Below are 144,179 nucleotides of genomic sequence, written 5' to 3'. Positions count from 1 at the left end.
TTAGACATGCTAGGGCCGGCCACTGTAGGGCGCACAGGCCACAGCTAATTGCTGTCCATCCATCCATGAGTCACAGATCATCAGCTGCCACTTGCCAGCCACTATTATTCCGATTCGCAACTTCTGCTGGCCCAGGTGCGGTTAATGTACGTATCTGATCCCCTGCCCGCTCCTATTAGATGATCCCACCAGGTGGGATCAACCACCTCTCATTAAAGCGGGACTCCAGGTGACGCACTTACAGTGCATCTGCACAGCAGGACTGCCACGTCAGCAGCTGCGGATGCATTGATTGGATGGGGTCGGTGGTAGGACGCCATTCATTGCCAGCCGAGCACGGTCTGGAAAGGCCTTATTTAGAGTCAGTGGTGACAAGTTTGCCTCAGGAGAGGAGAGGAACCAGCCGCCTGCCTGTCTATACGCCATTGCTTTCACCTTTGTTGAACGCCACAATGAAAAGGTGAGAGTAATCTGCTTGAGAGGGGCAGAGATGAGGGGCTACATAGGCAGGGAAAAGAGGCACAATAATAAGAGTTTGTGTGAATGGGGATTAGAACGAAGCAAGGTTGATGGTCGATTGTATACAGTGGTGTCATACATGTTATGAGAGCAAGTGTGTGGTGTTTCTTTGTGTAAACTGAACCAGGGCCAGTGGGGTGCTGCGGATAGATGTTGCGGAGGAGGGGGGCATTTCTTTATTATTGTGCACCTACCAAATTCTTAACCCTAATGCTGCAAAAGTATCATGATTTGCACCACCCACTTCGAGACACCTTAAAGTAGTTAGTTAAAGCATTAGATTAATTTATTAAAGGTGTCGAGAAGAGCTGCATTTGTTTGTAGCATGGTAGGTACTTTCTCCACAGTTTATATGACTGTAGCACTCTGACTGTTGTCATGGGTCTGGGAAGCTGAAGTTTGTCCAATGCAGGGAGTTGTTGCTGCTGCTGTGGGAAGTGGAACTACTTACTTAGTTCCCACTAAGGGCTCGAAGGATGGTAAGTTCAGTGGTGGGAAAAAGGAACTAGTGGTAATCTGCTGTAATAAAAAGGAGGGAAGTTGGATGGTGGGACAGATGGTGCGGTATGGAGGCATGGGGTATGGGTGTCTAGTGGGTCAGGGGTGACCAGGATCACACAATTTGGCTCAAATTGTTGGATTGCAACAGTCAAAGTCTTATGGAGTTGAATTATAAAAAACACAAATTGCATAATAAAGTCACATGGCAACATATACATCCTTATAGCAATAAGTTAAGGCAAACGAATATGATTGTGGCTTTAATTTTCACATCCTGAATGGTAAACTATTAAGTGCCAGAATGCAAGATAATGCCAAACTGAACAATCTAGTTAACCCCACTGTACATTCAGTGATTTAAGACAGGTAATAACATAAGATAGATATACAGATTCTTTGTCACAAACGTACAGTTTGTTGTTATTCATAAGGTTAAAACATTTGAATAGAGACTTAAAGCACATTTATTTTTTAGCATGTCAAGATTTCATTGTTTTAAGGAAAACATTTTGCTGTGCCAGATATCCATCTGCTTCCCTGCTATTTGCCAGCCACTTATTTGTCAGAATGGCCAAGGGAGTCTTAAAAGGGGTCAGTTTGTATTCTAGTTGCGTATGTTTGCAGGTTGACCTTGCCATCATTTACTTCTTGAATTGCTCTGCTTAGACTTAGCAGGGTGAAAATCACTCTCCTTTCAGTAACACACGGTGGACATTCTCTGCGGCATAGATGAGAATGGTGTTGAAGGCCCCCATGTGATTGGCTGAGGAGTATAGCTCTTGTGAAAAGGTAAAAAAACACACCACACTATGCAGGAAAGTGTTCTCGAACTACAATTGGGAGTAGTACAGGTTGTGCTTTTAGACACACAGTGACAAAATGTGACAAATTTTGAGAGTGACATATAAAAAACAATGTAAATGTAAAATTAAAATAAAACAGTATGTGGGGTTTCATGTAATATGTGCTTCCCAGTCATCCACTTTAGCACTGTAGTGCTATTCTTGCTTGCTTACAGTTCTGGGCCAGCAGCAATGGGTACCAGATTTAGAATCCATGTGAATGTCTTCCTTCCCTAATATTCCCACTATTTTGTTTCTGTATAGTGAAAAAGTTGCTCGAGTGATGTGAGAGCCAAACAGAAAAGTGTGTAGCTAAAACCCAGGAGGAAACACCACAAAGTCAGCTTTGGGAGAGTAGAGAAGAGAGTAGCCAAAACCAGGAAGAAACTTTACCAAGTAACCTGTTGGAGTCAAGCCTTTAGTGGTATATTAGCCACACTCAAAGACTTAAAATGGCTGTTATACTAAGTGTGTGCAGCAGTGATGGCACTGATAATGGCAATGGTATTGAAGTTGGTGACAAGGATAATGTGAACAAATTCCAAAATAGCATTGTTTAAAAAACTGTACCCCCAAAGAAAAGAACATGTATCTGTGTGTATCGGAAAGAGTGGGAAGTAGAGACCCACTGGTTGACTCACTGTAAGGAATGTGACAATGAAGCCAGATGTATCCCATGTGGAAAGTAATATTCTATTGGTCATGGAGGTTTTAATGATCTACAGCCACATGAGAATTCAGATGTCCATAAAAAGTCTGTGCAGTGACTCTCTGCTAAGCAAGCAATCCAGTGTTTCTTTGTTAACCCTGTGGAGACCACAGAGCATGACAAGCTAGTACTGGCAGAGGTTTCCAGTGTGTACCATGGCATAATCCATAATCATTCTTACCGTTCAATGGACTGCAGAATGAAACTCGATGCTAAGATATTTCCTGACTCCAACATCTCATGCAAAATAATCTGTGCTAAAACAAAAGCCAATGCAATAGCAGTTAATGTGCTTGGTCCTTATTCTATCAAAGATAGTGTCCATGATCTGACTGGGCAAAACTCTTGGAGGTCTTTCTCCATTGGAAGCAATGCCTCCAACAAGGGTAACATAAAACTATTCCCATTGGTGATAAGATATTTTGATATTGACAACAGGGTGAAAGATTGTTTGCTTGATTTCTATGAAGATAGTGATGAAACCCCAGTTGCGATTTCCACCCAAATACAGGAGAAGCTACAATATTTTGGCCTCAATTTGAATCAGGTTTCTTTGTATAGTGCAGATAATGCAAGTGTACATTTTGGAAGACATAATAGCATGTTTACCATACTGCAAAAGCAGAAGGCTGGCCAGATGATTGAGGGCAACTGCTCAGCCCATAACTACACAACACAGCCAAACACAGCATTGGGAGAATGATGTTTGATGTTGAGAATCTAGTGACCAAAGTTTAATGTAATTTCTCCTGTTCAGCCAAGCGTAGGCAAGAACTAATTGGCATGTGTGAGTTTGCTCAGATTGAGTGGCGAGAACTTCAGCATTTTTCCAGCCATTGAGCGTCTGCTGTCCAACTGGCCTGCAGTGCACTCCTATTTTCTTTCTCTTGGAGAAGAAACATGCCCTTATTTTTTGTGGCAAATATTTGAAGGTGACAGCATGGGTGGTGGTGAGCATGATGCAAGGTAAGTAACAAAATCTGAGATCATGCTTTCTTTTCTGCACAATGTGCTGAAAGTTGTCCAAGACACAATTCTCATAATGGAGCAGAGGGACATGACTATTACTGAACTTTTTGATGTGTTTAGTCTATTTCAAAAGAAAATGTCCAAAAGAAAATGTCTATGATTCGGTTCTGATATACTTTGACAAGTAGATTGATCTTTCTGAAAAGGGACAACTTCAGTGCTTATCATTGTTTTCACTTAATAGACCTGTGTCTTCTGCTGAAATAATATCGCTTCAATATTTCCCAGCTCTGTTAGTAGATGTTAATCTGTTATATAAAGAATGTTGCCTTGTAGAAGGCATTATACATATTTTAACTTCTTCAAATGGTGAAGGAACTATCCGAAAATGGATACAGCTCCTGAATGCCTTAGGCCATGAAGGAAAACTGTTCACCAAGATTGCAAGATTGTGCTTTCAATACCTGCATCAAATGCACATGTGGAGAGCGTATTTTCTCTTATTTCCTTTACCTGTGTGAAGTTTGCACAATTAAAGCTGAGTTTCAAATTAAATATAATTTTCAGATGAGCTGTACTGAAATTTTGTGAAAAGTGCTCCAAAGACATGAAGTTATTGCTTTCAGCAAAAAGTCAAAAAAAGTACAAGTTCAAAATATGCAATTAATTATTACTTTAATGGAGAATTTGGTTTGGTTATAAACTGATTACATATTAAAGATAATTTGAGATACGTTTCACTTCTGTCTTTTCCGACTGACCAACAATATCAAGATAGCAAAATGCTATAATAGTGAGCTGGGCAACAACAAAGCAAGTTTCCAACTATGTATTTAAGTGTCATTGTTGTGATGTAGGTACGTTTTATATACATACATACAGGTATGGGTTCCAATTTCTCTTAGTTATAAACAAGGAGACAGACCACCCACCGGCCATCCTCACACACACCAGCTCATTCAGGCCCCCAACTGACACTCAAAGAACGCTCAACAGCAAAAACTCATCAACATTCTCCTATGCTGTCAGTCATTCCAAGCGCCAACATTCTCAGAGCATACATAGATGGCTAGCAGGACAGGACATTTAAACATCACAACAGTCATATTTAAATAAAAGTCTCCATATGTTGGTGCGAACAAATGGTGCTGTATCAAATCTTGCGTGCTTCAAATCATTTATGAGCCTCTGCACGTAAAGTGCCCTGCAGAGCCATTTTGAAAAGTTGTCCACCCTAAAATTAACAAGTCTTTTCACTAGAGCCTGCAATAAACATGCATGTGCACAAGGCCCATAACTGCAAGCCTAAGAATAGGACACAAGTATGAACGGGAGTACCTACATACATTGCCAAAGCACACAGAGTCAGGACAGGAATGCAGGAAACATGAAGAAGACAGATTGAATATTTGCAAGACACTGGAGCAGTAGTGAGAACATGTATAGTAGGTGGTTGTGAGCTAATAGGAAAGGCGGACACCTGCACTTGGTAGGTTCTCTTCAGTGCGTAATTCTTCCTGCTGCCTGTTTACAGGGTTTCAAGCTGACAAGCTTGTGAATTCCCATATTCAGGAACCAGATGAGTGGTCACAGTGATCTTTCGTGACCGCTCATCTTGTTCCTGAAGCCCCCCTAGCGCCACAGTTGCTAACCAGCACCCCCTATCAAGGACCCGGCCTACCATATCAACTGCCTTGATAAAGCCCGATGGTCGAAACACGTGTTGGCTTTCCTCATGTGAGCTCTGATTAAATCAAGACTGCATCAAGACTGCATATTGTCAGGAAACCAGCTCCCCGTACCGCCAAAGATTGTACTAAACATGCAAGTTCCGAATCCCCGAGATCTTTGGAGCCGAAGCATTTCTCCTTACTTTTCCAAACCCTTCGACAACGCTGGGGGTTGCCTTGGAAACACTGGTCGCCTGAGCACATACGTGCACGTCTACGGCGTGTGCAATGTTCCCCTCATGGTCATGTGACTCTATAAAGCTCCGCCCTGACCATAGAACGCTGCTTCTGAATTTTGACCTTTTGGAGCTCATCTTGTTGTTACCTCTTGCCTTGAACCACAACCTTTTTGTCTTACGGATTGATATTGGACACCCTTGGCCTTGTCTTTTGATGCCCGGTTATCCTTGACCTCGAAACGAACGACCATCCCTCTTGTTTTACGCTAGTTTGCCTTGTCGCCTCGGAACTCCCTTTTTGCACGTTGTAAGAGGATTCAATTCAACACTACAGCTAAGTCAATGCCTAGTCTGGGATACTGAATGGAAACCCTTATTGATATATCTTTATGTCCAGTTCATGCGTTCTGGATGACTACCCCTATATAACACCCCTCTCTTGGAATCCCCCTGACCCCACTGAGCCAAGAAGTAGTTCTGTTTTGCAAGTTTAAAGGTTTATTTGATAATTTAAACAATAGATATATGTATCACACTTTATAATAAATTAATAATTGAATATCACACTTAATCTGAGCAGTAATCAATAATGGATAGTCCGGCACTAGCACACTTCTTTATAATCAATGATGAGTGGTTATAGGATGGATAAGATAGCAACACTGGTAAATAGGGACAGAAGAATAATGTGGTAGAGAATGCTTTATAGGGTTCAAGGAAATGCAAGGTTGAATGAATGAAATGCAGTACAGAAAATACTCAATATGATTTCAACAAAACAATGTAATCACTTTTCTCTGGCAATCCACTCCCCCCTTTATGCAATGCAAGGAAATGGAAGGAAAGCACACAGTTCTCAGAAATGCAATCAAATGTAATTCAGTTCACCCCAGCAAGCTTAGACTACAGAAGTTTGAAACACAGGCCCAAAATGCTTTTATATGTGATAGCACTATATTGGAAAATGTGCTAAAATGCTTTTATATGTGCTGGCAATGAAGTGAAAAATATGCTAAAATGCTTTTATATCCCTCTAGAGGTTCAGGGTGAGTGGTATCTAGTTAATATTAGTCCAGGCTCACTCTAGCAATGATTCACGGATGGTTCTTAAGAGGCAAACAAATTGTTAGCAAGGAAAGCAAGGAAACTGTTGTTTTCACACATGGAGAAATTTGCAAATCGCGGCAAATTCGCGAGTGCGTTTTTCGCGATTGCGGCAAACGTGTATGGAATAGGAATGCGGTTCCAGATTCGTTGAAAAGCCAAGATTCCCAGCTTTCAGAGGAAAGTTACTGCAAGTCTCTAAGACAAACGGTCACGGAGATATGAGCGATATGGTAAAGGTCGTTTTTCAGATTTGAAATTTTAAAGTTCAAAGTGACAAGTGACAGCTAGCAGCTAGAAAATGACAGGTGACAGCTTTTAGGCAGTTCTACTTAGATTAAAATAGATTGAATTATATTATTTTAACTAAGTGATTGGTTCTGCACAGTTCTGCTAGGTACTCACAATATATTTTTGAATTAGGCCTCGCCACGGATCTGGTCAGGTTTTGGACTGGACTCCGGTCTGGGTCTCTTCACAGTGATCTGGGTCAGCTCTCTGGTTCTGCTAACAGCGGTCTGGGTCAGCTATGCTCTGCTGGTCTAGCCTCTCTGGATTCTGGAGATTGATGGATTTGAAGTCTGGATCTCTGGATGTTGTATGGTCCGGCAGCATGCTCCGCAGCAAATGGAATTGAATGTCCCTATCTGTCCTGACTGTCTGCTTTTATGTGTTTTGAAAATGGGTGGAGAGGCTAGCTTCCTAGGCCCTACCCCTCTCCACTTGTCATTGGCCACTTCATCTTCTTCCCCTTGATTGGGGGAATGAAATGAAGTGTCATCATGATGAGGTCTGTTTATGGTACAGAGAACCCACCCCTGTCAACTTTACACACAATCTATATTTGATCCAAAAGACATATTTGCACAGGTGCACATTTGTTTAAAATTACATGCACCCATCACATATCACAGGAGGTATACCCTGTCTAAATCTGCTCTTCCTGAGAGCTTGCATTGAGAAATGGCAACATATTTCACTTTTTGGTCAGGTTACCAATATCAGATTCTTACTCAAATTTACCCAAATGTGTGCAAGGCATGCAGGCATTAATTGATGAAGTATCAGACTTTTAACATGCATACATTTTAAGTAATACCCTCTTAACTGCTAGTTTGCCCCCAGATCATGCCACTGGTTCTAAAAACCTCTTAAAATGTGGGCAGAAAAATCACAAGAATTATGGTATCATTTAAATAATTATGACAAGTCCGTACTATGAGTTATTCATCTTTTTCTAAAACCATATTCTGGCTACAGGGGTGTGTCTTTTCAGGTCACATGGCTCAGCCTTTGTCTCCAGTTTCTCCCCCTCCCAGTTTCTGCCAAGCCAGCTTGCTCTCACATGCAGTGCTCCTCCCCTTTCCTTCCAGGAGGAAGCCACATTTACGACTTCCACCAATAAAACATTTGCCTGAGTCAGGACAGGGCTTTGTTCAATTTCCTGCAGAGCCCAGGTAATTCAATCAGAGAAGTGTCATATCCCTTTTGGTGGGAACAGCAAAAGGCAGCTAGCCTGGGAACACAGCTGTAGTGCAAGTCTCATCTCCTGTCGGGGGTAGCTGGTGGGCAGAATTCAGTTCCTTAAGCCAGGCCCAAGCTAATGTCACTTTTAGTTACCCAGTTTTCTGCATTCAAATAAAACTAACCATTTTTACATATGCAGCTAGAATTCTGATTCTAAGTTTAAAACTATGACATTTAAACAATTGCAACCTATGTGACACTCAAAAGTAGGTCACTCATTTCTTTTAAACATTTAGATTTTTAGTGTCTTTCAGTCCAAATTTACTTAAACTGCTGAAATCCACAGCTCAGCCAGTCTTGTTATAAACCTTCAAGTCACTTCAGAATATAACTTTACATTGGATCCACCTCTCAGTAAGTCTTTCTTTGGCCTGCTTTGGGTTAATTTATTCAGTTTTACACAAAAAGAGAAAAAAGTCTGGTGTTGTTTTAAACCGCCGGCTTTCTGATAGTGGTGAGTACTGGTAATGCACCCATTTTTGGGATTTAAGAAAATGAATTCCCCACAATTCTAGGTTGCTTTTGGCAATCAGCATTGCCATTCCCAATGGTTTCAGGCTACTGTGTGGGTAGTCCAATGGTGGTTTTAGGCAGTGCCCTTCTGTGCCCATAACATCGGCAAAATGGGTGGCAGCCTATTCTTCATGCACTTCCCTGGGCATTTTCTGGGAAGCTCTGGCCATCATGATGTTTTCAATGCCAGTACTGCACAGTTTTGAGGTAGGGCTTGGATGCGTGGATAAAAACATCCCACAAGCCCCCCTCTTGTGATGGCCATTCTGTTTCACTGATGGGACTCGCAAGACCTGGGATGTTTCCTCATCTTCTTCCAATAGATGGCACAGTTCAGCATCTTTTCCTCCATCCGGTCGGATCGATCGGTTCTCCTCGCCGGTCCTGATGGGAGTATTGGGCGGTACACTGGGCCCCTTGCGTCTCTGCTCCCGGTCTCCGGATCGTCCTCCTTGGCCCGTCTCCAGGTTTTCTTTCTCCTAGGACGACAAAGGAAGAGCGGCAATACCTATTCATAGACATTTCTCCCCCACCATTGATATAGCAGGGGTGGCATATAAATTTATAGTCAAAACATATGAACATGCACATTTCTTTTTGCATTCAAAAACAAAAACACCCACATTGAGAAACTCAGAATTTGATAGGCGATATGTAGGATATTTTAAGTTAGAACTGAATTAATCTGAGACAGTACCCTCTAGGATTCCAGAGGATTCCTCCAGTTGTTGCAGAGTGTGCCTGGGATGGCAACACTTCAACTGGTTTATGTGGACCCACTTGTCTTCCCCCTCTGCCAAACCGCCTTTGGGGATGCGGATCTTGTAGGCCACAGGGGAGATTTTGTCTATAATCTCAAAGGGTCCCTTCCATGTAGGCAAACATTTTCGCTGTTTGGCCTGGTTCCTTTGGAAATTGTATAGATAGACCCGGTCCTCCACCTGATATTCCTTCCTGGAAGTTTTCAGGTCATAGTGGGTCTTCATGCTATCAGCTGATCTTTCTAGATTCCGCTGAGCATAAGCAAAAGCATGTTGAAGGTGTTTCCTTAAATTCTTCACATACTCATGAGTTGTGGAGGCATTTATCAATGTCTGCTCTTGGGTCCTATAGAGCAAATGCTGAGGAAGCACCATCTTGCGCCCAGTCATCAACTCAAATGGTGACATTTTGGTTGCAGATGAAGGGGTAGATCTGATGGCCATTAGGACCAGAGGTAATCGGATATCCCAACTTGGCCCAGAATCTGCCACAAACTTCTTTAATATGCTCACAATGGTTTGGTTATATCTCTCTACTGCCCCAGAAGAAGCTGGCCGGTAAGCAATATGCAACTTCCTTTTGACCCCGAGTATCTCCCACATCTTTGTCATTACTTCACTGGTGAAGTGGCTACCCCTGTCTGACTCAATCCTTTGAGGTAGACCGAAACGGGAAAAGATGTGGTTAATCATCAGGGCAGCTGCAGTTTCTGCTTTGCAATTTGGGGCTGGGAGACATTCCACCCACTTGGTAAACAAGCATGTCACAGTCAACATGTACTTATTCCCCCTAGCAGAGCGAATCACGGGGCCTACAAAGTCGATTTGTAAATCTGACCATGGCAGTGTCATCCCCCTCTTTTGGAGAGGCGCACGGTGCGTGAGGGATGATGGCTGAAATTGTGCACACACAAGACACCCCTTCAAGTATTGGTCGAGGTCCTGCCCCATGTGTGGCCAGTATGCAACCTCTCTTAAGATTTCCAATGTTGTGTGAAACCCCCTATGACCGGTGGTGGCCGCATCATGGGCGTGACTTAACATCAGGCTTCGGAATGAGGTAGGAACCACCCACTGATCGTGGCCAGCTTTAGATTTCCTTACCAGCAAACCGTCTTGGATTCGGAACATTTTTGGACATTTCATCAACACTCTTAGGTCCTCTTTCCCAATGTAATCAGTATCCGTCAGGGGAAAGTTCTCAGGGTCCTCAAGGTGTTGGTAAAACTTACCAATAATTGGATCCCCCTTCTGAGCTGTAATCAAATCAGCATCAGGGGTCTCCTTGCTCCATTGTGCAATTGAAAGGTCGTTGTGAGCATTTGTCTGGGACCTAGTGATAGCAGTGACCTGGATTTCCCCCAACAGGGACTCAATCTCAATTAGATCCCCTTGGATGGCCCCGGTTTTGGCCAGCTGATCAGCTAAGTCATTTCCAGTTTTGTCTGGTCCCTCTACTTTGGAATGACCCTTGATCTTTTTCCAATAGATGGTCATCTCGTTCGAGGTGACCAGATCATCAATGTTTTGGATCAACTTCCCATGTTTCAAGGGTTTGTTGTTAGCACATAACATGCCTCTGGTTTTCCAATTAACCAGGTGCTCCACGAACCCGTTCCGTACATAATCCGAATCTGTGATTATGACCAGTTCGTGGAGTTGATGCTGGACAGCAGTGAGGATGGCCTGATGCACAGCCATCAATTCTGCCACCTGACTACTTCAGGGACCAATTTTGTATCCAGCGGAGGGTTCTGGGAACTCCTTCACCCATGCATTTCCTACGCCGGCCACCAGTTCTTTCTCCCCGTTGTTGTCAACATGGTAAGAGCATCCATCCACATAGACAGTGGGCATTCCCTCACACTTGTCCTCTTCAAAGACTTTGTGGGGGGAATTAAGGTATGCCTCCATGTTGTCCTTTATTTTTAGACTTTCGTCCTCGAGACAGTTTTCGCTGGCACAATCAGGCAAGTCAGCCAGACCTTGCGCGAGGGGACTCTTCTTGTTTTTGCCATATCTGACCTCCACAGGAAAGCCTTGCATTGACAGCATCCAGGAAGTAATTCGGGAATTACTCACATTTCCTGCCCGGATTCTGTCACTTTGGAGATATTGCAGAGGCTGGTGTGGAGTCTCCACTATGATGTGTTCCCCCTGGATAAACGGGCGGTAATTCTTCAATGCCCACACCGTTGCCAGGAGTGCCTTCTCACAATCGTTGAATTTTTCCTCCACAGAGGATAATGTTTTGCTCGCATAGGAGATTACTTTATTGACCTTGTCATGCTTTTGGTATAATACTGCTGTCAAGCACGTATTAGAGAACCCCGTCTCCAGGAAGAACTCCTTGTTTCTGACAGGGTAAGCTAGGCAAGGGGCTTGTGAGAGGCTTCTTTTGAGTTGTTTTACTGCCTCGGCTTGTTCTGGACCCCATTCCCACTTGACCCCCCCTTCAGGAGATGAATCAGGGGTCTGGTGATCTCTGCGTAGCCCTCAATGAACTTTCTGCTGTAATTAGTCAGTCCAAGGAGGCTCCTTAGTTCCCGCAGAGTTGTGGGGTCTTTCAGTTTCTGAAGTGCTTCCACTTTCTTTTCCTGGGGACAGAGACCCTGAGGAGTAATCTCATGCCCCAAGAAATTAACACAGGTTCTACACCACTGTGCTTTCTGAAAGGAAAGTTTTGCTCCGGCGGCCCTCAACTGGGTCAGAACATAACGGATCTCCGCTATGTGTTCCTCCACAGATGAACTTTTGATGAGGACATCATCTACATAAGCCAGGTTACCCCTCGCACCCAGGTCGGGCATGGCCTTATGTAGGAAAATGTTGAATTAATTGCCGGAGTTGAGGTATCCGAAGGGAGTCCGGGTCCATGTGTATTGCTGGCCCCCAAAGGTAAAAGCCAGTTTGTATTGGTCCTCCCTGCTGACAGGCAAGGTCCAGTATCCATTGGTCAGGTCTATTGCAGTGAATACCTGTGACCCCTGGATCTGGGCCAGCCCTTGGTCAATGTAGGGCAGAGGCCATCGGGAAGTATGGACCCGTTTGTTGAGCTCCCTGAGGTCGGCGCAGAGTCTCCACTGGCCATTTGGCTTCAATATTCCCAGCACCGGATTATTGAAGGTGCTGTGAACTGGACGGATTATTCCCCGGGACTCAAGGTTCTTAATTATTTCAGTAAGGGACTCCCTGGATGCGAGAGGCAAACGATATTGCTTCACAAATACTGGAGTCATGCCAGGGTCCGTGAGGATTGTTGTTGTGTGGATGTCGGTGCGGCCACAGTCATATGAGTCTACTGCAAAGAGATATTGGAAATCCAAGAAAACTTGTTTCAACTTTTGCTTTTGTTCCAGAGTCACACAGGCATCAGCTCGGTTGACTCTCTCTTCCACCATCTGCCTGAAGCCTGGAAAGACTTCTGGTTTGGCTATCTCAGCGGCCTCCTCCAGCTGGGTGGAGAAGTCCCTGGTCAGAGTGCTGATTTGGACTGGAGGCTTCAGGTGGGAAAGGCAGCCCTCATGGACCTGGAAAATCACCTCATCCCTCCTGAAGTCACAAGTCACATCTTCCTTACCATAGGGGCAGGAAATGTACACCAGGAAGTTCCCCCCATGCCGGGTAAAAATCCTGTCTGGTGTTGTATTGTCATCACTGTCACTGTCAAAGCAGTCCTTGGGGATTGGCCCTAACAGTTCAGTACCTAAATCTATGGAAAAATGTCGGTCATCAACCGCCATTCCAATAATGGTGCCTGCGGCTAGAGTAATACTCTTTAAGTCGCTGTTATCCACCTCTATTGGAATGGTGTCATGTTCTATGTTGACTAATGGCGTTGGGTTTACCCCCAACCCTTGCTGTTGGAGAGAAGCGTTTAGATGTATGTAAGCATCAGGGTTTTGCAAATATTGTCCTCTTTTAACTTTCACTTCCAGGGAGAATTGTCGGGTCCTTTCTGGGATGGTGACTTCCTCTTTGATCTGAATTTCAACTGCATAAGGTAGCAATTGAGCTGACCTAAATGCTTTTTCTGGATCATCAAATCCCATGGAATTATCCGCTAACCGGGACCAAGCTTTGAAGTTTATTAGGTCCAAACTAATGGCAAAGCGATTGAGAATGTCACTGCCTAAGTAAAAGGCGGCAGTAACGTCTCGCACGACCCAACAATTATGGACTATGCTCTTGTTGCCAATGGAGATTTTGAGCATACACCTGCTTGGCAGGAGATGTTTGGAATTAGGTGCTTCCAGGTCCATTTCCCATTTGTCTATCAGTTTGAATGTGGGAATGGCTGGATCTTTTGGGAGTTGGTGGAACATGACTTCGCTGATGAAGCTCTTACCGTTGCTCACACACACACGGGCGAGAACAGAGTCCTTCCCATCATTTAACTGGACAGGGATGAACAACTGCTCTCCAATTTGCTGAATATCAGCCAGGCTCTGAGCTGATTTCACATCTTTCTGGACTATAGGAGTGGGAGTTTCTGATTGTGGATTAGTATAGAATTTAAGAGTGTTTCCTTCCAGCGTAGAATACCACTTTAGACTGGAAGGAAGGTTGATTTTCAGAAATAGAGAGGACCCTCCATCACCAGTCTGTTGTCCTACTGCTATTACTGTCACGTCTGGAATTTGGCTATTCTGGAAGTGAAATTCTACTTGGTCAGATTTTTGTTCAACCATGTGGCAGGTGCCGTTTAAACTAACATGGTTGACACTCTGTTTTAATTTTATTGGTCGGCTAGTCTGGGTCCAGAGGACCTTGTTTACGCAATCTATTAAGGGTGACAACCTCCTCAGGAGGTCATTCCCCAGTAAACAAGGGGTGCCCTCTGGAGTCACAACTATGACTGGGTGTTTCACCTTGTGTTGCCCGATCTTAATGTCCAAGTCTGCAGTCCCCTCAACGGGAATTTCCTTCCCGTCAAAGTTCTGCAGTTGTCCAGGAAGAGAGGTGAGAGGAATTTGGTAATTCTCTCCCCTTCCTGCATTCAGTTCGTCAAGGGCCCTTCTGGATAGAAGGGAAGCTTGAGATCCAGTGTCCACCAGTGCCAAAATTGTACCCTGCCCCTGTACGTGTACCGGGGCATAGTATATTCCCTCCTTCTCCTCAAGGGGGCACAGATAATGCACATTTTTGGACAACTGGTGGGCTAACTTTCTAGTTTTGGACATCGCTAGCGAAGGGATTTGGGCAGAATTCTGTGGAGAGCCTTGGGAATCTGAAAGAAAAAATTGGCAACTGGAGATCAGAGCCATTGTGGGTTCCCCTGGCTCCGGTTCCGGGCCGCCCCCCCCTTTTTGGAGACAGTCACCAGGATGGGTTTGAACCAGGGGATTTTCTTGCTGTTGGTTCTGGGATGAGATGGTGGGCGGCGGTAGCTCAGTCTCCACATCTCCCCAGTCTGGATTTGCTTGTTTGTTTGTTTGTTTGTTTGTTTATTTGGTAATGCGCTCCGAGCCCGTGGGCATCTGGGCGCAGCAGTACAAGAGGACTCGAAACTTAGTTACAGTGCCTGACACAGGCTATTACAGAAAAACAATGATTGCTTACAGTAGGTGATACAATGCATATAAAATATCAAGTTTAAGCGCATAAGAGCAACATTTTAACAGGTTGTGCCGTTTCCACTAGGGTGAGGGTCGTTGCATGTCGTTGTTGTGCAGCCATTTGAGAGCGTAGGATCTGAATCTTGTGTAGGGTAAAGGGCATCTAAGGTCGGGTGGGAGTGTGTTCCATGATTGTGCAGCTCTAACTGGGAAACTGGCACCGCCCGCTGTGGTAAGTTTGAATCTGGGGACTTCCAGTAGGAAGGTGTTGGCAGATCTCATCAGTCGGTTAGAGGGTCTCCAGTTGATTCTTTCCGTTAGGTAGGGGGGTGCTTGATTGTTGAGGCATTTAGAAGTGAGGGAAATAGTTTTAAGTAGAATTCTGTCCTTTATCTTTAGCCAATGGGCTTCTAACCGGTGTTTGGAGATATGTTCTCTGCGTGGGATGTTCAGAGCTGCTCTAAGAGCGTTATTTTGCAATCTCTGGAGTTTATCAGTGACCGACTTGTTGGCACCTGAGTATAAGGCGTTGCAATAGTCGAGTCTGGACATGACAAGGGCATTGGTCAAGGTGAGGCAGCTAGCACTGGACAGGAAGGGTCTGGCGGCACGGATGAGTTTACACGTGTAGGTGGTTGAGGAGGCGAGGGAATTCACTTGCTTTTTGAGGGTGAGGGCTGAGTCGAGGTAAAAACCCAGCGTTTTGACCTCGCGCATAACCTTAATAGTATTGTTATCAATGTTAAATGAGGTGTAGTCCGGGGTGAGTTTGGATAGTTTGTGGTCTGAACCGAGGAGCAGGATTTCAGTTTTATCGTCGTTCAGGCAGAGGCCATGTGTGGCCATCCATGCTTGAATGAGGATGTAAATTTTATTCACCTGAGCCAAGTCCACTTCATAGTTGCCCGAAAGGGGTATGAGGATCTGGGTATCATTTGCGTAGTTAGTGTAGGTGACGCCCAGTCTGTCCAACTTGTCGAACAATGGCTTGGTGAAGATATTGTACATAGTGGGTGAGACACAGGAGCCCTGTGGGACTCCACATGTGATTTGGATGGGGTCAGCACAGGTGGTGGAGGAGAACACTCTCATAGTCCGGTTGGCTAGAAAGGATTGGACCCATGCTATAGCATCTCCTGTGAAGTTGGCAGCCAGCTTGAGGTGGTTGCATAAGACTGCATGGTCCACCAGATCAAAAGCTGCTGACAAGTCCAGTAAGAGTAGCAGCGCTGTTTTCCCATTATCCTTAAATTCCTCCATTTTGGTTTTGAGATCTATCAGGGCAGTTTCCGTGCCATGGAGAGGGCGGAAGCCCGATTGGCGCGAGCCTAGTAGATGATTAGCTTCTAGGTACTCTTGAATTTGGAGATAGGCTACTCTGTCGATAATTTTTAGTAGGAAGGGTACCGTGGTAATGGGCCTATAGTTAGTCGGGATAGAAGGATCGAGGGTTTGTTTTTTGAGAAGGGGGAGGACCCAGGATTCTTTTAAGTTGGCTGGCACTGTGTTAGATTTGAAGGATGAGTTAATAAGCTTTGAGATGAAAGGGGCTAAGTCTCTGGCAGCGTCCTTTATTATTTGAGCTGGGCAGCTGTCGCCCTTACAGTTAGAGGGCTTCAGTGAGAGGATGGCCTTTTCAGTGTCGATGATGGAGATGGGTTTAAAGCTAAAAGGGGGGATAGTGGTAGGTTCAGTTACTGGAGGCAGTTGTTGATCAGTAAGAGAGAGGGTGTCTTTTTTGTTCATTATTTTAAGTTGGAGGGTGGAGATTTTGTTTGATAGGGCATTCTGTATATTAGTCCACCATATCTTGTCCTTTGGGACCGTGTCAGATGGTTGGATAGGGGATTCCATTTCCCGGAGGATGGCAAATAGTTCCTTGGTATTCGATTTGGCATTGGTAATTCTGTCATTGAATACGTTTTTTTTGGTGTTGATAATTTCAGACTTGTAATGTTTTGTAGCTTGGGTTCGCTTGGCTTTGTTGTCGTTAGTGGGCGAATTACGCCAGATGGTTTGGAGTTTTCGTTTCTGCTTTCTAAGGTCCTTAAGCTGGGGTTTGAACCAGGCGTTGAGGTGGGCTTCTTGCTTAGCTTTGCGTAGTTTTGCAGGTGCAATGGTGTCTAGTGCGTGAGACATAGCTTTGTTAAAGGTGTCTACTAGTGTGTCTGGGTCGGTGTTGTCCTTTAGACCGTTGATAGTGGGCAGGAGGAGGGGGATAAGTTTTTCTGTAGTAATATCTTTTTTACTTCTGGTAGGGAGTGGTGGTATCATTTTGATAGTCTTGGGGCTGGGGAGGTCAAGTGTGGCAGTGAAATTTATTAGAAAGTGGTCAGTCCATAGTTGAGGGGTGATGGAGGTGATGACTATGTTACAGTTGATGTTACATTTGCATCCCTAGGGACCCATTTTTCTTTGGGAGGAGTTCCCCCCTCTCTGAAGGAGAAGATCCTTTTCCCAGGATCCTCTGAGGATCCCTCTCCCTCAAATTGGAAGATCTGTACCTCCTCCTCAAACTGAGTATGTTTGGGTCTTTTGTTTCTCCTACCCCCCCTCTGCTCCTTAGGAGGCAGACTTTCAGGGGCAAGAGATTTTGTTTCCGGTTCCTGGGTTTCCAGGGGCTGTTTACAAGTGGGGAAGGAAGCTTCCTCCAAGGCTTTACACACCCCTTCCTTTTGTGCCTCCTCCCTGGGAACCGGTGTGTTATCGGGGTGCTGCCCCCGTCATTGTTCTGGAGTACCAGGTCCAGAGTTTGGGGCATTCTGTGCCGGCATGCCATCTGAGGGTTCTGCTGTGCCCTCAGTATTTGACCCAGATCCCGTGCCATATTTTGGACCTGGCGCTCTAACTGGGAAACCCGCTCAGGCTGATACGGGGCTCTATTTTCTCCCCTGGGCTGATCCCGGGAAGGGTAGCTATCCCTTCTCTGGTAGTACCCCTGGTTGGGAAGATTTTGGTACCCCTCCACCCTTGGCCTCCCCTCTCCCGGATTAGGTTGTCTGGGCTCAGGGAATTGGGGAAAGAAGGATGGATGATTTTGGGGCTGGAAGTTGGGTGGATACCTGGGGAAAAAGTTCTGCCCAGGATTTGGAGAATTTCTGCCCTCCGGTGGGAAGTTAGGAGGGAAGTTCCCTGGGTTAGGTGCTTGGCTGGATCCCCCCCCTTGGGCTGGAGGAGTCCACACATAACCCAGGATGGGTCGACTTCCCTTGTAACGGGGACTTACATAGTCAGGAGAGCGAGGGACCCCATTTGTGGGGCTGCCTCCTTGGCTCCCTGTCTGTGACTGGCCCGAGGATCTTCTGGGCCTAGCATTATTAGGTGCAGGTAGGTTTTTAGGCCCCCCCATCTCCAAATCCAAAACGGGGGTGACCTTTACCTCTGCCACCTTGGCAGCAGCAGGGGTGTTGTTGGCTTTGGGGTTTTTGGGCGCATTATTTTTATTTTCTATTGGCTTCTGCACCTCATAGATCCGGGTAGCCTGTTCAATGACCCAGTCTAAAGATCTTTTCTCGTGAAAATCCCTCACAAGCTGGGTCATTATGTATTTGGGCAAGGCATGGAAAAACGTATTAATAAATTCTCTGCTATCCGTGCGCACCCTTCTTGTGGTCTGTGCAAAAGCACGCTTTAACTCCTGCACAAATTCTTGTGGGGCCTGATCTTTCCCACATTGTAAATTGTAGGCTGCCTTGCGAGCCACTTGGGGATTTCTGTGAACAGAAAAATGTTTTAATATGGCCGCCCTATAGGTGGACCACCTGGAATGATTTTGGTCCTCCAGCCCTGCAAAGAAACTGGAGTACTCTGGGGAGAATGTCCACTTTACATATTGGATACAGCTTTGGCTGTCCTTCAAATGAAAAGTCTCCATCATTTGCTCATAGAGCTCCAAGTGTTCCCAAACAGAGTACTTGGTGTTCTTATGATAAGGCGTGATGACACTCCTGATTGCCTTAATCTGTTTCAATGGGTCCTTAATCAAGGCCCTTTGTGCCTTATTGGCCCTTTTGGTCCGGGTAACCCTGGTCCATTCATCTTCTGACTCAGAGGCACTGCTCCCAGAGATTCCCGTCTGTTCTTCCAGGTTTTCCCGGATTCTGCGAGCCTGGGAATGGCTGGCAGAATGTGGGGACCTGGTCTCCTGTGTCCTGTACCGCTCAGAGGAGTCTTCAGATCCCTCCTTGCTGCCAGGATTTGATGGGTACCCCCCCACTGACCTAAATGGGCAGAGGTTTTCAGGATGCCCTTAATGGGCCTACTCACCTGGGGTTCCCCATCAAATTGCACTGTGCTTGGGTGCCCATACCCGGATGCCCGCCCCTCCATTCCTGGGTGGTACTGGCTTATGAGCCCCATGCTTCTGGCTGGATAGTAATCTGCCATCCCTGTGGCCCTGTGCTCATGTGCGCCAGGGGACATGGGGGTGGCAGAGTCCAGGGACTGAGAGAAATAAAGGCCTCTGGTACTAGGGCTCCTGGGTTTATGCTCAGGAGTTTCTCTTTCCCAGCGAACCTCATCTCTATCCGCCCCTGCTCCCTGTTGCAATGCAAGAGCCTGCGCCTTCAGTTCCTCAGTTAAGGCCTTACTAGACTCTATCAGTCTCTCCTGCATCGCTACCTGTTGTTGGAGTCTATCATTGTGCTGGCAGAGAGCCTCATTCTCTCTCTGTGCCTCCTGATTGGTCCTGGAGCACTGGGCATGTCTTTGCTGCAGGAGTGTGTCCCTATTGGCCTGCTCCTTTCTTGCCAGAGCATCCTCCACCTTCCTGGTGTGCTCTAACAAGTTCTGGTGTTCTTTTTGGAGGTCACCCAGCCCCTGGAGGGCCAAGTGATTTTCTTCTGTTTTCTTTTTAAATGGCAGACTTCCTGGCCTAAGGCGTCTCTTTCCTGGCTAAGAGCCTGCATTTGTGCCGCCAGGTCGTCCCTCTGCCTTTGAAAGGCACCAGCTTTCTGGCGTTCTTCATCAAACTCTGCCTGGGTATCCAGGTCTTTTAAAATCAGCTTGTTGCTCTCTGCCTTCACTCTATCTAGATGACTTTGCAGGGTGGCTACCTGCTCCGTGCATGCCCTGTTAAAGTCTAATTGTTGCTCCAGCTTTTTCTGGCTCTGCAGTAAGGAGTCCAAACTGTCTTGGTGCTCCTTCTGCAGGGCCAGAAGTCTAGTATCCTGGTCAGCCTTTTCCTGTTGCAGTATATCCATGTCCTCTTTTATTTTAATGATATACTGCCTACTATCATTTTCTGACTCCTGGCTCCTCTGCAGCCTCTGCTCAGAAGAGTCCAGATCAGATTGGGCCTTCTGTAATGCCAGCAGTTGCCTACTCGCCAGATCTTGGCCTTCAGCACATTTGTCCTGCATGGCTCCCATATGTAAATATAAATATGCCGCTACCCTGCCAATCTTGTTGTGCTCATCCTTGGCGTTAGAGGACATATATAGTTCACTCAGGGCCACATGTAGGGGACCCTGGTCTCTCCATGTATCTGACCCTGTTTCCGTGATCTGGGGTGCGATTGCTTGCAACCAGACCGTCTGGTCCTGATGAGTCCACTCACCTCTCACAAATAGCTTATGTAAGAAGTGCTCTCTGGCTATTTTCATATCTACCAAGGTCGTCATTCTGGAATTTGAGTTCCTTCCTGACTTACAAAAGTTTGTATTTTATTTTATTTTTGTAAAACAGACCTTTTCCTTAGAGCGTTCATTTGAGGAGTGCTTTACAGCGTAACACAGCGTGGTGATCCGACCGGATATGTGTATCTGGTCAGCTGGCACACTGTATTAATCTGCACAAGTGATAGATCTAACCCAAACGTCCCGCTCGAGCCCCCAATTTGTAAGAGGATTCAATTCAACACTACAGCTAAGTCAATGCCTAGTCTGGGATACTGAATGGAAACCCTTATTGATATATCTTTATGTCCAGTTCATGCGTTCTGGATGACTACCCCTATATAACACCCCTCTCTTGGAATCCCCCTGACCCCACTGAGCCAAGAAGTAGTTCTGTTTTGCAAGTTTAAAGGTTTATTTGATAATTTAAACAATAGATATATATATCACACTTTATAATAAGTTAATAATTGAATATCACACTTAATCTGAGCAGTAATCAATAATGGATAGTCCGGCACTAGCACACTTCTTTATAATCAATGATGAGTGGTTATAGGATGGATAAGATAGCAACACTGGTAAATAGGGACAGAAGAATAATGTGGTAGAGAATGCTTTATAGGGTTCAAGGAAATGCAAGGTTGAATGAATGAAATGCAGTACAGAAAATACTCAATATGATTTCAACAAAACAATGTAATCACTTTTCTCTGGCAATCCACTCCCCCCTTTATGCAATGCAAGGGAAAGGAAGGAAAGCACACAGTTCTCAGAAATGCAATCAAATGTAATTCAGTTCACCCCAGCAAGCTTAGACTACAGAAGTTTGAAACACAGGCCCAAAATGCTTTTATATGTGATAGCACTATATTGGAAAATGTGCTAAAATGCTTTTATATGTGCTGGCAATGAAGTGAAAAATATGCTAAAATGCTTTTATATCCCTCTAGAGGTTCAGGGTGAGTGGTATCTAGTTAATATTAGTCCAGGCTCACTCTAGCAATGATTCAGGGATGGTTCTTAAGAGGCAAACGAATTTTTAGCAAGGAAAGCAAGGAAACTGTTGTTTTCACACGTGGAGAAATTTGCAAATCGCGGCAAATTCGCGAGTGCGTTTTTCGCGATTGCGGCAAAAGTGTATGGAAAAGCCAAGATTCCCAGCTTTCAGAGGAAAGTTACTGCAAGTCTCTAAGACAAACGGTCACGGAGATATGAGCGATATGGTAAAGGTCGTTTTTCAGATTTGAAATTTTAAAGTTCAAAGTGACAAGTGACAGCTAGCAGCTAGAAAATGACAGGTGACAGCTTTTAGGCAGTTCTACTTAGATTAAAATAGATTGAATTATATTATTTTAACTAAGAGATTGGTTCTGCACAGTTCTGCTAGGTACTCACAATATATTTTTGAATTAGGCCTCGCCACGGATCTGGTCAGGTTTTGGACTGGACTCCGGTCTGGTCTGGGTCTCTTCACAGTGATCTGGGTCAGCTCTCTGGTTCTGCTAACAGCGGTCTGGGTCAGCTATGCTCTGCTGGTCTAGCCTCTCTGGATTCTGGAGATTGATGGATTTGAAGTCTGGATCTCTGGATGTTGTATGGTCCGGCAGCATGCTCCGCAGCAAATGGAATTGAATGTCCCTATCTGTCCTGACTGTCTGCTTTTATGTGTTTTGAAAATGGATGGAGAGGCTAGCTTCCTAGGCCCTACCCCTCTCCACTTGTCATTGGCCACTTCATCTTCTTCCCCTTGATTGGGGGAATGAAATGAAGTGTCATCATGATGAGGTCTGTTTATGGTACAGAGAACCCACCCCTGTCAACTTTACACACAATCTATATTTGATCCAAAAGTCATATTTGCACAGGTGCACATTTGTTTAAAATTACATGCACCCATCACATATCACAGGAGGTATACCCTGTCCAAATCTGCTCTTCCTGAGAGCTTGCACTGAGAAATGGCAACATATTTCACTTTTTGGTCAGGTTACCAATATCAGATTCTTACTCAAATTTACCCAAATGTGTGCAAGGCATGCAGGCATTAATTGATGAAGTATCAGACGTTTAACATGCATACATTTTAAGTAATACCCTCTTAACTGCTATTTTGCCCCCAGATCATGCCACTGGTTCTAAAAACCTCTTAAAATGTGGGCAGAAAAATCACAAGAATTATGGTATCATTTAAATAATTATGACAAGTCCGTACTATGAGTTATTCATCTTTTTCTAAAACCATATTCTGGCTACAGGGGTGTGTCTTTTCAGGTCACATGGTACAGAAACCAGTCTTTCCACTTTCTTCAAGCTCAGCCTCTGTCTCCAGTTTCTCCCCCTCCCAGTTTCTGCCAAGTCAGCTTGCTCTCACATGCAGTGCTCCTCCCCTTTCCTTCCAGGAGGAAGCCACATTTACGACTTCCACCAATAAAACATTTGCCTGAGTCAGGACAGGGCTTTGTTCAATTTCCTGCAGAGCCCAGGTAATTCAATCAGAGAAGTGTCATATCCCTTTTGGTGGGAACAGCAAAAGGCAGCTAGCCTGGGAACACAGCTGTAGTGCAAGTCTCATCTCCTGTCGGGGGTAGCTGGTGGGCAGAATTCAGTTCCTTAAGCCAGGCCCCAGCTAATGTCACTTTTAGTTACCCAGTTTTCTGCATTCAAATAAAACTAACCATTTTTACATATGCAGCTAGAATTCTGATTCTAAGTTTAAAACTATGACATTTAAACAATTGCAACCTATGTGACACTCAAAAGTAGGTCACTCATTTCTTTTAAACATTTAGATTTTTAGTGTCTTTCAGTCCAAATTTGCTTAAACTGCTGAAATCCACAGCTCAGCCAGTCTTGTTATAAACCTTCAAGTCACTTCAGAATATAACTTTACATTGGATCCACCTCTCAGTAAGTCTTTCTTTGGCCTGCTTTGGGTTAATTTATTCAGTTTTACACAAAAAGAGAAAAAAGTCTGGTGTTGTTTTAAACCGCCGGCTTTCTGATAGTGGTGAGTACTGGTAATGCACCCATTTTTGGGATTTAAGAAAATGAATTCCCCACAATTCTAGGTTGCTTTTGCCAATCAGCATTGCCATTCCCAATGGTTTCAGGCTACTGTGTGGGTAGTCCAATGGTGGTTTTAGGCAGTGCCCTTCTGTGCCCATAACATCGGCAAAATGGGTGGCAGCCTATTCTTCATGCACTTCCCTGGGCATTTTCTGGGAAGCTCTGGCCATCATGATGTTTTCAATGCCAGTACTGCACAGTTTTGAGGTAGGGCTTGGATGCGTGGATAAAAACATCCCACAACATCCTGATACACTCTACCATTCATCTGTTTTGTCCACGGTCCTTTTGCAAGCACAAACTCTCTTCTTCATCCACAAAGGAACTCTTTATACTTTCGGGAACTCGTCTCACGGAAATTGTTACACGGAACACTCACTTTGGGAACTTGTCACAAGGAACACATTTACTTTGGAACCTTATCAGACTTCCATTTCTCTACAGGCGTCCGCGTGCCGGCGGGTACAGGTATAGGTTGGATTGTCCTTATTTTTGGAACCACGCTCCTCGGACGGACTTCCTATCTCTTCTGGTTTTTCCACTTCCACTGCTGGAACACTTCATGGACAAGCACCAAGACTGGTTTCCTGGATATCTCTGGCCCTCAGTTTGACTTGCTATCATTCTCCAGAAGTATCCCTTTACGTGAGTACTTTGGTTTGCTCATTTATTGTTTTTCTCTTGTTTGTGTCGTGAACAAGACTCCTGACACTGTGTTCTCTGTCTAGGCAGCTGTGTTCCGACTCACCATAATCTTCCGGGCAATTCCCCTTCCAAAACAGTTCTTTGGTACTATTGGGAGTTGCATTGTCAGGAAGATTTCTACGGCTACACTACGCGCTCAACTGAATCCCGGTCTCGCCACCAGGTCCAGGTGGGTGATTCCTCACACATATACATTCAAGTGTATTCGGACTCATGATTTATTTGAACCAACCATATGTGATTATCATACACGGGTCCAGCGCCGATACACACAGGGTTTTTGCCATCCGTCTTTTCTCGATAGTACTGAGAACAAGTGCAAGATTTACCAGTGTAGGTAAGCAGGAGCAAAACTCTCCACACAGGCCTACAGTCGGCAGAGGCATAGGGACCATTGAGGGAAATAGTTCAGTTGGGCTGAGGCCAAATTACTGGCACTAGTCGCAGGGTCCCATCAATCATTGCAGTAAATGTCTCTGCAGAGACTCCCAGACCTTGGACCCTACCTTAGAAGGTGTAGAGGAGGAGTCAAATACCCCTACTAAAAGCTATGTCCCCATGTTGCCTATATGTTGGGAACCGAAAAATTGCGACATGTGCAGTACAAGTGAGGATGCCTATACTACAAAGAATTCTTGAAACAAGGTATCCACTGAGAAAACCTTATATGCATTCATGAAGAATCTATGATCTTCTGGAGAGAGTCCTGGAAGAAGTATGAAAATGGATGAGAAAGAGGACTGGTGACGTCATGAAAAGCAGAACTGACGCACCTAGAAAAGACAAAATGAAAGAGGAATCTAAGCATTCTATCAGATCTGAAGAGGAGGTGTCGAAGTTAAGCAACATTTCGGGATCGAAATGAAGATGTTTGTGTGAAAAAGAAAATGCAATGTAATTTCGCACTTGTACAGATGCTGTAACACAAGTAGACAAAGTAATCCTCAGGTAGTGACTAGATTGAAGCGATGCACCAATGTATGTAGATAGGAATATATTGAATCTGTATGTTCCACAATGCACTTTATCAAACTTGCATCCCGTGAATGGAACAGCCTTGAGTGTGGCGCAGTTGGAAAATAGCATATGGCGAAGGAGGATTCAAGAAAGGCTGGCTGGCCCAGCACCAAGAGTCGAGGCCACCGTGAGCCTGGTTGTCTGTCAAGAAGCTGCATGAATGTGAGAATGAAACAAACTTCTGTTTGAGGTGGAATGAAAAAAAACATGGAAGGCATCAAGATTTCATCATTTAATAGTATTATATGCAACAAAGAGCTCAAAAAGTGGTCTCCAGTCACATGGTAAGATCAAAATAGACTTTTGGTCGAGCTGTCACGAAACCAGAAGATACGACCATGTCACACTGCCTTTTACTTTCAGGCACAGAGAGCTTCTACTGGGCCAAGTTCAAAGCCTAATTGAATGGAAGACCGCAGGAGTGATGATAGATGTTGGGCTAATTGGGCGGGGAGGCATGACCAAGCCGACCCTCTCTGCAACTTGGGGTAACCAGCTTGTGTGCTGCTAGCAAGTGGACTATTCCAGAAGGGTACAAGCATGCCAATCAATTGAAGAGGGCCACGTACCAAAGAGCCCTATAGTTAATTTAACCAATAGATTGTCCTGTATTTTGTGACGATGAAGATGACTTGCATAAAAGGAGGGTTTAGTGCCCACCTGATAGGAGAGACCCAGTCACAAACCCCATCAGTATGGAACATATACCTAGATGTTCCCTTTAAGCCTATCACATCCTCAAGTAGGTTTTTGTAGTTTGTCACGTAGTGTGATGTCAATGATGATGAACTTTTACTATATAAGAATGTTTTTTCATGTAACACATTGAGAGAGACTTGAGCAAACATCCGTTGATGTCCGTTCTACTCCATGTTTTAGATCATTGTTAATAAAATAGTACTAAGTTTTGCCAACGTCCTGCGTCGGTTTGATTATTAATGTATGAGTAAGTTCTGCATCCCCATCTATCTCTATGTATTGCTACCTTGTCTTAAAGGGCCCTGGGTCCCGGGTTCAAAGGCCTACCACCATCCGGTGGGCATGTTGGCCTTGGGCTTTTCTCCTCCCAAATGTGAACTCAGTCCTGCATGCTTTGGGGGGTGCATTTAAGGCCCTGAACAGAAATCCCCTTCACCTAAAAACCGCATTTAAACATTGCCACCAAAAATGGCTGTGCTTTGCTTTCCCTGGAACATGTGTGGCAAAAATGGAAACATTTCACCAAGAATGGCTCTGCGTTTGCTTCTCTTTCATCTGAATAACAAGAAGTTATGCACTGCATTGAAGAACGACCCTGCATTTGCTTTATTTCATCTGAATGTCAAAATGTTATGCACTCCATAAAAAATAAACTTCCTTGTCTTTCTGTTATTTAACATGAGAGGCAAGGATTTCTACATTACAACCCGACACAGCTTTTGTTTTCCCTTTCATGTGAACCGCACTGCTTTAAAACATTGCAAATGAAGAAAAAAAGCAGCTTGGCTTTTCCTTTTTTATGCCATCTCAATGGACCAGCAGCAAATGCAAACCCACTCAAAAGGACACATTAAAAGAATCCCATAACCTACAGAATCACATTTCAACATTAGATGAAAAAATACAGGTTGCACACGTGTGAAAGAAAATAAGAAAAATGGCTTAAAAAGCCACTGTGAAAGGATAGCTTTGCTCGCACAAAAATGTCAGTGAAACATATTGTGGGTGGAGGGGTTGACTAAGCAATGTACATTATGTTTGTCCCCTCAAGACTTCACACACCTTGGAAGAGGCTCAGAGGACGGGAAAAAACAGGCAGGAATCTTCTTAATTGAATGTCTTGCCTTCCACTGGAAGTCACTATTATAAGTGAACCATTCCGAAATGATATGTGATGTGGCTAAGGGTGTTATCATTCTCTGCTCTTCCAGACTGGAAGGCAGTACTAGCAGGGAGGGCAAAGAAAGCAAGCGTGGCTAGAGCTTGAACAAGAAGTGTGAGTTCCTCCAGCACCCACTACCAAGGACAAACTGACAAACTTCAAACTGTGTAATAAAAGTATTTTGTTGCAAGTTGAGCCAGGGGTGACATTTGGCTGTGGGGGATGAAGCACCACCCTCCCATATGTGACAGATACTCCAAATTGACATTAAAGGATTGATTCTTTTTAGGCATTTCTCTCAGCACTCAGCATAAGAAATGAGTTTGTTTTCTGCTATGTTTCCATGTGATTTCCAGCGGTTGTTTAGAGACTAAGCACATGTTCCTAGGACTTTGTGAACTGAAATGGCCAGTAAAGATTTGTTTCTGGCTGATTTATAAATGGGACAAATATGAAAATTGGTAAAAAGGTGGAAATTGAGATTATGAACATGCTTAATCATGTGCAGAGTTATAACCGGTTTGCATTTCATGAAAAGGACAAGAATGTGCCAAGAGGCCATGCTACCTCACACAGAGGTGGCGATCGGCTTGCCTAATTCCCTATGACCCCCTGAAACCGCCTATCTATTTCTTATGGCAGTGGCTAGTATAAGTTTGACGTTAGGATACATAACTCAGCTTGCTGAAAAGTTGACCGGAGAACAAAGAACTATACTAAATGACAAACAGACAGATGATGCTCTCTCCCATTGAACCAATAAGGCCCGGGAGTCGGATAGAGGAATGGTAGGCTGTCCTATCCCAGAGTAAGAGTAATTCTAGAGTACTTCCCCTGGATTGTAAAATTAATGATGTAATTTGGGCTACATAATGGGGAACTGTACTAGACACACGGACAAGAATCTGGAGAGACAGGAGAAGGAGGATGGAGAGGAGGCAGCTGATCCCATCCAAGAGAGTGCAGAGACCAGACCCCTTGCCTAGCTGTCCAGAGAGTCCTGTGACACAGCTGGCTTTCCAGAATCCCAAACCAAGGCTTACTTTGTAAGTAGCAAATATTCCCATCCCCAAATTGCATAAACCTTTCCCTTTTGTAACATTGCATCCCATTGAAACCCCATTTAAAATCCCATTGAAAATCCCAAATTTCCAGTATAATTCATTCACCTTCCCATAGTAGAATCTGTATTAGCCTGTGTATGTTAGTATTTTCCCTGTGATCAACCTCACATTTGTCTTTATACATCCTTAGCTTTATTTTGAAGTAAATCAATTAATTCCCACTTGAAATTCACAATATGATTGGCATGACCCCTGTCCCTGGCCCTAATAGGCAAGGCATTGGGGCTAGGCTACGACCCTCCATCATGGCCTTAAAGGCCCTGCCATCTCTTCCAAGACTCTCCTGGAGTCAGTCCTGGCACCTTTGGTGCCAGGCTCATATATAAAGTGAGGAAGACTTGAGAACTGGATTTGACAATGCACTTTGTACAATATGGATGCCCCCGTATAGCTCAGTTCAATGAACCGTGCTATGCGGTTTAGTGTTTTGGGTATGGTCAGGCCTAGAGATACCTGGGATACCTGGGGGCTATATAAACCACGCCCGGGCAGAAAAACATGCTTCACGTTACTCTGCGCTCTGCATCGTGACGCTCACCACGTTCTGCTCGGAACTTCGCCTGCCTTCCCGGAGCCGCGACCCTGAAAGAAACAAGAACATCATCAGTATAACACTTACCTGTGAGTGAATCCTGCTCGCCATCCATCGCTCCTTGGATCCAGAAAACACAGCATCTTGGTGACGTTCCCCTGATCTTTGGAAAAGCAGCAACCAGAGAAGAAGAGAATGAAACAGCATTAGTAAGCGTTTATATCCCAATTCCGAAAACAGCTAAAACAATCGCACGTTTACCTGGGTTCGAGTCGCACTTGGTCAACATCCATTCCGGGCTATAACAATGACCTGCAAAAGAGAGGAAACACAGGTTAGCACATGAAAAGTCAAGAAGGCATTGCGTGCTACGCATTACTCACCGCTTACTACTTTCACAGCCAGCATCCATCACAGTGGCCTGCAAGAAAAAAGAGAGACACAGGTCAGCACAAGAAAAGGCAGATAGCGCCGCGCATCGCGCTTTCACTTACCATCACGTGCTTAGCCTTAGCAGCATGACATCATTAATGAACTCTTCCTGCACATATAGGAATAAGGAGAGACATTAACAGGAGAAATTGGAAAGAAAAGGACAATTTGCACAAACCAGCAAACCTACATTGACGGACGGGAGTCACAGTAGGTCTGGACTCTTAGGGTCCGCACCAGTGAAGCAACTAGGTCGCAGTTCGTCCACATCAACAACGCACCCCTGCACTGAGAGGCAGGACGGAGAGCGCATCATACAATAAACAAGGTGAGGAGAGAACTAAGGGGAGAGTTGGGTCCACAAGGGAGGTGGGATCCAAACAACAAGGGACAGTTAGATTAAACCCGAAACTCCTGTATTCTAGGCCCGATCCTCGGCAGAACAGAGTCCAAGGGAGGGGTTTGAGATCGCAAGTGGTCCAGTAAGGCTGAGTGGCGTCCCCGTGGTTATCAGGTGAGCGTTACAGAATGCAAAGCCTTTAATACCATAATCCACCTGGGTGTCATGGAAATGTCAGAAACCAACCAGTTAGCTCAAATGCTGGGAAAGTTACGTGCTGAGGTACATTCAGCCAGGCAGCAGACCAACGCCCTGTGGAGGGAATTGATAGTTGCTAAGGAACGCACAGACGACCTGAGCAGGCAACTCCTCCAGTCACAGGCGGGACAAGCTCCATTACCTGGGAAAATCTCATCAGTGCCAACACCATCAGCCAATCCAGTACAGATAACCATTCCTGGAGCAGTTCCTTAGGCCCCTCCTGAACGATTCACAGGAAACCCCAAGAAGTATGCAACATTTATGAACCAATGTCGCTGTCATTTTGTTTGTAGGCCTGGGGCCTTCCCTAACAACCAGTCACGGGTTGCTTTCATGCTATCTTACTTGAGTGGCAGTGCTGCGGACTGGTCTGTACCCTTTGTTAGTCAGGATGATCCTATGCTACATGACTTCAGGGGTTTTCAGTAGGAGATGGAAAAGCTCTTCGTTCGTCGTAAACATGGACAGGCACTAGACAACAAACTTTTGTCCATTTGTCAAGGAAACCAAGACTTATTATCATATATAGCAACCTTCAACAGGCTTGTGGTCGAAGCAGAGTGCCCTGAGGAGAGGAGAACCACGTTATTCCATCTACGGGGGGAGGGGGGGCTAAAAGATGTTCTTGCTCAAGCGGTCGATCCACCAAAAGACTGTGCAGAGTTCATTAATCTTGTTGTTCAGCTAGATAATAGGTTGCAAGACCAAAGAGCAGATCGGAGTAGACTGGACACCCATTCTATGCACGCACGATCAAAGGACAATGCCCCATGAGCAACACAAAGTTTGGTGGAACCAATGGAGATAGGAGGGGTAAGAGCCCCTTTAACCAAGGCTGAAAGAGACAAAAGACGGCAGCAGCAGCTATGTTTATACTGTGGAAAATCAGGCCATTTCCTTAAAGAGTGTTCAGTGAGGCCGCCGAGGAGAACCGTAGGAGCCACTGACAAAGAAGATGCGAACTAGGAGTCAGAAAACTACCAAGCCCGGCAAGTGTAGGGGTTAATTTGTCGAGCAAAGAAGGTGAACTACAGACCTCCCATTTTGTGTTGCCAGTGATCTTGATCAACCACCAGCAACCGTCTTGGATGCGTAACGTAGAACCATACATAGAAAGCGGAGCAGTGGGGAACTATATGGACTAGGATCTCCCAGCAAAGATGGGGCTCCCTCTATGCCCTAAGTCGACCACTGAAACAGTCACCACCATTGATGGTACGGAGATAGCTTCCGATACAGTATCCCAATACACAGGAGTCTTAACCCTTCTATACCAGGATGGACACCGGGAATCTATTGCTTTTGACCTCATCAAGGCGCCCCAGTTTAGGTTGATATTAGGGATGCTGTGGTTGGTAACTCACAATCCTCGAATAGATTGGCGTGCAAAGGAGTTGACCTTTTCCGAAAGTTGTACTTGCGCTTGTTTCCACAAAGAAAAACAGCCAACAAATACTAGTACATCTGCTCATGGATCAGCTCAATAGTTCTGGGTGTAGCCGGTAACCTACCTAGTGAATACCAGGACTTTCAAGATGTATTTCAGAAAGAACAAGCTAATACCTTACCACTGCACAGGCCTTATGATTGCCAGATCGACCTGGTACCCAGTGCACAAATCCCTTGTGGTCGAATCTATGCACTCACAGAACCAGAAAACCAACATTTGAAGTCCTATTTAGATCAATACCTGGCAAATGGTTTCATCCGCCCTTCGAAGTCACCAGCAACATCTCCTCTATTCTTCGTGCCAAAGAAGGAAGGAGATTTGGGGACTTGCATCGACTACCGCGCATTAAACCAAATCACCATAAAAAATCACTACCCCCTACCGCTTATTCTGGAACTGTTGGATCAAGTGAAAGATTCCCAAATCTACACTAAATTGGACCTTAGAGGAGCATACCATCTTGTTCGAGTGAAAAAGGGTGACGAATGGAAGACCGCCTTTCGTACCAAATATGGCCTATACGAATACCACGTAATGCCCTTCGGGCTTTGCAATGCTTCCGCTGCATTTCAGTACTTCATGAATCATGTCTTGAGAGAACTAATTGACGTCTCTGCCCTAGTTTACATTGAAGATATCCTAGTGTATTCAGCTTCAAAACAGGACCAGTCAAGCATGTCCTCACCGTTCTTGCAAAACTCCACCCACATCAACTTTATGCCAAACTCGAGAAATGCTCATTTCATGTCACTGGAGTGGAGTGCCTCGGTTTCGTCCTCACCACAAAAGGAATCCGAATGGAGGTGCACAAGGTCGATGCCATTCTAAACTGGCCGTCACCAAGCTCGTTCGAAAGAATCCAGAGCATGTTGGGTTTTGCAAACTTCTACCACCGGTTCATCCCAGGGTTTTCTCAAATAGTGCATCCGATCACATCACTATTAAGAAAAAGCAATAAGAAATTCCAATAGACAGAAGAAGCAGAAAAGGCCTTCCAAGAACTCAAGATGCGGTTCACTTCCGCCCGGACCTACGACATCCTCACCCAGAACTTGTTTACATATTAGAAACGGACGCCTCAAACATGGCAATGAGAGCTGTTCTCTCGCAAGGGACCCAGAAACCGGTCAATTGCACACTGTAGCCTTCTGGTCACGCAAATTCTCACTACCTGAACTCAATTACGCTATCACGGATAAAGAGTTCCTAGCCATCAAGTTAGCCTTTAAGGCCTGGTGACATTATCGCCTAGGTGCCAGGCATACAATCACCGTAATAACTGACCATCGAAACCTTCAATACTTAAAAACAGTGAAGACTCAATCCTCACGACAACTACGCTGGGCCCTTTTCTTCACGGAGTATGATTACGTGATCACGTTTCGACTAGGGGTCAGAAATGGAAAGGCCGATACCCTTTCCCGTATGGGTATTGATGATCAGGTATACACGACCCCCGATCCAGTGGCCATCATTCCTAGTGACAAGCTCCTGGGCATTACGACAACAATGACTCAGAAGGAACTACAAGAAGAGATCCAACGCTTGATGAGTCCTGAGCTGTTACAAGAGTGGAATAAACGAGGAGAACACTATACAGTTAGGGACCAACTACCATACTTCAGGAACCGTTTATTCTTGCCCAAAAAAGAACTACAGGAACAGGTTATATCTGGCTATCACAACTCTTTAATTGAGGGTCACCCTGGAATTGCTAAGACTCTAGCCAAGGTAAAACAAAGCTACTGGTGGCCCACGTGGTGTAAGGACGTGATTCAATTCATTCCATCCTGCGGCTTGTGTGCGCAAAATAAATCATCAAAGCAAAAACCAGCTGGACTCCTTAGACCATTGGAAATTCTGCCGGTACCCTGGCATACATTATCTCTCGACTTCATCACCGATTTACCACCCAGTCAACGATTCAATACCATTCTAGTGGTTGAAGACTTATTTTCAAAAATGGCACATTTCCTTCCTTTTAAAGGTCTCCCAAATGCATCTAGCCTGGCAAAGGGATTTCTTGAACATATCGTACGGCTCCATGAGTTTCCTTTGGTACTGATCTCAGACCAAGGTACCCAATTCATGTCGAACTTCTGGAGGAAATGCTATTCTATGGCCCAAATCAATATCCGACTATCCACTAGCCACCATCCCCATACGGATGGCCAAACAGAAAGAACAAACCAAACACTGTATATAAACCAAGCCTGGGCAGAGAAACACACTTCACGTTACTCTGCGCTCTGCAGCGTGACGCTCACCACGTTCTGCTCGGAACTTCTCCTGCCTTCCCGGAGCCGCGTCCCTGAAAGAAACAAGAACATCATCAGTATAACACTTACCTGTGAATGAATCCTGCACACCATCCATCGCTCCTTGGATCCAGAGAACACAGCATCTCGGTGATGTTCCCCCGATCTTCCGAAAAGCCACAACCTGAGAAGAGAGAATGAAACAGCATTAGTAAGCATTTATATCCCAATTCCGAAAACAGCTAAAACAATCACATGCTTACCTGGGTTCGAGTCGCTCTTGGTCAACATCCATTCCAGTCCATAACAACGACCTTCAAAAGAGAGGAAACACAGGTTAGCACACGAAAATTCAAGAAGGCGTTGCGTGCTACGCATTACTCACCGCTTACTACTTTCTCAGCCAGCATCCATTCTGGGATATCGCAGCGGCCTGCAAGAAAAAAGAGAACGACAGGTCAGCACAAGAAAAGGCAGCTAGCGCCACGCGTCACGCTTTTACTTACCATCACATGCTTAGTCTCAAGCAGCACAACATCACTAATGAACTCTTCCTGCACATATAGGAAAAATGAGAGACATTAACAGGGGCAATTGGAAAGAAAAGGACAATTTGCACAAACCAGCAAACCTACCTTGACGGACTGGAGTCACAGCAGGTCTGGACTCTTAGGGCCCACACCAGTGAAGCAACAAGGTCGCGGTGTGCCCACACCCTGCACCGAGAGGCAGGACGGAGAACGCATCATACAAGAAAGCAAGGTGAGGAGAGAACTAAGGGAAGAGTTGAGTCCACAACGGAGGTGGGATCCAATCAACAAGAGACAGTAAGATTAAACCCAAAACTCATGTATTCTAGGCCCGATCCTTGGCCGAACAGTGTCCAAGTGAGGGGTTTGAGATCGCAAGTGGTCCAGTAAGGCTGAGTGGCGTCCCCGTGGATATCAGGTGAGCGTTACAATGATTTGGTTGAAATTTGATTCTAACCCCCTTGTGCCTAGTGTCTTTCTTTAATAACTATAGTCATTCAGGTATAGCCTTAACAGAATTAGTCTCTGTGTAACTGAAAACCGAATTTGCTTGTGTATTCTTTGCATTACCTGAACTCCTAATTTGCATCTGTGCTATAAAAAATAAAAACGTGGTCCCATTGAGAGCAACCTCTGTTGTCTAGAATCCTAGCTGTTGTGTGCCTTTGTCCTGGTCCTTGAAAACCGATTTCTGATTCTGAAAGCTAAGGCCCTTTCCATAGCTACCTGCCATTGCACATCCTGTGTAAAACAAATTCAATTCCCATTTACCGGTTTTAATTTTTCCCTTTTGCACTTGCTTTCTCCCCAAAATCAATTTCCCTACCTCATTTCCATGTTGTTCTGTGTACTGATTAGTAGTCTCTGCGCTTCCCTATCTCCTCAATTCTAGCAACACAAATTTCCTTTTATTCTGTCCCACCACAGTTGTGAGTAACCGTGCGAGTAATAATCCAAATCCGATTCTGCCTTTTTGCTCCAAAAATGGGTTTTTGCTTTCTTTTCTGGCTTCCCATCTTGGGGTGGTGGGCTCTATTCTAAATCCGAATCTGTCTTTCTATCTGTACTCCTTGCCACTCCCTTCCATTCAAAGCAACTAAGTAACTGATTTTGGGGGTGAGTGTTGGAGGGGGAGTGCTTAACTTTGGTGCTGTCACTTACTTTAAAACTGTTCTTTTTCCTGTTTTGCCATTAAAGATCTGAGTAAACTGTGATTGGATTTCTGAACCAATTGTTCTGTAGGAATCATTGTATTGGTGTTGCCACAACATTGGTGGTTGTTGTAAAAAATTTGATTTTCCTTTTTCATTAAACCATAAATTAATAAATATCCTATTGATACACACTGGCCTGGTTCCTAGTCCATTGTGACACAGGGTATTGGTGAAGGTTGGGTATGAGACTGGTTGGCAGCCTACTCAAATAAAATAACCCACGGTTTATTATAGATAAAAAACATTTTTAATGTGCGCCAAATTCATTGTCAAGGGAAGGAGTCCCTGGCTGGAGTGTGCTGTGTTATAAAACTGTGACAGTGCACTCAGATACCTACGTCTCATTCTCTCTGCAATATCATTCGCAGAAGTGTCATTACTGTCCATATTGTGTGTTATTTGACATGGTAGAGTAGTAATATGATGTTCTACAGTACATAATCCATTTGCAATCCTTGAACAGAGATGGAAATGGATTTATGTTGGGTGCCAAAATGTAACATATGGATTTTTAGATATACAGTTTGTGGAATTTCCGAAAATCTGCATGCTTTACCACCAATATGGTGGTAGAGCTATAATAATGAAGGGGCCTCAGATTCCTGTGAGCAATAATGTCAATTACTGCATACTGTACTCCAGGTGTCAACCTAGTAACACTCATAATGAGGTCCTGAGTTGTTTATGGTATAACATTGTGCTGGATGAACAACCAATGCCATATTACAGACACTTTGCACCATTGCAAGTGACATATAGCACTGTATTATAACTAGGGCAAATATTGCCTTATGGCAGATCTCTATTGTTCAATGCATTTCTGCACCAGGGCTAAGTTTGCCCTGGTGCTAATACGGATTGGTTTTAGCACTGGAACCACTTTGTCCTCGTGCACAAATGCATTGGAAGCACATGCGTTTTAAACTAGGACAAACTTTGCCCTAGTGCTAATACCGTGCAAAATTGCACTTCCACTGGTGCAAAGTTGCTTTAACCTGGCCCAAAGTCAGTTGCACGAGACACAATGATATATAGATGTATTTTCCTCCCTCCACTATTACTGTCATTTGGTCCGTAACAGGACTGGACTGGGAACTAAAAGAGGCCCTGGAAATAATTTTCAAAGTGGTCCAGTGTTTACACATTTTCAGCCAGCCCAACCCATTTCCCAAGAGAACATTTGGAAATAAAATGGGTAACCACACAAAAGAGGCCCTGGGTACAGAGGCCTACCGGGAAATCTCCAGAGCTCCCAATAGGCCAGTCCACCTGTGGTCGGGAACCCTACAAAGGCTGCTTTCCCAGCATTCCACAGAAGTCAGGAGGTCACCACTTTCTGAAATGTTATTTCCTAGTCATCATGACCTTCCTGGGCTGTTCATTTTCCCATACTGACCTTCTGGTAAAGTACTTCTTGCTTTGCACTGAGTGCATTTGTTCTGCTCACATAGGTGAAGTGTTACAAGGACCCCTGAGCAATGTTCCCTCTTATTGTTTTACTCTAAGTGTGGAAATGGTTGGCTTTCATGCACACATTAATTTCCATGTGCACAACTTACTAACTAGGTAAGCCACTTGGTGAGCCTGCGTAGTTAGTGAGCTACCATCTCTGCAGAGCTTGGAAAGAAATTTCCCCTTCCTAAACACTGTGATTCTTTACAAATCAGTGTAAAAGGTGCATCTTACAACACTGTTTCCAAACATGAAAAAAATGTATGCGTGAAAAGGAGAGCTCATACACCAGTCCTACACTTCAAGATCTGCCATAGACCTACCAAAAGTACTCCTGTACAGAGAAACAAACGCATATGCACACAAAACATTGCATGCTTAAGGATAAAAAAACAGACTTAGTTTTGTCTATTAATTTGCTGACACTGCTCAGAGACCGTGCACAAAATGTTTCATGTCATTTACAAAAACATTTATGTGCAGTACAAAAAACAAATATTGCTTATCACTGTAATGGCTGTCAAAATATTCAGACAGGATACGATATTTGCAGATGGAATAATGGAACATAAAAGGAATGTGTCAGAAAACATGTCAATATGAGTTCATATGCCACTTCAATGAAGTCAATCAAGGGCCAGGAGAGTATTCCTCACATACCTTGTGTAAGGACAATAATTGCATCAGAATGACCGCACCACAGAATATGATGATCTGAATTCCTGCGCCTCTGCTTACTATTTACATGATGTTGTCCTGTGAGCTGTGACAAAACATACTCCAACACGGGTTTACAACTAGGAGGCATTTACCCCATCCATGTTTACTCCCTAAAAACAGAAAAATATGTCCAACAAGAATGGGAAACAATGAACATGTAGGAAGAGCCTACCCCCTACTTCTACCCACAAAGCTCAACTGATATGTTTTCACATCAGTGACCAGCAGCGCAGTGGTGTAGGAAGGAACTCTGATAATATCACTGTCCGATCTCAAGAGGAGTTTTAAGGGGAAGACCATCTTTTAATAAGCACAAAGTATCCCAACTTTTAAAGCCAATTACTTTTTTACTCCCTGAAAAATCATTTCATTACAAGTAAGGAGTACATTATTATCTAATCCCTGCTTATAACCCTGACATAGAGAGTGAAATGAGAGGAAGCAAAAGACATTGTATAGTTTTGCCCACCCTTTCTCACCACAGCCTAGACACATATCAACAAGAGCCTTGCTGAGGTTTATTATGAAGCCTGTTGAAGAAATCACACATATCTGACTTTTAAGTCAGTAGCAGCAATGCTCAGAGGTAGGACACATTGAATGGCTTCTTGTGTAACTAAGGACCCCTCTTCTGCAATTCACTGTTATCAGTCAATCATGGTCCATGGGAATGTTAGAGGCAATACACGCGCAACACATGCCTGTATTGAAAAACAGCAGAGTATAGAATGCAACAGAAGGTGCAGTTTCCTAAACTTAAGCAAACACACAACACATTTCCTTCAGTGTACTGTACTGTAAAGACATGGGACTTGGTTTTTAAAATTTGCTGATTCATTCTTTACCCTAAAGGAGTGTTCGATTCTGCCCGTCTCTATCCACATCTCCTGTGCTAGCCTCCATTGCTAGTTGACAAGACTCTGTAAAACGTAAGGGAGGGTAGCAGTAATATACTCACTGGGATATTTGCATACCCACAATACTTTGCAAGCAAAACATATTTACAGACTCATCATGATGATGTGTGCAGTTTTAAGAAAATGTAATGAATTTGCATGTGCACAATTGTTTTGAAGTGCATACAAGATTGTTTGCAACATACCCCACTCTTATATTGTTGGGTAGGAATATTCAAGTGCTCAGTGAAACAGTTGTTTGTATATCCGCGGGTCACCCTATAATTTGTTATGGTCTATGCCAACTTGAACTGTGAAAACATGGAAAGGGTGCAGATTCTGCTGAAAGCATTTTAGTTGTCTGAACATCTATTGCCCCAATACTGCATTCAAAGGTTGTCAGGCATACTCCTTACCCATTATCCCTAGCAGGCCAAGTAAATTGTATTGCAATGTTGCTCTCCACTTATAAGAACCTGTTAGAAATGGTAAAGTAGGAGATCCTGAGAATGACATTTGCCTAATGAATTCATCTTTGAGTTTTATAATGTGTCAACTTGCAAGGTGACCACTTCAAAGTGCTTATGCACATATATATGCAGAATAAGAATCCTGGGATGAGATGGCACATCCCAGTAGCCTGCTTACTTACAGTCAGTATCCGATATGTGACGTGACACTTGTGTTACATTGTATGGGTGATGCTGTTGCAACAGCAGCATGAGTAACAGAAATTCTGGCAGTTTAACGTCATTCATATTATAACAAACAAAGGAAATGGATGTAGGCACAAGTCTGGTAGGCAAGGTTGGTCAGAAATACCTAAATATGACCTCAGACGGATGTTAGTTATAAGGTATACGTGTAGTACTGTCAAGTATTGGAGTCATGGGTGAGAAGAGAAGATAATTTGGTTAATGTATAAAGGGCATATTTTAGTAAGATGTTCTGTTCGTGGAACCACGTGTTCATGTTAGTGTTTAACCTCTTGTGGGTGTTTTCTGTTTTGAGGGTTTTTAGGTTACACTTGCATAGTAGGGTAATGTAAATTGACCAGATCAGAATATCAAGACCAGTTAATATAATTTAGCGTAACATTTTAGAGAAAACGTTAGGTACATTCTGTGGCTTGTGCCTTATTAAATGTTTTGGATCAGGGGAGAATTGTCTATGTGCGCTGCTAAAAATCTTCCTGAGCGGCACCCAGAAGGAAGCTGGGCAAGCGCACATGCACCCATCTCAGAGGGAACATTGCCCGTCAGATAACAGAGAGTGGAGACCCAACAGCGAAAGAGAAAATCCATAATGTCAGAAATAGGTAACGATTTTCAATGCATTTTGTTTTCTAAAATATTCAAGTAGAGTGTAAATAAGAAATGGGCAGCAAGTAAGTTCAAAACCGTTTAGAAGATATGCACTTGTTTCAAGGGAATCTATAGGTTTAATAAATAGAGGTTTTTTTTCCTCCAGCCTACGGGCACGCTGGCTGGATGCTTTAAAAGAAGAGTGATTGAAAGTTACGTGCTGCTTGTGCATTGGAACAGAGCTGCAGGCAACATCCATCTACAATCCCCTGCAGACTGGGGTGGAAATGTCGGCCAGTCTATTCTCTGCCTGCTGTAAAATAGAGGCTTTAGAAAACACAGCAACATTGAACTTGACAGGGTTCAGAAATGCCAGGCTTTTCCCAGCCAGTTCATTTCCCTGTCTATCTGTTCACTATCCGCTAGGGACCAGGTGTTATTACACATAATCTTAGCCGGTCCATTTGAGCATTAGGCAAAATGGCGAACGAGGTCCTAGCCACAGAGTTCTAATAAAGAATCCAACATTCCAAACTTCATGGGAACAAAAGGTGAGGCAGCCATTTCTCATTCATTTCACGGCCCTGGACGCCATGCTGGTGGAAAAAGAGCAATAGCCGCTACAATGGAAAGTGACATGGTTTTCCAACTGCATGGTGCCCAAGGCTGACACAGTTTCTAGTGGATTGTTGGCCCTCTAGTTCTTTATTAGAACTCTGTGGTCCTGGCACACAAGCTGAACAGAATGTTACAATGCTACAATGTTCTCAACTGGCCACGTCCCAATGTTCAATTTTATGCTACGGTATATTATGTTAATTGGACTTTGCAAAGTGCACATTGACAACTGGTTTGACCCTGTGGCACTGTCAGCTTTTCTTGAAGGTAATATGGGGCATGTTCGAAGTGAGGGTCGTATGTAAACATATTAACATTAATAACACCCTTGACATTTATTTGTGATATTTTCTTTTTTTTTGTTGGTCTGCTTCGAGTGTATGTAGGTTTTTATGTTGTTTTTCAAGGAAAATATTTAAGCTGGTAAGAAAGATTCGAGATAACTGCACACCTCTTAGATCTTTGTGCAACCTGTTGTCAACCGCAGCAAATATGGAAATTGGTCATTGAGTTCCATTACATGTATTGGTAGCACTAAAATACACAGCGTTTAGAAACAGGAGGAATCTACCATATAGCACTAGAAGAACATGTGATATTAATTTAATATCTGACGACAATGCCATTCAAGATTGGGGTGCCGCCAATGGTCTTTGTTTGAATGCCAGCAAGACGGAGATCCTCCTCATCTGCACACCTTCACCATCCTCTCCCCTCACTCTCTGGCCGGCTTCACTTGGCCCTCCTCCTACCCCCAACTGCGAGGCTAAGAACCTTGGGGTCATCTTTGACTCCACCCTTTCCTTCTCCGCCCACATCTCAGAGGTCTCTATAAAGTCACATTTCCCACTGCACCTCCTCAGCGGTACTCGCCTTTCCTCTCCTTCCCCCAGAAGCTCATGGTATCCCAGGTTCTGGTTCTCTCTAGGTTGGACTATTGTAACATCCTCTTTCTAAATCTACCTGCCTCTACTCTCCGCCTTCTGCAACTAATCCAGAACAGGACTGAGAGACTTGTCCTTGGCCTCAAGCCCTGGGATCGTATCTCTCCAGCTCTGAAACCTCTCTATTGACTCCCAGTGGATGCAAGGATTAAATTCAAAACCCTCTGCATTGTCCACACGGCTTTCTGGGGACTGGGTCCAAAATACCTTCAGCTATCCCTCTGCAAATACCTCCCCTCTCGAGCTCTTCGCTCCTCTACCTCTAACTCCCTCAGGGTCAGTCGTTTTTCAAAGAAACAAGCTGGGGGTAGATCTCTGTCTTCGGGGGCCTCCCTCTGGAACAGCCTCCCTGCCACTCTTAAATTTGAGGAGAACCATCTCCGGTTCCGGAAGCACCTCAAGACCTTCTTCTTTTCTTCCGTCTTCGCTCCCCCTCTCCCTGCTGATCTGTTCTCTCTTGGCATTGTGCACCTGCCCACCCTCTGTCCGCCGGCCCATGTACCTGCTCACCCTGCCACCTTCCCACACAGCCTCTGGCCCACCCCTTGCGCTGGGGTCTGTATCTGTACCCATATGTTACGTTGCAAAGTAAATGCACGCATGCGCGAGCCTTGTTCTAGGCCACGCATGCGCTTTATTGAATAAAGGCGTTCTGTATGGCAGTTGCCATCAGGACATCATGAGCAGCAGACATGGCTCCGTGTCTCTTTGTATGAATGCGAGTGTGCGTGTAAGTGAGGCGGCCCGAGGCACGGGCATAGCCACAACATTGGCAACGCGGACGGCTGCCACGAGAAAGCAAATTGATGCGCGTGTATGCATCAAACACATATCTTTCCTCCAACGCAATCCGGACCCGACACGATAGGTGGCGGCCATCTTTGATTTTCAGCTTGTGACGCAGTACGGGCCTGCGAGTGTGTTCGTGTGCTGCCCACGTGCTGGAGAACACCCTATACTCAATTTTTGGAACCCTCGTGGTCCTCTAGTCCGGAGGGCTGCGCTTCTGGTCCGTGAGGACCATTCTTTCACTGCATGGGGGAAGAGAGGCTGGCCAGGCCCTGAAACACAGCCATTGGACTATGCTGAAGGTGGGGACCACTACAAGGTCACCACCTACATGCCCAGGTACGTCTACGCTCGAGAAGATCAGGTTTGCGGCCTCCATCTGGAAGGGAGATGCCTGTGCAACCTGCGAGTATGGACGACAGCAACAGCGATGCACATGCACCGGCAAAAATGGCCCGGCGACAGCATGGATCTCTAGCACCCATGCAAGAGTTTGACACTTCTGGACCACCCTCCAAGTTGGGCCCCAAATGGCTCCTTTGGATAAAGAAATTAGACATGTTTTTCAGAGCGACAGGGGAGGACGATATTGACGCGAAGGTTGCAACGTTATTGTACTCGGCAGGTACTGAAGTTTTGCGGATATATGAATCTTTGAACCTTCAGGTAGTGACTTATGCCGCTGTCAAAACTACGCTCCAAAACCATTTCATCCCACTATCAAACGTAGATTTCGACAGATTCGTAATGTGTGGAGGGAAACAACACGATGATGAGTCCTTGGACCAGGTTTTGCGCACGTCTGCGTCAACTGTCGGGCACCTGCAGGTGGGACAATGAGGAGTTAATGATTCGGAACCAAGTCATACAGGGGTGCAGCTCCAGCAAGCTGAGAAGGCAGATCCTGCGAGAGCCAGGTATGACATTAACACAAATACTGGACAATGGCAGGGTGTATGAGCTCGCAGAGAGCAGAGGCGTGAAAATGGACGCCGCAGTGCGCCCGTGCAAAGGAGAGGAAGCATTTGCTATAGGGAAATTGACCCCGTCCAAAGCACGCTGGAGGCAAAGGTGCCAAGAAGCATCTTCTACACAGAGCAACCCAGCAGTGTGCCAGTACTGTGGGCACGACTTACCCCACTCAGAAGACTGTCCAGCGAAGACAAGGGTTTGTGGGAGGTGCAGCACACCTGGGCACTACGCGAGGATGTGCCATGCTGCCGCTCCAGTGACAAAGCACAGAGGGCCCACAAGAGCAAGTGGAAGCAGTTTCAGGAGACAGCGAAGCGTCGCTACGCTGGAACAGGAGGCTCAGAGGCTAAATACTGCAGTAGAGGAAGAAGACGACAAAGAGATCTTCTTTATCTCAAACCTGGCCACTGCAGCCAAGAGAAGGAGGCAACCCACATGTGTTGTTGACATTCAGGCCTCCCCCACACCAGTACTGATCGACACAGGGGCCCCGTGTGTGTGTTGGCCACAGAGTACTACAAGGCGCATACTGGTCACCAGGGTGTTGCCAAGACGAAAGCACGGCTGAGACCTAAGGTGTGGTTCCCCAACCTAGAAAACCAGGTGGAGGGACATTTGCGGAGGTGCCTGCCGTGTCAAGCAGCGAGCCCAGCGGAGAGGGCTCTGCCCATAAAGTCAATGGACAGGAGTGAGAGTCCCTGGGGCACAGTTCATGCAGACTTTGGCTTGACTGGGGGGGGGCATGTACTTCTTGGCCCTAGTCGACCCGTGGTCAAGGTACCCTGAAGTCAAGCTAGTGGACTCAACGGCAAGTGACCACACCATTTTAGCACTTGAAAAGATGTTCGCAACTCACGGATTCCCAACGGTTCTGTACTCCGACAATGTGCCACCGTTCACGGGGAACCAGTTTGCACAATACATGAAGGAGAGGGGGATACAGCACAGGAAGAACCATGAGAACCATGAACAAAGTATTCTGCATCTCGGCAAATGGGGGAGGCCAGCTGAAGTAGAACATGTTCGAGTTCCTACGAGAATATAGAACGAATCCCCACCAGTCGACTGGGGTCGCTCCGGCCGAGGCCATGTTTGGACACTGCCCCAGGGGGCTCATACCGGAAATAGAAGGACGCGAGCAAGGTGTGATTGACGATGACAGGGTTCGACAGGAGAGAGCAACCAGAAATGAGACGGAGAGTGCGAGGAGAGGCCTGCGGGATAAAGAGGTAACAGTAGGGGACTCCCTACTCGTCAGGAACCGTCGACCGGACGGCAAATTGTCACTCACATATGAGCCGCAACCCTGGACAGTCACCCATGTAAAAGGGAAGATGGTAACAGCAGCCAGTGAAAGAGGGACAGTAACTCGCAACAAGTCCTTCTTCAAGAAAGTGGAAGTACCCCACAGGGAAGGAGTGCAGGAGGACGCCCCCAGACCAGAGGGAAGGGCAGAGACCCCTGAAGCCGACGGGCCGGCAGACATACCACTCATAGACGCTACACCGCTGCCAACCCCAGGAAGTAGCAGCCGGTACCCGGCGAGACATGGATGCCAACCACCCGTGTGTTTCAAGGACTATGTCATGGACTCAGGAGACTGAGCCGGCAGTCTGCCCAGATCAGTGACCCACGTTGGGTCGGGTTAAAGTTATGTTGTTCTATGTTTGTTTCTGTTTAAAGAAAAGGAGCAATGTTATGTTGCAAAGTAAATGCAGGCATGCGCAAGCCTCGTTCCAGGCCGTGCATGCGCTTTATTGAATAAAGGCGTTCTGTACGGCAGTTGCCGCCGGGACCTCACGAGCAGCAGACGTGGCTCTGTGTCTCTCTGTATGAGTGCGAGTGTGCGTGCGAGTGAGGCGGCCCGAGGCACGGGCATAGCCACCCCACCATACAGCCCCCTCTTTTTCTTCCTGCACTTATCAGACCTACCCTGTCTGCTGCCTTAAACCTAGCACTTGCAAATTGCTGGCTGCACTATCACTGTTTGTTGCCTTTATCATTTATTTATTGTTATTTATCTGTTTCTCCTCTGCTTCGCACTTTCCACTTCTCCTCCTTCCATGCACTTTTCCCTTCCCCCTCTCCCATACACATGCACGTTCTCAATTACACTGGGCATAGTAAGATCGCTGTTTTGTTCTCCCCTGTTCCCCTCCCTTGCCTTGTCGAGCTCTAAAACACTTGTGTACGAGTGCCATAGAAATAACATATCAATATCAATTTCAAAGGGCTATGATTGCCAGTAATTTGCCACTTTCCTTGTGGGTCTTCTCAGCTTGCTCTCAGCTGTTTGCATTGCTTCCATCTTTTTGACTCCACGTTTTTATTTGTTTTTTGCATCTGGAGCTAATGTTCTCTGTCCTTCAATTTCATCCCACTGGATGTCTGCACTAAATGCACCATTTGGCCTATTCCATTGCGTGTTGCCATCAGATATTTCTCTCCCAGGTAACATTACTAACATTACTTGTGTACTGTGACAAGGGTATGGTTACTAAGTTATGTTAGTAGTCTTCTATGCTGCACCAGATCACCACCATGGCTCAAGGCGAGGGTACGAGTAGGAGGACTGAGTCCACTCACTTTTTTCAAAGGGTGGACTCAGTCCCCCCAGCTATTTCAATTTATAAATTAAAGCCGACCTCTTGGATCGAAACGCAGCTGTCAGGTTTGCAGGCTGGAAACTTTACCACATCACTATATATATAACCTGATGAAAAATAATAAATAAAGGTGAAATGGCTCTTTTAGGTTATGCAAGTCCCAGGGAAAACATTTGTACTGAGTCTTGGAGTTTAAAACATGCACACCTGTTAACGTTTTCAAAAACACTATTAGAAGAAAACATCCTCTCTTGGTTTTGTGTGTGTGTTGATTTTATGAATGTTAAATGCCATTTGTCTGTGCAATTTGGGTGGTTATGCAAAGCCAATTTAATGAAATGTGCATATTTCACCTTGATATGCTAATTTCTGGTGACGTCGCATTAATTTGCGTTTGTTGATGAGTCCCCCCTCTTTAATTGTAAGGACTTGAACTCTGATCACCACCATAGTACTCACAGAGCACTTGGGGCTTGCTTGAGAGTGGAAGTACTGTGCCCCCTCCAGGGGAATGTAGACCTTAGTCTCCAGTAGGAAATGGAGCTGGGTAACAATAAAAGGATGGGAAAGAAGGGATAAGTGCCACAGACAAAGGGAGGGAGAGATGGAGCAGAGGGTGAGGGAGAAGTTTTGTCAAGGTGTCATTTCAAACAGAAATATCTTAAAGTATCAGATGATGGACACAGTCCTGGGTCGGCGGTGCCTTTACCGCATGCAGAGGTGAAAGGGTTGCGGAAAAGCCTGGTGATGATGTGGTGAATAGAACATAGACCAAAGACTAGCAGCAATAACAAGGGAACACACATAAACAGGATGAACATGCAGAGCCTAGTTCCATCATCTAAGTTTAGCCTATATATATGGTGACATTTTGAAATTCCTGAGTGACATAATGTCATTAGTACTATGGGTGTCAGTTGGGAAGCCGTGGAAGAGGTGTACAATTTGCTTCCTTGCAAGCTAGCAGGTGATGTTTGAGTCTGCTTTTGAATAGTAAAGTAATATAAGCTATCCATTACATGGATGCATTTCAGCCCTGTAGGTGCACATAGAATGTATAATGTAGAAAAGTTGGGTTTATTCTAATGAGTATGGTATCAATAGGAAGACGTTTTCAAATTTTCAGGATTATGGCAAGAGAAAGAACCAACACGCCTTCCTCTTACAAAAACAAGAAAATTGAGCAAGTATAAACTATCAAATAACTAGGGATATGGATTAACCAATCTCAAACAGAGCAGAATTGGACTGAACATCTTAAATCCAAAGCTCACTCATTGGCAAGACAAGGACGTTTTCTCCATGTGAAATTCGGTACATTCTCTCTTAGCCCAGTGATAACATTCTATAGGCAGAAGGTTACAGCAATTCTGACCTATATGATAAACATCGACCCTCAAATATGGCAAAAAATAGAGGGAATATTTTGAGGGAAGAAATTATGAAGACAAGAAAGCTTCTAAAATGAATCCACCCCTTTTGTAGATTCTGCAACAACAGAGACACAACAGAAAGCATGTTCCGTATACTAACGCATTGTCCTGCTTTGACACAGAGACGTCTCAGCCTCAGCGATTTATACCTTAAATCCACAACTCCGCTAAATGCTAGCCAGCAATGGTCACATTTCTTACTGGGCAACAATAGAAAACTAGTAACGACAATTGTGCGATTCTGGCTAGACATCACTGCCTCCAGGAACAACGGAACTTCCGAACAGAAGTAAAGAACACTGGAAATTAAGACCCACAAAGCCCTTTCTTTCACTGATCCCTTGTCTCAAGATGAAAGAATATCTTATATGCATAAATGTAAAGGTTTAAGAAACAAACCAAACACATTTTTAAATAAAAAAAAAAATAGGAAGACATAGAAGGAGAATAGGAACGTTAATACACTACACAACATACGGATGCATGAGGGGCCCAAGAAGTGCTTGGGCAACCCTAAAAGATGTGTTGGCTTCTTTGTCTGGACTGCCCTTTAGCTCATATCACAGATCCAACTCAAGGGTATTTATTCTTGGACTGCCCAGCCTGAGGGCAGAGTGTGGCCTATTACAGAAAAGACTGTGTTTGTGGGTGAATGTTTCTGGATAATAGAGAGAGGGAAGGAGAGGAATGGTCTGACTGACAAATGCCAGCATTTTTCGAAAGGCTAGCACCCCTCACAATGTAAGATTGACTAGATGAATTCTTCATTACACCAGCAACACCATGCCAGATCCAGTCCCGGGCTTTCCTTGTACAAGTCAGCATCAGTCTCTACTTTAGTAATTATGTGTTTTAAGGCTATAATACCCTTAATGCATTTGTTTGGAAAATGATGTCCTGGTTAGCTAAGTCATTTGTAACCGCATTGATTTGGCAGAGAGCAACACCATGGGCACAGGTGTGGCACATTATCCTTTAACATAAAAGGGACCCTGTTTCTGCCAGGTGACCGACCAGTCTGCCTGCTCCCATCCTGGGTCTTTTTGAATCTCAATTCCACTTTCCCCATTACGGACATTGTGGCATAGTTGGAAAGGGGCGGGGGGATATTCCCACCAGAATCTAAATCCGTGTATTTACTGCATTCCGGAAAAGAGACATAGAGTCACCCTGCCTCTATTATTACTGTCCTAGGAATATCATTTGCTGATCTAGCACTCTAGCCCCTCTCTCTCCCTCTCTCTCTGTCTCTTTCTAGATCTGCTTCTCTCACTCACACTCTCTCACACAAACACACTCTTATTCTGCACCCCCCTCTCTCACTCGCTCTGTCCCTCTCGACAAGAGTCACTTTGTCAGGTTTCATTTGCTCGAACCACCCTAGCCATTGATGACAGCAGCCCAACCAGAGAAGTAAACATCCTGAAATAGGGGATAGGGGGCGCTGTGTTTATTTATGGTCAAAGGTAGAATGAGAGGAACAGTGAATGATGCATCCCACTCCATGGCGATTGGGAGACATACATTGGCATCACGTGTGTCCTACAGGAATTCTGCTATATTACTGAGTGCATGTTAACCATACTGGGTCGAGTGAGACAGGCACAGATAAGCGCTATCGGGCCTTCTAGGGTGCTGACACCCCTTTCTTTGGAAGCGAAGGTTAGGCAGCGCACTATGCAGCTGCACCTGCTATACTCTATTTTGTGTATAATGATCATTTTGCAAAATGTTACTACCACAACATGCATTTGGTTCGTTATGAACTATGCATCCCGTTGCATGAACTATTGTAATGTGCATCTACACATGCTTGATGTATTATATAATTCAGACATTGCTGATGCGGTTTCATGTGTGCAGGATGTATTTCCTGTCACCTACCTGGCACTTATGTATTAACTTTATGCGTTAGCAACACACTCTACAAACAAGTACAGTGGTAATAGTATCATTGTTATTATTCTTTTAGTGATAATAATAACAACAATAATACTAATTTTAATAATAACTATTATTATCCTTATGAGCTCTTCGATCTGTGCATGACATTACTGGCCACCATCATCGAATTATTCTCAATATTATTCAAACTGTAGCTCAATGGCACCCACATTCTGATCTGTTTAGCTACCATGGGCATTTTAAGATGAAGCACCACAGCCCCCCTGAGCAAGATCCAGGAGTGGATGGCCAACAATAATGTTTGTCTTAATTGGAGCACATCAGATTGTCTGTTATGAGACTTTGTGGAAATAGAAGTCCTGACCTTCATCTGGCCAAAGTTCACCGATGCCTCCCCACAGCCAATCAAAACTGCGAGGAACCTAGGATTTATCTTTCACGCAGACCTTTCCTTCCAAATGCTGGTGGATGCTGCCACTGGAAATACCACAACCTGCTGCATGTGCTTCAACAACACTCCACGCCCCTAGACTTCTGGCACAGTTGCTGTTGTGAAGGAACTGATGCTTAGCCCATTGTGAAATTGCAACATCGTGCAGCTTGGAATACCCAAATGCCGTGTTATTATTAAGGCATCCTCCTTTCTACCACTCACTCCAAGAGATCTAGTCTTCAGTTATCAGTCCTAGTCCCCAGTCAATTTGCATAGTCCTCAGTCATCAGTCACACTCTCCAATCATCATTTTGAGTCCTTATTTAATCTAGTTCTCAGTCATCAGTTCTAATTATTGGTCATCATTCCAAGTCCGCAGTCATGAGTCAAAATCTTCAGTCACCAGTCCTAGTCATCAGTCTCACACCTCAGTAATCAGTCATCATTCCTAGTCTTCAGTCATCAGTCTTCCTTCTCAGTCATCTTTTTAGTCCTCAGTTATCCTTTCCAGTCCTCATTCATCAGCCCCGATCCCCAGTTATCAGTCCCACTTACCCGTCATCAGTCCGTGGTCATCATGCCAAGTCTATACTCCTAGCACGTGTTCATTGTTTCTACTCTCTATTAATCATTCCTTGACATTAATTGTCCATCCTAGCCCTCACTCATCAGTCCTAGTCCTCATGCATCAATCCTACTATTCAATCATCATTCCGAGTTTGAGGTCATTAGTCTTAGTTCTCAGTCATCAGTCTTACTCATCAGTTATCAGTCATAGTCCTTCATCATCAGTCCTTGGTCATCACTCCTATTCCTCAGTCCTTAGTCATCATTCCCAGTCCTCAGGTATCATACCCTGCCCTCATTCATCAGTCATAGTCCTCAATAATCAATCCTGCTATTCAATCATCATTCCAAGTTTGTGGCCATCAGTCTTGGTCCTCAGTCATCAGTCTTACTCATCATTTATCAGTCACAGTCCTTGGCCATCACTCCTACTCCTCAGTCCTTTGTCATCATTCCCAGTCCTCAGTTATCGTACCCTGCCCTCAGTCATTGGTCCTAGTCCTCAATCCTATTCACAAGCCATCAGTTATAATCATTGGTCATTGGTACAACCGCTCAGGCATCAGTCATTGTTCCTAGGTCTCACTTATCATTACTAGTCCTCAGTCATTATTCCTAGCCCTGAGTCACCATTTCTACTCACCAGTAATCATTCCTAGTCCTTTGTCATCAGATGTACTTCTCAGTCCTCAATTATCATTCCTAATTATCAGTCATCAGTCTCCTAGTCCTCAATCATCAGACCCTGTCCGCAGTCATCAGTTCTAGTCATGCCTCATCAGTCCTACTCCTCAGTCCTCATTGCTAGCCTCCAGTCACCAGTCCAAGTCTCAGCCATCAGTCCTAGCCCTCAGTCATCAGTCCTAACCATCAGACCTCATTCCTTCTTCTCCTTTCTAATTCCTTAAATAAATGATCTTTCCCAGTCCCCAGTTATCATTCATACTATTGAAATATCAGTCCCAGTTCTCAGTCATCTGTCTTAGTCCTCAGTCAGCAGCCCTACTTCCAAGTCATCAATTATGAAAACAACTGTAGGCAAATCTGCCACTTTACCACCGAAAATCAGCAACATAGGGAGAATTGCTGCTGGCGGTAATTCTGCCAAAATACCCATGGAGTGCTACGGACTCCAACAAATGGGGACTGACACCGCCACCACCAATTGTAATCTGATGGTAAATCTGCCGGACCAAGTGGTGATAACAGTAAGTCCATTTGCTGGTATTTTGGCAGATTTATCACCGCATTCCCACCAAACCTGTAATGAGGCACCTCGTCCTCAGACATCAGTCCAAGTCTCCAATCATCATTCCTAGCCCTCAGCCATTATTCCTTCTCCCAGACCTCATTCCTTCCCCTCATGCACAGGAGCTCAGTGAGCAGGCAGGCCCCTTCAGGAGCGCCAGTATTTTGTATTAATTTGAGGCCCCGAGGCCTTTCTGTGCCCCCTGCAACCCACGTCCACCCGCTCCCTCTTCCTGCTTTCCCCTTCCCTCCTGCCTCCCGACCCGCCCAGGCCCACTCTGATTGGTCCACCGGACCAAAGCCACATAAGGCCAGCAAGGCGCTCGCTCACTGGCTCCTTTTGCACAGGAGCTCAGTGAGTAGGCAGGCCCCTTGAGGAGCGCCAGTATTTTGTATTAATTTGAGGCCCGAGGCCTTTCTGTGCCCCCTGCAGCCCGCGTCCACCCGCTCAATCTTCCTGCTGTCCCCTTCCCTCCCGACCCACCCAGGCCCGCTCTGATTGGTCCGCCGGACCAAAGCCACAGAACACAGAGCAATGCGCTCGCTCACCGGCTCCATTTCCACAGGAGCTTGATGAGTAGGCAGGCCCCTTCAGGAGCGCCAGTATTTTGTATTAATTTGAGGCCCCGAGGCCTTTCTGTGCCCCCTGCAGCCCGCATCCACCCGCTCAATCTTCCTGCTTTCCCCTTCCCTCCCGCCTCCTGACCCGCCCAGGCCTGCTCTGTTTGGTCCACTGGACCAAAGCCACAGAAGGCCAGCAACGGGCTCGCTCACTGGCTCCATTTGCAGAGGAGCTTGGTGAGTAAGCAGGCCCCTTCAGGAGCGCCAGTATTTTGTATTAATTTGAGGCCCGAGGCCTTTCTGTGCCCCCTGCAGCCCGCGTCCACCCACTCCCTCTTCCTGCTTTCCCCTTCCCTCCCGCCTACCGACCCGCCCAGGCCCGCTCTGATTGGTCCACCCACACTTCATCACTGGTCCTCCCAGGGCAGCCCTCTGCTCGGCAGCCCCCTGCGGCTAAGGGCCCCAAAGCCAAGGGCGGCTCCAACAGAGGCGGTTCCAGGAGGTGTCAGCAGGTGTCCGCAGGGGAAGCCAGTGGCCAGCCATCAACCAGCAACTACAAGGACCTGTAAGGTAGGAGTGGCCTGGGTCAGGATTAGAGCAACTACTCTACCCCAGACTCCGAGCCACTTACCAAACCCAAAGCAAAAAATGATTGCATTGTATGAGGTTTAGATTGCGCTGATAGGCCTCTCTCCCACTATACACATCTCTCAAATTTAGCAGGGGTTCTGTCTCCTAATTGCATTGTATGATGTTTAGGTTGCACTGATAGGCCTCTCTCCCACTATACCGGTCTCTCAAATCTAGCAGGGGCTCCGTCCCCAAACTGCATTGTATGATATTTAGATTGCACTGATAGGCCTCTCTCCCACTATACAGGTTTGTTTGTTTGTTTATTTATTTATAATGCGCTCCAGACCGTTAGGTTACCGGGCACAGCAACAAGTATATGCGAGACTTACAATGTTACAATGTTATATGAATGAATTTACAATATTACAAAATTACTTGAATGTACAAATTAACAGTTGCCGTATTTACATGAATGTACAGTTAACAATATACAGAGTTAGCAGTTATAAACATAAGGGTTACTATCGCATCAGGGTGCATTGAGTAGGGCTACACTTGTGAAGGTTCAGGTGTCTAGTCGTTGTTAGCGTTAATATGTTTGATGAAGTTCCTTCTGAAGTGAGGGAAGGGTTGGTGAACTCTTAGGTTGGGTGGCAAGGCTTTCCACAAGTTAGCAGCTCTCACAGGGAAGCTTGCACCACCAATTTTGGCAAGTCTAAATCTGGGTACTACCAAGCAATTGGAGTTGGCGAGTCAAATGGGTCTATTAGAAATTTTTCTTTTTATTTTGTCCGTCAAGTAACTAGGAGCAGCATTGTTTAAGGCCTTATGGGTCAATGAGATCATTTTTAGGTGGATTTTATTATCCGTGGAGAGCCATTTATGTTGCCGCCTAATCGAGGAGATATGCTCCCTCTTCTTTATGCCTAATGCGGCTCTAAGAGCATTATTTTGTAGAGTTTGTAGTCTTTGGGTAGTGGCTTTATTGGCACCACTGTATAGGGCATTACAATAGTCGAGTCGGGATAGAATTAAGGCTCTAGCCAAGATTAGATAACTGGTATTGGACAGGAAGGGCTTGCCTGCTCTTATCAATTTACAGGTGTAGGCAGTAGTGGAAGCTAGGGAGTTGACCTGTTTAGTGAAAGACAGGGTAGAGTTGAGGTAAAAACCAAGTGTTTTTACTTCCCTCGAGACTTTGATGACATTTCCATCTATGCTGAAAGCTGAGTAGTCCGGGCCCAATTTGTTAATATTGGCTTGTGTGCCCAGAATGATCAACTCTGTCTTATCATCATTCAGGCAGAGACCGTGAGTAGCCACCCATGCCTGAATGATGAGATACGCTCTGCTCACCAACTCCATGTCCTTGCTATGATCCCCAGAAAGTGGGAAGAGAATCTGTGTATCATCTGCATAGTTGGTGTAGGTGATACCGAGATTGTCCAAATCATCGAACAGAGGTTTGGTGAATATATTGTAAAGAGTCGGGGAGACGCAGGATCCCTGAGGGACTCCACAAGTGATGGGTATGGGGTCTGCTGCTGCCGATGGGGAAAAGACTCTCATAGTTCTCTCACTCAGAAAGGATTCTATCCAGCTGATAGCTTGGGAGGAGAAGTGAGCGGCAGAGTCCAAATGTCTACAGAGGACCTTGTGGTCCACAAGGTCAAACGCAGCTGAGAGATCTAGTAGGAGGAGGAGGGCTGTCTTACCTTGATCTCTCAGTTCGTCTATTTGGGCCTTTAAGTCAATAAGGGCTGTTTCCGTTCCATGTAGTGGGCGGAAGCCAGATTGTCTAGATCCTAGTAGTTTGTGCAGTTCAAGGTAATTTTGAATCTGTATGTAGGCCATTTTGTCCAGGATCTTCAACAGAAATGGAACTGTGGTGATTGGACGGTAGTTAGTAGGGATAAGAGGGTCTAAAGTTTGCTTTTTGAGCAACGGGAGCACCCAAGATTGTTTTAAATTGGCTGGGATGATGCCTGTGGAGAAGGATGCGTTGACACGTTTTGGAGATAAATGGTGATAAATCTCTGGCAGCGCCTTTTATTAACTGTGCTGGGCAGATGTCACCTTTGCAATTAGATGGTTTGAGGGTAAGGATGATTTTTTCAATCTCTAGTGTGGTGGTTTTGGTGAAAGAAAATTTGGTAGATTGGGGCATGTGGGTAGCCTTAGGTGGTGACAGAGTAGGAAGGTTGAGCGAATCTTTTTTCAGTTGAATTTTATTTTGGAGGGTGTTAATTTTATTAGTTAGAGCATGTTGGATGTCAGTGCACCAGGTCTGATCTTTAGTACAAGTGTCTGGTATGGCAATAGGTGACTCAAGTTCCTTCAGTATGGAAAAGAGTTCCTTCATACTTGATTTAGAGTTGGCGATACGATCATTGTATGAATTCCTCTTAGCCAGACAAACTGCATTTTTGTATTAATGGGAAATAGATGTTAGGTTGGCTTTGTTCTCAGCAGTTGCACATAGTTTCCAGTTGGATTCATATTTTCTCTTGGTGAGGCGTAGGGCCTTTAGTTCGGGAGTAAACCATTTATTTAGATGGGCTTTGGGTTTACTTGTGCGCATTTTAAGTGGGGCAATTTTGTCCATAGTATCAGTCATGATTTTGGTCTCTCAAATTTAGAAGGGACTCCGCCCCAAACTGCATTATATGAGGTTTAGATTGCACTGATAGGCCTCTCTCCCTCTGTGCGGGTCTCTCATATTTAGCAGGGGTTCTATCTCCTAATTGCATTGCATGATGTTTAGGTTGCACTGATAGGCCACTCTCCCACTATACAGGTCTCTCAAATTTAGCAGGGGCTCTCTCCCCAAATTACCGTGTAGGATGTTCAGATTGCACTGATAGGCCTCTCTACCACTGCGCGGGTCTCTCAAAGTTTAACAGTGGCTCCGTCTCCAAACTGCATTGAGTGGTGTTTAGATTGCGCTGGTGGATTTCTCTCCCCACTGTGCAGGTCTCTCAAACTTAGTAGGGGCCTTGTCTCTCAACGGCATTGGGTGATGTTTAGATTGCACTGACTGGACTCTCACCCACTATACAAATCTCTCAAATAAACTGACTGCGCTTAGTTCAGTACTCTACCAATCCCGGAAACCCACCACTACCTAACCCAACCAAATCCCATACCAGCAGACCGTTAACATCCTAACCCCTCCCCCTACCGACAGTGCACCCTTAGGAATCATACCCTACCCACCGACAGAAAACAACACTGAGCCAGAGAACACCCCAGCATATCCAGAGAAGGAAAACCGAGGTCACTGCGACCGCACAGCATAGAGGACCAACTACCATACCACACCTGCACCTAGACTGGAAAATGGCCCGTACCAGAAAAGGACGCCGAGAAAGAGAAAAAGGCCGTGCAACAAGAGACGCGAACACACAACACCGACAGAACCCACAAGAAACAGCCCCATTGGAAGAAAACACGTCTAAAACAGCCACAACCGGAACAAAATCCACAAGAGAAAAATCCTTATACCTCACTCCTTACCTCGCAATAACCACGGTACACCGACACCCCAACACGGAAACCTCGAAACATGCAAAGAATTTCCTGATACACGCGGAAAAAAGACGGGGGCACTCAACAAGAGAGTGGGAGGGCTCCGACCCCATTACACCTTACATTACAAGAACAGAGGGACAACATCGATTTCCACTACATCCCGCACAATACGGCGAAGTACCAACAACCAGCAACGCCACCTCCCACCCAACAATCGGACCCAATGAAGGAACCACCGCTGATCATCATCCAGGTAGCATCACAGCAGAAACACCAAGACTAATCAGCCCTGTTATTAACTTACTAGATCGCTTCAATGAAGAAGCAGCTGTCGTCGTTCTTCATCCTACCGACATCAATGCGGAAACTCCACGAACAGACAATTACAAACTCAAGCAACAAATAACCTCAAAACAAAATCTCACCCAGAGAATCCACTGTAATCTAATAAATGCAAGGTCAATGTCCAAACACTCAACGGAAATATACGACATCCTGTCAGAAGGAGGCATAGACATCCTATTTGTAACCGAAACATGGCTAGACGACAACTACAAGATCGCCCTCAACAACTGCCTGACTGAAGACTTCAAATGCATCCAAACAAACAGAAAATCCAAAAGAGCGGGAGGACTAGCGATCATCCACAAGGAACAACTGGCCATCAAAATGGAAGATCCACTAAACATCGATAAATGCGAATCCTTAATACTACGACTTTCAGTAAACCCCAAAACCCACCTGAAATTCATACTGATCTACAGACCACCAACCTACGATGCGACTTTCGTAGATGCTTTCACGGAAGCAATCACCACCCTAGCCATCAGGTGCAATCATCTGATCATCCTCGGAGATTTCAACATCTGGTTCGACGAAGAAACCACAACCACACAAAAATCCTTAACCGCCCAACTAGCAGCCATGAACCTACAACAACTAGTCAAAGGAGCAACCCACTCAGCAGGGCACACACTTGACGCAAACTTTGCCAACAAGGAGCTCATCACCACGGCACCCCCAATTCAAATACTTAGGAGCGACCACCTCATTATTCCGTTCATAATCACAACGGCCGCTCGGACAAAAAAGCAACAAGAAAAGCAACCGATGATGATGAAAAGAAATTGGAGAACCATAAACAACTCCAACCTAACGAGCTCCTAGAACTCAGCAAACCACAAGCATCAACCGTGGAAGAAGCAGACCTACTTCATACCTGGATCGCAACAACCCTTGACGACATCGCCAAAGAAAAGCCCTTCACCCCATCACGCAAGAAAACTACAGCAAAATGGTTCACCCCACTACTCAAAGCCATGAAAAGGAAAAACCGAAAACTAGAATCCGAATGGAGGAACAACAACACCACCGCAAACAAATTGAAATTCCTACAACAGATCCGTGCATATAAAAAGGAAATACAAAAAGAGAATAGGAAACATTACGACAACCGAATCTTCAGAGCACCAAAAGAACTATTCAAAATCATAAATGAAATAAAAAACCCACCGGCCTGCAACAACACGCCAATACCATCGACAAAACTTTGCAAGGACCTCGGAGACCACTTCAAAAACAAAATAACCTCCATCCAACACACCATACAAAACAGACCAAGCGTTCACAGCTCAAACCCCACCGAGACAGACGAGGAACAAGCAAACAAGCTACGAAACTTTCAAGAAATATCAGTTGAGGCTTTCGTCAAACTGGTAAACCAAAGCAACAAATCGGGCTCTCCTGAAGACCCTTGCCCCCCGGACATATACAAAACAATTCTCATACAAGGAACCCCCATGGAATACCACAGAAACATCCTCAACCTCTCAATCTCAACAGGCAAAGTACAGCAGGCCTTAAAATCGGCTTACATCAAGCCGCTACTCAAAGACACAACAGAAAACGTAGAGGACTTATCTAACTACAGACCCATCTCCAACATACCCTACATAGCCAAACTACTAAAAACGTACGTCTACCAAATAACCCAAGAATTCATAGAAGAGCATTGCCTACTAGACCAGACACAAGTTGGCTTCAGACCTATGAGAGGAACAGAATCGGCTCTCCTCTCAATATGGGACGACCTAAAAACAAACGCAGACTCAGACAACAGCACCGCCCTGATTCTCCTTGATCTGTCTGCAGCCTTCGACACTGTCAACCACGCCATCCTCATAAAGAGATTGGAAGGACTAGGGATAACAGACACTGCCCTACTATGGATCAAATCCTTCCTAACAAACAAAACAGAAACAATATGGATGAAACCTTGTAAATCCAAACCCAGAGTCTCCACGTGTGGAGTAGCACAAGGATCATCCTACCCCTCTTCTATTCAACATCTACATGTACCTATTAATCAAACTCATCAAAAAACATGGCCTCACATGCTACAACTATGCAGACGATACTCAAATAATCTTCAGCATACAAGACACCCGAGAAGAAAACACCACACTAGAGAATTACCTTTGTGACATATTCAACTGGATGAACCTCAACCATCTCAAAATCAACCCAGGCAAAACAGAGATAATGATTGTTTCAAAAAAGGGAGGAGACATCAACTACATCCCCTGGCCAAGAGAGCTCGGCGCCACACCAGAACCATCATCAACTGTAATAAACCTAGGGGTCCTGATGGATAACAACCTCACTCTGGAGCCACAAGTAAACTCGGTAATCAAGAAATGTTTCTTCCTCCTGCGAGCAGCAAAAAGGATCCTACCGTTCCTGTCATTCACCAACAAAACACTTATCATCATCGCTCTGATCATGTCCAGAGTAGACTATGCCAATAGCCTATACCTGGGCATGCCTGAACAACTTCTAAAAAAACTGCAACGCATACAATATGCAGCAGCCAGACTCCGACTCAAGCTACACAGAAGAGAACACATCACACCCGCGCTAAAAATACTACACTGGCTACCACTGAAACAACGAATAAAGTTCAAGGCCATGTGCATCACGCACAGAGCAATACACAAACAAGATGCAGAATTCCTAAAATACAAACTACGCCTACACCAACCGACAAGAACACTAAGATCAAGCACCGACATACGCCTGGAACCAAAACCCTACAACAGAAAAAAACTCGGAGGATCGTCCTTCTCTCACCAGGCACCCAAAACCTAGAATGACCTACCTAAGAACATACGGAATACAACAAACCACCTAGCATTCAGGAAACTCCTCAAATCATGGCTCTTCAAAGCGTAACCACAACAGAGACGCACTAGAATGCCCAGACATTAAAACAATGACGAAAATAACTCCAACCTCGACCACTCTCAAATGGGACAAACACTCAAACCAAATAACCAACCATTCAACAGAGCATAAGACATCATGGAAAATAGCCACAAAGGAAGGCTGCAGAGACTGACCACATAGCTAGACCCAGACGAAAGCCCCAAGTGACTCTCCCACTCGTACGTACCGGACGTACATATCCAGACCGACCGACGCATCTAGATAGACGTTGGCCTGCATCGCATCTGGATAGGATCGATTGAAGGATAACATGCCCACGCCCAGAAAAAACGGGAATGCTAACATGTGCCACACCTAGAATTGTGAACACCGGCCTGCGTGGCGCCCAGATGGAGTTGTAAATGTTGTCATGCCCACACCTGGACGGGTCTCTAGACACTAGCCTGCGCCGCATCTAGATGGGGGTGTGAGGGTTGACATGACCACACCTGGATGCAGTCCTAATCATCGGCATGCGCCGCGTCTAGATGGGAATATGAGGGCCAACAGGTGTCACACTCAGACAGAACTACGAATGTTAGCATGGTAAAGGTCAGGTAACCCACTAACCAATATAAGCTCAAACTCTGCATTCTTATCTCACTCAAAAATCTCACACAACCATCTCTCGCACAACAAGCCGCACGCACTTCACAACACTGCAACAACACCTAAGCCGGAACAACAGCACACACGGACTGACTCCGATCCTATACCCACACCAAAGCTCAGCACCCGATGTATACTGAGTTGAAGCTGCCAACAGAACACCACTCCTCTCACTATCCTACTCCCTTCTTCACCTTACTAACACATCCCACCTTTATCGTTTACAGATCCGCCTGAGCGCCTGGTGACCAATTCCGTTGGTGATGGTGTGCGGTACAAATATCTTTAACATTCAACATTTAACATTTGACATTTAACATTCCTGATCCTTAGTCCTCAATCACCAGTCCTAAACCTCAGTGATCAGCCCTAGTCCGCAGTCACCAGTTCCCCTCCTCTTCCTCCCTCGTCTCATATCCGTCCTGTTCCTCTCTCGTTCTCCCCTTCCTTTCAGGTTCTTGGTTTTCCCCTCACCCCTTCACTATGACTGGTTCAAGTTGACCAATAATCGCATTGCTTTCGTTTATCTACATTGTTAGAAAACACATGTGAGAAGAACAGAGCTTGAGGCGAAAAACAGTTTAACTGTCCTCTGCCTTGTGTGGAGCGGGTACGGGCGGTAAGAGGGGTGACAGCAGGACTGTCATGCAGACAGGAAACACCAACACACTGACATTGCTGGCACTGTGTCCCAGACTTTCATGCTTTACATTGGCTGAAACACTGGATGACCTGCTGCTCACACCGTTCATGGGAATACCTGGTTCTCCTGCTGACTGTTTACAGTTTTATTCTTGTCTGCACTTGGCATCACTTTCTTTGTAAAATAATCTATAAATACCTGCGCCTGCAATTCTAGAGCAATCAGAATTGTTTGGGGACGAACTGCCAAATCCCCCGTCTGAGCATGATGCCTTTTATGTGGCAACTATAGTGGCTTGGAAGGTGCACTCTGCGCACCCCTAGAACCCCCCATGCCACTGCGTGCCCTATGCTGTTACCCTTAAATCTGCATTTAGGCAAGAAATTGATTTACCCTAAGGACACATCATCAGTTCGCAAGCAAATGCTTGAGTTACTGCACAGTGATGGTGGGGAATTCGTTCTCCCTTGTTTGAGGGCTGTAACATTTAAAGCACACTGGTGGTGTTTAGTTGATGTACACTGACGTGCTGCAATACCTTTTAATAAGCATTCATGTATTCTTATTATGGCCGTCACCTGAACATTGAATATCTGACAAATTTCCCAATATGCTCTTGTGACTCTGACGGCTACCGCGGCTCCCGGGCTGCAACATACATGATGCACCATCGTGGGTTATCAATGTGCTGGTGGGAATTCATTTCCAGGTGGGGGCTCCCTGGCTGGTTACACGACAGTCTGAAACACATGTGCTTCTCATGTCTTTGGGAAAAGAGAGTTCATGGCTGAATAGCTCACCTTGCATCCCAGAGTGATTGATCAGAACCAAATGTCTTTGCAGATGGTCCAGACACAAGGCCTGGTGATGGCTTCCTGTTGAGTGGTCCTTTCCTGACTGGGCCAGCGAAAGAATGCATGTTGCCCCAAGCAAACTAACATCTTGGCATCCACACCCCAGCTAACGAAAACGTGTAGGACCAACATGTCCCTCTTGGGTCATGTCTATTGGTAGTTCCCCATGCAGCTGCTTGTAATTGACTTAATGCAGCACCAGGTGTTGCAAAGTCTGGAAAAGATCCGGTGCTCAGGGATAGCTAGCCGTTTGGTTGTAGCTCCTGAGCGTCTATCAGGGGCTACAACCAAAAGATCCGGGGCTATATCCCCCTCAGCACCATGCCCCCCCCCCTCTACCAATGCCTTTGCCTGGTGCTATGTTCCATGTCTTGCTCTCCTTCCTGTGGTCTTTCCACAAAGCAGTGCTTTCCTCAAAATGAACAATGACTCGAACATTGGAGTTGGTTCTTTCCTGCGATTTTTCAGAGCGAATTTCCTCTGGGATTAGCGTGCCGCACTGCTACTGACGTCCTAGAGTTAGTCCCCCCCCGCGGGCCGGCCAATGTTTCTATTAACCTGTTTACTGTGACCCCAATCAAAGCCCTTTTACATTCTGCAGCGCACTCCATCATCCACCGACACAAGTCCATTCACATCAGACTAACACTGATCGGACTCGGTGGCTACAGCAGTAGCCCTGCCGACACCACCAGCGCATGTGCTGAGCAACATCTCCTCGGGCTTTGGGTCTTCCATGTATCCATGTACAAATAGGACCAGTCTTCAGACTGGAAACCCCAGAAAATGTAAAAGAAATAAAAGATGTCCCCTGTCTGATGGCATTGCTGGGTGGTAGGGAAGCCAAAGGGCCGCGTGCCTCCGCAGGCAACGTGATGCTGTGTCCGGGGGCAGCATGGAGAGCTTTGTATAAACACCATGCCAAGCGTGGTGAGCAGGGGCTCACCACATTGCATCCATACATGGGAGCCGTGTGATCTATTATGTTTAACCCTTGAGTTACAGACTGCGCCGAGACACTTGGAATTTACACGCAGGTTTACTAAATTCGTAGGTTCACATGGACAGCAGGTAGCTACACAGGAAACAGGCAAGTTACATATAGGTTAAGTTCTTATGTAGGAAGACATCCACCGGTCCCTCATTTACTCCAGCTTCACTTGATAGAATCAACTGACACTTGATAGAATCTCAAGGAGTCTTACATCTAAAGATTCCATTTTCAAATTAACCTAAGTACATAAACACTCACAGGTCAGGGAGGGCCAAGGCAAGACAGGTGTAAAACACAACACATCTCCTCCCTTATATGACAAAGAACAGAACAGAGGAAAGCACAAGGAAACAGCAAAAAAACAACACCATAATATCTTTCCAAAGCCTTACTGCCAAGCCAAAACTCTCCGAGCAATAAGCTCTACCCCCTCTGTACTTTTCACGGCTAAAACATAGCGCACCCCCACCAAGACCACACAACTGTTCTATGGCTGGCCTACCACAGAACTCAAATCAGGAGACCAGACGGCCTTCAAGCATATAATCCAAAACAAGCCAAACACACAGCTAAATCCATCCTGCTCCGTCCACAATCAACCAACAGTGCCACAACACCAAAACAGGGTTCAAACCCCACTAACAGCCTGAAGCAAGTAACAACACCACTTCCCCATTTGGCACCAACCAAAGACACCGAGCATCTACATCCCGCAAAACACTTTGCACCAAAACACTGGGAATCTACATCCCGCAACACTTGGCACCACAAATCCGGGCATCCACATCCCGCTACAATTGGTACAAACATACCAATTGGCACCAACACTGTTGGGCATCTAAATCCCACAAACACTTGGCATCACAAATTCGGGCATCCACATCAAGCTCAGTAATTGGCAAACTAAACCTGGCAACCACATCCCGCTAACCAATTGGCAACCAACAAAAACCGGGCATCCACATCCCGCTAACCAATTGGCAACAAAACCGGGCATCCTCATCCCGCTAAACAATTTGCACTAAAAATCTGGACATCCACATCCCACTCCAATTGGCACAAAACCGGGCATCCACATCCCGCTAAACAATTGGCAACAACAATCTGGGCATCCACATCCCACTCCAATTGGCACAAAACCGGGCATCCACATCCCGCTAAACATTTGGCACTACAGATCCGGGCATCCAGCCTCTGCACACCAATTGGCACCAGTCTTGCACAATATCACATGCTACAAACCACTTGCACCCCCACACACATTCTCCCAACACACCAGATAGGAAAATTGGACATTAAAATATGGTAAACAGATGTTAAGCACCACACTTGAGTCCAATATTTAAGATTGTAAAGTCCTTCATGGTCTTTTACCTGTGGGAAAAATTCTGAGATTAACAAGAAAAGCAGTGCAAAGCATAACATATTCATGGCTAGTTCTGAAATTCCACAAATCACATAGTCTCAGAACACTAACGAGCACACATTAAGGCACCACACCACGCAACACGTTTAAGATCTTATAATCAGGGCACTAAATACGATAAATACTCTTGCCACAGATCACACGTTTAAGATTTTATCATCTGGGCACTAAATTTGATAAATACACTTGCCACACATCACACTTTCAAGATTTCATCATCTGGGCACTTAATACTCTCTCTGATAACATGAGAGTTCTCTAAAAAAAACTCAGAAAGTCAGGGTCAAGCTCCTCTAATACCATAATGGCATTATCCACTTTCCAGTCAATGCGAGCTTCCTCCTGCGACTCTGCCTCTGCACTAGTTCCAATACCGAAATGACAACTTTCTTCCATATAGCCTTCGCCACCCACACAGTCAGCGACTGTTTGTTCAGTACAAAAATTATCTCTAGACTCTCCAAAGTCAGTTTTACTTTTTTGAAACGAGTTTCGTAGGTCAACTTTACCTCCCTTTGTACTGGATTCACTTCTGACAAAGTCACATCCTGCTCCGAACTCACCTCAGCAGATCTTCTCTTTTCAAGCTGTGCAGAAATGGGACCCTTCAAGCAAAGAACCTCCACCGCGTCACGTGACCCGCTTGCCACGCTACCTGCGGCCGTTACGCTCTTAACCGACGTCATCACTTCACAACAATCTAGGCAGCCGTAACACCTTGCACTGACCAGCACACACACCCTGATAATGCCTCTTGAGTGTCAAATGCTCGAATTTCAAGCAGAGGTCAGTGGTCAAACGCGTTGCTTTTAAGTGCTCAACGTAAGTCACAGATGAAATCCTTGCCAATGCTTCGAAAACGGGTTGCTCAATTACTGTGAAACTGTGACGCCCAACTTGACTTTTGCAAATTCAAATACCGTTCTGTACACAGGAGGCGTTTAATTTAAGTTGGATGTCTCCCTTGTTCAGACTCTGCTGGGATTGGCAGTCTACTTCCAGCAGCCGTCAGCGCTGCCTCGACCAACCTAAGATGCTGTGTTCACTGTCCTCCTATTTCTCTCCTCACCTCTGCCAGCTGTTTCACCGTCTGCACACTGTTCTCTGCATCCTTTTTCCCTCCGTAAATGGGGCAGAATCACTCGTCCTTGTGGCTGCACAGCTCCGGAGTACTTTAGATCTTCGTCGCCAATATTAAGTTAACCCTTGATGCATGAATTGGCAAATATGGAGAGAGTGATGTATATGAGACTTGGTAAATTGGCTTTGTTTGAGAAAATATGGGGTAGATGTTTGCAGTTCTTTTAAATTGACATTATAGTTGTTTGGTGGGGGGGTAATTGAGAGATGTATTTGAGATGTTGGGGATTTAGGGTATTGTATATATCGCTGTGTACATAGTACTGTGTAAAATGTTGTGCTTTTCTTGTGTTTTTTTTTCATGCGTTATTTGGTATACACTGATTGTATTGGGATATATTATGGATGTTGTGTAAATAAAGTTTCAAAAAAAATAAATAAAAGTTAACCCTTGAGGTACAGACTGCGCTGAGACACTTGGAATTTACACGCAGGTTTACTAAATTCGTAGGTTCACATGGACAGCAGGTGGGTACACAGGAAACAGGCAAGTTACATATAGGTCAAGTTCTTATGTAGGAAGACATCCACCGGTCCCTCATTTACTCCAGCTCCAGACTCAACTGACACTTGATAGAATCTCAAGGAGTCTTACATCTAAACATTCCATATTCTCCATTCCACACTCACAGGTCAGGGAGGCCCAAGGCAAGACAGGTGTAAAACACAACATGATCACTGTGCATTTTTTACTGCGCATCTGAAAATCTTGAGTTTTTTGTTTTTGTTTACCCCGTTTCACTGCATATATATGTGGGGGTGTGGCCCCCCACAATACCCCCATAGACCCCTACACTTATTATTAACTTAACCCATCCACTCACGTATATATGCAGTGAAATCGGGCTTTATAAATTCGCCATTTTGGGATGCGCAGTAAAGGGGTGATATCTAGCAGTGATTTAAAGAGCAAAGGGACACTTTGAACTCCAAGATGGCGGACACAGTACTTAAATCTGTGATCCAGCAAATATTAAAGACCCACCCAGTTCCCTTAAACAAACCTGCACACCTGAGTTCCCTTAAACCAGAGAGAGATTGGAAGGTGGGCTGAGTTTGTCAGGCAGAAGGGGAAACGTCAAGGGGGCAGGACAAGGCAAGCCATATTCTCACATAAGGGCTTTAAGCCTCCCGAGAGCTGTAGCCCGCCAGCCAACCTTCATCCCATCTATCACACCTGAGTCCCGTTGCATCACAGAGAGGCTGGAAAGAGGGACCAGAGTCCTTTAAAAACCAAAGGGCTCAATCAGTAGCGGAGGAGTCACTCGGATGAGGCTTTCAGAAGAGGTGACCAGAGCTGGAGTAGGAGCAAGAGCTAGCGAGAGGAGACTGGTGCAGAGCAGGAGACAGGTGGGTGTGAGAAAGACCCAGCAGGGGCAAAGTGGATGTAAGAGGCTGTTGGGGTAAGACAGACTGTCAAGGACAGACGGGAAGAGTTCCAGTGGTCTAGGAGGAGTAAGACCCAGGAGGGTGGGGAAAGGGCGGCCCAGCAGGTTGTGAGATAATGGAGAAGCTGAGGACTGTGGCTGTTAAATGAGAAGTGCCTAAAGAGGTGAATAGGGCAATCAAAGGGTTTAGAAGGTCGGAATGTTAAAAGAGAGCGGGAGAACTGTACTTGTTATGATATGATAGGTTATTTATAACTCGCTTAATATGCAGAGGTTTCTAAGAGAGAGAGAGAGAGAGAGAGAGAGAGAGGCACAAGGGGGTGAAAAATTTGGGAAGGACTTTAGACGGCTGGAAAATGCTGCCAAGAGTTGGATATGAAAAGAAGAGGGGATGGAGGAAAGGGAAGCACAGTCGGTGGAAGAGTTGTTTAAGAGGTGGAGGAGGTGAAGGGGGATGTAAGAGAAATAATTGAAAGGGAATAATTGATGGTGAAAAAGTAGGTAGTAGAAAATTATTGTCTTTTGACATTTTTTTTCGATATTATGACTGAACACCATGCAGGACAATACCTCGTCTTTAGCATATCGCAAACCTTCCTCTCAGCAAGTTTATTTGCAACCTTATTCCTAACAGGGCGCATTAAGGATGCCATTCTGAAGTTTCAGACACCCTCACATTCTAGGTCCGTCCCTACGTAACCTGCGGTAGCTCATCATCAGCTGAGGTCTTATGACAGTTCTACACTGTGGCACTCATTATAAGTATGGTATGGTGGTCCGGAAATTATACGTTGCTACCGGCACCCTTTCCAGACCGCCAAACTACAACAATTTTTATTTTTTATTTTTGTTTGTTTTGCATTTTTAAAGTGCTCACACAGCCCGGGGGCATGGAGGCGCTGTTACAGGTATGTGTCTCGTAGTTGTGTATTTATAACAAGCTTAATATCTGGAGGTTTCTAAGCACAGACCTGGGGATCAAACCTGTGTTGCTTCGTGTCATCTTGTTTCCAAGGCAAACACTTTGCCGCTGAGCTATCCTCCCGGGACAATGCTGGTAGGGGCCACGGATCCCCAGCAGGCCTGACCTGCCCCGTTTTCAGGCCCCTACCGACCCGTTTATCACTGAAACACCGGCACCATTAGCAATGGTTTCCGGTGCTTCAGTGTCCCCATTCCCGTGGAGTCCTATTAGACTCAACAGGAATTTGCTAGTTATGTACTGGCAAACCTTCACTACGTTTCCACTTCATCCTCTGTTCAGTACCAAAAAAAGGAAGTAAAGAAGAAAGCAAATATCAAAAGAAAAGTGAATAACAAAAGAACCATCACTACCAGTTTTCTACGCAGTCCACTACATAATATACCAGTGACCCTGAGTTCAAGGGGAAATGCCAAACCAATCACCTTAGCTCAGCTGCAAACAGCACGACAAAGTACTGCAGACAATGACATTACATGGAGTTCCTCCTCCTCAGATGTTCTTACCAGAAGTGGGAGAACCAACTCTACTGTGGAAAAGGTGGCTCAAGTCCTTTGAGCATTACGCAAATGTGGTCTGTGGGACCAATTATTCTGCTGAACGAAAAAAATCCTTACTATTGCATTGCCTAGGACCAGCAGGGCAAGAAAAATATGAAGACTTGTCAGACCTCTTGGAAGGAGAAGCAGGGGACATGAATAAATATGAGAAAGCAATCAAGAAACTCAACAAACATTACGAGAAGAAAGTTAGTACCATTTTAGAGAGGTACAAGTTTGGCAAAAGAATTCAGGAACAAGGTGTGACAGAAGAACAGTATGTTACAGCCTTAAGAAAGCTAGCACGTACTTGTAAATTTGATCAACAACTGGAGGAAAGGATCAGAGACCTGTTCATGTTAGAATGTAAAAGTGGGAAAGTCAGAGAGAAGTTGTGGTCTGAAGATGACCCTTCGCTTGATGTGGTGCTAAGACTGGCCAAAGAAGTGGAACATACAGAAACTTGTGGACAGACTCTGGAGAATAGAATAAAGGATGTAATGGTTAAATCAGCAGTCAGTACTGTGCAAACTGATCAAGATTAAATTATAGGAGCAGTAAGAGGTAACAACAGAAAAGTGTTGACAAAATCGAATATGTTTCCCCAAAAAGATGCAAAGGTGAGAGCAGATGGGAAACAAGATCTGACAAGAGAATTAGTCGGTTTGATTCATACAGAATGGTGACGCCTGAGTTTGAACACCATTTCAGAGGAAGGAATGCCCAAAGAGGAAGAGGACAGGCAAGACTAAGAACATTTATGTGTTGCACATTATAGGTGTGGCAGTCCATCACAATGGGCGAGTAGTAACGCGTTCCCTGCACTGAAGGTAATCTGTAGGAGATGCAGCGGAAGAGGACAGCTAGCCAAGTGCTGTAGAAGCAGTAGACAAGATGATCCAAGAATTAATTGTATTGGTGACAATGATCAAGGAGAAGAATGTGTATTTATGGTGACTGACGAAGATGAGCAAATTGATAGTCCGAGAACAGTGATATCCGTGAATGGACATTCCATTATTATGATGGTAGACTCTGGTGCTAGATATACATTGATTCCTGAAGATATATGGAAGCGCTGTGGTCCTAAATATCCACGTGAGGTTAATGTTAGACCAAAAGCATATGGAGGAACCAAGATTGAACTGCTTGGTTGGTTTCTTGTTACCATAAAGTTCAAAGACAGGGAAGCAGTTGGTCGTATCTATGTATCAAAGAATGGACAAACCTCACTACTTAGTTGGACTCATCAGAAGTTATTGAAAGTTCAATTAGATCCCAAGTTCTGGCATATCAGAGATGAACTGTACATACAAAGTGGGTGTCTGATGAGAGGAGACAAGCTAATTCCTCCGGATGGTCTAGGAGAGAAAATAATTCAACTTGGCCATGAAGGTCATCAGGGCATTGTGAAAACAAAGCGAAGAATAAGGAACACTTACTGCTGGCCTGGATGTGACCGACAAGTGGAAGAGAAGATCAGAAGCTGTACCCATTGTTCAAAGAGTGACACAGCGTGTGTGGGGGTGAGTTATCCAATGGTGCCGAGAGAAATACCAGATACACCATGGAAGAAAATCGCAATAGATGTCTTGGGTCCAATATGGAGTGAGGGTTGCTCCACATTTTGTCTAGTAGTTATTGATATGTTAACAAGATGGGTAGAAATTGCTTTCATGCCTCAGGTCACCACACAGAAAGTCATTGATTTTCTTGAAGAGTTGTGTGGGCGTGAGGGGTACCCAGAAGAAGTGCTTAGAGATAATGGCTCGCAGTTCAAGTCAAAAACAATGGAAAAGTATTTAAGCGATAGATCTATAGTGCACAGAGTATGTGCGATATATCATCCCCAATCCAATGGGATTGTTGAAAGATATAATCGCATAATAAAAGATGCTATTAAATGGGCTTGGGCCAATGGAAAAGATTGGAAATCTGTTGTGAAAGGAACAAATATGGCCCATAGATTCACTCCACACAGCACCACTGGTGTTTCACCATTCAAATTAAGCAGAAGGAGGAAGGCAAATACTAAATGATTTCCTGGATGGATGAATGCAGTGATTGGCAAAGGTGTGGAGTTAAATAATGTGTGGACGAGTATCACGCAAAAGCAAATGTCCTATAAAAGACAACATGATGCCAGATGTTTCAGAAAAGGGAATGAACCGTATGTTGGGTGTTTTGTTCGGGTTGAAGTTCCTTTTCCCTTAAGAGAGAATGGATGTCATTGGTCTAGACCTGTGGAAGTAGTAGAGATATTTAGTCATGCGGTCAAAACCATTGATGGCAGAGTATGGAACAATGAGAGAGTGATTATATTAGGAGATGGCCATGCTGGTGATGGTGAATGGAATATGGCAAGAAAAGAGATGAGGGAGAGAAATGATGGTGGTGATAGTGTGACATTTATGATGACAGATCCAGAGTTAGTTGTAGTCAAAGTTCAGTGAAATCATTTTCCTTGGCGAACAGTACAGATATGAGTTTGGAGGAGTCCAGGAAAAAGTCAAGAGATGGAAGGAACTATAGACGTCCCAGACATTTGATGGACTATGTGAATTTTTAAAGATTTCTCTTATATCAATTATCTTTATCATTAAGGAAAGAGGATGTGTAGTGTCTCATGTCTACATGTATCTCTGTGGGAGGAGATGCTACACAGTTGGAATGAAGGATTGAAGAGAGAATGGAGTGCGAGGGAGAAGAGAGAACTCGAAGTTGGAATGTGGAGGATGGGCAGTTGGAAGCAGAGATAACATTCATGTCCCCTTTCCTCTCTCTATCTTAATATATATCTTTCCATTTATCTTATATGTAACTAAGTACTTAAATAAATACCTTACCAATGAGCCCCGTGTCTGCCCCTACTTCAAAGAACCAGAATTGGAATGTGGATGCTCACCGGCTTGAGTAGGTTTTCCAAAGCAAGGCCTATCCATAGGCTTTTCTTTGAAAAACGAAAGTGGTCGAAGAAACAATGTTACTCGGATCTCCTCTAGCTATCTCTAGAACAGCATCTCAGAGTGCCTCGCCATCTCTATCTTCTATCCAGGCAACAAGCCAACGACTTGATTACGGTCCTACGTCAAACAGCGTAACAGCATGGCTTCTGAATTCTTCCAGTCTGGCCTTCGGAATTTGCATCAGGAATGCACAGAGGTCATTTCACAATGATGGGATGTTCCCACAAGATCTGCTTATGCTAAGACATGGACATATAGGTGCACATTCGGCTTCACTTTCAACTGGTATTCCAGTATGCCAATACCAATCCTGTGACTTTTTTTTATACTTCATTTTGTTTCCTAAATCTACTTCACAGTTTTCCAGTCAACATTAATCTTACAGCAATTTCAATATACAAGAATCATCCATGGCTCTCACCCATTGTATTTCTGCAAGTGGTTTGTCATGCAAGTTTCCTCTGATTCACAGAGGCCGGTTCTGTTTCGAGAGTTGAATGCACTCTTGTCAGGGCAAATAAGTCATCCTTGAGCCCATGCATTCTTGTGACCTCAAACATTATGTTCGAAAGTTGCTTTCATGACAGTACCGCACAGACATTCCTTTTACAAGAAAACTTTCAAAGACCCAGGCATTGTGAGCCCAGTAAGCTAAAATAGCACTTAAAAAGTAAAAATCAAGAAGGGACGAAACAAAAAATAATAATACATATGAGTGAACCCAAGAGGGGAGAGTGGCCGGAAGGAGCAACAATAGGGGTACATAGGTATTTCTCCATTTGTTAAGAAAGGTAAAGACATCGGGCCTCATTACGACCCAGGCGGTAAGTTACCGTCTGGGTCGTACCTTTACCACCATGGCGTAAACTATGTTTACGCCATGGTGGTTGGCGGACTTACCCCCCCATTCCGAGGTTGGCGGGGCGGTAAGTCCCCAATCCCCATTTACCCTTCCCCATTCCCATTTTTGCCCCATAGGGCATAATGGGAGTGGGGAAGGCGTTAATTACGCCACCGTAAATTACGGTGGCGTAATTAACAACAAGGTCCCTTAGCGCCATGGATTTTAACACCTGCTAAAAGCAGGTGTTAAATTCTCCATGGAGCTAAGGGACCTCGGAATCAGGCGGTAAGGGTCGGCGCAGTTTACGCTGCCGTAAACCCCTTACCGCCTGGGTCGTAATGAGGCCCATCCAAACATTAAGTAAGAGGGGTTGAGGTTAAGGGGCTCAAGTCAGACTATTTCATCAAGATGGTGTGCACTGAAATAGTTACTTTGAGTTGACTTTCATTGAAATATCATATATCTGATTTCATACTTCAATCAGACAGGACAAGCGCTATCAAAAAACGAATAACCGAATGGATAGTGGAAGTGCAAATCTCCGCCTCCAACCCTGATCCACCATCCAGAACCCCTACAAAAATGCGAGAGCTCCCTCACAGATCGTGGCTGCACCCTTGCAATTGCATAACTTCAAAAGAAGGAAAAAAAAAACAGAGACAGGCCTTCTCAGCATATGCCCCAGCTCCATGGAATAGAATGTGTGAATAGAATGTGTGTGAGCATAGCTCCGTCCCCCAGCTCGGGCAGCAACAATAAAGCACACAAATAAGCGTTCACCGAGCCCGCCAAAACGCACCCACACTCCAGGATAAGGCATGAAGAGAGGACCGAGAAAAGTACGGTCTAACCTTGGGAGGACGAGCCCCTCTGTACGATCCCGCCGACAGGAGACAGTGCGGACCTAACAATCCGGCGGCCAAGAGGCCCAGCGGCGGGAAACCCCTGGAGGAGAGCTGAAGTGCAGGAAGAGCCCCCCAGATCCCGCCATCACCCGACAGCCGAAGGAAAAGGAATTGGGCAAGAGAAGCTGAGCCCGGCGGAGACATCAGGGCTCACTGTCAGTCAGAGTCGAAGAGTGGATGTGTGGAGGGTGCCAACCCAGCAGCACGTATCCAGACACAGAGGAGCTCGCGGCTGGAGGTACGTGCCATCCCAGCATCAAGGAGTCTGCAGAGGATGAACCGTGGAGGAGAGTGGCACCCCCCGACCCAGCGGAAGGAATCGGAGCAAAGAAGAGAAGGTGGCCGCCGCGAGCAGGCCCGAAGCCGACAGCAGCGCCCTGCAGAGCCGCGGAACCAGCGAACCACAGGTACAAGACAGGGGGAGTTTCCATCAGCTCCTGAAGTGGCAGGGTGAGGCCCCTCCCCGAAGACAGTGACACGGCCCCCCAAGACACCGACACGGGGAAAATAAATAAGATGCATCGGGGAAAGGAAGCCAATAAAGAAGCGCCTGCCACCCAGAAGGAAAAAGAGGCCCCCCAAGCATTTAATGCACTCAAACCAATAGCAAACCCAGCCCCGGTCACAGGGGGGAGGGCTGCCAGCCCCCCCACACTTTTTTCATCAACCTATGGACGGGAAGGGAATTCTACAACTCCAACAGGCAAAACCCAGCAGACCCCAGAGAGGCATCAGAGACAGATGGATAGTTTAAGCACCCACTAGAATCTTATCACCAACACAGAGCGAACCCCAATATAAGCAATACAGCCCCCAAAGGAACACACACATGTCAAAAGCCAGGACCAGGCACGGGATACATGCTTCATCGGAGAACAATAGTAGATCCAAACAAAACAAAGACCTGATCCAAATTTGGGGGGTGGACAACATCGCTCCCAAGCAGATTAACAAACACAAAAGTAAAGGGGAAAATGCAACAGAACAGAAAGAGGACACAGAAATGGCCTCGACAGAAGACATGAAAACCTGGTTTAAGGAGTTTCAGGACCAATTCATGTCCTCCACACAGGCGCAGTTCGAAAACATGAAGGGGGAATTGAAACAAGCAGTACAAGAATTGCAGAGGGACATACAAAACCTAGAGGAGAGAACAGATAAACTGGAAAGGACGGTCCAGAATTCGGGCGAGGAAACCCTTCAGCAAGCAGAAGCACAAGATCGGCTAGCACGATTGTCTATAGAATTAGGATCTCAATGTGAAGATTTGGAAAACAGATCCCAGAGATCAAACATAAGACTCAAGAATATGCCGGAAATGGTGGAGGATAAGGATCTTCGCACGGCAGTGCAACAGGTATTCCGGGACGTACTCACGGATGGAACGGGGGAAGAAATTCAAATAGACAGAATACACAGAGTAGGCCCCCGATGGTCGGAAGAACCCGGGGCCTGCCCGAGGGATGTTCTGGTGGCACTGGCACAGTACACACAAAAGGAGCAGATCCTCAGGAAGGCCAGGACATTAGAACATATTAGAATTAATGGCAAAGAAATACAGTTGTTCCAAGACTTAGCACAATCCACGCTCAGAAAGAGAAGAGAGATGCTCCAAGTAACAAAACTCCTCACGGAAAATAAAACACGCTACAAATGGACCTTCCCATTCGGCCTCCTGTTCACGTGGGAGGATCAACAATACTGCATCACAACATGTGAGGAAGACCTCAAGATCCTGGGCTGCCAAGAACAAGAAACGGAACGCCCAAATGAAAAAGAACTGCATAGACGAAGGAGAGAACCGAGGGGATGGCAAACAGAGAAACACAGAACAAAACTCTAATCCCGTAGGCCAGAGAAAAACTGAACACATCCCAGAAAAGAAGGACAAAAGTAACAACTGCTGGAGGAACGGACAATAAAGGAAGGAAACAGCCAATAGGGCAGGTGAATACATATTGATGCGGCAGAGCCATGGGACTCTTGTGGAATCCGCAAATCAAGCAGGGTTTAGGACTCCCTGTGAAACGGTAAACCTGAGATGTTAGATGGCATGGAGCAAAGGCAGCATGCCCGAGCAACCATAGGGCCCAGTGCTCAGGGAAAAAGTTGGGGGGGTGGGAGCGAGGGTAGAGGGGGGGCAGATGAGGGGGAAGTTCATAGGGGGATAGAGTTATTTACCGGAACCAATCTACAGTACAGCGTCCCACATGACAAAGCCCAAATTAAACTGCAAACTCAAAAGAAAGAAAGGGGCTGAAAATCCTAACGTATAACATCAGAGGGCTGAACACACCAGTAAAAAGGAAAAAAAACGAAAACTTCCTACATAGAGAGAAGTACGATATAATAACACTCCAAGAAACACATATACAGAAAAAAGGAAAGGTCTAATACGAATGAGAGGCTTCAACCAAATTCTACAATCCAATGACGATGAGAAAAATAAGGAGTCCTGATAGCATTTGCCAACCACCTCAATGTACAAATCAAAGCGTCCATGACAGACAAAAATGGGAGATTCCTCTTCGTGAAGGCCCAGATAGAAAATCGCCATTTAACCTTAGCAACCTTATACGCCCCAAACACGGGCCAGGACGGCTTTATCAAAGATATGCTGAACAAACTAGAAAACTTTGCAGAAGGAGAAGTAATACTGACAGGGGACTTCAACCTCAAATGGAACCAGGTGGAAGGCCACTCAATTCCGATAAATATCCAACAAGGAACACCCTCAACATCGCTAAAACAGATGATGAACAGAATGGCACTAGAAGACGTCTGGCGGAGACTCATAGGAATATCATTCGCACGTCCACGACTCAAGCTCCAGGATCGACTACATCTGGGCCACAGGAAGCCTAGTAGGAGAGATTCAGGACATCAAAAAAGGCCAAATCTCACTATCAGACCACGCTCCACTACGGATTGTACTTCCAAAAATATGGAAACGCTCAGGTCTATGGCGCTGGACGTTCCCCAGAGACATCCTACAAGACCCGGTATCAAAGGAAACAATCAGAGAAAAGTTTGAGGACTATTTCGATCAGAATGACACTCTGGAAGTCTCGCCATGCACCATCTGGGAAGCCTTTAAGGCAGTGATACGTGGACAAATAATTGCTCTGAAAGCACAAAAAGATAAGATATCATACAAATGGGAAAGCAAATTAGAGAAAAATCTGGAAGAGATAAGAGAAGAAATGACAAAGAACAAATCCCTGAAAACAAAGAGGGCTTACCGACATGTTCAGAGCCAGCTAGACGTACTCAGGACCAAAAGAGCGGAAGCACAACTACTACACGCAAAACACTGGTATGCGATGAAATCAAATAAGGCAGATAAACTCCTAGCAAGACAACTAAAAGGCAAACAGCAAAACCAAACGGTACATGCACTAACAGATAGACAAGGAACAAGGACAACACAATCAAAAGACATCAAAGAGATATTCAGAGAATACTACCAGAACTTGTACACATCACAAAGCCCGAACGAAGAAGAACAGGCAGCCTTTCTAAAGGAGATATCACTCCCAACGATAACAACTGACGAAAAAAAGCTCTGGATGAACCGATTACAGCAGAAGAGGTTGCAAAAGCAATCAAAGACTTGCCTAAAAATAAAACTCCAGGACCGGATGGCTACATGGCAGCCTTCTATAAAACATACACGGAAATGCTCACACCTATATTGACAAACCTTTTTAACACCTAGAGACGACTAATATTGCACCTTCTATGAACGAGGCAAAGATACTAGTCTTTCACAAAAAAGGGAAAGACCCGGAAAACTATAGCTCTAATCAACATCGACGCTAAACTTTATACAAAAATACTCGCCAACAGGCTATCACCCCTACTCCCCAAACTGATTCATCAAGAACAATCAGGATTCATTTCAAATAGGAAAACCCATGACAACATCAGAAGAATAGCACATCTTATAGAGAAAGCGGAGATCACGAAAATCCCTCCAGCATTATTATCGGTAGATGCAGAAAAAGCATTCGACCGGGTAGAATGGACAATGCTATTTGCGACGCTTAAAAAATGGGCATGGGAAATGCATTCATAAAAATGGTGCACGCCAATTACAACACACCAATAGCCAGGATATCAGTCAACGGAGAAATCTCGGACCCTATCAGAATTGGAAGGGGCACCAAACAGGGATGCCCGCTATCACCCTTGCTGTATGCAATCTTTCTTCAACTCCTTACTGGCAAAGATCAGAGCGACACCCGACATAAAGGGAATAGAAATGGGAGGGCAGACACACAAAACAGCGGCATACGCGGACGATATGATGATGACCCTAACAGATCCAACAGAGACACTTCCCCTCCTCATCCAACAGATCGACGATTTCGGTTCAATATCAGGTCTAAAAATTAATAAGCAGAAATCGTCAGTAATGGTCCTGGCCGGAGAAAAACGAGAGATATACAAGAAAACTAAAGATCTTCACCTACAAACTGCGGAGGACGGGGTGAGATACCTAAGAGTCACTCTGACACCCACGATAAAGAACTTCTTCACAGGGAACTACACGAAACTTATAGAAAACATAAAGAGAGGTCTAGATAGATGGAACTCGTTATAAATCTCCTGGGGGGGCAGAATAACAGTCATTAAGATGACAATATTACCCAGACTGTTATACTTCTTCCAAGCACTACCTATATGGATACTGGCAACATTCTTTAAGACACTTACCAAAATCGTAACAAAATACATCTGGCAAAACAAAACACCAAGATTGTCGCAACAGGTGCTCACGGCACAAAAATCAGACTGAGGCATGGATCTCCCCCACCTTAAGAAATACTATGAGGCAGCGCAACTGTGGGTCCTGAACGAATGGATCACCAACACATAAGACAAAATGTGGGAGGCGCAGGACAGAGTAGTAGCGAGATCTAACCTACGGTGAAAACCTGAGCACAGACATCAAAATGTCAAAATAAGCGAGATCATGGGCTCCATCATGGACACATGGGACATAGCAACTAAGAAAGACATTCTCACAATAGATCCCGCCCCCTTCATTCCAATTCTGGACAACCCGGAGTTCCCTCCTGACACAGAAAGAGGAGCATTCCAGAAATGGCGAGATGCAGACTGCACAAAAATAGGGGACGTGTACGACGGAAAGCAGATCAGAACGTTCGTAGAATGTCAGGAGCTACTGGGCCTAACGGAAAAGGACAGATACAAATATGAGCAGCTCCACCACTGGCTCACCACGCCAAGAATAACTCACGCACTGACAAGGACCTTGACCCCATTCGAGACATACATGATGACCCAAACGGGAGAAAGGAAATTTGTCTCCACCCTCTACAAATTCATAAACGCCCAGGCAGGATACACATCATGGCAATACATGAAGAAATGGCAAACAACACTAGGGAAACAAATTACGAGGGAGCAATGGATATATATATGGCAAATAATGCCTAAATGGACACGAGCGATTCAAACAAGAGAAGCATGGACGAAAATGATGATCCAATGGCATTACACCCCGGAAAGACTCCATAAAATGTTCACTACAGTGCAAGGGAATTGCTGGAGGGGATGCGACACAATAGGGAATTGGAGACATATATGGTGGGACTGTAAAGAACTGCAGCCATTCTGGGCAGAGGTGAAGACACAAATGCTGAACATCTTCAAAGGTGCAGCTAACTTGGGAGAAGAAGTATGGATGTGCGGCATGTGGGACCCCCGTGATAGATCTCTCACAAAGACACAAAAGAGAAGCTTCATGGGATTCCTCATAGCAGCTTGGCTAGCGATAGCTCAAAAATGGAAACAAAGATCCCCCCAACCAGTCAAGAATGGCTAAACAGAATTTGGACGTATGTGGCAATGGAGAGAATCACATACAATCTACAAGGGGACAGACAGAGATTTGCAACAGACTGGGGGGAAATGATTGAATACCTACAAGGCGACTATATGCTGCAATGGTGCCCACACAAAATCCATATACTGGACATGTTCACAGAGTAAGACTGAAGCAACCAACGGGAGGAAAAAAAAAAAAAGGAACGCAGTGGGGCAACTGAGAACAACTTGATCGGTGAGGTGGGAGGGATGGGGGGGGAAAATGGGACATTGTTGAGTCCTGATGTTCTTGTTTAAAGAAATGCCAATAAAAATGTATTTAAAAAAAAAGAAAATATACACTCCTTCCTGAGAGTAAGTGACCCTGATAGCAGAATGATTTTGGTATTGCCTTTGGCATGCAGAAAGAAAGGTTCCATACATTTTTAAAAAGTATCTTCAAAGCTGTGTGTTTTCAAAACTGCAAGCATTTTCAAGTGTGCAGAGAAACCCCAAACATCATGCGCTGTACGTTTAATGTGCAGCTTGTTTTGAAATTGAAACTGTGCTTTGTTTTCAATCTAAATTCTATCAAGTGACATTTGCCCATTTATTACAAAAAGGAAAGTGCATGTCATGTTGAAGCTTTGTTCCGTGCCACAAAGATGGTGGCGTGTGTTACCACAAAACGATTTATTGAAGATATACTTTAAATAAATATATATTCTTTCTATACCGCGGCCTGGTTCTTGGGGCATTGTTGTCACAGGGGTAGTAATCTATGTGTCTCTGTATGAGTCATAGATAAGGCTTATTGTATCCGAAAGAAATGATAGATTGTGGGCCATCCTAAGTGGGGGGGGACTCCCTAGTTTACGCATGATCTCCAAAATAGTGTTACAATCCCTACTGTTAGCTTTCCAAAACCTCTGGTATGCTTCTTTCCGTAGTCTGCTCCTTCTGCTTCTAGTAAGGTAGTGCACCGGGATGAGCGCTCAATGCTGCGATTTGTGTGTGATCTGCAAGTCGCAGGTTTGGTTCCGGGCAAGGCCAATTCAGCCTTTCAAATCTTCCGAGGTCAATAAATGAGTGGAAACTTCGGCCGGGTGATATTGTAGGTAAATATGTAAAGCGATTTGGTGAAAGCGCAATATAAATGACACATCATTATCATTTTGAGGGAAGTCACCCCACCACCAAAGCACTTCCCTACATCACTCCTTACCACTACATCTATTGCTATTCCCTGACTTTATAATCTGTAGAAGAGCATTTGCTCCGCTCAGCAAAATGTTGCTAGTGCATCATTGAGCCATTTCTTTCACACAGAGAGATAGCTCAGTGGGTGGATTGCTCGCTGCTGAGATCCGTAGGGCGCATGTTAGAATCCGGCATGGCCAACTCAGGCTTTCAGCCTTCCGAGGTCGATAAATGAGTATCAACTCTGGTTGGGTGATACTATATGTAAATATGTCCTCTGTAAAGTGCTTTGGCGAAAGTGCTATCTAAATAACTTATCATTATCACCCCTATGGACACACACTTTAAAGTAATCTCACCAGAAGTGTACGCATTTTTCAAACACCAATCTGTACAAATAAAACACGTGGGTTCGGTGTGATTACACCCTCACTACCCTTCAACATTTAACATTTACACTGTGGGAAACCTCCAGAGACTAATGTGAATAGTTCACGACCTACCAATGACTTTTGTGGGTAGTGACACATTTTAGAAGAAGGTTGAATAATCTGAGATCGAGGGGGCGGCCCTCAATAAATGGGAGAGTTGGGCAGTGTGGAGGGCTATTCTTAATACTCAGAACATCTTCATCACTGTCTACGTGAAGGTCACCAACCTTCGTGGAGGACCCTCTCTGTACTTTCATGGCTCGAATGATAGGATCATAAAAAAAGTGTCTTGAAAAAAACGGAAAGTCTTCCGAGGTCTTCAACTGTCCATTTATCCTTTCGGCTGAAAACCCCGCCAAATGACAGCTTGCCATCTGTTCGCTCTTCCATGGCAAAATGCAGCCATGGGGGTGCCTTTCATTTAACATAATGCGCCGCCATTGCAGCCCTTTAATGGCTGCAATGCAGGATTTGCATAGCAGGCAGGCCATTCATTCCAGAGATGCCTCCATTGTCATTTTAATGGCCCTTTTTGACATCTCAATCCCAGTGGTGGGGGGGGGTCTTGACTTTCACGCACAACCTGCTTCTGGATGTTGTGCAGATATGCTGAAACAGGCTTTTTGAGTGATTCCTCTGCGTGCGCTCACTCATTCGGGTGCAAGGCTTTTCCACACTACCGAAAAGATCATTTGCCCCCCCCCCTGCACTAACAATATAACAATATCATGTTTCCTGACTGCAGCATCTCTTCAAACAAGCATGTCTTCACCTCTGTACATGCCTGTGCTATATCCCCACGTTCACACGATAACATTTTACATTCATGATGTAGACCCTTTTATAAGATAAGAAACAATGTATACAAAAATAATCAGTCATTATCATGAACATTCTAGGATATCAGGTCTATTTAGAAATACTACCAATCAGACAGAGACACACACACATCCCATTATCAGTCCAATCACATTGTCTGTCCGTCCGTCTGTTCGTTCGTCCGCTTGTAAATCTGTTCGTCCGTCTCTCCGTCCGTCGGTCTGTCCGTCCGTCAGTCTGTCTGTTCATCGTTAAATCCGTCCGTCTGTTCGTCCCTCCATCTTTCTGTCTGTCTATTCGTCCGTCCGTCAGTCCATCCGTCCGTCTGTTTGTCAGTCTGTCTGTCTGTCCGTCCATCTGTCTGTTCGTCCGCCCATCCGTCCATCTGTCCGTCCGTCTGTCCGTCTGTCTGTCCGTCTGTTCATCCGCCCATCCGTCTGTCTGTCCGTCCATCCGCCCTCCATCCGCCCGTCATTTCTTTTCTCCCTGCTCTTTCTTTACATGTACTCTCACTATTTTCTATCTCTTTCCCTTGCACTCCCAGTCTCTGCATCACTTTCCCAATATTTCACTTTATTCCTATCAACTACCCAGCCCCCATGCTCCACCCCTATGCATTATACATGGGGTGTGAACTGCATCCATCTAAATGGAAACCTGCAAGTTAATAGGCAAGACATTGTAGCATTTACCGTTTGCAACATCATTTGGTTCTCATGCACAATCCTGCCAGGTTTATCAAATTCTGAGCGTGCAGGAAGTATTGCAAAATGTGTCTATATTACAGTCTTCCCAGATCTTCCGTCTCCCCATCATACACTACCTCCACACACAGTGACAGTTTAATATCAGCAGTACATTGGCTAACAGCTACTATTGCAGAGGGGCCCACTTCAACATCCCCATGAATACTAACAGAAGAAAAGCTCTCACTCTTAATGGATGTCAGAACCCAGCAGAGATTACCCGGTCCCCAGATTTACAATTTCATTTCTAGGCCCTGCTTAATCCTCCACGCTTGGCATGCAGGGTTATCCCATGACTTGCCGCGTTGCCTTGCAGCCTCCCTAGCTCTCTGTTGATGGATTATTCGCTGAGATGATTTCATCAATTTTCGGAGCTACTGATGGCCTGCGCCTATAGGTGAAAAGTACATAATCACTGGTGAAGGATATGATATGATATGGCATTTGTAACGCGCCTATACACAAGTGTTTCAAGGCGTGACGAGGCAGGGGGGGACAAGGGGAGACAGACAACGATCCTACTAGGCCAGGTGTCATTCAGATCGCGAAAGTGCAAGGGTAGAGGGGAAGGGGAAAGTGCATGGGGGAAAGGGAGAGGGGAAAGTGCAGTACAGGGTTATTAGCATACAGCATACAGGATAAATAACAAGGGCCAGCTGGTGGCAAGTGCAAGGTAAGTGCAGACAAGTGCTGGGAAGGGGGACTGTAGGGATACAGACACAGTCCCGTAGTGCAGGGGTTGCCAGGGAGGCAGTGCAGGGGAGAGTGGCTGGGCCAAGGACCGAGAACGGTGAGTGGCCCAGTTGCAGATTCAGTGCAGTTTCAGTAGTATTAGCAGGGGAGAGGGGGAGAGAAAGCGGAGGCAAAGAGGAAGGTTTTGAGGTGCTTCCGGAACCAGAGAAGGATAGAGGCCTGTGCAATGATCATCTACAGGAGCAGGTGTAAAATGGTGATCACAGCCAAACCGATGGGGATACATTAGACACAATGCACTGGGAGAACTTTCTTGGCACCACTCTCATGCAGAAGACCAATTGAAGGACAGTCAAGGTTTTACTATCATACCCAAGGATTGTGCAACGTCCTTTCTTGTGTAATGTGAAATCATCAATTACCAGTATGCACCATACTTGGCTCCTCCACTCACAGCATGGTTGTGCTATTAAAGAATGCCCCTCTGGCAAAATGTCCTAATTCTGCTCTTCTGCAAGTGAGAATGCCCACTGAAGTGTTTTCTGGGACCATCATGGAGACTGGAAGCAGTCATCTAAAGGACCTCCATCTCATTAAGCGACTGGCTCCTTAAATCCCTCTGAAGCTCCGAAAAAAATAAGCAGAGGGTGGGTAATGTGTTAGAATAATTCTAACCTCTATGTATATTAATGCAATCTTTCATCATAACTGAAGGCTTCTTTATTACATGTTCAAAGCTGTAATCGACAACAGGAAACACCTGCATAATAGGATTTCGGTAAAATGGATGAAAAGTTCTGTTGATCTAAGGATGTCCATCATGGGAGTGCCTGGCCAGTATGCCTTGTCATCCATGGCATCCCTTGTCGAAGCAGATCCTAAAAGGCAAGTGCCCCGCCCTGGTGACGAAATCCATCTAAACCACCAAGCCAAAGAGAAAGAAGAATCAGAGTGGCACGGCTTCCTGCAGGGTATGAAGAGTCCTGATGAGAACTTCCGTAAATCACTCTCAAAAGGTTTGTAACACTGTATGCATCAGGAAGCGCAAAGTTTAGCGAAAATAGGGCAAGAAGGATTCTACATTTTTCCCGATTTTGCCTCGGTATGTTAAGACATAGAACAAGAAACACCTGTAGCAGTGGCGATAAACCCTATTAAATACAAAGCTCTGACATCTAAAACTAACCTGAAACAAATTAGGCTCATCAACATAACAGGTGTGGCTGAAAGGGCTTGTAAGGAAAGCTCTAAACCAGGCTTATCCAACCTTTTTGAATATGGGGCCGGGCCGGTGAGCCAAAAGTCAACACAGTCACCCAAAGCAGTATATTCAAAAGCGATGGTGTGTGACCTTTGACACAATAGCATCACAGGCATAGCCATGCAGTCCCAAAGATAGCTTTTGGTGTCAGGGTTGTGATCAAAGGTTAGTTTCTTGTGATTTCCTCCGGTGTGTATGTGTTGATATTTCTCTGAAATAGTGGGGGCGACCAAGCCTAGCGAGGGAGCTATAACAATCTAGGGAAGGTTTGGGCCCCCCCCCCCCAAGATTTTTTTTCCAAATATGGGGGGGGTCCCCCAAGATTTTTTTTCCAAATATGGGGCTGAAATTGTGCATTTTACAGCAGGAAAAGTGACCAAAAAGCCATAACTTTACAATCAGTTCTAAAGGGGAACATGTACATTCCATGTCACCAACAGCAGACAAGAACATTGTAGAAAACAACACATTTTTATGATCAATGTGTCCCCAGTGTAAGACAGCACTGCCACTGATGTAACACATTGGCATGCTGGCTGTGCCCAAAATATGCCTCTGTAGCAACATGTCTATGCTGGCTGTTCCCAATTTAGGCCAGCACTGTCCTCTACAAAGCATGATTGATGCTGTCTGAGCATGTGCAGTGTGTCCAATACATATGCCAGTTTATCTCTGTAATACGCATTCATTACTTCTGTGGTAATGAAAGAAGCATAATCCAATTCCAGGGGGAACCTGAGGCAGTAAAAGTCCTCCTCCACAGCCCGGTTTATTGGTCGGACCCAACATTGCAGAAATAAATAAATTAACTGTGTCCACGGACCCGACAAACATTGAACAAATAAATAAACCGGGCAGGGGAGCCGACTTCTGAATTTCCCAGGGGGTGCCCAAATATAGGAAGTGACATCACCAGCAGTTATATGACCGCATTTGCACGTAGTCGCTAACTTGGTGCGAGGTGGTCGGGGGGTGCAAAACAGTGTAAACATTGGCTAGCATGTACTGCATATAGTAAAGTCAAGTAAGAAGGAGATGTAATCCTTCCAGTTGCATTCCAGTAGGCCACCACTGCCCCTACCCCACCCCTCTATAATCATCCAGGTTGTAGTAGCCTTCAAAAGGCAGAGCAACACAACTAGGATGGGAGAACGAAATGCCATCCCATCCTGTGAGTGTGTCAAACCTCAGAGCAAAGACTGTGCGTGTGCCTCCTACCTTGGAGCACAATCTCACTAATTTGGTGCAAATCTTGCAAGTGGGTGCATGGGAATCCCATGCGTGTGTGTGGGCTCCAGACTCCGGATCACTTGCTCACTTCTTCAGTGTGAAACTCTGGCCAAGGCAGTACTGTCCCAACGGTGAGAAGTGTTGTATTTTCACATTAACTATGCTTAAACACTTTGGGTTATTGAATAGTGCTGCTACATTCTGAGTAATTACATCCATTTCAATATATTAGCTCTTGTATAACCACAACAGTGTTGAGTTATTCTGATGATGATGAAGATGATGTTAGACTTTCTCAATAGTACTGGTTCTGTATCATTAAATGTACTTCAGATCTTCAGAGTCTCGGGAGGATAGCTCAGGGCAACGTGCTCGCCTTGGAAGAAAGATGACATTGGGCAACATAGGTTCAAGCCCTCTGGGTATATTATGTGCATTATAAATAACCAATAAAAATAAATAAATCTGCTGAGAAGTGCTAGAGCCTTGTCAATAAAAATGTAGCAGCTCAACTGAGAAGTGCTGATGTTGTCCCATCAAAAGTACAGCAGCCCCACTAAGATGAACTAGCATTGTCGCAACAAAAGCATAGTATTGCAATTATAGAAGCCCTGTTTAGCGAGCTAACTGAGGAGTACCAGCATTGCCCAAATTTCAAATATGGCAGCTCTAGTAGAAAATAGATTACACAACCCTGCTGAGAAGTTCTGTTACTGTCTCTTTAAAAGTATAGAAGCCCATTAGCTCTGCACCATTAGGCCCTGCAAGTATTGTCCCATTGAATGCTATTACATTGAACAAGGTCTACAGTATGGCAATGTCCATACTGGGTTCTATGTGATAATTCTGCATTTTGAAGAACAAATACAAAAAAGACTGATTTATTTCGGCCGATTTGTGTGGTCAAAAGGCCGAATTATCACATTCTATGGCCCACCCACTCCGCTAAACCCCCCAAGAAGGTGATCACACCTCATCCTACACTCCCACCCTTCCCCACACTGTTACCTTCCTTAGAATTCAGGGGAGTTACCTCCCTCAATGACTCCATTCCACGCCCATAGCATAGCATTCACCCTCACCACATACACACCTAGAGGTCTCATTTGCCCTCTCCCTGCCACCTCCCTCCGCAGCTGCAATGCAAGAGGGGTGCACAGATGTACAAATACATCCAACCCAAAAAGAGTTTTAGATATTGAGGGACAGACCTGCTTTGCATCTGTGCCTCGATTTCTAAAAATCATTTTGGGTTGGGTGTACCTCTACATCTGTGCACCCCTCTCCCAAAGAGGGGTGCACAGATGTACAAATACATCCAACCCAAAAAGATTTTTAGAAATCGAGGGACAGACTTGCTTTGCATCTGTGCCTCCTTAGAAGGTCGTAATGGTCAAATGGCTTTGACCATTACGATACCATTGATTGAAGCTCGGGTCTGGACCCAACATTGCAGAACTAGATAAATTAATCGGGTCCACGGTCCCGTCAAACATTGAACAAATAAATAAATAAACCGGTCCGTGGCCTCTAACTGCCTCTGAGGAAGTAAAAGTCCTCCGCCACGGGCCAGTTTATTTATTTATTTGTTCAATGTTTTGTGCACCGCCTCGCGGGACACATGAAATGGCTTGGAGGGCCCCATTGTGGCCCGCAGGCCGTATGTTGGACAACCTTGCTCTAAACTGTCTGGCCAATCCAAGAATAGAGTCAATATCAAATTCACATTCCAAAGGCATACACGCTTTGGATGTTTCTTATCTCGGATACCTTTTGCCAAACTTTTGACCAATGGATGTTCCATTACAGGTGCACCATCCACTAGGGTGTGGCCACAGGAAATCAACAAGCTGTTAGAATTCACTCGACCTAAGATAATTTGTCCCACAAAGAGGCCAACTAAATTACCACGTGAGCTACATTTGCTGAATATAAGTACATTTCCTTCTGAATGCACTAGCGAGACCAAACAGGCCATGAAGAATGTTCTCATATGTAGGTGTTAGGGGCCCAAGAGTCCCAGAGGAATCCTTCAGCTGATGTTGAAGCCCCTGGAGGATGCCATCTCGCCCTGATAGGTACCGCGCCATTAACTGCAGTTTGCCCACGCTCATTCGTGGTTGTAAATTCCCCTTGTGTACATCAAGTGGTCCAGTCTCACTGATAAGATACTCAGAAGGTTTGCAGGTATTTCCAGGGCTAAATAGCACCATGTTTGAGCTTGCAACATTGGGGATAGAAGGATCGCCTCTGCCTGTTGTTTCTTTGCATAGAACATAGACTTTGGTAGTTCAGGCAAGAGACAAAAAGGTCTATTTGGAAAAGACCCCACATTTGCCATTGGTACTGGAACACCAGAGTGTGTAGCCTCCGAACGCTGGCGTCTCTATGGTGTTGTGAACACCTATTTGCTATATGGCTGCAGGAATCTGGTAGAGCATCTACTTGTAGTCTGAACTAGTGATTTAGGCAAAATCTCCAAAGCTACTTTCCATCACCTCTTTCCCCCAGGCTATTGATGAAGGAACCAACACCTCATTGACCATGCAGGGGCATTTCATGCCTGGGGGGTGTTGTTTATTGAGAACCCTGACCACAAAGGAGTCCGCAAGCATTTTCAAAAGGTAAATGTGATGCTTCTATAACTCCCTTTCTTTAATGGAGCCTGAAAGTAAAGAAGGAAGACACACCTTTTTCTATTTCCCCGGAAACCTCTCACGAGACCTCTTGTGCCTCTCATGGGAAATATTGGGGTAGGCTTTGGAAATGGGATAGGAGGCTGGACGCTCAGCTCCTGATGAATCTGGCCCTAGTGGAAAATCAGGAGTAAAATATTCTTTTTACGCAAAGCTCTATCTAGCAAAGTGAAAGTGGAGAAATATTGTTCCATGTCCTAAGCAGATTTGTCCCCAGTGTGTCTGCCTCAGTTGGAACTGGGTGGGAATCAGCTACACCTCCCAGTTTGTAGTTCTCCTTAAGCGGAATATTGTTCCCAGTGGTAGAAGTGTACCAAATAAAAGTAGTGGAACTGCATCCTCGGCAGGGGAGAGGGTAGGCGGAAGCATAATGCAACATGTAACAAGGTGCTGCAGCCGGGGCATTGCAATAGTCTAGGTGACTAGATAAAACTCCAATTAGAACTGTATGCTGGCACAGGGACATGAATCGACAAATCCTCTATATGGAATTGTGAATATGGTTGTAAAAAAGTAGAGGAATGGTAAACAGAAAAAAATAAAAGTAGTAGAACACCGCTCCCGACTGTTCCGGCTCACTTCAATCCCTGATTGTTCCTGCATTCATGGACTCTTGAGGTATTTTCCTCCCCGGAAAAAAATGACCCTCTGTTCTTTGGGAATCTCTGGGTGTTCTGATTCTCCTTGGGTCCTGGCTGTTCCTGCCAAGTCCAGAATGTGTATAAGGGGACCATTCCTACTCAGAATTCCCTCCTAGCAACAGCATGGTACCTTAATGCGTCACCACCAGGGTCTTTGCCATTATGTGGGAGTGAGGGGCCAATAGGCCCCCCACCTCTCCTCTCCTTAGTACAAACTTGGACCTTGTGCCTCCAATGGTGGTGAATGCCTCCGTGCCCTTATGCAATGTCAGCACTGGATGGCATCTGTGTATATGGGACCATCGCGCAGGACACAAGGCATCGATCTTTGTGCCCCCTTGACGCCATCTTGGTAACTAGGCCTCACAGCGATAATACGAAAAGGCTTCTCTCCCCTTTGCAGCGCCGCGCACGCAGCACACATAGCCCCCACCCTTTCTCTCACTGTGTCTGGAAAACTCTGCGGCTCCATTCTCACGCTGAAGCCAGAGGTAATTACAACAAAGACCTAATGTAACAACCCACTCTTCCTCTGAGATCACTGCCCTGCGTGTGAACCGGCTTGAGCCGAGCATCCATCTCCACAAATCTGTCCATGCACCCTCACCCTCGCAATTGGAAAATGACTGCTAGTGTAACCCTGTGTGTCATGAACCGCCGTCTGCGTCCCTTCTGGACTTCGTGGTCCCTGACACGTAGGGTATTCAACTCAGTAATCCTTCCAACATGGCTGCTTGATGCGGAACGCTGCTTACCAGTCTTTGCGTTACACGCTGTACGTTCTATAAAACAGTCACGCCCCGTGGCTCTGCGTGTCTCAATGCTACTGCTCGCCATAGCTGGACATGTGCTGCTGGAGTTCGCTCCGGGCTATTTTCCTGATCTCTATTTCCGGTTCCTTGATTCCTCCTCCTTTTCCTTTCATCCTCTACTTACCAAAACTTTCCTGGATTTTCGCCTGCGCTCGAGCCACGGGTTCCGTGCCTCCGCGTGCAGACATTGTTCCTTCCTGATTCCCTCCTGGACAATCTGAACGAAGCACGCTGGAATCCGAAGACCCGCGCGCGTGCTTATACAAATCCCAGATCGTGCGGAAGAAGTCACAAAAGAAGGTCGTAAGTAAACAGGAAACATAGGTGAGAAGGGGAGAGACTTGTGACAGATTGAGACACCTAAAAATCGATACGGATACAGGGATGAAAGCCGCGGTTCAAGACCTCATGCGAGGCACAGGAACTCACCACAGAAGTTCAAAACCTTAAGGCTGAGAACGCAGCCTTAAAGCAGCTGGTATTGTCTCGTGATTCTGCTACCAAGGTAAGTGTGTTATTGGGAGGGTTGGTGGACAAATATGATGGCTCTCCAAAGACCCTTCGTGCCTTCCTTGATTCCTGCTTGGTGCATTTCACCTTCAAGCCCTACTACTTTTCCACACCTAGAGCAAAGGTGGGGTTTATGACATCACACCTCACTGGCAACGCATTAACCTGGGCAACTCCCCTAGTCAATTCGGGCGACACCCTCCTGGATGATTACAATGGATTTGAGGAAGCCCTAAAGGCCATGTTTGATCATCCTGAGCAGGTTTACGGCGCTCAGGAATGTCTACTTGATTTTCGACAAGGATCTCAGAATATGCTTACCTATGTCACCCGTTTTAAACAACTTATGAAGGAAGCTGTTTGGCCCCAAGAGGCCAGCTTCACTCTCTTTCGCAGAGGCTTGAATGAAGAAATAAAGGACGAGCTAGCCAGGGTAGCTCGCCCTAATTTCTTCCAGGCCTTCTTGGACGTTTCCTTGCAAATTGATTTTCGAATCCAGGAAAGAAAGGCAGAGAAAAAGATGTCAAAGTCATCATTCCAAAAAGCTGTCACTGTTACGCTCACCTGGACCCCACAGGGGTGTCGATCGGACCCGGACAGCTGTGGTCTCCTTCAACGTGATGCGTAGTGCAGAGATGACTGTCTGGACTGGCCCGCCTAGTCTTGTCTGCTGGACCCAAAGAAGTATTTTCCTGCAAGTGGAGACAGGGATTAACCACCTGTGGGTTTTAGTGATGGCCTCCCAACTGTTATCGCTCTCCCCCACTAATCTCCTCCGATATCCCCTTAGTAACCTCACCTTATGTTCGTAAAAGATGAGCTCTCCATCCTACGTGTCTTGCAGGGGCGCGTGGATACCAGTTACTTCACTGGTTTGAAGGCGTTGGGAAAGTTCCGGTAAGTATTGACTCTGAAGTCCCTGGCGGGAATGGTAAGTATCAAGTTCAAAGAGTTCAATGTGCTCGATGTTCACTCTTGTCCCTTTCCTTCCTTAAGTTGCAACTGAGTTTGTGAGAAAAAGGTCTCGTAGCTGCTGCTGGCGTTCAGGTAAGAGCCTGTGTTACCCAACGCTGTCTGGTAACTATTGCATGCGTTAACGTGTTGTTTTTCTCCCTCTTTACAGATGCGGAGTATGAAAATGTGGAGAATTATGGAATAATACCGCCGGTGATAAGTCTATGGTGGTAAGAGGTTGTATTTGTTGATTCCCTTGGCTCACCTTGTTTTTTCTTGTGTCCCATAGGTGCCGGATTACGGCGAAGAAATGATGGAGAGAGTGCCAGATCGAAAGATGCTGTGAGAACTGGAGAGTATGGCGCCGTGCTAGAGCTGGCGAAGCGACGCGTGCAGGACTGATGTACTTTCCAGGTCCGGAGATGAAATGGTTCCGGAATTAGGTGAGGAATTTGAAATAAGTTTGTTTTCTAACCTTGTTCTTTTTGTTCTTCTTCATTCTAGGAGCTCCGGATTCGAGGCGGGCGTGGCAGAAGACTGGATGCTGGCTGCAGGCACGCGGGCGTGGCAGAAGACTGGATGCCTGCTGCAGGCACGGTGAGCGTCACACTGCTGGATGCAGAATAACGCGAAACATGTGCTGCTGTTCGGGTGTCGTTTAAATAGCCTCCAAAGTAGTTCCAGGTAAGAAGTTCCCTAGAGCCACGCCCGAGTAAAAAATAGTCCCTGTAACAAAATAGTCCCATCCAGGCCTCATGTAGGCTTGGACTCTTTTGCAGCATGGTCTACATCAGGTAAGTAAAGTCTATGAGCCTGGCGCCTACGGCGCCAGGACTGATTTCTATGATGAGCCTGGCGCCTAAGGCACCAGGACTGAACCCAGACAGCCCCTAGCCGGGGCTGCTAAGGTTTAAACAAATGTCTGGATGCCTGCTCCCGAAGCTGAGGGCCTTGGTCCTGATGCCCGGGGGTAGGCATCATGACAGTCACAGACCACCCTTCTAGCCCAGAACCCACATTTTCTCCAAACTCAGATCCAGAACCCATGCAACTGGGGGCATTCCGTGGACCCATTACCCCACAAGAAAGGATGTGCTGTATTCACACTGGACTCTGCATGTATTGCGCCTCTGATAAACATCTTGTCAGAGAGTGCCCTATTGCTCCTCCACGGCGTTCGGGAAACGCCAGCTCCTGATCCTAGATGGGGCACAGTTTTGGGAGAATGATGTCTGCTCCACATCAATTCTTTCCTTGAATTCTCCTTGACCCAACAAGCTTGTGATTCTTCAGGCCTTTCTATCGCCTTCCAAGAAAGAATCTTACCCCATTCTGGCATTAGTGGATTGCGGAGCCATGGGTATATTCATAGATCATGATTGGGTCACTACTCACAACATTCCACATGAAACTTGAGAGACGATTCAACCAGTAGAGGCAATTGATGGAAGACCCCTATCTTCAGGACCCATAACCCTTCAAACTAAAGAGATCCTACTCTCTATAAATCAGCATCAAGAGAGGATCAAATTTGACATCATAAGATCTGCCCACTCTCCGATGGTTATAGGCATGCCGTGGTTACAGAAGCATAACCCTTACATCAATTGGGCAGCAGGCTCCTTGTTTCTTGGTTCTGAACACTGTATGTCCCACTGCTTATTCCTAGATTCCTTACCAAAGTCCTCTATAAACTCGCAAGAAATCCAACAGAGTCCAGTCACTGTCTCTAACATCATCTGTATTCCCAGGGCCTATAAAGCTTACACAGATGTATTTTCGACTGCCATAGTTCAAGCTCTTCCTCCTCACAGACCTGAGGATTGTGCCATCGATACTGAGTCTTCAGCAGTGATCCCTTTCAGGAGAATGTTTATTTTATCAGAACCTGAAAAAAGGGCCCTCCGAGAATACCTGATACTAACTTGGAAAATGGCACTATACGACCATCCAAGTCACCGGCGGGCGCTTCGTTATTTTTCGTTCCCAAGAAAGATACCAAGGAGCTTAGACCCTGTCTAGATTACTGTGGCCTTAACCAGTGTACACTCAAGGACCGTTACCCATTGCCTCTCATTTCAGATATCCTGTAAGCAGTAAGAGGTGCAGTAATATTCACAAAATTAGATCTCAGGGGTGCCTACCATCTAATTCATATAAAGGAAGGTGACAAATGGAAAACAGCTTTTAGAACACCTTTTGGCCATTTTGAATACCTGGTTATGCCCTTCGGACTTGCTAATGCCCCAGTGGTCTCCCAACATTTTATGGACCGGGTGTTTTCTGACATGCTGTTCCTCTTCATCATTGTATATCTGGACGACATACTGATTTAGTCCAAGGACCATCTGAAACATGAAGAACACGTTAAGGCAGATTTACAACATCTACGTGAACATAAGCTCCTGGCCAAGCCCGAGAAGTGTCTTTTCCATGTATCAACTGTTCACTATCTCGGATTCGTTCTTAGCCCTAAGGGGATTGGAATGAAACCCTCAAAGGTAGATTCCATTCTATCCATTCTATCCTGGCCCGTTCCAACTACTGTAAAACAAATTCAATCCTTCCTGGGGCTTGCTAACTTCTATCGGAAATGTATACCAACCTTTTTGGAGATTGTACATCCTATTGTTTCATTGCTAAAGAAGGATACCCCCTTTCAGTGGACCTCAGCCCAAGATACAGCTTTCCAATGCTTGAAGTCGGAGTTTACACAAGCTCCCATTTTAGCTCAACCCAACAGTGAACGTCCTTTTCTTGTGGAAACTGATGCCTCCAACTACTCCATCGGGGCAGTCCTAAAACAGGAACTTGACTCCCAGTGAAACTCATTATTCCGTCCTGGAAAAGGAACTGCTAGCCATCCGCCAGGCTTTCACTGATTGGCGTCATCTTCTCCTGGGAGCCAAACACCTGGTACAGCTCCACACAGACCATCGAAATCTTCAAGTCCTGCAATCCCTAGACTGTAGAAACAGTCATCAAGCCCGTTGGGCCTTCTTTTTTGCTCAATATCAGTTTCAAATCCATCATGTCCCTGGAACACACAACTTAATAGCCGATGCCTTATCCAGACGTCCTGATTACAAAACCCTGGAAGACCTGACTTTTCCTAAAATGTTTCCCCACACAATATTTGTTGCCCAAGCAATCACCCGCCTGGAGGATATTCAAATTCAAACCCAGTCCTCTGAAACCTAGAAGGAGTTTAAGAGAAACAATTGATGGAAACTCAAGACAAAGGATGGATATCTGTTCAAGGACAATTGCTTGGTCATCCCCACTCCTGGACTGCAGCAAAAGATCACAAGCCTATGTCATGATACTTTTCATTCAGGACACTGTGGCATCACCAACACCCTCCGTTCAATACAAAGACAATTTTGGTGGCAGAGGATGAAAGAGGATGTCCGGATCCATATCCAGGCATGTGCAGTCTGCAATCAGAACAACCATGATAATAAGAAACCGGCCGGTCTACTGCTTCAACCAGCAATACCAACAAGATCCTGGAAATTCATCGCCACGGATTTTATTGTGGAACTACCATCTTCCAGGGGATACACAACTATCATGGTTACCATTGATTTGTTCACTCACATGGCTCATTTTACACCTTTATACAAACTGCCATCCTCATCCGAACTTGCCGGAGTCTTCCTTGAACACATATTCTGGCTTCATGGGCTACCTCCAAGATCATTTCTGACCGAGGACCCCAATACATATCCCAGTTCTGGAAACAATTATGTTGTATACTGGGAATCCAACGTGCCTTGTCCTCAGGTTATCACCCACAAACCAATGGAGCCACTGAACGTGTAAACCAAACTCTGGAACAATATCTTCATTGCTTCGCCACCAAGGTCCAGGATGATTGGTCATTCTTAATACCTGCGGACGAATTTGCCTACAACAATTCGGATCATTCAGCTATCAACACCAGTCCCTTCTTCTGTAGTCAAGGATTTCATCCGTCAGTTCTACCTTCCATTCTCCCACATCCTACCCCAGTTTCTACGGTTGATTCCTGGATTGAAACCCTTATTAATGTACACAGAGAAGCAAAGGAACACTTAGAAAAGGCCCGAAAAGATGTTAAAGATCATGCCGACTCCAAAAGAAGACCTGGGCCTTCAGACTCAGTAGGCGATAACGTCTGGTTATCCTCGAAACTCCTTCCTCGACATCTGCGACCAAATAAACTGGCTCCCAGGTATTACGGCCCCTTTTCTATAAAAGAAATCGTCAACCCAGTGGCCTTTCGGCTTCGGCTACCAGAATCATGGAAAAGGATCCATCCTGTCTTCCACAACTCTCTATGGAAACCATATGTTCAACCCTCTCGAACTGCTCCAAGATCTACCCCAGTGATTATCAATGACCACCTCAAATATGAGGTTTCCAGAATCTGTGACTCTAGATACCGACGTGGTCAACTACAATATTTGGTCAAACGGAAAGGGTACCCTCCCAGTGAGATTACCTGGGAACCCGTGTCAAACATGAATGCTCCCAGGCTGATTTGAAGATACCATCTTATACATCCGGGCAAACCCGGAGGAGCTGGACTTCAGAGGAGGCATACTGTCATGAACCGCCGTCTGGTCCCTTCTGGACTTCGTGGTCCCTGACACTTAGGGGATTGAACTCAGTAATCCTTCCAACATGGCCGCTTGATGCGGAACGCTGTTTACCAGTCTTTGCGTTACACGCTCTATGTTCTACAAAACAGACACGCCCTGAGGCGCTGCGACTCAACACTACTGCTCGCCGTAGCTGGATATGTGCTGCCGGAGTTCGCTCAGGGCTATTTTCCTGATCTCTATTCCCAGTTCCTTGATTCCTCCTCCTTTTACTTTCATCCCTCAATTTACCCAAACTTTCCTGGATTTTCACCTGTGCTCGAGCCACGTGTTCCGTGCCTCCGCGCACGGACATTGTTCCTTCCTGGTTCCGTCCTGGACAATCTGAACAAAGCACGCTTGAATCCGAAGACCTGCGTGCGGGTTTATACAAATCCCACACCGTGCGGAAGAAGTCACAAAAGAAGGTCGCAAGTAAACAGGAAAGACAGGTGAGAAGGGGAGAGACTTGTGACACTGTGTCCTTACAAGGAATTCACTTTTTGTACCAAAGGTGTGACCCCACCATAACGCCTACCAAGCAGACCCCCAACTAACATTACACCTCTGTCACCATATAGCGTTTCCCAATACTAACACATACCAGCGTGCCTTACATTCTTTATGAGTCCAGACCTGAGCTTCAATCAATGGTATCGTAATGGTCAAAGCCCTTTCAACCCGAGGCTCCATAAAAGTCACTGATATTGACGATATAAATAAGTATAAGACATTTATCGGTTTACAGTGATTTGTTCAAGCGCATTTCAAAGTAATTATTTAGTGCATGCTTCATAGAGATGTATTATGTTAGCTTAGTCGAGGGATCACCCCACCTCACAGCAACCTGACCTTCACCCCTCCTGGACACCGGCGACAGATCATGCGAAGTCCATCCTCCTGGCAAAGGAACAACCAATCCAGATGGAACCATAACGTCATCGCCATATGTGCCTATATTGTCCAACCAATCATGTACTGCTTTGACACCCTATACTAATTGTGTCATGTATGACAAAATACACCTTTATACTATGATGTAACTGTGATTATTGTCAGAGCGCTCTCAGGCAGCAGAGTTCTTTGGATGGCAAATACATAAACTATTTTTGAACTCACGCAACCTGTCCTCTTACCCTTATTCCCCGTCCAGGGAGTGTCTCATTTATTCTTTTGTACGTCTAAAGACAGGGAGGGTGCCTACACCATATAGGCAAAGCAATATGGATAAATCAGCATTCATTGCAGGGGGAACATCTGCTTTTCCTTGTAAAGTGGCCACAGGAATTCTGCCTTCATTCGAGATCCGGCTGAGTTTTCAAACTGACTTCTCAGCCTGCTCGGGACATCATTACTTACATGAGGTAAAGGGTTCTCACTCTGAGAAGGTCGGACGCACTGGGTCACCAGGATTACACATATCATGCTGTACTCGGGTAGGACCTGAGGGAATTAATTCCTGGTAATCCCGAGTACCACCTGGCAGAGTGACGTCTTCCGCAGGGTCTTCTTTCCCTGTAAAATACTATCCAACCTCCTGGCCATTCAGACAATGCTCAACCTCTGAGTCTACTGGTGTCGTCTGAAGAATAGATTTTCTTGTTTTTTTGGCCAATTTCTGACCCTCCTACCAGCTCATGGCTCCCTTTGATACATGATATTAAGGTATGGGGGAGGCTGTTCCAGATTACCCATTCGGCCAAGTAGGCACCAGCCATTGGGCCCCACTCCTTTAAGGGAGCCCACAACAACGGATTAAAAAAAGCTGTGCAGAAAATGTAAAACTTATTATGAGGTAATTTGCATGGGACGGGGGCAACAAATCGACTGCCTAGGAGCCTCCACAGGGTTTAATCCAGCACTGGGAGGAGGGGAGGAAGCCCCCCACCTGCGCCGGCGGGTAAAAATGCAATGCAAAGACAGCACACTCAACGCATAGATTGCCTGACAGGTGCTTTCTTCTTTTGTGGGCCTCATGTGAAAGGGATGCACACCTCTCGTCAGCAGGATGGCATGACAATATATTAAGGCTATAAATAAAGGCATTTCTGAAAGGACATGACTTGGCAAAGGACACCTCTACAAGATTTATAAATGTGTTTATTAACAGCAGCCATCTGACAGCCAATAGCCGCATTGATAGAAGCCTCAACAAAGAAGGCTAACTCCCCCTTCCAGCTTCTATCCTCCACGGTCACCCCTGCCTTGTCTCTTACATCTTTTAATCAATCCTCCTTCTGCAGCTCAAGGGACTTGCTGGCAGCTCTGTTCCAGTAGCATTCTATAAGTCCTCTCTTTATACTCACTATTTTGAACTGCAACTTTACTTCCTGGTATCGAGGGGGCATCACGTGAAGGGAAGCTACTAGAGCGTCACATTAATTATCTCGCACCCACATAAGTGTCTCCCCCATGACGTCACATGCCCCTATCGTTTTAGAAGAATAATTGCAGGATTATGAACGCGCACTTGCCGTGCTCATAATCCTGAATTTATTTAGCAATTTCATTGAATCCATGCCTTTGAGCACCCTGCTCCTCCATGGGCCAGTGATGGGGTCAGTCTGTATGGAGGGCCGCGCTGAGATGGAGTTGCAGGAGGTGCCCTTTAACTGTTCATGTATGCACTGATGTGCGTGTGACTGAATGACTCACCATATCCGCCATGAATCCCTCTCTGAACAGACATTTTAACACAGCGTTCTTATTGCCCATCTAACATAAGATAAAAGTGCACCCGGTATTTTCAACAAGAATCTAACTACTCGAAGGTACTTAGCTTGTATCCCGTGCAGCAAGAAAAAAGAACATTTTGTGGCGGCATCAACTAAGTTGTGTTATTTTAAATAAAAGCCCATAATTTACTTTTTTTTAATAACGGTTAATTTCATAACTCTCTTCAGAGACACAATTGGAAAATACATCCCATTTTTTGTTGCAATTTTTCAAAGCGCAGCAATGATGAATTAAACCCAGTTATACCGGCGTCGCCATTGCCAGGGGGACACCGCCTACATTTAAGATGGCACATTCTGCACACCTTTAGTGAGGGGGTTCGGTCCAGTCACCGTTTCTGGTAAGGACTAAAAAGTGCCAACTGGAAAGGAAAACAGCAAAGCCAAAGCGTCTTCCTTTTTTTCGCTAACACAATTAAAAGATTATGGGCCTCATTCCGAGGTGGGCGGTAAGGGATACCGGGCGGCGGTAAGGGATACCAGGCACCGATAAGGAGACCGGTGCCGGTAATCCCTTACCGCCCTATTCCAAGGTCCCTTAGCGGGAACTGTAAAGGACGTGTGGTCTGACCACACGTTCTTTACATGACCCGTTAAGGGACCTTGGAGCTAATAACGGGCCCGCAATTAGCGGGCCCATTGTTAGCGCCTTTCCCCTTCCCATTGAGCCCTATGGGGGCTCAAATGGGAATGGGGAATGGCATTTGGAATGGGGACTTACCGGGTCCACCTAGGGGAGAATGTCCCGGTAAGTCCCCTCTCCACCAGACCGGACCCGGACACGATTTTGGAGGCAGCCATGGCGCAAAAAGCGCCGTGGCTACCTCCAAAGTCGTAATGAGGCCCAGTATCATACACTTTATTTTTGAGAGCTCTCTATTAACTGGGCTCTGCGATTGCCATTAATAGAAGCATTCCAAATGACAAAATGACAGATAACAAAGGGTATTATTATTTTTTTTGTTTTATTTATTTGCAATAATTTATTACAAACTTTTGCAAATTTAAAACCTCCAAGAGACAGGAAGAGACCCACTCGATATCCTGTTTAGACTGTTTTCACACATTAATTCACACATTCGTCCAGGAGTCCACCTTCACTCCTCTTTTCACCCAAGATTCTGTACATGAATGTCACCACAGCAAGGACCATAATTACCCTGTCCCCATTCATTAAACGTGACCGCCAAAGTTCCGGACAGATTGATGGCACTTCTTTAATCACTGCAGAGAAGGCGGTTGTTCTTTCCGTGGTCAGACCCGGACACGAGAGAATCAAGTGTTTTAAAGTTTACACTTGGCCGACCGCAGAGCAAAAGGGACATTGGTCGGGTTTATTTTCGTTCGGTAGAGACCTTGATGTAATTACCTCGTTTGGTTCAGTCTAAACCTAAGGAATTGCTCTTTGTGAGGTTTACACTGAAACATTTCCAAGTATTTTGGCCTGACCTCCAGCTTTCTTGTCTCCAAGTCCAGTTGGTAGTGTAGCTTTCAGGTTATGGCTTTTTCCTGTGTGGTAATCCAAAAAAGTTCCTCCAACTTCGATTTGACTCTACATGGGTTAGATGTGAAATCCCCAAGAGAGGATCCAATTTGCTTCAGTTTAGCTTTGCTTGCAAACATTACAGACTGTCAATGGTCCCTTGGAGTCGTTTCTTATTTCCCTATCAATAATCTCCAGTAAAGCTATGCCGGAGATACAAAGGCACTTCCCATAAAGTGCCAGTCTTTTCCACTACACTACAGCATGTAATGAAACAATACCAAGCTCTCTTTGTAGGACAGCAACTGGGAGATAGTTCGGGATTCTCAAAACCCTTCTCCAAAATGCCCCTTCAAGTCAGTGACAAATGTTATCTGGGAGCTTAAGGATTGCCTATGATCTATGGACAAGACTGGGGACCACTTTCCTTTTTGTAAAAGTCCAGGATTGGGATCAGAGAATAATGCCATACTTCCCGTTTAGGGTAAGTGCTTGGCTCGTCAAGGATTTTACTTTTTTTATGTAAATCATCCACCATTAGTGTTTCCACATTACTGTAGTTGATCCAGATCCCTAGGTACTTAAATGCTGGTACATGTTCCATTTTTGGGTTTCCCATGTGCCACTCGAATCAACCTGTTCGTTTCTTTTGTTATTTCTAATAACAACATTTTGTTTTTCTTGTTATTTAACTCCAAGTTGTTCTCCTCCACATATTTCTTCAGTTGGCTGAGTTGTCACTGCAGACCCACTGGAGTTGGTCTATTAGCACCAAATCGTTAGCATACAAAAGGCGGCCAAGATGATGTCCTCAAATAGATGGAGGAAAAGACTTTGCAATATCCACAGTTTGGTTGATGTCAAACAAAAAGAAATTAAAGAGGGTCAGGGCTAATGGGCAACCCTGTTTAAGCCCTCTAGCAGATTTGATTTCAGCCAATAAAATACCTGATTGATTTAGTCTTACTCTGATGGTGGTATCTGAGTGGAGATCCATTAGAGGGACCAGGATGGTCCCATGGCATTTCTGCCTGCAAAGTGTTTCCCAGAATTGTCCTTGCCCTTCCTGGTCAAATGCCTGAGCAATGTCCACAAGCACTAGGCAGATCCTTGGCTTACCTTCCCAGACAAGTCCTTTTAGATTGCTCAGGAGGATAAAGTTAGCTGCTGTTCCCAGCCCCCTTCTGAATACAGATTGGAAGGGTCGTTCCAGCCTTCTCTATCTGACCATTCATTAAATCTTGACCGCAGGAGGGAGCCAAATATCTTCCCAATCACATCCATGGGCGGTAGTTCTTTGGATCTTCCCTTATGCCCTTCTTGAATATTGGGACCATTATGACTTTCCTCCATGAGTTCGGGATGATCTGGGTCTGGATGACGAATCTGAATAAATAATTAATAAACGTGGCCCATTGCTATGGGTTCTCTTTCATCATCTTGTTAGTCAAGCCATCTGGTCCCCTGGGCCTGGGAGTTTGATAGTTTTCTCAGCTTTGCCAAAATGTCCTCAGTGTCATGGGGAATGTCCCACAAGCTTTCGTTCTCGGGGGTCTTGATGTCACCTCCTGGTCCTTTTGCTTCATACAAGTCAGAGAAGTGGGAGGCTGAAGCCTCTTCTCGAACTTTGTCTAACTGCAGTACACCCACATTTGTTTTGCATGAGTTAATGAAGGACCAACATTCTCTTGCACGTCTCCCACAAACTGTTTTTAATATAATTTCTGAATCATGTTGGCAGAGATTATATCTGTGTGCCCTTAGCCAGGTTTTGTAGAATCTAGTGGCATGTTTTGCATGCTTGCAGTTCTCAAGCTGCTTTGAGTACCTGGCTCTGTTCTTCAATCTCCTCATTTCCTTTCTCTTCTCCACCAAAACTAATTGAAAGAATGTAGAGGAGCTCTTGTCCCTTTAAGTGTGTCCTTGTTTTTCTTAAGGAAACACTTAAACAGAGGAGTATAGCCCACAATGTCGTTATCTGCTGGACTATTTTTGTGTTGTGTGTCCCCTGAGAATCTTGCTGTTAGGCACTCAATGGCATTTTTGGGCAATCTTAATCTAGTTCCTCCATTACAAACCTCCAATGGTTTACTTTTTCCATGTCCAACAATAGGAGAATCGGCTACACGTGATAACTCCAAAGTGTCGTGATCACTACATGTTGTCTTCACTACTTTAAAAGAGGATACAGACTGTAGGAAAAGTCTAGACACGAATAAACAGTCTATAACTGCCTCTTTCCCTTCACTAGACCAGGTTGCTCGCAGAGGCATATCTTTCAGCATCTCTCCATTTAGAATGTGCATATCTTTTGATGCCATAAGAGATTGCCAGGACATTCCCCTTAGCATCAATGGAGTTTGTTGGGACTCTACTACTGTGTCACCCGTGTCCGCAAAGCAGTTGGCATTTAGGTCACCGCAAATGATAAAACAAGAAGCTTCCTGCTGTGTGTACGCATCATCTCTCAGGGATGCCACCAAGAGAAAGAATGCTTCGTTTGTGATGGCCACCGGGTTCCAATATAGACTTATGATTAGTAGGCGCAATGTCTTTGCTGTTTTTCCATACCCAATTGGGGTGACCATCCTATGACAATGTCCTGCGCAACAATATTTGAAAAAACACCTTTTTTCAGCTTGAGGCTGCTGGCCGATCTTATTGCTGTCATAAGGCTCGACGAGGGTCTTCCTTTAGGGCCCTATACTGCTGGACCGAGAATTACCTCATAGCCATCCAAAAGTGGAGTTTCATGCACCACATCTCCCGGAAACACAAGAGGTCACAGTCCCCCAGATTGACAACACTCTTTGTCGTCAGATGTTTAAAACCTCTTGAGTGCCAGGATGACATCCTCGTGCAACTTTGAAGCCCGATCCTGCCACGCTATGAGTTTCCATCGTTGTCCAAGGCTCCCGAGAGCCAATTCCACAAGTAATTGTCTAGCGTGTCTTGATTTTTTCCTCTGGGAACCTTAACCTGCCTTTTATGTTCGGAGCCATTTTCTGCCAATAATGTAATACTTTAATTCGTTTTTTAGAGTACTCGTGAGTTAGTTCTCGTAATCGAGTCCGGTTTCATGGCGACTTCGTCACAGTGCTTCTCCTTTCCATCACATCACCCAGCCCCTTTGCATGGATTCCGTTCTGACTGCTTCAACTGATCAGCTTGATTTAATTTGTTCGGATAAGGACCTTGGTTTGCCAAGACCGATGTGTTCACCCAATCGAGGTCTGTAAATGTATTAATATCAAAACCCAGCATTAACAGGTTTTCTGCCTCATCCCTCAGCATTCTTTTAACGACTGGAGAGGGAAAGTGGATATAGATACTATCCGTACGAACCTCATCCACAAATTAAATGATTTTCAAATCGCCGAAGTCCTTGCCATGGGGACGCCGTCTGAATTTACGATGACGCATTTTTAACACCCTTATTGAGGGGGTTGGGTTCCGCCACCGTTTCTGGCAACGAGTAAAAAGTCTTACCTGAATAGAAAAACAGCAAAGCCAAAGGGTCTGCCTTGTTTTACCCAACACTATTTACAAATGATATCTTGCACTTTATTTTCGAGAGCTCTCTATTAACTGGGCCCTGAGATTGACATTAATAGAAGCATTCCAAATTACAAAATGCCAGATAAACTTTAAATGTACAGATAAAAGACCATTATGGGGTGTAGACTGCAGATAATTAGAAAATAAGTCCAGGAGTGTTTGTTTTGTGGATATCGAGTATTATAGTCAGGAGGTAAGAATGATGTGCTAAAACAAGGAATACATTTTGCACTTGAGGACAGGACTTGAAGATCCTGTCGAGGTAATTTTGCAAGAAATGTAAAGTGCATGCAAACAATGACACACGATAGCACTTACGTGCTGTGGGGTCACCGTTTTGGAATATTACAGGTCCACGAAATGGAGAGGATAAGGAAACAAGCGAGGTGAACTCAGTCTTTCCATTTTGCACTCCGTTCCATGTAAAAGTAAACACTGCCTGCAAACACACTTTGCAGGCAGCGTTTACTAATGTATGCCTGAGGAATCCACCCGGTATCGACCAGGTGCAAAACCAAGGCGGATTCCTCAGGAATCCATTCGTTGTACTTCTGCATAGAAATCTCACAGAGGTATAAAAAAGAGGGGCACTGAAGAGACAGAGAAGGAATGCACAACGGAGAGCTTATTTCCGCTCCATGCATCTCCCCATTCTCATCAGATATGTCAAATGGGGCAGATGGGAAAAGGAGGCAGGCAGCGTTGGATTGGTCCATCGTCCCTGGGGAGTGAGGGCCGGTTTCTGGCCAAGCAGGGGAAGGTTTGGAAGAAAATAAAAGTGAAAAAATACATGTTTTTTTCACATTTATTTTTCTTTTTCCAAAAGCCTTTCAACCCTCTTAGGTCGATAACTGAGTACCAACACAGGTTGGGTGATATTGTATGCATATTTGTTCTATAAAAAAGAGCTTAAGCGTAAGTGCTATACAATAACATATTATCATTTGGCCTTGAACGTCTGCTTGGATTCACAGTATTTTAGTGTACTTAGGAACAATACTATTTGATGGCACTTCCTGTTTTGTCAAGGGGTGACAGGTCGTGTTTCATTGCTTCCCGGGATGTCACTTTGGGGTGGGGTCAAATGGCATCACTTCTGGTGATGTCATCAGAGGTCAAGGGTCGTGAGGCGAGGGGTGGGCCACTTTTATTTGGGTTACTGGGCCTATTTCTTTTCCCAGTTTGACCCTGAATTGAGGCACAAAAGCATTATGCCTCGCTTTACACATCTGTTTCCCACCCGCCCCATTAAAATGGGGCCATTCCATCTGAAAGAGCAAATGCACCTTCTTTCTGGACCTATAAAAAAGCACAACCTAGACTCAACCTACATAGTTCCGGACCCATTAACATGAAACTGGAAAGATTGGGACGTGGGGAATCATCCAGGGCTCCCCAACCTGCTTGGACCCATCTCTGGTTGATAGTCTCATAAATAAGCAGTTCTATCAAAAATGCTGTCTGAGGATGACAACAGCAATAAATGGTGATGGCAGCATTTCTCTTTTTATACAGGAGACTACTCTCCATGTATCCCACCATCTAAACGTATGCCTTTTAACCTCAGTATAAAGGGGTGAAAGGGAAATTCACAGACACTGGGCCTCATTACGAGTTTGGAGGTAGCCATGGCACTTTTAGCCCCATGGCTGCCTCCAAACCGGGCTCCTTTCCCAGGTTCCTGCAATGGGGATTTACCGGGTCATTCTGACATAGGAGGACCGGTAAGTCCTCCTTGCAGGAACCATTCCCCATTCCCATTTGAGCCCCTATAGGGCTCAAATGGGAATGGGGACGGAGGTAACAATGGGCACATTATAAGTGTCCCGTTGTTACCTCCTTCTTCCCCTCGCGGGACCCGGAAAGCACGCCTGGTTTTACCAGGTGTCCGATCCAGGTCCCGCGATGGGAACCCTGTAATCAGCCCTGACGGGAGGAAGGGGGACGGTCCCGTAGCGGCCCCCTTCATTCCGTGGGCGCAAGCCTCGTAACAAGGCCCACTGTTCCTTACCACTGGCATTCACATGTCAGCATATTGACCTCATAAGGAAGAAGCAACATGTAAAGTGGGATGCATAAAAAGCCTGGATGCCCCTGAATATTGGTTAATTGGCTCATGGGGAAGAGACTTCAATAGATGGAAAGGCCTTGACTTTGGCTCGACCTAGTATTCCCCAGACGCTGAACCATACATCTGGTAACCATTTTATATATTTACACAAGGTGTGTGCCTGCTTGGGGAAGGATTACCCAATCTCGCAAACTTGCACACAAGTAGAGGACAATGTACCACCAATTCCTGTAGGTCGTGAGGGAGGCATCATTTATGACAACACTAAATATCATCAAAACATCTGCTGAGATGGCAAGCAGTATGATTGCAATAATGATTAGGGGAAACTCTGCCTTTAAGGATCCACCTATGTGCCTCTAAACCACACTGGTGACAGGGTAAACTCTCAAAGTAAAGCTATGCCTGAGTTTTTGTTATGTTATTGTGATTTCTACCGCACAATCTTCCATTTTCAGGGTCTCCAGGCGCCCAGGTGGATCAGAAATGGAAGTGAGCAGGGGTAGGCTAGTTAGTGGGATTGAGAGGTAAAAACCCAAAAGAGCTTTGATGTGCTGCTGGTAGTTTAAGTACAGAAAGACCATTGACTGTGTGCTGGTTTGTTTTTAGTTGATTGCCATTGTGTGGTGATTAGTGCGTGTTTGTGTATGGGTGGTTTATGTGCATCTTGGGTGTTGTGGAGAGTCAGTAGAGTGATTGTAGGCTGCAGTGTTTTTGATTTTTTTATGACTGAGGTATGTGTCTGGTTTCTTCAGTGTTGTAGGGTGGGTATGAGTATTAGAGAGTTTTTAGTAGGGTTAGTTGGTAGTTGTGTGTTTTTTTCTGTGGATCCGGTTGTTCCGTTGGGTTAATCTTATTCTATGGTGTTTGACTCCAGCTGGGCCGGGTGTTTAATTTTTCTGGATGATTCTGTTTTGAAGTTTCTAATTGTGTTGCATTGGTGATTTTCCTTAGCTGGTGTTCCGTGTTTAGCTTGATGAGAAAGAGCCATGTTTTTAACAGTTTCTTGCATTTTAGGCCTAGTGCATGACAATACTTATGATCACGGCCACCACATTCAAATTGATATCACAATTGTGCCAGATCCTGTGAGTCAACGCTGCTGTTGGAGGTGATGTGTATACTTGCCAGACGGTTTGAGACTCTTTGTGAAGCTGTTTAACACCCTCAGCCAGAGACAGCCACCCAGCAAAGCTGCTGTCCTGGACTCAGGTATCAAATGACCACACCCATTTAAATGTAGCCTCTCACACCAGAGTGCTGCATCTCCAAAGGACTTTGTACCTAGTGGGAAGGGGTGGCGGTGGGGGGGCTCTGGTCATGGGAAGTAGACTTTCACATTTTATTTCTCTCGTCTTCACTCTCCCCCTCCTGTCTCCTCCACTTTCTCTGGGACGAAGCATTTTAGGCGTTATGTCAGAAGGGCAAAGTACGCTTCCTTTAAGAGCAGGGATTGGACCACTAAGGCAGGCTAGCTTTAGTCCAATCACCTGGGGACCTTTACCTTTAAGAGAAGGGATCTCTCACACCATACAGATTCACTGTGGAACATGGGCTGGGAGAAACATCAGCTCGCAAAGCGAAAAGTGCATAAATCACACTGGAATTCACTTTCACCTGTTCCATGAAATCAGCATTATGGCTTTGCCCACACTGAAATTTCGCCACCATGGAAATTTTGCACACAAAACTAAATATTTACAGCTCACCTTTTTGCAGTTTTGCATGGCATAGCATCAGGAATTTAATGCGTTAGTGACCCACAGCCTTGTCATGCACTGTAGCAACAAAACGTTTCTGGTTTCAGTTTGCAGCATGTGGCAAAACAGTGTGTTATTTCCTTTCCGTGTTGGTTTCGTGCAACAAAACAAGAAACTTCATGGGACTAAACAAGAAACTTCACGTGACTGTTCTCGATTCATGCTAGTTTTGTGCAGCCACGCAAGGCACTTTTCAAATGTTCTTTATGGTGTGCAGGCCTCTTTGGGCCCTAGCAAGTATCAACGGTTAGGGAATGGCCAATAGTGGCTTGTTTTTATTTGAGGTGTTACCTTTGTGTCAATCATTTTAGGCAGACAGTTAATATCCGCGCCAATGCTAGTATAAATATTGGTGCTTTTCCTGGTGGGTTCATCATTGTCAGTTGGCTTCCTCTGTGACTGTCATCTGCTTGGCTGGCTTGGGTACAAGGCGACCAGAGTAACCACGCTGTGCTTGGATTGCTGTTCCACGTCATGGCCTTGGTAAGTATGCATGGCAGGGTAAACTTGTGTATCACTCATGCATTTAGAGAGGTGTCAACTTGTGTATTGTTGATGAATTGTGGGGGCTTGAACATGAGTTGTGCTATCTCATGCTTCCTAATCCCCCCTTGTCCACTATTTTCATTAGGGACATGTCTAGGGTGGCGAAGGGTGTGGGGTTCACTTGTGTATCACTCTTGCACGGCGGGGGCCTGTACTTGCATTGTGTTGTCTCATGTTTCTGCATTCCCGCCTTACCCTACTTTCAATAGGGACATGTGTAGGGTGGTGGTACATCAGCTTGTGTATCGCTCATGCATGGTGAGGGGCTTGTCCTTGAGTTGTGTTGACTCATGCTTCCACATGTCCCCCCTTTCACCCACTTTCCTTACGGGCATGTGTAGGATGATGGGGGATTGAATTTCTGTATTGTCATGCATGGTGGGGGGCTTGTATTTGAGTTGCGTTGTCTCCTCATGCGCCCACATGCCCTGTGTCCCCCACTTTCATACGGCGTGTGTGTAGGGTGGCTGGGTCAACTTGTGTATCACTCATGCATTGTGGGGGCTTGTGCTTGAGTTGTGTTGTCTCATCATGCTTCCACATGTCCCCCTCACACCCACTTTAATAAGGCATGTGTATAGGGTGGCTAGGGATAGGGCATCCACTTGCACTTCTCTCATGTACTGGGGGGCTTGAACTTAAGTTGTATTGTCTCCTCATGCTTCCACATGCCTTCCTTACCCCCACTTTCATTACGGACGTTGTAGGGTGGTGGTGTACTTGTACTTGAGTTGTGTTGTCTCATGCTTTCAAATCCCTGTTAACACTCACTTTCATTAGGGGTGTGTGTAGGGTGGCAGGGTCAACTTGTGCATCGCTCATGCATTGTTGGGGGCTTGTACTTGAGTTGTGTTGTCTCATCATGCTTCCACCTGTCCCCCACATCCCCACTTTCTTAAGGGATGTGTGTAGGGTGGTCGGGTCAACTTGTGCATCGCTCATGCATTGTGGGTGTCTTAAGGCAAAAAAAGTAACATAATCGCCCAGCCTAATATATGTAATATAAATATGTGTTCTTTCTCTGGTGTGCTCATCTTCTCATCAGTTGCAGTTGGCTTCCTCTGCCAATTAAATTTTCATGGTTGGCTTCTGTTCACCACGACCAAGGTGATCAAGTTGACCACGCTGCGCTTTTACTGCTAATACACCTTGTTGCATTGGTAAACAGGGTAAACTTGTGTATCGCCCATGGGTTTGAGGGGGTGGCAACTTGTGTGCTGCCCATGTGTGTGGGGCAAGGGCTTCAGGTACAAGAGTAACACACTTGCCCAGCCTTGTATACAACTGTGTGCTTTTACTGGAGTTTTCATCTTCTCATCAGTAGCAGTTGGCTTCCTCTGCTGCTGAGGTCTACGTGGCTGGGTTCAACAACCAGGGTGACCATGCTGCACTTGCACTGCTGTTCCACCTCGTGGCATTGGTAAGCAAGCGAGGAGGGGCAAACTTGTGTATTGCTCATGCATTTGGGGGGAAGGGTCACCTTGTATATTATTCATGCATTGTGGGGGCTTGTACTTGAGTTGCGTTGTCTCATGCTTCCACATTCCCTCCTTTCCCCCTCTTGAATTAGGGGCCTGTGCACGGTTGCAGAGGGTAGGGGAATCAAATTTTGTATTGCTCATGCATTGCTGAGGGCTTTAGGCACAAAGGTACTAACAGCCTTGCCCAAGCTAGTTTAAATATGTATGCTTTTTTCTGCAGTGTTCATCAGTTGCAGTTGGCTTTCTCTATCATGGACGTCTGTGTGACTGGCTTGGGTACACGACAACCAAGAAGATCAAGGCAACCAGCATGCCAGCAAAACAAATACGCTGCTTGCATGGCTGTTCCACCGCACGCCATTGGACATGGCGATGTAAACATTTGTATTGCCCATGCATTTGGGGGAATAAGGGCAACTTGTGTTTCACCCTTGCATTTGAGGGGGTCCTTCAGGTACAAAGGGAACAGACTAGGCCAGCCTGTAAATATGTGTGCTTTTTCTGGTGTGTTCATCTTCTCCTCAGTAGCAGTTGGCTTCCTCTGCCACTGATGTCTACATGGCTGGCTTCGGTACACCACGACCAAGGTGACCAGGGTGAACACAGTGCGTTTGTACACTTGATCCGCCTTGTGGCATTGGTAACAAAGCAAGGTGGGGTAAACTTAAGTTGTGTGAAACACAAGTAAATTAAACCTCCTTGTCCAATTTTGGTAACGTGGCCGGAACGGCAGGCTTATCTCTGCAAGTCTGTGGATGTTTGGTTAGTTTCAACACAGCAACAATACAATTATTACCCAATGATAACAGGGACTGTCCAGGCATGGTTTTATACAAATATCTACATTATTATTATTACAACAGACAGTTCATGCATATTACAAACTACAACTCACTGTCTAAAGGAACACAGGGACAGTTTCCTGATGTGCTGGTCAGACAGCTACCTTGTCTTCTGGCGGGGCCCAATAACTAACCCCTTGTTTCACCAATATCACCACTCCCTCAGAATGGTCCTGGGGAGAAACAAAAGTCAAAGCTGGTGACCAGGTGCAAGTGGCTCTACGTCACGTGGCCTAAGCCCCACCCCCCTGCCAATCACTGCTAAACTGTTGGTGAATTCCTGTGTTGCTGCCCTTTTTCCCTACTTAAGCAGCCCTCCAGTCTATTTTCCTTTGCAGCTGGTGAGCAAGTGCAAGCAGATCTAGACCAAGTGGCCTAAGCCCTGCCGACCCGTCATTCACTGCTAATCTGTTTAAGACTTCTTGTTTTGCCACCCTTTTCCCCTATTTAAGAATCCCTCCAGGCTCTTTTCCTTTGCAGTTGGACACATGGCCTAAGCCGCACACATTTTCTTAACCATGCCTCTTCCTTTTTGCTCTTAACTCTTAGATCAAGGGCGTCTCTCACCCGGGCTTCCGAAGTGAAGGACAGAACAAGATAAGAGCAATACCTATTTGGACCTGTTTGGACCAGGAGGATCCAGTGCCTGAACTCCTACACATACAACAGGTAAGCACGAGCTGGTATGTATTTTCTCCTGCTGTCCCCACAGGCCATCTTCACTATCACCAGGCAATACCAACATCAACAACATCACCCCTCCTCTAAGGCATGGACTCCGCAATGCAGCAACCTCACACACATCAGCCTCAAGCCCATCAGCACACCCTCACCATCGACAACACAGAAGTTGAGGCTCACCAACATCTGCTCTTCTATCACCCATACAGCAGACATCACTTACCTCAACACAACACACAACTTTGACGCCATCTTCATAACTGAGACTTGGCTGACACCCACCTACACCCACATTCTAGACGTCCTAGTCCCCGATGGCTACAGTATCCAAACCAGAGACTGGCCGAACAATACAGGCAGAGGCCTTTCAGTCTCCAACAAGAACTTGGGGCACTGTGCCAGACTTCAAATCAACAACATTGGCTCCTTCAAAGTCATCTCCTGCCACTTCCTGCTCTCCAAGACAGACACAGTCACCTTCCATCTCATTAACAAACCACCCAAACCCAACATTGCCTCCATCAGAGACTACACTGACCTGGTCACCACCATGTCCCTCATGCACGCCAACAACATCTTCCTAGGTGACTTCCACCTCCCAAGCAACAAGGCCACTAAATCGATGAAGGAAACTCTTCTTGGCCTTCTCAACACCCTCAGCCTCATGCATGAGAAAGGTAACATCCTCGACCTAATCATCACTGCACTGCTTCCCCTCCACAGCAGCTCGCCTCTCCCGCTTGACTGGTCTGACCACCTAGCCATGCTTTTCAACATCCTGCACGCCACTCAAGTCAAGCACTTCCAGCAGAAACTCATCAGACAAACGTTCAGCTCCTTCAAGATGTTCTCGTTGGAAGCCCTCATGGAAGACCTCACCAACCTCGACCTCACAGGGACAAAACACACCCAACAGAACTGTGACACTTTACTGGAAGCAGTCAATGCCACCCTCTCTGCCTTCATTGAACAACACATGCCTCTGAAACAACCCTCTGCAAACCAAAACCGTCAACACCCTGGTACATGCAAGAACTCAACCTCAACAAAAGAATCACCAGTCAACAGGAGAAAACCTGGCGCTGCTCCAGGACTGCATCCGACCTGGCGCTTGTCAAGGAACTGAAGCAACAACCTGACAACTAATCAACACAGCAAAGGCCTCCTACAATCAGAACACCATAGCAGAAGCGGACAACATAGGCAGATCCCTCTTCAAAGCAGTCATGTACTGCAACAACCCGCTAGCCGACCCTGCCATGCCACACTATATCGAAATGTTCACCTCCATCAACATCTTCTTTCATAAAATCAGCAAGATTTGCCAGCATACGGACCCCAGCTCTGCATCCACAGAACCACCTCACTTCCCTCCTCCTGAAATACGCACACCCTGGAAACCATTCAAGACACTCTCTACAGAGGACCTGTTAGAAACACTGGCCACCCTCAAAGCCACATCCTATACAGATGACATTCTCCCAGCATCCATCCTCAAGACCCTCTCTGCAGAAGCTCTCCATCCCTATGTGGGGATCTTAAACAGCTCTTAAACTCAAGGCACCTTCCCATCGACCCTAAAGACAGGACAAATCCTCCCTCTACTAAAGAAACCCACTCATGATTGCAACAACCTAGTTAATTATCGCCCCATTACCCATCTTCCCTTCATGGGTAAGATCATCGAGAATGCAGTAGCTGTGCAACTGCAGAAACACATTGGGCCTCATTATGAGGCTGGCGGTAGCCGTGCCTGTACTACAGGCACGGCTGCCACCGGTATTAATTTTGTTCCGGCGCTCAGAAAAGGGCAATTACCGGGTCATTACGACCTTGCCGGGCCCGGTAATTGCCCTTTTCTGGGCGCCGGAAAAAATGATTCCCCTTTCCCATTTGAGCCCAAAGGTGCTCAATGGGAATGGGGAGGGTGGTAGCACCAGTACCGTTACTAACGGTTCCAGTGCTACCGTCATGTTTCTGCTCGCAGATGCCGGTACCCGCAAGCAGAACTCGTAGTGTGGCGGTATGGTCGCAATGGTGCCGGTAGCACTACTGGCACCGATGCTGCCTTACCGCCATACTTATAATGAGGCCCATTGACACCAACAATCTCCTCCAAACCTATCAATCTGGGTTCAGACCCAAATGCAACCAGCAGATGGCAACCATACAGGTCATCAACAACACCCTCAACATCCTTGACGACGGCTAGCCCTGCCTCCTGGTTCTACTCGACCTCTCAATCGCTTTCAACACAGTCGTCCACCAGGTGCTCACTTACATCTTACATCGGCACATGTGGATTAGCGACCTTGTCCTACACTGGTTCAAGACCTACCTCGCCAACCGCCAGAAGTTTCTTCAGATGGACACCTTTAGATCACCAATGCTACCTTGCACCTGTGGATTCCTGCAGGGTTCCATCCACTCCCCCGCGATCTTCAATATATACATGGAGCTGCTGGGAACCTTCCTATCCACACACAACATCCACATCCACCAGTATACCGACAACACACAGCTATACCTCAAGATCGAGTCCTTTGAGGACATCCGTAGGCTCTTAACCTGTCTCTTGCTGATCTAGTCTTGGATGTCTAGTGAATACATGAAGCTCAACCCCTCCAAGTCCAAATTCCTAATACATCATTAACAACACTGAACACTGACATATACAGACCAGGCTTTCAACCATGAACCCTGAAGGCTTTACACCCTATCTCACCTCCTGTGTCAACTCTATCCGGTTCCACAGCGACAAACAACTCTCATACAAGATACACATAACTAATAAAACTCAGACAGCTAGGTCTAGGCCCTCCCTCTGGACAGCTTTGGCTCCACCATTCAAGCATTGGTCCTATCCCATCTGGATGGACCAATGCCCTCCTTGAAGCCCTCCTGTAATCCTCTCTTGTGCCCCAGAGAAGTATCCTACACACAACTGCACACATCATCAAGGGTCTACGCAGATATGCTATTTCACCGCAGCCCTCACCAACCTTCACTGGCTCCTGCTGCACACATGCATTACCTTCCTGTTTTGCCACACCATCTGTAAGGCAGTCGCCCTCAGGTCACCCAGCTACCTTTTCGCAGAAACTCACCATCTCCGATGGACAACACCTCATGAGAAGCCAAGACACTTGCAGACTTGAAATCCTCCACTGCAAAAAAGAAAGGACCAGAAAACAAGCCTTCTCTGCCTATGCCCCAAGACTATGGAGCCTCCTCCTCATCAGCATCAGACTTTCCCCCACGCTCCTACAATTCACAAAGGGACTCAAGATCGACCTCTTCAATGAGTCTCTCTTCCTCAACAAGTAGGCCATCACATTGCCCCGTTTCACCTGACTCGCTAGATGCCGTCTGCCCCTCTCTTCCCTGCCACCCTGTACAGCTGTACCTCTCCTCCGTGTCCCCCTGTATCCTACCCCCACTGTATATCTGTTGTGTAGTTACCTCTGAAAATTACTCCCTTATGCATCTGTACTGTTGTATACCTCTTTAAAGCGCTCTGTTGTAAATCTGTATTGTTGTATACCTCTGTAAAGCGATCTGTTGCTTCTTGAAGATAGGTCCGCGCTGAATAAATATCACAATAATAATAATAATAATAATAGTAATGATAATAATAATAATAAAAAGTGGTGGTTAGTTGGGAAAGTGTGTGTAGATGACAAAGAGAGAGAGAGTTAAAACACAGACAACACAGTGAAGCCAAAGTACTTATCCTTTCCTGGGGTGCTGGGCTGCCACATTCCTTATCTTGTGGCAGGGTCTCATCACCACTCCTTGCCCTGCCAATGCCACAGCTTGTTCACAATGGTCCTGGGGAGAAAACTGAAGAGACAACACAACACAGAGTCGTGTGAGGGATGCTGTCTACATATCCTATATATGGATTTGAAAACACTGCTTGAAATCCCCTTCAGCTTCTGCCCAACTGCCCACTCCACATGTTCATCTAGTCCCCATTCAACATTATAATTTCATTTGTTGCAGCGTGAGTTACATACAACACATCCAACACCCCTTAAAATAAAAGAATTAAAAAACAAGCTTAGCATGAAACAAGCAGTAATAAACTGTGAAAAGCAAGAGTTGCTAAATAGAGTGAATAATGCACATATAAACTAGCAAGAACAACAGTTCAGGAAAAAGAAAATCTTCACTTCATGACATAGCCTTTTGACCAAATTGGTGGGCTGTGAATTCTGCTACCCGTACAAGAATCATTGACACCCTTACTTCTTCTTACCGTTCTTCTTTCTTGTAACCTATCATCACCACTTCCTCTGTTGTTATTCTCTTCCATCACAGCTCCATTCACATCTACCTCCAGCCACACATCAAACCTCTTACCCTCACGACCACCCAAATCACCCAAATCCACACCTCCACCATTCCACTTCCACTTACTCAACCTGCACATTTTCCACACGGTTCCATCTTCAATCCTGGCTGACTTATCAAAAACTTATTTTATACTTACTGGATCTGAAAATGTAGAACTACCTTTACCAGGAGATACACTTTTGTTTATATCCTCTCATAGTCACCTGGCTTGAACATCCTCTTGTTAAGATTCGTCATGCTCGAATAACTTTGATGCCTTACTTCTTTATTCACACACTCTGTCAGGTTGACCCATGCAGGATTAAGCACAGTATTAGGCTGATTGCTTCTCATGATCACAAATGGCAAACTCTCTGAATCCTTAGACACTGATGTCCTCACACACCACAGCTTCTCCTCAATGACCAACCTCACATCCCAATCGTTTCTCACTGCTTGTTCAACCGCCTCTACCATGATCCTATTACACCTCCACACCTTGCCATTAATTTGAGGGTGGTACAGCACTGAAAATGTCCATTCAGTACCAGCTTTGTGCACATAACTTTTAATTTGCACACTCCTGAACTTCACCGCATTGTCACTCACCATCCTCTTGGGTTAACACTCTCTTCTTAAAATGTGTTCCAGAAACTTCATGACCTCACCTGTGTTAACACTGCTGAGCCACTTAGCTTCAACCCATCTGGAACAGTGGTCTGCCATCACTTATCACAGATCTCTACTCTCTATGCAATCTATTTTACGGTCCGACAATATCAATGACCAACTCTTCCCAAGCTTCATCGGGTTTAGGCACCAGACTACACTCAACCTTCAGGATCTTACAGCTCTTGTCCGCATTCTGGCAAGGCCAACAGTTTCCCACAAATCTCTCCACCATTAAATCCATGCCTGGCCACCAATACTTTGCCCTCAAATTACATGTTGTAATCATGGATTCAGGATGACCTTGATGAGCCCTCTCCATCAAATTCATCCTCAACTTCTCAGGCGGCACCAACCTGCCACCTCTCACTAATACACCACACTCCATGGGATACTCCTCTCTAACTTCCCAATATGGCTTCACCTTCTCATCCAGCTCACCTTTAGCTGGCGACCCTTAACTCATAAATTCCTCCACTTTCCTAAATACGTTGTCTTCTTCAAATTCATCCAACTGCTCATCTTTTGAAACAACTTCAGTCACCACTGCCCCTATCTCCTCTTCCAGAATCTCTTCATCAATAACTGTAATTATGATTGGCAGCCGATAAAGAAAATCAGCCACATTATTTATCACACCTGGTACATACCTCACCACAAAACCGTACCCCTGTAACCTTACACTCAGTCTCGCTAACCTCAGGGTAGCTTTGCATAAACCTTTCACTGTTAATAGGTCTCTTAAGGTTTTGTGGTCTGTACACACTGTAAATTTATTTCCCCAACTATACTTGCAAAAGTAATTTATGCCCCACACACAAGCCAACAACTTTCTTTCTATGACAGAATATCTACTCTCCACCACTGGCACGCCTCTCACAGCATAACAAATCAATTTCTCCTCTTTTTCCACAACCTGGGAAACAACTGCTCCCAGTCCTACCCCGCTGGCATCCACTGTTTGATTAGTTTCTCGACCAACAACAAAACCACCTAGCACTACAGCATCACAAATGTTGTCTATTATGATATTAAACGCTTGTACACATCTCTCATCCCACACAAAGTTAGTGGGCCTCATTATGAGTTTGGCGGTAGCCGTACCCTTATTAAGGACACGGCTACCGGCAAACTTGCTACCGGCACCGGCAGCTGCGAATGGGCCATTACCGGCCCATCACAAGTTGAATGGGCCGGTAATTGCCCATTCGCAGGTGCCGGTATGGCCAGCCTCCCTATCCCCATTCTGCCCCATATGGTTGCACCGGCACCGTTTATAACGATGCCGGTGCAATCGTGAGTTCTGCTCACGGGTGCAGGTCTGCATGCCTGATCAGACCACACGTGCAGTCCGACACCGGCAAGCAGAACTCGTAATGTTGCAGAGAGGTAACAACAGCGCCGGTAGCACTACTGGCGCTGTTGTTGCCTTTCCGCAACACTTGTAATGAGGACCATTGCCTTTCTTCAATCATTTCTGAATTGGGTCTCTGATACAAGCAAAAAAACGAACAAACTTGCTATAGTATTCACAAATACTTAAAAATTATCTTACTCCTTCCTTATTCACGGGAGCTGGTTCACTCATTATAGATTCTATGGCATCCAACTTTGGTCTGTATCCTTTCCCACTCACAATGTGTCCCAAAAACTCCACTTCAAACTCTCTAAATGTTCCTTTGCTTTTCTCTACATTGAGACTTTTCTCAGTTAGGTCTTGCAACACCATGTGCAGTCTCTCAGTTTATTTGATGGTAAGCATTCATAAATGCAATGGTGTAAACACGGTGGCCCCGTCGATGCAGTTTAACATTTCAGAAATGATCAGCATCAGGTAATTGTGCACATGGATGTTTTTATTTAAGTCCCTTAAATCCCCACATACTCAAGGTTTCCCATTCTTTTTCACTGCCACCACAATGGGACTCACCCAAAGCGATGATTCAATTTTCTCGATAACATCCTCCTTCTCAAATCTGTCCAACTCTGTCTCAAGCTTATCCATCAACGCAAATAGGACAAGTCTAGCTTTTTTGTGTATAACTGGAATTGGCTTCGGTTTTAGTATAATTCTGTGTGCATACCCTTTCAGCAAACCTAACTTGGCTTGAAAAACATCCTCTTTCTGTCCTCTGATATTATTGACTTCAACTCCATGTACGCCTACGTATAGTGCACGATTGCTCTCACATGTATCAAGACAAATCTTCAGCCAGTCAGCTATAGTCTGCCTCCTTTGTTGACTTAATACAAACTATTGCATGGACTGACTAATACTTTTGTTCTCTGTGCAATTTGGATGGATAAAGACCTTTAATAGAACAAATGTTTTCTGTTTAACCAATTGTTTTTGTTGCAATCTTCTTCTGTTTATCCCTTTCCCCTTTCATTGTGTTTTGTCCCCTTTTCCTATAAAACTGAATGTATTCTGTTTACATTTGCAGATTGGTCTATATATGTTTACTTATTTTTGTAAATATTTTTCATGTATGAAGCCAACAAGTGGCTATTTTTGTGTCCTCATTTCAAATTAAAAAATATATATTTTCTTTACATACTGTTTGAATGGCGTAATATATGTGCTACCAACAATAGGTACAACTGAGGTTATTTGACTGGTGGGAAAAAAATGTATATGCATAACTGAATAATTTGTTTTGTTTCAGCTTTCAGTTGAATATGCACTGACAGCTTCCTAAATCACATCACAACTTAACTCTGTCCGGGAACACCTTCAGTTATATGTCAATCCTTTAGACGCCAACTCTTGCCACTTGTTTTATGTGATTGTAATATATGTTGAGCAACTATCCACAATTAACTTCAGCGACCAATTTTCAGCGATTACTTCACATTTGGGGCACTATATTCCTTGTTGGTTGTCATTTTCAATATATTTACGTACCCTAACCACTCTCTCTTCCTCAGAGTCGGAATCTTCTTGGACAACTGACACTGCTCTTTTTACTTCTTCATAATACAGCAAAATGGCCTCTGCCTTTACAAGCTGCACAAACTTTGTCGGTGGCTGCAACATTTCTGGACAATGCATAATGTCTTACTCTTCAACACCTAATATACCCATCTTTTTCTCTCATTTCTCCTGACCTGTATGTGTTCTTCTTGACAAGAACACTGTCATCTTGATTCTTATTTTAAGACCCACCCTTGTTTCATGAATCTTATTCTTTCTCACTGCGTGTCTCTTTCTTCTTCCTGACTACTGCTATATTTGTTTGCTCATCTGATTCTTCCTCCCTACCCCCTTCCAATTTTTACACCTCTTTCTTTTTGGTTTTAATCTCCTTTGAGCATCCCTAAGTATGTTCTTATCTTTTCGACATTGCCAACACTTGCTGTAGGGGCGTGTCCCCCACCATGCACAACCTTTCTTGTATGGCAGAATATTTAGTGTGTATAACGATCTAAGCACGTATCAACTCTTCAATTGTGATCCCTGAACCAAACTTGCATCTGAGTGCCAATTTCTTTGGAGAGGGCACATACTCTTCCACTGACTCCTCTTCCTTTTGTGCTCTTGTATATAAATTAAACCTGTTGATAGCAACATTGGTTTGTGGTGCATAATAACTGTCAATGTTTCCTATTCCACATTCATGTGCATCCATATTTCCAGCATCCAATTCTGTCAGCACTGATAGTTCCCTAAACTTGCGCTGTCCTTCTGGACCGAGGGATAGCAGCAACAGAAATGTCTTCTTTTCAGCAGTGAGATGTTCCTGCTTGACAGTTTTGACATAATTGCACCAATACTCTCTCCATTCTTGCCCGGGGACTGCTGGTTGGCCTGCATTAGGAAGAAAACGTTCCAGGGGGTGCACTGTTATGCCTTGCATAGCCATTTTTCACTGTGGCCAGTGTCACTTATAATCACTTTTCCACTAAGTGGTTCTCTTTTCTTGCATATACTATGCGGGAGTTAAAAAGTTTCCAAATTACATTGTGGAAAGAAGAAAATATTTTTCTGTACTGTGTAGAGGCAGATGCTGTTCGTTCCTCTGCTAGAACTAATTTGTCTGAAGTAAAATGGCTGCACGTCTCCCGACGTTCCTACAGCCTTTCCTCTAATAGTAGTTTAGTTGGATGTAAGCATTTGCATGCACACAGGAGGCTGTGATGGTGCACCGGTGCCTTGCGCTTACCCTTTGCATATCAAGAATTAATTCAAATACTAATGTCATGCCCCTCTTTTAATGTTGCCACTCAGCATCAACCATGTGCTTCGTACCTTGTGCGTCTTGCCTCTGTGTGCTCTATGCACTTCACGATGGAAGCCGCACTGTTGAAACGTAGCGCCTCAGATTGCCCCTCTGTGGGGGTTTACTCCACTGGTGCTCGTTGCCAAAATGATGAGACAACACAGAGTTCTTGAGTGATGCTGTGTATATATCCTTTATTGCCAGTGGACCAGCAAAGCTACCACTTCTTCAAATCCCCTCCAGCTTCTGCCCACCCATCCACCCCCACATTCTCATTCTAGTCCCCATTAAACATTCTAATTTCACTCATAGCAGAACGAGTTACATACAAGAAAAACAAAAGACAAAGTAGTGTTTTTTTGGGAAAGTGTATATGTGTGCCTAGGCATCATCGAGCTTGCACCGGTCCTGCCCTTCTCCTCTGATCGGCTGAGTGTCAGCCGGGTGAGGGGGACTCATCTGTTTTATGCATTGCTCCTCAATCATCCAGCTCCTACTGGTCCTGCCTTTATCCTCTGATCTGCTTAGTGCTGGCCTGGGCAACTTGTCTGCTTGATGTTTTGCTCCTCAATGATTCGGCACCTACTGGTTCTGTCCTTCTCATCTGTTCTGATGAGCATCAGCCAGGAAAGGGGCACATCTTCTTGATGCATTGCTCCTTATTCCTTATAGCCTGGTACTCTTCAGGGTGCTTCTGCTTGATGTCTATGTGGAAAATTGTCAACACATTTTGAAGTAGCATCTCACCACCCCCCAGAAGCAACCCACAGAACAGGTATGATTGAACCAAGCAACCAAAGAAAAACATGCAGCACTGTTTCAGCACTTTGGGGTCCAAACCCAATATAGCAGGAACATCAGGGACCTTCTGAGCCTGTTCATTGGTCATAACCAGAGGTTGTAGGCTCCTTGCTGAGCCACTTTGAGAAGTACTGTATATGGCTGCTTTTGTGACAGTCGTTGTGGTGGAAGTCATTGTTCTTGCAGTGGTGCTTGATGCACTGCCTGAGGTCATCATCAACAGAGATGCTTTTGGACCCTCAGAACCTCTGGAGATCTTGTGATGTCTATGTAGGTGTAGGGACCTCTTGGCCACAATGGAGACAGATGACTGTTACATCAGCTTTGATCATGTCGACTCGGGTCAGAAGGGTGAAGTGGTTAAAGGTCCATGACTTGCCTCCATCGGTGGTGCCGGGGACTGCTGGTATTGCAGTTGAAGAGGGAAAATGGGATGGTCCCTTCCCCTGACCCACGTACAAACTATGGCCAACAACGTCATGACCCAAGTACCCTCAGCGGGATGAGTTTGCATCTCTGTCCGCTGCCTCTGATGTCAATATTCACTGTGACCACACCCCACCTGCAAAACCTGGCCACATCCCACCCAGAGCATGAGGTGGGAACCAAGATGTAGCTGAGACCAATCACATGGACCAGCTCGACTAAACGTCACAAAACTAAGCTGCCATTGTTAGAGATGACAGGACGGCATAGCCACAACGGACAGAAACACATGTGCTGCCATGCACCTGGATCAGACACACACCAACTCACATGAAGAACACGCTCAGTGCTGAGACTTAGAGGACAGTACACACTCACAGACATGCATCGTTATTATTTTTCATATAGGTCATCAACCGCATCGCAGAAATGCAAGAGCCGAAAGAGTTCATGTATATGCTTGCAGACACTTCATGCTACTAACCCTGAAGATAAGACCCTGTAAATGGACTGATGTACAAAGAACCACACCCCTGGCCCTATGGACCTTATACCGCCACATATAACCAAGCCGAAGTAGGCCGCAAACCAGAGTCCACAGACCCGGAACAGTTCATCCAGAGCTACAAGGTGCTGATCTTGAAGAACAGCCCCTGACTAGAGCCCCGCAGCCAAGGTCGCGACGTTGCAATCAACATTCCGCGCTCTCCAAACCAAGGTTACACCTGCCATTGCTACGACTCCCCGGAGCAGATATACAAATCAAATCCCCGTAATTCTGCCTCAGCCACGCTCTCTCAACACGTGACGAGTGTCCAGGCAAGGTCCAGATGAGGAGAGGTGGCAAGCTGATTGGGATGGGTGCCCGCAGCCGAGCGGCACCGGCAGACGTGAGCCCAATGTGAGTATGGTCCACACAACAAGCAATATCATGTTGTGCGGGTGGGGGTAGGAATTGTAAATAGGGTGGCGGGTGGTTTTACATAGTCGAAAAAAGTTTGGTCTGTTGGTGGTGATCGGCACGTGAGTTGTAGTAAGGGAACGGAGTGGAGGTAGTCCCTTCTCGTGTTGATGAGCATATTGGCTGGGGTAACGAGTCCCCACGTGTTGGAAGGAGTGCCGCGCTGATTGGTCTGGATAGCGAACACATGCATGGGGGTGTGGTATTCCTATGAGTCGGCATTGTATTTCGATGAATAGATGAGGATCCCTATTAATTGGATGTTTTAGCTTGGTGAATAGATGACGTATTCCCGCAGGAGGTAGCTAGAGTCTCTCTCTTGCGGAAGATAGTTGGCTGTTTAAGTTCCCCTAGTGAGGGAGCGTCTCACACACGAGGCAACGGAGCGAGTGCAGATCAATTATAATAACAAAGGTGATTAATGGATACTCCACTCAAGGTGTAGTGGGAAGACAGCTGTGGGGATTGTGGAGATTGCTAATGTGAAAATTGGTGCGCATTGCATGTTCAAACTGTGTATACGTAATATGTTTTGTTAGATGGTGACGTCACCCATAGGGCTCGCATAGGACATCATGTTTTTTTTTAATTATGAAAATTGGAGCCGCGGACAGTGGCTAGGGCGGGGTAAAGGTGAGTAGGCGGGCCATGCTCGGAGAACACCGGAACGTCATCTAAGGGGGTGTGCCGAGCAGCGGTGCAACCCGTGTGGGTGGGACGTTACGAACATACGCAGCGCAGGCTGTGAGGAGTAGAGGAAAAAGGAGGAGCTTGAATAACAACGATGGTGCGCCAGACATCAGCAACACCGAGAGGGCGGGGTGGCCCAAGAGCGCACCACGCAGGGTGTGAGGTCGCAGGGGACTTTGCACGCCATTGGTCGAAGAGGACCCTAGAAAGTAGAAAGGACGTGTTGGAAGACGGTAGCCCAGGGTCAGGAAGTGAAGAAATAGATATTGAAGTAATTAAGAGAATTGAACGCATATTTTTTCTCCCCACTGACAGCAGAAAATCGAAGTCCCCAATTAGGGGCCAGGAAACAGTGGTATATATTTAAAAATGTCATTGTACTATGGGATAGGAACCCACCACGGGTACCACACGTTAACTACACCACTTCAATACATGTTTACAACACTGCCACCGCACAGAGACAAAATAGTAAAATACAGCATTGAATGGACTAAAGGTACGGACCAAAAAATAAGGATAGTGTGGATGTCTAATGTTAGCTTTTGTAAGGAAACCCAACATTCACTGTTAGCATACTTACACAACACAAGGGGAAGAAATTGACAAACCATTTAGAGGTTTTCGACCTCTGGAGGATGTTTCAGGGATACGGCCCAGGGATGATGAGCGTGCAGGTGATAAAGAAAGAAGTGGAGAGCGAGGGAGAGGGGTGCAGTACGCCCCAGGTACCTCCCAGCGGTGTCGCAGACAATGCTGAGGAGAGTGAGGAAGAGAAAGAGGGGTTATACCCAATACAAGAGGTCAAGGAAGAGACTGAAGAGCTATACCCAATAAGAGAGCTGAAGGAAGTAACCAAGCCCCGAGAGTTAACAGCCGTAGAGGGATACTCAAACCCTACATACAACCCATCACTGTATGCTCCGGAGGAGCACTACCGGAAAGAGTCACGTGCAGGGCGCACAGTAGGAATGGAAAGGACACAGGTGAATGTTGATGGCATAAAGAAAGCACAGCTTGAGTTAGCAGGTATAGGGCCAGACGAATGGATAGCAGTGCAGGTGCTATTAAAACTGCAGGGGACGGTGACGGGAAGGAGGAGGAGGTGATGCAGGCAATAGACAGAGCGGAAGTAGGACGAACGCAGAGGGAGAGGGAGGTAAGTAACAGGGAAGAAATAGCTGAATTAAGGAAGACACAAGCATACTCACTAAGAAGCTTGAGCTAAAGGAGCTGGACAGACAGGTGGAGCTGAAGAGGGAAAAAGGAGTGAGAATGGAACTCGTGCAGCAACAGGAAGAAGAAAGGAAGCGGGAGGAGGCTTGCATATGGGTATCACAGAAAGAGCAGCACGTATGGAACAACGGGAGAATAGGTTGAAGAGAAGAAGAAGGGAAGAGGGTGACCGGGAAATGACACTTTGGAAGAAAAAGATTCTGTCAGAAAACACAAGTAAGTACGAAGAAGGCAGGATAATAGACAGCATACTAGAAATAGATGGTGGAGAAGCGAATTCCAAGGGTAGAGATGCAAAGGTGTTGGGCCAGGTAAGTGACGCCATAATGAAGGAACTAAACAGGGCTAGAGAGGAGGTGGGGTGGAGAGTAAGGGCGAAGGGCCAGGCGAGCAGAGCTCAGAGAAAGTGACAGAGTCACAGGGAGCAAGTTGAATACACACAGTTGCGAAGTGGTCACAGCACCTCAGGCAGGCGCTGATACCAGGGACACAGGTAAGTGTGTGGACATAGATTTTGAAAAAGTAACAGCACGATACCTGCGCCCATGCACAAAATTAACATTCTCAGGGGGTTTCTGTAGTGACGAGGAGGAGGAAGGATCATGCGGAAGACAGAGCGATAAGAACAGAGAAGGCCTTAGTAAACTTTATATCACACGTACAGGCACAGGGTCATCATGGGAATGCAGAACATGAGAGGAAGACACAGCTAGACGGGAGGGTACAAGCACACAGAGGGAAGGGATACTATAAAAGTAACATTATCAATCAAGCACACACCATATCTCAACAGACTCAGTACCTTCCCGGGTGCAGAAAGAAAGGATCAGCAATAGCGCATAACAAGGGCCAGACATACCAACGCGGGGAATACAGGAGCACAGGAAACGCACAGCATGCGCGTAACCTTACAGACTTTTTTGACGATTTACCCGACATGTAGGAAGAGACCCAAGACATAAAACACACCACACAGCGTATGCGCACACCAGAGGAAATGGCAGAATACACGCAGATGCCACTATTGGAGAGGGGCGGGACAAGGCCACAATATGTACCATGGAAACATGTAGACAAGGAAAACATTAAGTGTAGGCTACTCTCCCTAAGCGGAGGGGCAGGGAAATGAATATACAAAATGGAAAAATTAACTGCGAGACACAGGCTAGCGTTTGGTGACATCAAAGGGCTCTTAATATCCATTTTGGGTGATGCTGCAGATGACATTTGGAAGAGGGCGCGTGACCATCAGCGACACATCACACGACGGGTCGCCATTTGCAAACTGCAGACACACAGTATGACAGGCCTTAAGGGTACAGTAGCCCGACACATCAGACATAGGGGTGATTACCTCACACAAAATGCGTGAGGATGAGGATCCTGTTAATTACATCCAAGAAATTCAGGAGAAATGGCGCTTGGAAACGCGGGAGCCATGGGACAAAACACTAGCTATATTTTATCACATACTGATAGAGGGATTCCCAGAACCTGTGTGGAGGCAATTGAACAAATTGGTGGGGATGGAAGCAAAGGCGTGGCCAGCGATACAATTAACAATAGTGCACCATTGTAGGCTATGGCAGGAAAAGGTGAAACAGAAAGAGGAGGACAGAAAGGCAGATGAGGCAAAATTGGTTCAGAAAAAGCTGTTGAAATATGCCCTAGAGGGGGTGCTCATAACGAGCCCTACCCCACTGGTACCATCTGTCACACAACAACAACTAACCATACAACAACAACAAGTACCCACAATGACACAACAATTGCCACCCTGCCCCCATACACAGCACAACAACAATGCGTACAACCCATGGGGGGAGCAAACATGCCAATGGGCAACGGCTACATGAACAACTACAGAGGTAGAGGAGGGTTCAACAAGGGGAGGGGGTTTGGACCATCAGCACAGCAGCCGGGGGTTGGGTTCTGAGGATATTCTTAATATGGACAGAAGGGTTATTTAGATAGCACAGGGGGTTACCCATGGCAAGTTCGGGAGCCGCTCACGTGCTGGACATGCGGGTTAGTCGGACATGTATCACGCACATGCAGGGCAAGACCGGCACAACCAGGATGGGGTGAACAAGGACAGCAGGGCTACCAAGGGGGACCAAATAATTACTACCAACAAGAAGCACAACAAACGGGTCAGGTGCAACAGCAACCAAATGTGGTGCCCACCACACAACAGATACCACAGCAACCCGCTCAACATCAAGCACAACAGCAAATGGCAACAGCACAACAACAACACATCCACACATTGCAGCAACTAACACAGTTACAAGACGACATACAACAACTCATGGACATGGCAGTACCAATGACACGAATGGGCGGAGTAACAATCATGGGACATAACCCCTACATAGGTAGCGGACAATCATTGTACCCCCAATAGGACAGCCCACAGACTTCCTTGTTGTGTCCCAACCTGTCGGTAAAACCTAACCCTGTGGAGGAACCACACATAACGGTTGCGATAGGTGAGGAGACATTTTCCTTCCTAGTTGACACAGGACCACTAGATCCTGCATCAGGGAGGGGAAGTTCAAATTGTCAGGTGATGCCATGCACACTCATGGATTTTCTGGGGCTCGAGGGGTGGTTCCTTTTACTGATAACATCTCTTTATCTGTCAGAGATCACAACTTATCTTTGCCCTTGTTATACTCAAAACAAGCACCAGTGAATATACTAGGGTGTGACATCATGAGTAGATTGAACATGACCATCTCCTTCACTGACAAAGGCATAATATTCTCCACACTAGGCATACATATGCTCATGGCAAGACACATACTCTAGGCTTTACTGGCAAGACAGTGGCAAGGGCAGACCAGTGGACGCTGAGATCTTCCAATATGCGACAGACATGGCAATAGCATGGCTACCGGGGATTGAGGGTAAAGTGTGGAGGAGGTCCGCTGCCTACCTTTTCAGGCCAGAAATGCCCGCAGGTAAGGGAGAAGGGACAATAATATCAGTGGTCATTGAAGGAATTGTAGCTAGGAAATACTGGATTGCAGTTCACGCTCAGGATGGGGAAGGAAATGCATGGAGAGCGGTAATAGCACTGGCAGAAGGGTGTAGGTTAACACAGGTTTCAGACGAGGAACTGTTCTCAGATGAGGAAGGAGATGGCGAGATGGTGTTCCAGATGAGTGTCTACGTCTGGTTGAAAGTGGCATACAATGAGTTAGCACAGAAAATGGCAAAGGCACTAGAGGCGCCCCTCCCCACACAACCTGATTTTTGCAAGGAAGTCCTGGCTGCTGTACCCGCCTCACTATGGACTACTAGTCCCTATGATGTAGGGTGCATAAAGAGCACTGGAGGGGTGAAGATAAAACTGAAAAGGGGAGTGATACTGCCCAGAGTAAAACAATGCCCACTGTCAAAAGAAGCTGATGAAGGGATTTACAAGACATTAAGCGCCCTAGTGGAAAAGGGTGTATTGGTACCATCACAATCACCATGCAACACTGCGGTGTACCCTGTGCGCAAGGCCAAGTGATGGTCTTGGCATTTCATACAAGATTTGAGACCCCTTAACCACATTGTAGAGGCAGAGTACCCGATAGCAGCTAACCCTGCCACAATCTTGTGTGGAATACCAGCAGAGGCATCACATTTCACTGTGATTGACCTCAAGAATGCGTTCTTTTGAATACCACTACACCCAGACTCACAAGATCTGTCAAGCTTCACATACCGCAACACAAAATGGAAACACACCAGGTTAACCCAGGGATACTGTGAGTCACCATCAATTTATAACCGAGTTATACAGATGGACCTGGGGAATGTTGAGCTTGAGAGCATGGTATTGCAGTATGTAGATGATATTCTCATCTGCAGCACCACCAGAGAGGAGTGTAGGAAGGAATCTGTGAAAATGCTCACAGTGCTGGCCGAAAAGGGGTACAAGGTTGACAAGGAAAAACTGCAATGCTGCCAGGAACAGGTCCTGTATATAGGACAGATTATATCACAAAAAGGGAGGAACATCGCACCACAAAGAGCACAAACAAAAATGAATACACCTCAGCCCCAAACGATACGGGAATTGCAACAATATCTTTGCCTGTACAGTTATTGCAGAGCATGGGCATTTGACTACAGCACATACATAGGACCCCTACTGGCAGCTCTCAAGGAAGCACAAAGAGGGGTGAAAAAGTTGGGATGGACAAGAGAGATGACTGATGCATTCAATTAACTGAAAGAGGCCATTTCAACGGCCCCAGTTCAGGGCACTCCCAACTATGAACAAGAGTTCTATATCTTCTTGCATTGCGATGGTGCAGTAACGAAATCAGTACTGACACAAAAGAAAAGTATGGGACACAAACCCCTAGCATTTTACAGTGGGCACTTAGACCCAGTAATGATGGGACACTTCCTGTGCAAACAACACCTGGCTGCTACAGCATTCGCAGTAGAAAAGTCACCATCCATCACTATGGGTTGCTCCACCACACTTTATGTTGAACACGCCCTCTTTGCAATTTTGCATAAACCAAAAAGCACACTCACCACCCAGAGGGCAACGGGATATGAGATAATATTGTCAAGACCTGAATTGAAAATAGTGAGATGCAACAATGTTAACCCAGCACAGTTCGCAGCAGAAGAAGTAACAGAGGGCGAACATGCACATGATTGTATTTATGCCATTGAGTACTACTCGTCCACCCAAAAGGTAGAAGAAAATGCCCTAGAGGGAGGTGATGTTCTGTACATTGATGGGTCCTCAACAATTGATCAGAGTGATTGTATAAGAAGAACAGGAGCAACTGTAGTGTGATTAAGGGAGGACTGGACAAATATACCATTAAAGTGTGTCAAATTACCCCAAAAATATTCAGCACAAGCAGCAGAATTGGTGGCCCTCATATTGGCTTTAGAAGAAAGCAATGGCAAAAGAGTAACAATATATTCTGACAGTGCCTATGTCACGTCTACAGCACACTCAGGATTAATAAGGTGTCTCAAAAGGGGATTTAGGAGAGCATATGGTACCCCAGTGCAACATGCTCTCCTCCTGGGTGAACTGATAGAAATAATAACATATCCACATGAGTTAGCGCTGGTGAAATGTCAGGCACACACAAATGGTGAAGACAAATATCTAGAGGTAATGAAGCAGCAGACTCCCAAGAAAAATATGCTGCATATTTTGGCGAGATGTGGGAACTCCAAGAAAAACAAAAAGAGAGGGGGAGGGCAAGACAGATGATAATGAAAGACGGCTACATGCACCTTTCAGAAACACAGATTATAGAACTGCAGGCGGCAGCCCCCATGGCAGAAAAAGAATTGTGGGTAAAAAGAGGATGCACTATGTCCCCAACAGATCCACTATGGAGACAAATTAACACAGGAAAAGTAGTCATGCCCATGGCCCTACTAAAAACAGCGCTGGCCCAACTACACCACCCCACTCATACAGGAAAGGAAGTAATTGCAGCACGGATAAAAGAGTCATGGTTCTGTCCCGAACTAATTGCAAACGTTGCAAACTTCATCAGCAATTGCCTTACCTGCTAACAATTTACGGTCGGTCACATGTTGCAAGTGATCAAGGGTACAATACAACGGCCTGAAGGACCCTTCCCGCACCTACACATCGACTACATTGACATGATCAATGTATGCCAAGGCTACCGATACATGATTGTGATAGTATGACGCTTTTCAAGGTGGATTGAGGCTGGCCCGTGCTCCCATGCAGACGCACTTCGGGCAGCAACATTTCTGGTGAAGGAGGTGTTCCCGAGGTGGGGGGTCTGCGAGGTATTGAAGTCAGACAACGGCCCGCACTTTGTTAATGAACTATTTCAGCACATCACTGCCCTGCTTTGGTTTAAAAATAAGTTTGTCTGTGCATACCAGCCACAAGCCAATGGCATCTGTGAACGCCTCAATGGCGTCTCAAAAGAATCAATAGCAAAAACGCAGCAGACCACCAAGAAGGTTTGGCTTTGCTGCCTTCCTCTGACTCTGTTTGAGTTGAGAAACAAGCCTGGTCGGACCACCACCTTACGCCCAACGAGTTGGTGACTGGATGCCAAATGCACCTTCCATTAACACCACCTACAATAGCGATGTACGACTGTGAAGGAACAGACAATGTTTTGGTCAAGAAATGTATGACTATGTCACTTCTCTGGTCATTAGTGTCTCCTTTCTCTCTCCACAGATTCGACGGACAGAGGGCGGGTCAGAGAACAATCAACAGGAAGCAACTAACAACGAGGAACAAACTGGACATTGGGTGGTGAAAGAAGGAGACTCTGTCCTTCTCAGGAACTTCAGGAGAAAATGGAATGCACCTAGATTCACAGGGCCACACGTTATAGAAAAAGTGGCACCCAGGGCTGTCAAATTAGCAAATAAAGATGTTTGGACACATATCCATGACATCAAACCCTTCATAGCATTGACTGCGCCCCATCACTGCAGCGACAAGGCGAACACATCGGCAACAGCAACAACAGACAATGGACAAGACACATCACAAGCATTAAACACCCCCAAGGACATAAACGAGCCACAGCCCACAGCACACCCTTTGCTCAGGAGATCACAGACACAAAATATCCCCACCGAACATTTAATAGAACTTTAATTGGAACGATGATATTGGAGTGATGCAGAAGACAATAAAATCAATATTGAACAAAAGTTAATAGAAAGCAGATAGTGATAGGAGTATCGGCAATACGCACAACACTATGTAAACACGTGCATGTTCTCTTCTCTTTTGTCTCGCACATGCAGGTCTTGCGCATTGTAATTGTTGTATGCAAATATCTGATAAAACACATCGATCGCTGCCCAGGCTTAAATGTTACCTCCCATCGACCACCCAGAAGCACTATCACACCAATTTATACACAGGATTAAAAGGTCAAATTACTTCAGGCCCAGCCAGCCACGCGTATACTATAATGCATTTATCCAGTTCATAGTGCGCTCATATCCACACCTCCACGCGGCCCTACTTGCTCTGAGAGACAGGGCGGTCAGGCGGATGTGGGAGGAGCTTTTCGCATGGGCATTGAACGACTATTTGATACGCAGGGTTTATGGAACAAATACTACATGTGACAATGCAAAATTTAGACAATTTCTGGTGGGCACCTGTATCATCTGAACTAAATAGCTACAGGATGGCAGCAAAGATCAATATGCCAGTGGTCGCGACAATTGTAATAAAAATGTTGGTTGTATTTTTTACCACTGGACTGATAACTTCCGCTGTCTGGCAGGTCTACTTCGCTTTCCATGTAACTGCAACACCCAATACTAACATTTCCGCTACCTCAGCCGCAAGGAGCACTGTGTCAGGTGGTACGAGTACCACAGGAAAAAACGTAAGAAAAGGTAAACGTAGTGTTTGCCTTGATGTACATGGGGTCGACACATATCTTACAGAGTCTGCACATGTCTTTAACAACATGTGGTATAAACACATGTTCAAAATTGGTAAGGATATGACAAAGGACAACTGTTACGTCTGCTCGTTGATTCCATACGCCATGAGCACCTCCCGAACATTTGTGGCAACTGAAGTGCCATCGTTCACAGCAGAGTGTCTTTTATATCTAGCACTGTTTCAGACACGAGGATGATTCCAAGGTAGAACAGCGACACTGAGGTGGAGATCAAGGTCAATGTACCCATACGAAGATAACTTCATTAAAACACTACCTATGTTTGACAATTATTGTCAACTCACGGAAGGACTATGGTAGATAACAGATGGGCCAGACAAAGGAGAAACAAAAGAAGTGACACTGGATCATCTGCCATGTAAATGGAACGCAAGTGAGGTAGGAGATGAACCTGGATGCTTTGAGAGACCACTGATACTAATATATGGCAAGATGTACACGAAGAACGGATAGGTGGACGGAATAGTGGGAAGCAAGATATTGACGTTGGTAAAAGTTCCAGTAATAAAGATACAGGAAGAAAATGACAGGTGCTACAAGGAGTGGGCGAAGAGTGCAAGACTGCTCACATGGTTAGAGAAGGAGGAGGAGCCATTAACAATTATCCCGTGGAATCCAACACGTTATGTTACCAGCATGATGGAGAGACTGCTGTAGGGATGAACGAAGAATGCAAATGAATAGTGAAGCTACCTGAGGGAGGAGCTGGAACAGCAGTACTAATGGAGCACTACTGGGCTTGTGGAGCAAAAGCCTATCACAGCCTACTACAATCATGGGGTGGAGTATGTACTCTAGTACACGTCAATGTACCCTCCCGGGTAGTACCACAGAAACACATTAAAATGGAAGACTTCCCCAAAATGGATGAAGGAAGCAGGAGAAGGAGAATATCCATGGAACAAACAGCTAGCACATCCCAGGGTGCCACCCACACCAGAAGAACGTTGACTAGGGTAAAGCGACAAGGAGAACCACTGACCTCTGGTTCAAATCAGAACCAGCACTCAGCGACATCCCAGCAGCTCACAGATTGTTCAGTAGAGCAGCTATATTCTTTTCCTCCGTAATACATCCGTGAGTACAAGCATATCCAAATGCGAAATGGCTGCAGATAACCAGGTGGGAGCTTATGATGATGATCAACACCACGGTGAACGGATTCAACGCAATCAAAGAAGAACTAAGGGCAATAAGATGGTGGCTTTGCAGAACAGATGCGTGCTGGACCTCCTAACTGCGATGGAAGGAGAAGTTTTTTGCGCAAAAATCGGGGACAAAAAAGGATGGTAGCTGGTTTTCATACATCTGGTCATGGATGCCATCATGGCTAGCGGATGGTCTCAAGGTATTAGCAGGATGCATAATACTGGGAATGGCATCGCTGATGGGAATAAAGTCATGGATGGCAAGGTCAAAGCGTACAGCAGAGGAAATGATCAGCATGCGCATCCTAATGCCTGCAGAAGACGAACTACACAAAGACGTGATCCTCAAGGAACGCGAATGGCTACGCCAACAGATAGTTGAAGCAGACTTGTACCCACCATCAATAAAGGTTGAAAATCCACGTAATCCAATGAACTATGTTGGGAAATGGGTTTATTGTAAGCCCGGTGGTGGATGTGTATACATGTCCTGGTCATTTGAATATCACGTAAACCGCTACGGACACCTGGCAGGAATTACGAAGGTGTGGCGAGTACGAGGAGATAAAAGAGTGGATAATTCTGTGGTCGACAAGTCGACCAGAGGGGGGACTGAAGAGGGAAAATGTGATGTGCCTTCCCCCGACCCACATACAAACTATGGCCGACGACGTCACCACCCAAGTACCCTCAGTGGGATGAGTTTGCACCTCTGTCCGCTGCCTCGGATGTCAATATCCACTGTGACCATGTTCCATCTGCAATACCTGGCCGCATCGCATTCAAAGCACGAAGTGGGAACCAAGATGGATCTGAGACCAATCACATGGACCAGCTCGACTAAACGTCACAGAACTAAGCTGCCATCGTTAGAGATGACATGACGACATAGCCACAATGGACAGAAACACATGTGCTGCTGTGCACCTGAATCAGACACACACCAACTCACATGAAGAACACGCTCAGTGCTATGACTTAGAGGACTGTAGACACTCACAGACATGCATCGCTATTATTTTTCGTATAGGTTAGCAACCACATTGCAGAAACGCAAGATGCCAGAAGAGTTTGTGTATATGCTTGCAGATGCTTCATGCTACTAAACCTGAAGATAAGGCCCTATAAATGGAGCGATGTACAAAGAACCACACCCCTTGCCTTATGGACCTTATACCGCCACATATAACCAAGCCGAAGTAGGCATCAAACCAGAGTCCACAGACCCGGAGCAGTTCATACAGAGACACAAGGTGCTGATAATGCAGAACAGCCCCTGACTAGAGCCCCGCAGCCAAGGTTGCGACGTTGCAATGAACATTCAGCGCTCTCCAAGCCAAAGTTGCCACTGCTACGACTCCCCGAAGCAGACATACAAATCAAATCCCCATAATTCTTCCTTAGCCACGGTCTTTCAACACGTGACCAGGCCGACCTGATACGATGCCATGCTCAAAGGACTAAAGAAGCACTGGGGTCCCACGTCTGGGACCCAGCTTGCAACAAAGGTGTAACAACTCAGACACCGGCAGCGATGGGAAAGGAGTGCTCTAATGGCAAGTAGCAGGACCTGTCCATTGGCTTTCACTGACACATAGTCACACATTGTTGCCAACACCAGGTACATCGTGAGCTGGGAACGATGATGGTCCCAGGCTTGGGGGCTTGTGGATGGACCAATCAGGGCACGGAGAGCTAACCATTGGCGACATCACAACACAACCAATCACTAACTCTCTCCATGTAATCATTTAGAAGTAGCAATTTTTAGGGACAACCCAAGCGTACCACCTGACCTCTTCTCTACCAATAACAACTTTTCATTATACGGTCCTATACTGAACCCACCACTCAGGGAACTAATCCAGAGTGGCGGTAGGTTTGGGGACCAGCTTTCACAGATGACGCACATTGTTACGTCACTCAGATACAAAAGGGGCCTGTGAGCCCGATTACGATGAGAAGTTGCTTGGGACCTATGCTCCATGAACCTGTCCCTGTCTGTTTTTGTGTAATAAACAGCAGTAACCTATTGCTCTTATGTGGGCATCCTACTTCTTTGGGACACGGAAGGAGTCAGGGCCTTCAAAGAGCTGGAGGTCCACAGACACCGGCTCTGCCAACCACCAGAAATTACCATAACACAGTGCTGGCATTGGCTTATGATGTGGCAGTGGTGGTGGGAGTTAATGGTCTAGCATAGGTGCTGGGAGCTAATGGTCTAGCAAAGGTGCTGGGAGCTGATGGTCCATCATTTTGTGGTGGTTGCTGATTTTCTGATGGCTGCTGGTACTGTGGTGCATAGAGTGGCTCCTGGGCCTTTGACGTGGGTGTGACTGCTGATTTGACAAATATTGGTGGCATGGTGCTGGTGTCAGCTTCTGTACTAGTGATGCTGATTGTTGCCTCGATCTGCTTCTCAGCTGGTGGGAACACTGGGTCCTCCTCTTCCTCATCCTGCCCGCTGTTGGTGATGCAGATTCTGCTTACAGGGCCCCTGATTAGTGATGGAATGTCAAGCTGATAAAGGATGCATCCTCCTTGTCATCCTCCAGGATGATGATGTTGGCTTCCTCAGAGTCTGATTCAGTGGTGGCGTTGTCTGCTAGTGTGGTGGTGGAAGCTACTGGTAAAGTGGTGGTGGGGTTGTCAATATGGAAGGAATGCATTCGATAAAAACAACGTGTCTGAAAACGAAACATGACATGATTCAGCTGGGTTCCCTATAGAGAGATAAGGGAAGTTGGCACACAACTGCGAAAAATTTTGCGGCACAGCAGATGAGCCCAGAAATTTTGTTTGAATCCTTGGGTGTGGCAGAATGACAGAGCAGTGTGTTGAGGATCGAAATCAGACAGATTTTGTTTTGAAGCTGGTGTAGTGGAATGTAACAATTTAGCTCCCTCCTCTATCTAGAACTACACATGAGGAGAACTGACTGGACTTCCTTTGGGAAAGTTAGGTTTTCAAAGCCCTCAGGCTTACGTGAAGAAGGAGATGTCCAAGGCAGAGGAGAGATTGGCCACTTACTGGCTGCTAGGGCACATTAGAGGTGACATTTGCTGTAGATCAATCTTGCCACCCTGCACGTGCTATTACCGAGTTCCTCTGAGTGGGCCTCACAATGTCCAGAGGGCAAGACATACTGAAGCTCCCTTTTGTTCCACACCAAACCAGTTGCACCATGTTCACTGCATCTTGAATGATAGGGTAGACACTGGTGCTGGCTTTTGCGCTCCTCCACCCATTGCACTATTGCTTACACTTCCAACCAGCTTGATGCTGCATCATGCCTTAACTGTGCCCATTGCCTGCAAGCCGCAAATCAACTGCTCGACGATGGGACTGGTTCTGAACTGCTGGATAGTCACATGCTGACTCTGACCAGGAATTACAACCATGGCTGGACCCAACTAGCCATTGCTTGGCTGCTCACTGTTTCACACATCAGAGCCCCCAGATCACCAGTTCAATGGCCATCGTATGCTGACTCGAACAGCATGACCATCACGCATCAAACCCCTCCCAGCGACTAAAGCCTGACTCGACCTGGATTAACCTAAATGTGGAATGCCCCAACCTGCATCACTGAGACCCCCCATTCGAAGGAACAGAGCAACCACCGTCTCACCTGCTCGACGCCAGCTTGCTGTTTGAGTACACACAATCTACTGTACCTGAACAAAGCTTGAATCTCTCGCATCAACGTGTGTCACTGGGTTCCACATTCTCAATTCACCAAAGAATGAAAAACAAGGTACTGTTGTCCACAAACTGCCTTCTTGGTCCACTGGGACTCTAGAGCCTAGAAACTGGTTAGGTCACCTAAGCACCTTCTTTCACCTAAGGCATATCCTTTCATGGTTGGCATTTGCCTATTATCCCTGTACTCAGCTCGGAGTGCTACGTTCTTCAGTCTGTTGATTCCTCTTTGTTCTTCCTACGAGGTGGGTTTTTGTACAGTGTTTCTATTTTTGTTCTATTGCAGATGGATTTTATTTATTTATGTATTGCACATTTGTAAGGCTCTTATACATCAAGTAAATTGTGTTTCAAAGTGCCCACAGGGCAATAGAGAGGGAACATCCATGAAGATCTGCTCTCCAACGTTGACTCTCACATTCCCTCGGTCCTCATCCTCCTCGATCTCTCTTCTGCCTTAGACACGGTCAACCATTTATTTATTTATTTTATTTTATTTGCATTTTTAAAGCGCACAGCTGCCCTCAGGCATCGTGGCGCTGTTACAAGAGAGTTTACTTGTCATGGTAAATATAACGAGAACAGACATGGAGACATGGTTACAGGCATGGCTACAGTTCCAAGGTTACATGGGAACAGTGAGTCTAGTACAGTTGTAATTTACAGACATGGTAACGTGCAGTAGTATTATGAGTGAAATTCACTTAAATAGGGTGGTTTTCAGAGCTTTTCTGAAAGCTATGAGGGATGTTTCAGCTCTGAGTTTAGGCGGTAAGGAGTTCCAGGCTTTTGGCGCTAGGACTTCGAAACTCGAGCCGCCAGCTTTAACTCTAGTGAAGTTGGGGATTGCTAGTTGGTTGGCGTACAAGTCCCTTTTGGGCCTGAGTGACTGGACTGGTTGTATCCGTTCCGTGAGGTAGCTAGGGGCAAATTGGGATATGCATCTGTGGGTAATGGTGAGAGTCTTAAACTGAATGCGCTCTTTGACTGGGAGCCAGTGGGCTTTTGTCTTGCTAGGGAGATGTGTTCCCTCTTTGGAATATTGAGGGCTGCTCTCAGAGCGTTGTTCTGTGTGATCTGAAGTCTATTAATGTTTTTGGCAGAGGTGCCTAGCAGCAGGATGTTGCAGTAGTCCAGTTTAGTGCCTATGGTGGCCCTAGCGATGTTGAGGCGGTTTGTAGTGGACAGATGGGGCTTTACTGCGTTGATTATTTTGGTTGTTAGGGCTGCTGAGGAGGAGATGTAACTGGCATGTCTGTCCATGGACAGGGTAGAATCTAGGTATACTCCCAGTGTTTTTACCTCAGAGGAGACGGAGATTACCGAGTTCTCAATTAAGAAGGTACTGTATTTGCTGTCTAGTTTGCTGAGGGTTTCTTTGGGGCCCACCAGTAAGATCTCTGTATTGTCTCCATTGAGACAGAGGCCATTGGCTGCCATCCATGCCTGGATGATGGCATAAGTGTTTTGTAGGGTTTTTAGGTCTTGCTCGTAATCACCAGTTAGTGGGAGAAGGATCTGAGTATCGTCGGTATAATTGGTGAACGTTATGCCGAATTCTTCTAGGTCATTGAATAACGGGAGTGTGAATAAATTGTATAGTGTGGGGGAGGTGCAGGACCCTTGTGGTACACCACAGTTGATAGGGGAGGGAGTGCCGGATGCTTGGTCTGAGTAGACCCTCATAGCTCTGCCCTCCAAGAAGGATGAGATCCATGTTATGGCTTCATCCGAAAAGTGAGCTGTGTTGGTGAGGTGTGTCTTTAAGGTTTTGTGGTCGACTAGGTCAAACGCCTCCGACAGGTCAAGGAGTAAGAGGATGGCACATTTGCCTTTATCCATATTGTTTAGGAGTTGGTTCTTTAGGTCGAGTAACGCTGACTCTGTGCCATGGCGTGGGCGAAAACCGGACTGTCTCTTACCTAGGATGTTGTGAGATTCAAGGTAGGCTTGTATCTGTAGGTAAGCTGCCTTGTCCAGGATTTTCAGCAAGAATGTCACTGTTGTAATGGGTCTGTAGTTGTTGGGTGAGTCAGGGTCTAGAGTGGGCTTTTTTAGTAGTGGGCGAACCCAGGCTTCCTTGAGGGAGGAGGGTACTAAGCCAGTGGCGAATGAGGCATTAATAAAGGTAGCAATGAAGTGGGCTAGGGGCTCGGTGCAGTCTTTGATTAAGTTTGCTGGACCGATGTCCCCCTTGCAAAGTGAGGGTTTTATTTGTTTCATGATGCGTAGGACCTCAGGAGCGGTTACCTTTCTAAAGGTAAATGGCGGTGGGGGATTGCTGTTTTGTGGGGTATGGTGTTTAGGGCTGGAGGCAATCCGCGTTTTGTGAGGAGACTTGGGTAGACTGTCAAGGTTGGCTTTGATTTTCTTTTGGAGTAGGTCTATTTTGTCAAGATAGCCTTCTGGATGTCATTACACCATTTCTCGTCTTTGACTGTTTGATGTTTGGATGCGGGTGGTATGACTAGTTCGTTGAAGATAGTGAATAGTTCTTTTGAGTGTGATTGGGCATTGTCGATTCTAGTGTTGTATGAGTCAGCTTTAGCTTTGGCTATGGCGCTTTGTATTGTTTAACAATAGTTAGGTATGAGTCGCGTAGTGGGGCAGAGGGGCAGGATTGCCATTTTTTGAGTGCTTGTCTTTTGAGTGTTTTTAGGTCACGCAGGTCTTGGTTGAACCATGAGTTGACGTGGAAGAATTTTTTTTCTCTTTTTTTGTCTCTAATGGGGCAATTGTGTTGATGATTTCTTTGATTGTGGTGTCGCAAACCATCCTGTTCAACAGTCTCCATGAAAACCTGGGTATCACTGATCAGGCTCTGGCCTGGCTGACCTCTTTCCTCTCAGATCGACCCTCCCAGGTCCAACTTGGGTCCTTCCTTTCATCTATCTTCCTCTCTGCCTGTGGTGTTCCCCAGGGGTCTAACCTCTCGCCCTGGCTTTTCAACCAATACCTGGCAACTCTCGCCCACTGCATTGCCACTTTCTGCTCAAATTTCCAGTGCTACGATGACAACACTCAACTCATTTTCAGGCTGCCCTATGCCACCTTCTCTACCTCTCTCACCTCTAATTGCCTAACTGCCATTCAAGATTGGTGTGTCGTCAATGATCTTTGTCTGAATGCCAGCAAGACAGAGATCCTCCTCATCGGCATACCGTCACTATCCTTTCCCCCCACTCTCTGGCCGGCCTCCCTTAGCCCTCCTCCTACCCCCACCTGCGAAGCTAAGAACCTCAGGGTCATCTTTGACTCCACCCTTTCCTTCTCTGCCCACATCTCTGAGGTCTCTAAAAAGTCACATTTCCGACTGCACCTCCTCAGAGGTGCTCTGCCTTTCCTCTCCTTCCCCCAGAAGTTCATGGTATCCCAAGCTCTGGTTCTCTCTAGCTTGGACTATTGCAACAGCCTCTTTCTGAATCTACCTGCCTCTACTCTCCACCCTCTGAAACTAATCCAGAACAGGACTGCGAGACCTGTCCTTGGCCTCAAGCCCTGGGATCGTATCTCTCCAGCTCTGAAATCTCCCTACTGGTTCCCAGTGGATGAAAGGATTAAATTCAAAATCCTCTGCGTTGTCCACAAGGCTTTCTGGGGCCTGGGTCCAAAATACCTTCAGCTATCCCTCCGCAAATACCTCCCCTCTCGAGCTCTTCACTCCTCTACCTCCGACTCCCTCAGGGTCAGTTGTTTTTCAAAGAAACAAGCTGGGGTTAGGTTTCTGTGTTCGGCTGGGGCCTCCCTCTGGAACAGCCTCCCTGCCACTCTAAAACTTGAGGAGAACCATCTCCGGTTCCGGAAGCAGCTCAAGACCTTCCTCTTTTCTTCTACTTTCACTCCTCCTCTTCCCTGCTAATCTGTTCTCTCTTGGCACTGTGCGCCTGTCCACCCTCTGTCCTTCGGGCCCAGGTACCTGCTCACCCTGCCACCCTCCCACACTGCCTCCAGGCCACCCCTTGCACTGGGGTCTGTATCTGTACTCATACAGCCCCCCCCTTTTTCTTCCTGCACTTATCAGACCTACCCTGTCTGCTGCCTTAAACCTAGCACTTGCAAATTACTGGCTGCATTACCACTGTTTGTTGCCTTTATTATTTATTTATTGTTATTTAACTGTTTCTCCTCTGCTTCGCATTTTCCACTTCTCCCCCTTCCATGCACTTTTCCCCTCCCCCCTCTCCCATGCACTTGCGCGTTCTCAATGTCGCTGAGCCTAGTAAGATCGCTGTTTTGTTCTCCCCTGTTCCCCTCCCTTGCCTTGTCGCGCTCTGAAACACTTGTGTACGAGCGCGATAGAAATAAAATATCAATCAATCAATCAACATGGGAATGAAAATCAAATATACCAATGAAAGATAGAGGCAGACCTACTGGGCCTTGCAAGCATTCAGAACGTGCACGTGCAGAGAGAGAGAGAAGGAATGAGGGATTGGGGGCAAGTGCTAAGTGTAACAAGGGAAGTCCTAGGGGATGAGCAGCTGTAAGTGCCTAGGTGAGTGGTCAGCTGGCAATAAATGAGTGCAGGCATTTGGTGGCATAGGCCAGTGGGTGCCAAGGCAATTGCTTGGAGTGGTCAGGCGCTGAAGGTGAATGGGGGTGGGAGGCCAGGGCCCAACAGGACACATAAGTGCCCTGGTCACCATTCTCAGCAAATATGGGGTTTAGCAGAGGTGGGAGGCAAGGAAGGCGGAAGTGAAAAGGAAAGTCTTGAGGAGCTTCTGGAATATGAGGAGATCCATTTCAAGGTGAAGAGGAAGGGGGAGGCTGTTCGATAGGGAGGGAGCCTGCTGAGGAAAGAGATCGGCCACAAGCTCACTGTTTAGCAAAGCGCTCGATACACAGAGAGTTGGTGCTGGAGAAACGTAAAGATCTGGAGGGAGTGTTTTTAGTCAGGGCAAGTTGTAGATAGGGTGGTCCAGACCCCAGACAGCCTTATGCATGATGCAGAGGGATTTGAGTGTGATCCTTGCAGCAACCGGGAGCCATTGGAGAGCTTTTAGAGCTGGAGAGATTTGGTGTATGGGTATTGAGGACAAGGATACGTCTGGCAGCCCTATTCTGGATTATCTGCGGGGGTCATAAAGAAGAAGAGGGTAGATTAAGTAAAAGAGTATTGCAGTAGTCTAGCCTAGAGAGAACCAGAGTTTTAGACATACTGAGTACATCTAGTTTTCCCTTTATTTTGGACTATGTTACTGTGTAGTTTGGGTCACTACTGAAGTACATGCACTCTGCTCTGAGCATAGCATTCTCTTGGTCCACCTTGCCACAAAAGACGAAGGAGATACAACTCTGCACTCTCCTTGCCTTACCTTTATAATCGGGAAGGTATTATAATGTAGCCACTGGGTGAGTAATATTAACTCTTCTTTAATGACACTACTCAATATGAAGTGCATGGGTAAATGGGCCCCAGCCTCCAGTCTCCTTCAACACTCTCCCTCCTCTATCCAACTGCCCCCACATCCTAGAGTTCCCAAGCTCTCTTATCCATCCACAATCTCCCCAGAGTTCCCAGATGGAACCACTTCCATTATATCATGCAACAATGTACTAAAGGTGTGCAGTCTGGACTCTGGAACCTCCTCCCCACCAACTAGAGACTTGCCCCCTCACTTCTACATTTCAGAAAGGAGCTCAAGGCCCTTCTCTTCAAGAAATGGCTTCTCCTAAGCACCTAGGTCCAGACCCCCTCGTTGCCCTACATAACCTGAGACTGGGCAAGGTGTTTCTCCTGGTTGTTTGTAGAACACTTGCTTGCCTGATTTCCCACCCTCCCCCGTTGGTAACTCCCAGCTCTCTTGAATTAACCCTCTGTGAGCTGCTTCCTGTGTGGTATATTATCCACTATGACTTGTTAAGTGTTCCATTGCTGTCCAAGGTTAGGTCTGCGTTCAATAAATACCACAGTAAAAATATGAATATTGGTCCCAGCCTGGTGCTATGATTTTTGGAGGAGTGGCAGCATTCGTCTTGTCATTTGTATAACTTTTGTGCGCAGACCTTAGTTTTCAGGTGGACTCTTCCACTATAAAAAAGACATGTAGCCTCTTCGGGCTCCATCACTTTGAGTCTAGGCTTCTCTACTTTTCAAAATAAAGGCGTCTTTAATGCAACAGTGACAGACGATGTGGCATCGGCCGAGGTGCTTGGAGGTGCTGCGTAACCTCATATTCAAAAATACAGGTTTGACCTTGGGCAAGCAAGGTGCACATTTACCTCAGCCTCTGTGTTTGTTTTTTTGACAGGCCTCTAATATAAGATGTTGCTTCTCGTGCATTCTGCCTTTCCAAATATTTTCTGCTCCCTGTTTCATTTGTTAAATTTAGAGAAACGCCTACGTGAAAATGCCAAAAGCAAGCTCTCGGTGAAAGCTGTCAGGGTAGTCAAATAGTCAATGCCAAGCTTTATTAATCCAAGCATGTAACTTCTAAAACAAATTTCAAGGCTTCAATTACAATAGAAACCTATGCGAAGCGTGGCCTGCTTCCCTTTCACCACTCTGCTATTATCCTATGAAAAGTAATTACAGCGCAGCACAGCAGTCATTTTCTCAAAAAATTACATCTCTGCCATCTCAAAAAGGGGCTGTTTTCCAAATATCAAAAGCAGCACCGCCACAGGGAACACTAAATGCCCGTCAAATAGTATTTCCATTGATGAATGCCATTGTTTTGTTTGTTTGTCGGAGGGCCAAAGAGGCTTGTGGAACAAGCTAACTGTGTTTTCCCCCCGCCCATGCTTTTTAGAAAAAAGCTGAGGTGGTTTTGCGTCGTGCTTACTGCATAAAACAATATCGAGATTTAAAGGAACAGACACGCCTGTGAACGGATGCAAAAATAGGACTCTGTGCACGCGTACAAAAGCACATGCCCCCACTCAACCTCCCTATCTTTATGGGCCCGATTCATGGAATGTTTGTTCTGTTCAAAGTGAATTTGCACTGCTGAAAAGTGACTTTGCACAGCCGACCCAAACCCTTATTCATGGAACCGTGCAAAGTGTATTTTTGCAGTGCAAAGTCCGGGCAAAGTCAGCACACAGTCATTTTTGCAGTATAACATGACTTTCCACAGACTTTGCACAGCAAAAATACACTTTGCACGGTTCCATGAATCAGGGTTTGTGTTGCTAGTGCAAAGTACTTTTCAGCAGTGCTAATTCGCTTTGAACAGACGGGAAGTACACGAAGTACGCTGTTGGTGTTGGAACGTTGAGGATTGTCTTTGCTGTCCGTGATTTGCCTTTGTCGGAACGAAGCGAGGACGTCATTTAGGGCAACACGGAAGTTGCCTGACTCAAAGGCATTGTGATTGGCTTTGATAATCAAATCCCGCCCCTGATCCTCACCTTCCTAAACTTGAAATACTACGTGTGCAGCGCAACCGCGCACGCACACGGGAAGTACACGAAGTACGCTGCTGGCGTTGGAACGTTGGGGATTGTCTTTGCTGTCCATGATTTGCCTTTGTCGGAACGAAGCGAGGACGTCATTTAGGGCAACACGGAAGTTGCCTGACTCAAGTAATTAAGCTAAATGTCTGCCGAGTATCTTGCTTGGGATGTAGACTTTGAGTGAAAAAGTGCTTGTGCTAATACGCCTCTTCTCTTCCTTGTTTTCAGAGGCATTGTGATTGGCTTTGATAATCAAATCCCACCCCTGATCCTCCCCTCCCTAAACTTGAAATACTACGTGTGCAGCGCACCCGCGCGCACACACGGGAAGTACACGAAGTACGCTGTTGGCGTTGGAACGTTGGGGATTGTATTTGCTGTCCGTGATTTACCTTTGTCGGAACGAAGCAAGGACGTCATTTAGGGCAACATGGAAGTTGCCTGACTCAAGTAATGAAGCTAAATGTCTGCCGCGTATCTTGCTTGGGATGTAGACTTTGAGTGAAACAGTGCATGTGATAATACGCCTCTTCTCTTCCTTGTTTTCAGAGGCATTGTGATTGGCTTTGATAATCAAATCCCGCCCCTGATCCTCCCCTCCCTAAACTTGAAATACTACGTGTGCAGCGCACCCGCGCGTGCAAACGGGAAGTACACGAAGTACGCTGTTGGCTGTTTGCTGCTTTATGCAGCGTGCAGCTAGCTTTACATGGTACAGCTTTATATATCAAGTTTGCATAAGTACTGAATGTCATTTATGGGAGAATTGTTCTATATATAACTCAGCTTGTATATGGTTGTGAGCCTGCTAGAGGCAGTGTAAAAACGTGCAGAGGGTACGGTTAGGTATACTCCATACACGTAGTTGTTGAAATTGGTCCGTTTGGCCCTGTGTGAACAGTAGTTTAGGATTAGTGGTGCAATGAAAAGGAAGCTTTTGGGGACGAAACGTGATTGCAATATGCCTACCAATGATATGAAAACACGTAACACTATAGAATTACCACTACCTGCCTCCTCTGATTCAGATGAGGATTTAATGGAGTGTGCTCAAAATTTATCAGATAAAATGAATGTGGAAAGGG

This window comes from Ambystoma mexicanum, chromosome 12 (genome assembly GCF_040938575.1).
Source record: "Ambystoma mexicanum isolate Mex_15411 chromosome 12, UKY_AmexF1_1, whole genome shotgun sequence".
In the NCBI taxonomy this organism is placed as follows: domain Eukaryota; kingdom Metazoa; phylum Chordata; class Amphibia; order Caudata; family Ambystomatidae; genus Ambystoma; species Ambystoma mexicanum.
This window is presented reverse-complemented; position numbering follows the sequence as displayed.